We start from the raw sequence: 103,647 nt of genomic DNA on the forward strand, positions 1-103,647 counted from the left end.
AAGACTCTGGAGGGCTACAGTCAGACACGACCGAGTGACTGGGCAAGATGGACTGCCCTCCAGGTACGTGTGTATGCTGGCCCTGCTGTGTGACCCCCCGACTTTTCTTTGGCAGTTCATCGATGACCCTGGGCTTAGGAATGATATTCGAAATATGCCTGTGCAACTGCCGCTGGCTCACTCGGGCTGGCTTTTTAAGGAAGAGAATGAGGAAGCAGATGTTAAAGCACGGCTGGCTGGCCCCAAGGAAGAGGATATGGAGGTGGACATGCCTGCTGTAAAAGGTACTCTGTGTCAGTTAAGGTCTCGCCTCCTTTTCCCGAGCTGTTCCCGCAGGAGTGAGCCTGCCTGACTGTTTTAAGATTTGTGTATTTGTTTTTTGGCTGTGCTGGGTGTTCGTTGCTGCACACCAGCTTTCTCTAGTTGCAGCAAGTGGGGGCTACTCTTTGTTGTGGTGTGTGGGCTTCTCATTGCAGTGACTTCTCTTATTGCCAAGCACAGGCTCTAGGGCATGCGGGCTTCAGCAGTTGCGGCTCCTGGGCTCTAGAGCACAGGCTCAGTAGTTGTGGCACGTGGGCTTAGTTGCTCTGCAGCATGTGGGAGCTTCCCCAGACCAAGGTTCAAACCTGTGTCCCCTGCCATTGGCAGGAGGATTCTTAATCACTGGACCACCCTTTCTTAAATAAGTCACACAACTATTGGATCCCTCTTTCTAAGCACAAAGTTTCCCTCCAGCTTCTTGGCTGAGTGACAGTGGAGCAGACCAGGTGGAAGGGGTGGGTGCAGTGAGATGGCCTAGAGGTGGCCTCTCATAGCCTTCCCTTTCTGTTATCTCGGGCAGTAAAAGAGGAGCCCCGAGATGAGGATGAGGAGGCCAAGATGAAGGCTCCTCTCAGTGCAGCCAGGAAGATCCCGGGCCTTCCGAAGGATGTGTCTGTGGCAGAGCTGCTCAGGGAGCTGAGCCTCACGCAGGAGGAAGAGCTGCTGTTCCTGCAGCTGCCAGACTCACTCCCCGGCCAGCCACCCACTCAGGACATCAAGCCCGTCAAGACGGAGGTGCAGAGCGAGGATGGGCAGATGGTGGTTATAAAGCAAGAGAAAGACCGGGTATGCTCATCAGTGAGTGCTGTGAAGATGCACAGGACCTGGAGGGGAAATAGCTACCTGGAGGGGGAAGCAGAGTGGTGTTGGCCATAGTGAAATTCGAGAATAATACGCATTTGTTCTTTCTGCCTGTAAGGGGCTTGGGGCTCTCTGTGCTTCAGCCCAAATTGTGTGTGTGTTTGTTTTTCACAGTGAACTATTTTGAACATATACAAATGAGAGAATATAAGTTCTCATGTACCATCACCTAGCTTCAGGAGTTACTGATATTTTGTTCATTTATCTGTGGTTTGGGTTTTTTTGTTTTGTTTATTGACCAGTGGCAGGCATTCCCAGGAAAAGGCCCTCTCTGGGAAGCTCATTCTTTGTTTCTTTTTTTTTTTTTTAATAGTTCTTTTTTTAAAGGGCTTCCTTGGTGGCTCAGACGGTAAAGCGTCTGTCTGCAATGCAGGAGACCCGGGTTTCATCCCTGGGTTGGGGTGTTAGTTGCGGCATGCTAACTCTTAACTGTGGCATGTGGGGTCTAGTTCCCTGACCAGGAATCGAACCCAGTTTCCCTGCATTGGGAGTTCAGTTCTTAGCCACTGGACCACCAGGGAAGTCTGGGGAGCTCATTCTGACCTTTGCTGCTGATGCCTCCCTTTGGGAAAGGGTTTGTTCTTGAAGGAGGGAGGAGATAGTTCCTCAGCCAGTTTCCATCCCCGATCGTCTTCACAGGAAGCCAGGCTGGCAGAGAACACTTGTACCCTGGCTGACCTGACGGAGGGACAGGTCGGCAAGCTGCTCATCCGCAAGTCAGGGAAGGTGCAGCTCCTCCTCGGCAAGGTGACTCTGGACGTGACGATGGGGACCACTTGCTCTTTCCTGCAGGTGAGAGTGAGCCCGGTCGGGGTGGAGGCTGTTCGGGATGTTGACAACTTGGTGCTGAGTACGGGGGAAGAGCTCTTGGGATCATCATGTGGAAGTCGTAGGACTGAGCAGTGGGCTGTGTGGGCTTGCCTTTCATCTCCGTCTCTGTCGATGGGCAGGAGCTGGTGTCCGTGGGCCTTGGAGACAGCAGGACAGGCGACATGACAGTCCTGGGACACATAAAGCACAAACTCGTCTGTTCTCCTAACTTCGAATCCCTGCTGGATCACAAACACCGGTGAAGCGAGCAGATGGAGGATGGTGGTGACTGTGCCCACGACTGCTGCCTGCTCCAGACGTTTTGTTCTCAAATCTGTTCGACCCAGAAGGGGCCTGTTTAGCCCACCCACTCCAGCCATTGTCCCAGTTTTCCCCACAGGGCCCACACGTGGCTCCCTTCCACGGTGGCTGTGAACAGCACGACGACCTTCCCACAGTGAGGAAACCGCACACCCTCACTGCTAGGGGGTTGGTCCCTGCTATTTATTTTTATATTTATGTCTTAGCTGTTCAGTGGACTGCACCCTCCCCAGGCGGAGAAGGGTCGGTCTGGGCAAGGACAGGCTCCTTCTCTGGGGACGTCTTGGTTCTCAGGGCAGGAGAAGCTATTGCTCCCTCCTTCCTCCCAAGAGGCAGCGCTTGAGAGAGAACAGAGATGTCTGGAGTTTGAGATTCAACCTCAGTTCTTTCCATTACTAATTGTGTGACTGAACAAACTACCTAACCTTTCTGAGCCTGAGTCCTCATCTGACAAATCGAGGACGATACCTACCTCACAGGGTTGGCGTGAGGATGCTGTGGAATACTGTCCATGAAATGTCCTTGCACGTGGCTGGACATACACTGTAGGAGCTCAATAAATGTTAGTTTAGTTTTCCTTCGCCTGAGTGTTTTCAAACAATAGAGAGATTCCAAGGATCTCTCAGAAAAGGTGAATGGAACTGCTTCTCCCCGCATTCTTACTCCATGTCCCGTCCCTCTGGACTGATGCTCTGAAGGTTTGGGTTTGGGCCTCTCTGTGCCCTTTTTTCTCCTAAGCATCTTAGGCAGGCACTTCCTGTTCATTGCTGTGAGCCCCTAGCCATAGGTGCCATCAGAAGAGAGGAAAGCAAAGACTTGACTCCTCGCAGCCCTACAGGTGCCTTTGGGTGTCACAGTGGTCCCAGGACTTATTCCTCCCCCCCTCACCTCTTCCAGCTCCACTTAAATTATTTCTCAGAAGAAACCTGTGACTGCTTGTAGATAATTATCACCCCACCAACTCAAATACTGCTGAAAAACAACCCTGGGTGAAAAAGAAAGTAGAAATGATTGAATAATGACCTCATCAACACTTGACAGATGACCTCTCACTTCAAAAGTGTTAAGTTTGAGAAGCCTGCCTCTGTCTCCTGTCCTGGCATCGGCTTGGATCCTGCTCTCCCTGGCTGCATGGGCCTTGTAGTTCATTGTGTCATCTTGTTCCTTTCAGCAGCTCAGCACTCTCTTGACCCATCCAGTCTGTGGTCCCTGAGGAGCAGCATCTCTTTCCTTATTCCTTGTCTGCAGAGCAGGGTCATGGAGACACCTTGGAGGTTAGCAAAAGCCGCCTGCGGCAGTGTCTGGTCATTAGACACAGCATTGCAGCTCCCTTTGCTTCGAGCTTAGCAAACTGCCTCTGGAACAGTTGGGAACCACACAGGCTCCATGAGAAATGCTCCCTGCTGATTTAGCTGGCCCTAGAGGTTTGGGAAGGATGCTCCTTTCTTTAGTCTCCTTTCTGTTCCTTGTGTTAGTTCCTCTGTTGTGTCTGACTCTGCGACATCATGGACTAAAGCCCAGACTCCTCTGTCCATGGAATTCTCCAGGCAGGCATACTGGAGTGGGTTGCCATTCTCTTCTCCAAGGGATCTTCTCAAGCCAGGGATCGAACCTAGGTCTGTCAGCACTGCAGGCAGATTTGTTTTCTGTCTGAGCCTCCAGGGAAGCCCTTCTGTTCCTTGAGCCTGTTTTTAAATTCATCACCGCTGGGCTTTTCACTAAGCCCTTCAAGCTGCCTCACCAGCAGCTAGGAGGCGGGATTGACTATGTAGTCCCCACATTGCCCCTTCTTAGGTAAGAGCTCATTGAGCTCTGCTAGATGGTGCTGTTCTGGTTTCTCATCACTGTAGAGGGCAGCTGAGCAGAAAGGGTCTTGACGTGCCATGGAAGTCCTATTTGGTCTAAGACAGTTTTGATGAACCAACTGCTTTTTTGTTCTCTGAGCTTTAATGTTTGCTCCTTTTCTACAGCTAATGCCTTGCCAGTAAGTCTCCATTGTAACCCTTTCTCTTGGTTTTGTGGGGGGCAGGCTGTGGCGTGTGGAAATCTTAGGTCTGTGACCAGGGATCCAACCTATGCCCCCTTCAGTGGAAGCATGGAGTATTAACTGCAGGACCACCAGGGAGGTGGTCCCTCTCGGTTTGTTTGGTTCAAAAACTCTTCTGCTTTTCTGGGCTAACTCAAAGTCCCTGCCTCAGTAGACATTTAATGTTTCATAGTCTTTAGTTCTCTGATTCTTCCACAAAAACTTGAGGAAGAGCATGTATCACTTTATAGCTCACTGTTGTGCCATTTCAAGTGTATTGGGGATTGAACATTACGACCCTGAATCAGAGTCCCCACAGCCTGTCTTACATTCCTGATACACAGGTTGGACAGAAGTGTGGGGAGAAGACAGGACACATCTGCTTTCTTGGACAAGCCTCCAAAGCATACATTTGTACTGACAAATAAATACAAGTAACAGTAAAAAGTCCAAAGCCAGATTCATGTATGAGTGAAAATGGATGAAAATTTATTACAACCTGCATCTATGTGTATGTATTTTGCTAAGACATGGGAAATAAACTATAGGCTTGTTCATTTCTTAACTATGTAAGCGACAGAATGTGGGCTTTAGAGTCCGGATTGAGTTTGAATATAACTCCACCAGTATAACTTTGGAGGGCTTTAGAGTCCGGATTGAGTTTAATAAAGTTGTTTTTAAATTACAATGGGCACCAAGTTTTTCTTTTATGCAAAACAAAAGAGTGCTGCTATCAGTATGTGATCAGCACAAGGAGCAGAAAACTAGACTGACAGTGATGTGAGCAATGGGATGTTTAATTATCTCATGTAACCAGCAGTCTGGAGATAAGATGGTTCCAGGGTCAAGTGGCAGCCAAAGCATCAAGATTTTCTAGGATGCGTTTGTTCCACCATCTTTGGCATTCTAAAGTGGCTATAACAACTCAGCATCATTTCTTAAAATTAGAGTTCAGAGCCAAAGCAGGAAGCAAGGTACAAAACAGTAAAGGAACTTTCTCCTCATTCTGCTCATATCAGGGAGGAATATGCTTCAGAGGCCCAAAGAGCTTTGGCCCTGTGTCTCTGATACAGCAGACCACATACCCACCCTTGGCTGGGCACTGGCAAAAAAGGATGGGTGGACCCATTTGTCCCTTAGCACTGATGCCTTGTTGCCTGTGAGGTAGGATTTTGTTCGGAGGGAGGAAACAGGAAAGGCAGGTATAGATGGTTCATGATAGGTACCACCATGATCAAAAAACGCTTTCTATTGTTAAATGATAAAGTCTATCTAGGTAGAATTTTTTTTTTTTAATGCTCAGTTATCTTTTACTCTAAATAACCAGTTTTAACATTTTAGTGCATATTCTTTCAGGCTACAAAATTGTGTGTTACATATATAAACATGCTGTTTTATTACTGATTTCATCTCACTCAAATATAGTCCTTCCTGGTTAATAATAAGTATCTTGTACTTCAGATATTTCTGAACTAGCTGAAAATACCAAGAGACAATGCCCTTTAATTCTACCAGACCTACCCACACGGTCTAATTGATTCACACTTGGCTCTTTAAAGGAAAAGAGGCTTATTTTGTAGGTATGTGTTATATGCTCAGTCATGTCCGACTTTGTGACACCCTGGACTGTAGCCCACCAGGCTCCTCTGTCCATGGAATTTTCCAGGCAAGAATGCTGGGCCAACTTGCCATTTCCTTCAGGGGCTCTTCCTGACCCAGGATTGAACCTGTGTCCCCTGCATCTGCTGCATTGGCAGGCAGATTTTTTACCACTGCGCCACCTGAGAAGCCTAGTCACAGTGGAAAAAAGTGGCATCCATTGCGTTGCTCATGCAGGATACATCACCGTTGGGGCATTCCCCTCTTAAGAGGGCTACAGCTGCTCTGGGACTGGTTCAGCTGCCACAGTTCTGCTGATGGAGGGTGGAGACTAGGGTGGGGTTAGTTCTCAAGGACATCATCTGAAAACATGGAGACAGGTTACCAACTCTAGGAGCCCCTTTGTGTGGCCAACTGCTGACTTGGTTCTTCTGAAGCACTTCTGTCCCCTTCCATTGGAGCACTCACTGGTCCAACACCCTGAAAGCTGAGGCAGAGGTTGGACTTCCTTCTATTTGGCTAATTTACATTTAAGACCCAGTTGGTTGGGGAAAATTGCAGTTTTGATCATCATTGGCCCAACAATTTCATCTTGCATACTTTTCTCTAGGTACCCTAAATAGAGAAGTTTAAGGCAGGAAAATGCATATTTTTAGACCCATTGGAAAGCTGGAGGAGTGAGCCCTAGGTTGAATCTCCAGGACTCAGAACCCTGGAGAACTGGTCCACCAGGGGAGCTATAGCCTTGGCTAAAACCAGGAAGGCGGAGGACCAGGATGGAGCTATGGGTTCCAGAACACCCTGTGTGGCTGCAATCCAGCAATCAGGAAACGCCCATAGTCTTCAACTACCTGGAAAACCACAGAGCTAAAGGTTGCACCCTGGAAAACCTGAAGAAAAATCCCCAGACACGTACTGAGTGCTGTCTGTGTGCTCAGTACAGTTCCAGTTTTAGGACTGATCAGTGACAAGACAGAAAAGCCTCTGTCCTGGGGGAATTTGCATGCTACCAGGAGGGAGCGAGACAGTAAGTAAGTAGATAGCACTTAGACGGTGATGGGTGCTTAGGGATTTTTTTTTTTTTTTAAACTAAGTCTGACTGGTAGTGTCACAAATAGAGTAGGCTTTGATGAAAAAGTATCTGAAGAAGTGAATTAGCAGATCGGTAGGAGGTGGCTAGAATCAGGATCAGCATGGAGACTGGCTGGAGCTGACACCATGAGGGAACACAATACTGGAGGTGGGGTGAGTGGCCCAGCTCCTACAGGGCTTTGAGGCTGTCATAAGGATGTTGGCTTTATCCTGAGGGAAGTGGGGCTTCCCATGTGGTGCTAGTGGTAGAGGATCCACCAGCCAGTGGAGGAGCCAGAGGAGAGGGGGTTCCTATCTCTGGGTTGGGAAGATCCCCTGGAGGAGAAAATGGCAGTATTCTTGCTGGGATAATCATATATCCATGGGGTGAAAGAGACACGACTGATGATTGAGCACACACGCACTAAGGGAAATGGTTAGCTGTCACAAGTGTCTCTTGGGTTTCAAAAGGCTCACATTAGCTGTGGGGTTGAGGCAAGGGTAGAAACGGGCACCAGTTTGGAGGGTGTTACACTGACCCAGGCAACTGATGGCAGTGGCTTGGACCAGGGTTACTAGTGGAGGTATTGGGAGGAAGTTGGATTCTATCATAGACACTTATTTCAAAGGTAGACTCATCTTGATCTGCTGATAGAGGAGATGTGGCAAATGAAAGAAAGGGAAGAATCAAACAGCTGAAGCAATAGGAAGGTGGCCTGTACTTCCACTTTTTAAATCCAAAACAGGAAAACCTAATTCACACCCAGAATCCTAACACAAGAGATTTGGGGAAATGTAGCATCCCCCTTCTAGCCTCAGTAATCCAGGCTGACGTTTCATGAAGTGGTAGTTGATGTGTGCTGATCAATCGTACTCACAGAAGTTGACTTAAGGACTCAAGATTTGAAGGTAAAGCTTTCTGTGACCATGTCATGCTGCCAATACAAGATCTCTCTGATTCATTCCCTCAAAACAGTGTATTCCAAATGAAAACACAATACCTAAGCCTGACCATACTGAGCGTGACCCTCACACCTCTCCCCAGGGCAGGATAATACAGGAACTATCTTCGAAACAGCTCTTCCACTATGTAAGAGAACATTAATGGCTGCGTTAGACTCTATCTTTTCACCCGAAGATTCCCTGAGTTCTGAACACTTTTGGTCTTTCCAGTTTTTCACTATCTTAAAAAAATGTGATAATATTATAGTTAAATTGTTTCTGATATCCTGTTTATTTCCTTAGGATCTTTTTTAAATTAAAAATGGTCTGTGGTGGCGGGGAGAAGCGGGGTGGGACCTCCTGGTGGTCCAGTGGTTAAGACTCTGAGCTTTCAATGCAAAGGGCATAGGTTTGAGCCCTGGTTGGGGAACTAGGATCCCACATGCTGCGAGGTGTGGTGGGGAATAAAAGTCTTTTTTGACCTTAAAAGTGTCAAACTCTCTGACATCTTTAAGGCTTTTGGCAGAGGCCATCCTCCAGAATGCTTGCACCTGTCCACTTGCCCATCAACAGTGTGTAAGAGTTGCTTGTGCAGTTGTAAAGTTAGATGTATAATCAAGATTCTGCTTTTGAGCCTTATAAACATACAAAGACGCTGTGCTCGTGCTCAGTTGTGTCCAAGTCTTTGTGACCCCAGGAACTGTAGCCCACCGGGCTCCTCTGTCCGTGGGATTTCCCGGGCAAGAATATTGGAATGGGTAGCCAGTCCCTTCTCCAAGGAATCTTCCCGACCCAAGGATTGAACTTGGGTCTCCCATTTTGCAGGCAGATTCTTTACCATTAAGGCGCTGGGGAAGCCCCCAAAGATGCTGACCTATACTCAGCTGATCTGCTCCTCATATCCTTTCCCCTCTGTATCAGGCCTTCAAGCATTTCTCTTGGCTATCTGCTCTCATTCCCTCACCATCTCACCAGAATCATGGCTTTAAACTGCATGCCTATGATTCTCAATGTATTATTGCAGCCAGGACCTCTCTCCTGTCTCCCAACCTTATACTCAGCTGCCACTCCTTCATCTCTTCATGTATGTCTAGTAGGCAACTCACCCTTGACTACCAATTTTGGGAAATACAGACACCAAGAAGCATATTAAGATAACCCATGAGGGTCCCATCAGCAAAGCCTTGAGTCTATGGGACAAATGACTCAGGTTCTTCCACAAATTGTAAGGAAAAAAAGAAGAACCTACAGATTGAAAAGAGATTTGAAAGATAATGTTAATTGGTTGTAATACATAAACCTTTTTTATATTATTATTTTAAAATTTATTTATATGTTTTATTAAGTATACTTATTAAATATTAAGTTTATAGATATAAATAAATATATAAATAAAATATATTTTATATATTTTATTGAAGCATAGTTGATTTATAATTTGTTTCTAATGTATAGCAAAGTGATTTAGTTATACATTCAGTTATATATTCTTTTTCATATTCTTTCCCATTATAGTTTACTACTGAATATCAAATATATTAATAGTCCCCTGTGCCATACATTAGGACCCTGTTGTTTATCCACCATCCATCTAATAGTTTACATCTGCTAATCCCAAACTCTCAATCCATCCCCCTCAACCCCTCCTGCTTGGGAAGCATAAGTCTGTTCTCTATGTCTGTGAGTCTGTGTTTCATTTGTGTTATATTTTACATTCCACATATAAGCAATATCATATGGTATTTGTCTTTTTCTGATGTACTTCACTTTGTATGATAATTTCTTAACCCATCATGTTGCTGCAAATAGCATTATTTGTATTAACCTTATTTGGATAAAGATTCTGAGAACTGCAATGAACTCTCAGCATGAAGACTCCAAATCTTGTACTGAAAAAAAAAAAAAAAAATCTTGCACTGAGAGTCTTGACCAAACTTGAACGTGGCTTCTTCTATCAGCTTAAGGTCATGCGTCTGGGGCTACCCAGCCTCTTTTGAGTTCCTGTTTGGAAAAGCTTAGAGCTGTCAAAAAATATCTATTGTTTGTCAAAAAATAACTGCTGTTTGTCTTAGATGACACCTGACGTAACCCCCACGACCTCCCTTTATTATTTATTCAAAAAGGGTTTATAGTTATGAATCCATTCTATATCCCTTTGAGATGATACATGTCTTCTCTAACTGTGAATTGTCATGTCTCAAGGACTCGAAAACCATTCCTGTAATGTAATTATCAGGAAAGAGAGGGCTTCTGTCTCCGTCTCTGGGAAGATAGAATCCTAAAGTCCATAATCACCAGCCAGCAGATACTGCTAACCTAATCACGTGTGCAGGGACTGACCCTTTGTAATTTTTCACATGAGTCCTTGCCCCCATTCTCCCTTTACAGTGCCTTTTTGCAGATCAGGATGGAGCTCAGCTTTTTGGCCTACTGTCAATAGTTACTGATATTTTTTACAAAATTTTTTAAAAATCATGAGGCAATCATGATTGAGTAGATATCTGATAATATTAAATTATTGTTGTGTTTTTAACTGTGATAATGGTGTTGTGATTATATTTTTCAAAATAATAATTTTAAGGAATTCCTTGGTGGTTCAGTGGTTAGGAGTCTGAGCTTTCCCTGCTGAGGGCATGGGTTCGATCCCTGTAAGATCCCCCAAGGCACATGGCCAAAAGAAATTAAAAAAAAAAAATCTATTGAGAACGTTATCGATTCTTACTACTCCCAGCATCATTCCTCTTGACCAAATAACATCCTCTCTTGTGGGATTTTTAACAGTTACCCTTAAATGATCTGCGGGCTTCTATACCCAAATCCCTCCCCCACCACCCCCACACATCACTCTGCTTTCAACACATCAATCAGAGATACGCTGGTAAAATGTGCCATGTTATGCCACTTCCCATCTCATTCAGACTAACAGCCAAGTCTGCAAGACCTTATAGGATCCTCCTGTGATTCCCGTGACCTCGGGTCCGGCTCTACTGGACACTCCAGCCGATTCTTGTGTAACAGAGCAGGCAGACTCCTGCTTCAGGGTTTTGCATTTTTTCCCTCCTGCCTAAAACCCAGAGAACTTCATGTCTTGTTTCTTCATTCCTTCCAGGTCTCTGAGCCTCTCCCTGACCACCCTGTATAAATTAGGAAACTTCCATTCCTGACACTCCTTTTTAACCACTTTCCCTGTTTTTTTTCTCCATAACATCTGTCCTGTTATCTATTTCTTTCTTTTTAATCTGATATTCCCAGTAGAACATAAGCTATGGGACAGTAGAGACTATTTTGTTCATTATTGTATCCCCAGAACTTAAGATAGACTCTTGCACATCAGTTCAGTTCAGTTCAGCCGCTCGGTTGTGTCCGACTCTTTGCGACCCCATGATATGCAGCACGCCAGGCCTCCCTGTCCATCACCAACTCCCGGAGTTCACTCAGACTCATGTCCATCGAGTCCGTGATGCCATCCAGCCATCTCATCCTCTGACGTCCCCTTCTCCTCCTGACCCCAATCCCTCCCAGCATCAGAGTCTTTTCCAATGAGTCAACTCTTCGCATGAGGTGGCCAAAGTACTGGAGTTTCAGCTTCAGCATCATTCCTTCCAAGAAATCCCAGGGCTGATCTCCTTTAGAATGGACTGGTTGGATCTCCTTGCAGTCCAAGAGACTCTCAAGAGTCTTCTCCAACACCACAGGTCAAACGCATCAATTCTTCGGCGCACAGCCTTCTTCACAGTCCAACTCTCACATCTATATATGACCACAGGAAAAACCATAGCCTTGACTAGACGGACCTTAGTTGGCAAAGTAATGTCTCTGCTTTTGAATATGCTATCCAGGTTGCTCATAACTTTTCTTCCAAGGAGTAAGCGTCTTTTAATTTCATGGCTGCAGTCACCATCTGCAGTGATTTTGGAGCCCCAAAAAATAAAGTCTGACACTGTTTCCACTGTTTCCCCATCTATTTCCCACGAAGTGATGGGACCGGATGCCATGATCTTCGTTTTCTGAATGTTGAGCTTTAAGCCAACTTTTTCACTCTCCTCTGTCACTTTCATCAAGAGGCTTTTTAGTTCCTCTTCACTTTCTGCCATAAGGGTGGTGTCATCTGCATATCTGAGGTTATTGATATTTCTCCCGGCAATCTTGATTCCAGCTTGTGTTTCTTCCAGCCCAGCGTTTCTCATGATGTACTCTGCATAGAAGTTAAATAAGCAGGGTGACAATATACAGCCTTGACGTATTCCTTTCCTATTTAGAACCAGTCTGTTGTTCCATGTCGAGTTCTAACTGTTGCTTCCTGACCTGCATACAGATTTCTCAAGAGGCAGGTCAGGTGGTCTAGTATTCCCATCTCTCTCAGAATTTTCCACAGTTTCTTGTGATCCACACAGTCAAAGGCTTTGGCATAATCAAAGCAGAAATAGATATTTTTCTGGAACTCTCTTGCTTTTTCCATGATCCAGCTGATGTTGGCAATTTGATCTCTGGTTCCTCTGCCTTTTCTAAAACCAGCTTGAACATCAGGAAGTTCACGGTTCATATATTGCTAAAGCCTGGCTTGGAGAATTTTGAGCATTACTTTACTAGCGTGTGAGATGAGTGCAATTGTGCGGTACTTTGAGCATTCTTTGACATTGCCTTTCTTTGGGACTGGAATGAAAAATGACCTTTTCCAGTCCTGCTGAGTTTTCCAAATTTGTTGGCATATTGTATGCAGCACTTTCACAGCATCATCTTTCAGGATTTGAAATAGCTCAACTGGAATTCCATCACCTCCACTAGCTTTGTTCGTAGTGATGCTTTCTAAGGCCCACTTGACTTCACATTCCAGGATGTCTGGCTCTAGATGAGTGATCACACCATCGTGATTATCTTGGTCATGAAGATCTTTTTTGTACAGTTCTTCTGTGTATTCTTGCCACCTATTCTTAATATCTTCTGCTTCTGTTAGATCCATACCATTTCTGTCCTTTATTGAGCCCAACTTTGCATGAAATGTTCCCTTGGTATCTCTAATTTTCTTGAAGAGATCTCTAGTCTTTCCCATTCTGTTCTTTTCCTCTATTTCTTTACATTGATCGCTGAGGAAGGCTTTCTTATCTCTTCTTGCTATTCTCTGGAACTCTGCATTCAGATGCTTATATCTTTCCTTTTCTCCTTTGCTTTTCACCTCTCTTCTTTTCACAGCTATTTGTAAGGCCTCCCCAGACAGGCATTTTGCTTTTTTGCATTTCTTTTCCATGGGGATGGTCTTGATCCCTGTCTCCTGCACAATGTCACGAACCTCATTCCATAGTTCATCAGGCACTCTATCTATCAGATCTAGGCCCTTAAATCTATTTCTCACTTCCACTGTATAATCATAAGGGATTTGATTTAGGTCATACCTGAATGGTCTAGCGGTTTTCCCTGCTTTCTTCAATTTAAGTCTGAATTTGGTAATAAGGAGTTCATGATCTGAGCCACAGTCAGCTCCTGGTCTTGTTTTTGTTGACTGTATAGAGCTTCTCCATCTTTTGCTGCAGAGAATATAATCAATCTGATTTCGGTGTTGACCATCTGGTGATGTGTAGTCTTGTCTTGTGTTGTTGGAAGAGGGTGTTTGCTATGACCAGTGCATTTTCTTGGCAAAACTGTTAGTCTTTGCCCTGCTTCATTCCGCATTCCAAGGCCAAATTTGCCTGTTACTCCAGGTGTTTCTTGACTTCCTACTTTTGCATTCCAGTCCCCTATAATGAAAAGGACATCTTTTTTGGGTGTTAGTTCTAAAAGGTCTTGTAGGTCTTCATAGAACCGTTCAACTTCAGCTTCTTCAGCATTACTGGTTGGGGCATAGACTTGGATTACTGTGATATTGAATGGTTTGCCTTGGATATGAACAGAGATCATTCTGTCGTTTTTGAGATTGCATCCAAGTACTGCATTTCGGACTCTTTTGTTGACCATAATGGCTACTCTATTTCTTCTGAGGGATTCCTGCCTGCAGTAGTAGATATAATGGTCATCTGAGTTAAATTCACCCATTCCAGTCCATTTTAGTTCGCTGATTCCTAGAATGGCAACGTTCACTCTTGCCATCTCCTGTTTGACCACTTCCAATTTACCTTGATTCATGGACCTGACATTCCAGGTTCCTATGCAATATTGCTCTTTACAGCATTGGACCTTGCTTCTATCACCAGTTACATCCACAACTGGGTATTGTTTTTGCTTTGGCTCCATCCCTTCATTCTTTCTGGAGTTATTTCTCCACTGACCTCCAGTAGCATATCGGGCACCTACTGACCTGGGGAGTACCTCTTTCAGTATCCTACCATTTTGCCTTTTCATACTGTTCATGGGGTTCTCAAGGCAAGAATACTGAAGTGGTTTGCCATTCCCTTCTCCAGTGGACCACATTCTGTCAGACCTCTCCACCATGACCTGCCCGTCTTGGTTTGCCCTGCGGGCATGGCTTGGTTTCATTGAGTTAGACAAGGCTGTGGTCCTAGTGTAATTAGAATGACTAGTTTTCTGTGAGTATGGTTTCAGTGTGTCTGCCCTCTGATGCCCTCTTGCAACACCTACCATCTTGCTTGGGTTTCTCTTACCTTAATAGACACCAAATAAATGTTAGTTGAAAGAATGAAGGAATGACTACTACTGTGTGAAGGCTGTGTGTGCTAAAGAACGGACGGTTGCATTTCTGTATGAGTGCGTGTTTAGGTGCTCAGTCTTGTCCGACTCTTTGCAACCCCATGGACTGTTGCCTGCCAGGCTCCTCTGTCTATGAGACCGCCCAGGCAAGAATACTGGAGTGGGTTGCCATTTCCTCCTCCAGGGAGTCTTCCGCACCCAGAAATCGAACCCGGAACTCTTGTGTCTCCTGTATTGGCAGGCTGATTATTTACCACTATGCCACCTGGGAAACCCCAACTGCCTTTCTGAGCAAATCTAGAAAAAAGACTTTTGAAGTCTTCTAGGCTTCCTCCCAAGGGAAGAACGGCCCTCACTTTTCCAAGCAGAAGACAGAAGCTGGCCAACCTTTTAGGCAGGGCTTTGGGCCAATTCAATGGACTGTCCTTGTGGCTTCTGCTGCTGACTGTGTAACTTGGCATTTCATGAATGTTCCATGAATGCTCATAAATGCCAGAAGGGATGATACCGATGGGGGACTGCTGCATTTAGAGAGGTGCTAGTGTCTTTGGGACCCCATAGCCCTATGATCCCTTTGAGCTAAAAATCTTTCCGATTGATTCTTTTTTTTTCTTTTTTTAAATTATTTATTTTTGGCTGTGCTGGGTCTTCGTTGCTGTGCTCTGACTTTCTTTAGTTGTGGTGAGTGGGATCTTCTAGTTTCGGTGCACAGGCTTCTCGTTGCAGTGGCTTCTCTTGTGGAGCACAGGAGCACAGGCTCTAGGTGAACAGGCTTCAGTAGTTGCTCCACGGGATGTGAAATTTCCCGGATCAGGGATGGAACCCATGTCCCCCGCATTGGCAGATGGATTCTTATCCACTGGGCCACCAGGGAAGTCCTGATTATTTTTCTGATCAGAATGTTTGGGAGGCAAAAGAAGGTAGTCTCCACTAGGAGGTGTCTCTTGATGGGGTTTGTTGTCTCCCTGATGATGCTAAGAGGTATACTTTTTTTGAAAAGCATCTCTTACCTTGCTCTTGGGTTTTTGTCAAAACTTGTTAAAACAAACACTTATAGAGGGCTTGTGATCAATATTGGGGCTGGGAGGGGAGGTTAACTCAGACTCAAAAACTAACAATGTGTGGGGAGGGCCAAACAAACCTCCCTTGTCAGATGGAAATGATGTATTTAGGTCTTCTGGCCCTAGGGGCGTTTTCAGGTTTACATGACAAACAGGCAGCCTCCCTTTGGGGAAAATGTTGTCCTCCACTCCACACCCTGAAGCAAAGCCACTCACTCAATGGGGTTCTCAGGCCACAGTTGGGGTTGTTGTCTAGTCTCTCAGTCATGTTCAACTCTTTTGCGACCCCATGGATTGCAGTACACAAGCTTCCCTGTCCTTCACTATCTCCCAGAGTTTGCTCAAACTCATGTCCATTGAGTCAATGATGACAACCATCTCATCTCTCTGTCACCCCCTTCTCCTCCTGCTCTCAGTGTCTTTTCCAATGAGCTGGCTCTTCATATCAGGTGGCCAAAGTACTGGAGCTTCAGCTTCAACATCAGTCCTTCCAATGAATATTCAGGGTTGATTTCCTTTAGGATTGACTGGTTTGCTCTGCTTGCTGTCCAAGGGACTCTGAAGAGTCTTCTCAAAAAAAAAAAAAAAAAAAAAAAAGAGTCTTCTCCAGCACTACAAATCAAAAGCAACAATTCTTTGGCACTAAACCTTTTTATGGTCCAACTCTCACATCATATATGATTACTGGAAAAATCATAGTTTTGACTATAGCGTTTGTCATCAAGGTGATGTCCCTGCTTTTTAATACACTATCTTTTTGTCATTGCTTTTCTTGCAAGGAGCAAGTGTCTTTTAATTTCATGGCTTTGGTCACTGTCTGCAGTGATTTTGGAGCCCAAGAAAATAAAATCTGTCACTGTTTCCATTTTTTTCCCCCATCTATTTGCCTTGAAGTGATGGGACCAGATGCCATGGTCTTAGTTTTCTGAATGTTGAGTTTTAGGCCTCAGTGCTTCCACTAAATGTCTGGGCCTGGTTTGCTAATGGTTTGGCTAAGCTGAATTGCATGGTGTCCATGGTGGACACTGTGCTGTGGCTATTCAGCTACATGGAACAGAAAACAGATGTGATCACTCTGCTTGGTAGGCAAAATTCAAAGCCATTCTCACAGCTCCAGCCAGTAATCCTTGATGAAACTTGTTATGTTTTTGCTGACTCTTGTTTAGGCTGTTGACAATGGCCCAGCTGTTTGGTCTGCCACATGGAAAACTACAGGCTGGCAGACTGAAGGCTTCCCTCTTCAGGGTCACCAACCATGGATACAAATCATGGCTGCTGGTGGAAACATCTGGTCACTCCTATAGGTGCCCCTGGTGAGGGCCCATTCCCTGATAAGACTGACTGGAATGAAGCTGTAGGTTGAGCCTGCACCACCCAGATAGCCATCTTTGCTGCCTGGACGCATCGTTGAACCAGACATGCCACACACCTACCGCCATAGACTGGGGCCTCCGTAAAGGGCTCTATGTTTCAGATGCACCAGCTACTATTGCATGCCAGACCTGCACCTCTTAATAAAAGGTCAGCTGTTGGTCTCGGTGAAGAAGGCCCATTGCATAGGGCAAAGCCATCAAACCTATGTCTTCCTCCTGGGGCTCACTGCTATCGACATTTTTTCAGGTTGTAGTGTTACCATCTCAATCCAGTCAGCTGACTCTGGCCAGACACTGTAGCCCTTGAAACTAATCTTTGCTACATTTTTGGCTTTCTATACATTTGTGGTCTGATGATGACATACCTTTAATCGCAATGGGCTCTCAAACCCAAAGGTAATTGATGGACTTTCCTATTGGCCGACCCTCCATAGGCATGTGGGCTTGTTGAGCATGGGAAAGGCCTCCTCAAAAATCAACTCAGATCTTTCCTGGTGATGCAGTGGTTAGGAATTCACTTGCCAATGCAGGAGACACAGGTTCTATCTCTGGTCCAGGAAGATTCCACGTGTCTTGGGGCAACTAGGCCCAGGTACCACAACTACTGAGCCTGCATATGCTAGAGCCTGTGCCCCATAGCAAGAGAAGCCACCACAATGAGAAGCCCACGTACCATAACTAGAGAGTAGGCCTGGCTCACCACAACTAGAGAAAGCCCATATGCAGCAACAAAGACGTAGAAAAACTAATAAAACAAAAATTTAAAAATCAACTCAAAGGGATTTCTGATCCTATATCCACCACCTTGTGGTCTATGAGCAAGATCATGCAAGGCAGTGTGGTCACTACATATGACTGTTCGAAGAAAGCTGTCTGGTCTTCTTGGCCGCTCCCTGGGTACTAACCAGAATGAAGAGGTGGAGTGTCATGTAGACCTATTTTGAGAGCTGGGGATCCCCTTTTAGGAACACTGTTTCTTTATTTCTCCTAATGGCAACCCCAGCAGGTATGATTGCTTTGCTCTTTGGTGGCTGCCTGGTCAAAAGGGGGCCTAGGGGTTTCAAACTGAATGTTTTACTTTTAATATTAATTCTTTATGCAATTTGTTAACATTCACACTCTTAAGTAATATGCAGAGTGACAATCTGATTTTGAATTCTTTTCCCCAAGAATTTTGTCCCCAAAACTGAGTAACAAGTTTGTTTTCTAATTCAGTTCCCAAACTGGGTCCTGAGGCAAATGAGGGTGCCTCGGTAGCAAGCCCACGGAGCACAGTTGCCCCTTGAACAAGTGTACCCTTGAACATTGCATGATCTTGCATGTATGTGAGGTTTTTTCAAAAGTAAATATTGTAGTTCAACAAAACTTGTGGTTGATTGGATCTGTGGATATGAAAACGAATACAGGTGAACCTTGTATAGAGAAAGCTGACTGTAAGTTGGGCTTCCTTGGTGGCTGTGACAGTAAAGAATCTGCCTACAATGCAGGAGACTCAGGAGACCTGGGTTCAATCCCCAGATTGGGAAGATCCCCTGGAGAAGGGAATGACTACCCACTCCAGTATTCTTGGCTGGAGAATTCCACTGTCTACGGGGTTGCAAAGAGTTGGACACAACAGATATTGACATAACAGATATTCAACTGTGTGAAGGATCTGTGCCCCAATCTGACATGTTGTTCAAGGGTCAACTGTATTTTATTCATTAATTAATTTATTTTTATTGGAGTACAGTTGATCAACAATGTTGTACCAGTTCTAGGTATACTGCAGAGTGATTCAGTTATACATATACAAATACTATTTTTCTTTAGATTCTTTTCCTATATAGGTTATTCCAGAATATTGAGTTCCTGGGCCAACTATATTTTAAATGTGCAAGAGAAGCACAGTGATACTCAATATCTGTAGGTAACCATGCAAACAACAAGTACAAGGTAGATCATTGGTTTCAACATTAGATTGTTTTCCTTTTAATAATGTCATATCTTTGCAAAGTTGGGTTTTCTGCACTTGCTGTGATAAAAAGCAAATACTGCGTGAATCTCAGTGTGGCATAGGAAATGACTACGGCACTACTGAGTCTGAGTTCAAGGTCTGAGAAGTTGTACAGCACCCAGCACATCCCATTAGCAAATAATTATGATTATAGCAGTCCTCCACCCGGGCCTCTTTATCCATGGGGTTTATGTTCCAAGACCCGTAGGAGATGTCTGAACCTCAGATAGTACTGTTTTAATTGCTCAAATCTTCTGTGATTATTGGATAACTCTCTTTTTCTCTCTTGGAGAAGGAAATGGCAACCCACTTCAGTACTCTTGCTTGCAATCCCATGGACAGAGGGGCCTGGAGGGCTGTGGTCTTTGGGGTTACAAAGAATCTGATACAATTAAGCAACTGACACACACACACTCTTTTTCTCTAGTAATAGTTTTTGCTTTAAGATTATTTTACCTGATACTAATATAGTAGCACTAGCCTCCTTTCTTTTCTTCCTTCCTTTCTTTCTCCTTCTATTTCTTAATTTCTTTCTTTCTTTCATACTTGCCCACTGCATTTCCTTTTAATCATTTAACTTTTGATCTTTTTCTATTATTCTGCTTTATGTCCATCTTTTTCTGTTAAACACCATATAGTTGGGTTTTGTTTTTTAAATCTAGTCTGGTAATCTTTGCATTTTACCTGAAAAGTTTAGCCCATTTATTGTAATTACTAATGCAGGAGGATTTATTTCTACTATTTATGTTGTTCTTTCTCTTTGTCCAGATTTTTCTCACCTTTGTTCTTTCTTGACTTTCTTGTTTGGATTGATTGAGTTTTTCTCATTTTATTATCTTTTTCCTCTTCTGATTAGAAATATATGGGTTTTCTTTCTTTTGTAAATATCACAGATTTGAAGTCATATGATCCAGCAATTCCACTTTTGGGTATTTTCCAAAGAAAACAAAAATACCAGCTCTAAGGATATATGCATACCCTACCATGTTCATTGCAGCATTATTTAAACAGCCAAGTTGTGGAAACAACTGAAGTATCCATCGATGGTTGAATGGATAAAGAAAACGTGATACGTATACACATGCATGCACGCATGCACAATGGAATATTATTCAGCCATCAGAAAATGTGAAATCTTGTCATTTGTAACGTGGATGGAGCTTGAGAGCATTATGCTTAGTGAAATAAGTGAGATAGAGAAAGACACATACTGCAAGACTTCATTTATATGTGAAGTCTAAACAAACAAGCAATATATGTATATATATATATATGTGTACATAGATAAAAAAAAATTGATGGTTATCAGAAGTGGGAAGTGCAGAAGTGGGAGAAATTGGTGAATGTGGTTGTAAGATATAAACTTCCAGTTACAAAATAAAAAATCCTGAGGAGGTAATGTATAGCATGGCAATTCTGGTTAATAATGCTGTATTGCATATTCAAAAGCTGCTGAGAATAAATCTTCAAATTCTCATGACACAACAAAATAATTTATAACTCTGTAAGGTGATGGTTGTTAACTAGACTTATTGTGGCGATCATTTTGCAGTGTATACAAATAGTAATCATGTTGTACACCTGAAACTAATAAAATATTACGTGTCAATTACACCTAACTAAAATATTTTAAATATATATATATTTAAAATTTAGATTTCTCATGCAGCCTGGTGAGTAAGACTCTGGACTTCCACTGCAGGAGGCACATGTTTGATCCCTGGTCAGGGAACTAAACATCCTACATACCAGGCAGCAAGGCCAAAATAAATAAATAAATTACATTTACTATGCATTCTGAGACAGTGTAGAGTTAATTATTACCTTCCTCCAGAACCTTATAATGCTTTTATTCGAATGACCTCTCTCCTGACTTAATATGCTATTTGGGGGACTTCCCTGGCAGTCCAGGGGTTAAGAATTCATCTGCCAATGCAGAGGACACTGGTTTGATCACAGATCTGAGAAGATCCCCACATGCCTCAAATCAACTAAGCCTGTGCACCACAACTACTGAGTTTGTGCTCTAAAGCCCACAAGCTGCAACTATTGAGCCCAAGAGCCAAAACTACTGAAGCCCATGCACCTAAATCCTGTGCTCCACAACAAGAGACTCCCTTGCAATGAGAGTGGTGTACCCCACTAGAGGGTGGAACCCACTCTCCACAGCTAGAGAAAGACTGCACGCAGCAGTGGAAACCCAGCACAGCCAAAAATAAATATTATGCTATTTTTCTTAACCTCTTAATTCTTTTTTTTTTTTTTAATTTCACTGTATTGGGCACCTTTTATGCCCCGTTGTAGTTTCTCTCAGTCTTACCTGTCCCTTTATTTAGCCAGTACTGTGGTAAACAGTTTTCTGTGGGCATTCACAAGATCTACAGGGATATCTCTTCAAGAAAATTGGAGATTCCAAGGGAACATTTCATGCAAAGATAGGTACAATAAAGGACAGAAACGGCAAAGACCTAACAGAAGCAGAAGAGATTAAGAAGAGGTGGAAAGAACACGCAGAAGAACTATACAAAAAAGGTCTTAATAACCCAGATAACCACAATGGTGTGATCACTCACCTAGAGCCAGACATCCTGGAGTGTGAAGTAAAGTGGGCCTTAGGAAGAATTACAAGGGAAAAAGCTAGCAGAGGTGATGGAATTCAAGTTGAGCTATTTCAGATCCTAAAAGATGGTGCTGTTAAATTGCTGTACTCAATATGTCAGCAAATTTGGAAAACTCATCAGTGGTCACAGAACTAGAAAAGGTCAGTTTTCATTCCAATCCCACAGAAGGGCAATGCCAAAGACTATTCAAACTACAGCACAATTGCGCTCATTTCTAGCAAGGTAAAATTAAAAAATCCTTCAAGCTAGGCTTCAGCAGCATCTGAACCGAGAATCTCCAAATGTACAAGCTAGGTTTAGAAAAGGCAGAGGAACCAGAGATCAACATCTGCTGGATCATAGAAAAAGCAAGGGAATTCCAGAAAAACATCTGCTCCAAGGACTATGCTAAAGCCTTTGTGTGGATCACAACAAACTGGAAAATTCTTAAAGAGATGGGAATTTAGACCACCTTACCTGCCTCTTGAGATAGTTGTATGCAGGTCAAGATGCAACAGTTAGAACTGGGCATGGAACAACGGACTTGTTCCAAATTGGGAAAGGAGTACGTCAAGGCTGTATATTGTCACTCTGTTTATGTAATTTCTATGCAGAGTACTTCATGCAAAATGCTGGGCTGGATGAATCACAGGCTGGAATTAAGATTGCTGGGAGAAATATCAACAGCCTCAGAGATGCTGATGATACCATTCTAATGGCAGAAAGCAAAGAGGAACTAAAGAGCCTCTTGATGCAGGTGAAAGTGAAAAAGCTGGCTTAAAATTCAACATTGAAAAAACTAATATTATGGCATCTGGTCCCATCATTTCATGGCAAATAGATGGGGAAAAAGTGGAAACAGTGACAGATTTTATTTTCTTGGGCTCCAAAATCGCTATGGACAGTGACTGCAGCCACAAAATTAAAAGACACTTGCTTCTTGGAGGGAAAGCTATGGCAAACCTAAACAGTGTATTAAAAAGCAGAGACATCACTTTCCTGACAAAGGTGTATATAGTTAAAGCTATGATTTCTCCAGTAGTCATGTACGGATACAAGAGTTGGATTGAGCATAAAGAAGGCTGAGCACCTAAGGTTGATGCTTTTGAATTGTGGTGCTGGAGAAGACGCTTGAGAGTCCCTTGGACAGCAACGAGATCAAACCAGCCAGTCCTAAAGGAAATCAACTCTGAATATTCATTGGAAGGACTGATTCTGAAGTTGAATCTCCAATACTTTGGCCACCTGATGTGAAGAGCCAACTCACTGGAAAATACCCTGACCCTGGGAGAGACTGAGGGCAGGAGGAAAAGAGGGGGACAGAGGATGTGATGGTAGGATGGTATCACTGACTCAATGGACATGAGTTTGAACAAACTCTGGGAGATATGAAGGACAGGGAAACCTGGTGTGCTACAATTCACCAGGTTGCAGTCGGACACAACTTGGTGACTGAAAAACAACAACAGGGATACAAGCTGATAATGCCTAGCCTCAAGCTTGCCCTGTGTATCTCCTGCTTTCTGCCTTGTTGCTTCTGCATTGATGCCAAGTCGTGGAGCATGATGGTACACTTAAAAAGTATAGGGATTAATACTCTTTGAGGTGAGACTTTGATCAAGGGAGAGGACAGTCAGTGCGTATCCAGCTCTTCCAGGTAACATCCTGTCAGGACTAGTAGTCATTTTTTTTTTTTGGCTGTGCTTGGTGTTCATTGCTGCACATGGGCTTTCTCTAGTTGTGGAGATCGGGGGCTACTTTTTTGTCCCAGTGAGCTGGCTTCTCATTGCAGTGGCTTCTCTTGTTGTGAAGCACAGGTTCTAGGTGTGCAGGCCTAAGCAGTTGCAGCACGTGGGCTCAGTGGCTGCAGATTGCAAGGCTCTAGAGCACAGGCTCAGTAGTTGTGGCACAGGGACTTAGTTGCTCTGAGGCCTGTAGGGATCTTCCCAGACCAGGGATCGAACCAGTGGACTCTTAATAACCGGACTACCAGGGAAGTCCTCATGTTTTTTGTTTGTTTTTATAATTTTTCATTTGAGAATCTTTACTTTTAATTTGATCATTGTGTAATCTAAAATATTCTGTTTTTTGGTTGCATTGTTTACTTGTAGTTTTAATTGCCAGAGTCTTATCTAGACATCATTTAAATGAAATACTGGTAAGACTTGAGGTCTGATTCATCCTAAGCCAATATTCTGTTCCAGCTATGAAGCTATGAAGAGGAAATAGCTTTGTTATGTAGGCTTGTGGTAGCAGTGGCAGCCCTGGTCATAGCTGAATCACCTTTGGGCTTATTCTTCCCTTTTCTTAAGTACTTTGGAGTGTTGAACTGAACTCCTAATGTAGGGGGCCCAGGTTTAATCACTGGGCAGGAAACTAGATTCCACATGCTGTAACTACGGTTCTTCATTTCACAACTAAAATCCTGTGTGCTAAAATGAAAACCCAGTGCAGCCAAGTAAATAAATATATTTTAAAAAAATACACAAAAACAAAACTTTATTTCATCTAGTCAGATAGACAGTGACAATCTCCTGTATGACTCAGAGAACTCAAACAGGGACTCTGTTACAACCTAGAGGGGTGGGAATGAGATGGGAAGTGGGAGGGAGGCTCAAGAGGGAGAGGAAATATGTATACCTATGGCTGATCCATTTTGATGTATGGCAGAAGCCAACCTAATATTGTAATTATTCTTCAATTAAAAATAAATTAAGAAGAAGGAAAAAAAAAAAACCTTTATTTCTTCCAGTCTCTGTTCCCATTGGTCCACACTGGCCATATCTCTGCTGGTATAATGCCATTTTTGCTCCAAGTTTCTGCTGAAATGGCTGATTAACTGCATAGTGAATCATGGATAATTTCCCAATAGAGAGATTGTCTAGCCACACCCTTGGGTGTTCTCTCCAGAACAAACTTTCTCACTTTTGCACCATAGATAGGCTGTGTGTGTGTGTTAGTCACTCAGTCATGTCCAACCCTTTACAACCCCATGGACTGTAGCCCACCAGGTTCCTCTGTCCATGAGATTCTCCAGGCAAGAATACTAGAGTGGGTTGCCATTTCCTTCTCCAGGGGATCTTCCCGACCCAGGGATCAAACCTGGGTCTCCTCCATTGTAGGCAGATTCTTTACCAACTGAGCCACCAGAGAATTTCCCAACTCTTCAAGTTCTGGTTCTTTTTTGTTTAATCTTTCTTTCAATTTATCTTTTTCCTCTTGCATTCCAATCCCTGGGTTGGGAAGATCCTCTGGAGGAGGGCATGGCAACCCACTCCAGTATTCTTGCCTGGAGAATCCTATGTACTGAGGAGACTGGCAGGCTACAGTCCATAGGGTTGTAAAGAATTGGGCACAACTGAAATGACTTAGTATGCAACAACTCCTTATCTAAACACCCAAGTTTGTTGCTTGTGAGTTCTACCTTCCACAAAGCACAAGCCTACAATTCAGCCAGTTATTTGCCACTTTATAACAAGGATCACCTTTCGTCCAGTTTGCTGGACGAGCAATAATGTACTCCTCATTTCAGTCTGAGACCTTACCAGAAACACCTTTAATATTCATACTTGTACCAACAGTTTCTACAAGGGAATCTAGGGTTTTTCTAGCCTGTTTCTCATAACTCTTCCAGTTACATCCATCACCCAGTTCCAAAACCACTTTCACATTTTTATGTATTTGTTACATCAGCACTCTGCATTTAGTTACATTCTCTAGTGAAACAGAAGTATTAGGATACATAGATATGTATATGAAGTCATATATACATGGCTTTATGCTAAGCATGGGCTTCCCAGATGGTTCAGGGTTAAAGAATCTGCCTGCCAATGAAGATGTGGCTTTGATCCTTAGTCTGGGAAGATCCCCTAGAGAAGGAAATGGCAACCCACTCCAGCATTCTTGCCTGGAAAATCCCATAGACGGAGGAGCCTGGTGGGCTACAGTCCATGCGGTTGCAAAGAGTCAGACACTACTTAATGGCCAAACAACAACAATAATACTAAGCAATTATAACATGTGATTATGGAAGTTGACAAATCCTGAAATCTTCAGTGGAGCTGCAGGAGAGCTGATGGTGGTGCTCCAGTCTGAAAGCTGGCAGGCTCAAGACCCAGGAAGAGCCAATGTTTTAGTTTGAGTCAAAAGGCAGAAAATGGCTCAGACCGTAAAGAATCTGCCTGCAGTGCAGGAGATATGGATTCGATCCCGAGGTCAAGAAAATCCCCTGGAGAAGGAAATGGCTACCCAGTCCCATATTCTAGCCTGGAGAATCCCCATGGACAGAGGAGCCTGAGGGCTACAGTCCATGGGGTTGCCAAGGGACACGACTGAACAACTAAGCGCACACAAAGACAGGAAAAGGATGATGTTTCAGCTCAACTGAAATCAGGTGAGAAAAATTCTCTTACTCCAAGCCTTCTTGTCCTAGTGAGGCTCTCAACTATTTGGATGAGACCATCCACGGTAGAGAGGGCAATCTGTTTTAACTAGTCTTCCATTCAAATGCTAATTTTATGCAGTACACCCTCCCTGAAGCACTCAGAATAATGTTGGACAAAGTATCTGGGTACTTGTGGCCAAGTCAAATTGATATGCAAAAGTAACCATCACAGGGAGTTTCCTAGTGGACCAGGGTTTGATCCTTGGTCAAAAAAAAAAAAAAAAAAAGATTAAAAAGTAGCTGTCACAATTATTATCTATGCTATTTATTATAGCCATTCTAGTGGATGTGAAATACTGTGTTTATGTTTTCAGTTTGCATTCCTGTAATGTCTAGTGGTGTTGAGCATATTTTCATGAGCTTTTTACCCATTTGTATTTCTTTGGTGAAAGATCAATTCATATCTGTTGCCCATTTAAAAAAACTAGATTGTTTGTCTTCTTATTGAGCCCAATCTGTGTATTTAAAATTTAATTAAAAAAAAATTCCAACAAACAAGCAAAACTCACCCATTTTATTGACCCTCATGTGGTTTGTAATTTAACTTTTTCTTGTGAGTTCCTGTGTGGGAACTTTAAGGGCCAAGGTGAGTGTGTATTTCGCCTGGGAGGATCTGTATTTACCTCTGCCTGGAACTCAAAGATACTACAGATGTAGATCCACTTTCAATTAAGTCCTCCGTGTAGTTTCTAGGCCAAAGAGGTAATGTCATTTTCTGCCATTAATTTTGCTGTAGCTCTGTGTGACTTTATTTTCTCAACAACAAACTAGTATTTGTGGTCAGAATGGAAATATTTATTGGGGACAATGGGCCAGAGTCTTTGATGTCACGACTGCCTGGAAAAATCCAGATTGTATATAGTGACAGGACTGTCCTCATCCTGAATTTTAGAGCCTGGCAAGGCCAAGTGGATGGAACTTGGTGCTATGAAAATATCACCTTATATCATCTGTAATTTAATTTTAAATACTTTAAACAGTACAATATGTGTGTAGTATTTTAAATCAATATCCAAGGGATTGTTAATTAACAATTGAAGTGCCCTGTTGTGGAATATAAACTCCAGGAGAAGTTTATATTTTGAAAGCTTCCAAGCAGATGTCCACACTTTAGAGCTTCAACCATCTTCATTTCCAGTCAACACTAAAACTGTAGATTTTCCTTTGGTGAAATAACTAGTACTTGTTATGCATGGATTGGCTATAAATGTTGTGTAGGATATTTCTATACCCTGCTGAAGCTGAAGCTCCAATACTTTGGCCACTTGATGTGAACAGCCATCTCATTGGAAAAGACCCTGATGCCGGTAAAGACTGAAGGCAGGAGGAGAAAGGGGCAACTGGACACCACCCCCCACCACCACCAATATCTTGTCTACTTTTGCATGATACGATATAGAAATCTAGAGAATCCAATGTGTATCCTTTGTAATGATGCTCTTTCAAAACTGACAGCTTCAGAAAATTGAGAATTGCTATTGCAAAAAGCTGCTGAGTCCTGTCCCTAAAATTTTGTTTCCTAGGTATGGAACTATTTTTGAGTTGTTACTAAATGGGCATTCTGTTTGCATGGGAAACAGAATTCGGTATACATGTTATTATAACACTGTAATGTTGTAAAGTAGGAAGGTTGTGAGGTAGAAGAACTTAAATATAACGTTAAACAAATTACATCTACAAAGAAGGAAGGGGTATCCTACCAATTAGATTTCTGCTTTGGAAAATCTCCTGCTCCAATAATTTTCAAACTCTATTCTGATTTGGGAAGGAGGGGAGAGTCCTTGAATGTAGGGATTAAAGCAAGGTATGAGATATCTGAGGCTTGGAAAAGCCTTCTCTAGCCCTAGCCCTATTCCATATACAGTAGTTGCATGTCTCTACAGCATCAGTCAAGGTCTCTGGAAGCTTGACCTCAACCACCTCAGAAAACTGGGGGTTGGAGAGGGGTGCAGTTATTTGCCAAAATAATTGAGGAGGGAGAGAAATTTTTATGTCTTTGGAAAATATACTGTAGCTGCAGAATTAACCACCAATGCTTTTACATAATTTGAAGATAGCTCTTCTTGGCTCACAGATTCAGGTATCTATAAATAATAATGATAACATTTATGGAAGGCAATCTTGTCTTGGTGCAAAGTATTTTACACACATGCATGTACATTTCCTAGGTGGCCCAGTAGTAAAGAATCCACCTGCCAATGCAGGAGATGCAAGAGATTCCGGTTCAATCTCTGGGTGGGAAAAATCCCCTGGAGTAGGAAATGGCAACCTCTTCCAGTATTCTTGCCTCGAAAAGCCCCCAGACAGAGGAGTCTGACAGGCTACAGTCCATGGGGTCACAAAGAGTTGGACACTACTGAGCATACACATGTAATTTCCATACAACCCTATGAATGGATGATTTTATTCCAGTTTTATTTTTTTCCCAGTTTTATATATAAAAACAGTGGGGCACAGAGGTCGCATAATTGTTTGACTGTAACTCAAGCTCATTTCTATGCACCACCATCCTCAATATCTTCTAAAGGGGAAAGCTATGCCTGTGCATGCTCAGCCACGTCAGACTCTTTAAGCTCCCATGGACTGTAGCCAGCCAGGCTCCTCTGTCCATGGGATTCTCCAGGCAAGAATATTGGAGTGGGTTGCCAGTTCCTCCTTCAGGGGATTTTCCTGACCCAGGGATCGAACCTGTGTGTCCTGTGTCGCTTGCACTGCCGGGGTGATTCTCTACAGCTTGAGCCATCGGGGAAGCCCCAATGGGAAGGTTGAAAGCGAAAGTGAAAGTCGCTCAGTCATGTCCGATTCTTTGTGACCCCATGGACTATACAGTCCATGGAATTCTCCTGGCCAGAATACTGGAGTGGGTAGCCGTTCCCTTCTCCAGATCTTGCCAACTCAGGGGTCTCCTGCATTGCAGGTGGATTCTTTACCAGCTGAGCCACGAGGGAAGCCCCAATGGGAAGGTTGAGGCAAGTCAATTTCTACATGAGCATGTAAGCTAACTCTCTTTATGAGTTGCTCAGTAAGAGAGTCGGGATGTTGAAAGCGAAACACACTTCAACACTTAATTTCACTCCTAACTTTTGGCCCCCCCCTCCCCTTACTCCCCCCCCTCCCCCGCCCCCGCCGACTTTAAGCACCCTTTCCGGGTGAACCTCGCCACCACGGCGTGAGACGGCTGGAATAGGAGAGGAAGGCTCTTTGCAGAAGAGCCAATGAGATGGCTGGTCTTGTGAATGGCACGTCGTTTGGCCAATGGGTTCAGTCCCTTAGGCCTCGCGAGAGGACGGGAACTCGAGGTCTGGAGCATGTGGGCTTTAGGTGTGGTCGGAACGTTGAGCCCCGGATTCTCCTGAGGCACAGCCAAGCTGCTTAGTGGAGTCCAGCGCCGGTGAGAGCACAGGACGCAGGTGTGGAAGACCAGGGAGGCAAAGGTCACTCTGCTACGGGTCAGGTGCGCTCGTACTCAAGTTCTTGGTGGTAAGCTAGGGTCCCTGTGGCCCTCTCTCCCCACCCCCGCCTTGGGAAAGCACAGAGTCTGTGAGCCCCTGGGTGGAGGCTGGGCCTGGGGTGGGGGCGGGAAGTCGTTATTTGAGGTTGGGGGTGTAGGAGGAAGGCAAGCCCTCGAAAATGTGGAACGGAGGAGGGAGGAGGCTCTTGGCAGGGCGGTGGTTGAATGCGTTGAGTGTTCCTCGGGCTTCAGTGGGCCAGACCGCTGATGGAGTCTTGGTTTGGGGAATGATGTTTTCTCCAAGTGGAAGGAGCGTAGGGGCCCTTCCCTTCTGGTTACATCCCAGTCATAGACCCCAGCCTGGAGCTCGCACCTGGAGGAGTGCAGAACGTAGGCCTCGCCTGTCCTGGGACCTGTCTGTCCTGGGTTTCTTCTGGGTTGGCCCTTAGACTCAGTCAGCTATTTGTTAACTAATCAAAGGAGAAAATCCACAGTACGGGAGGGCTTTCTGGAGGAGGTGCTTGAACCTGTAGAAGTGATGGTGGAGGTGAGAGAGGTGTGAAGAAAGAAGAGGATTCCAGAAATTCTGTAATTGGTAGGTGTCACGGTGCCTCTCAGTGTGTACCAGTTAGACTACTAATTGCTCTGGTTTCTTCCAGTGGTGGTGGGAAGGTGTGAGCCAAGAGGTCAGGCTAACTGAAAAGGAGTTTGAACAATTACAGGGGAGAACTCTAGTAGCCTTTGAGGAAGAGGCATGCCTTTCTGTTTTAGTGTAAAAAATAATAGTTTGTATAAAAAAGTTTTGCCAATCCTGAACCACTTTCATCTGTAGAATTGACTTAGAAATTGTATGTCAGCCTTTTCTTTATGTGCATGACCTGATTTCTCAGTAATTTATAGTTAAGACAGGTTTGTAAAAATTAAGAAGAGGCTTACTTGTTAATTACAGAAGCTTCTTTGGGAATTGGGGTGAGTCAGGACAGTGAAAAGGAGCCCCTGAAAGAAAGAGTCCTGGGCCTTTGCTAGGGGTCCAGTGGTTAAGTCTTTATGCTTCCACTTCAGGGGGCATAGGTTCGATTCCTAGCTGGGGAACTAAGATCCTATATGCCCCTAAAAGTGAAAGTTGCTCAGTCATGTTGGACTCTTTGTGACTCCATGGGCTATACAGTCCATGGAATTCTCCAGGCCAGAATACTGGAGTGGGTGGCAGTTCCCTTCTCCAGGGGATCTTCCCAACCCAGGGATTGAACCCAGGTCTCCCAGATTGCAGGCGGATTCTTTACCAGCTGAGCTACCAAGGAAGCCTGGCATGGCCTTTTAAAAAAAAGAGAAGTCTTGAAGTCTGTAGATAATATAAAGTGATTTTGAAGAGGCTTGGTGAGTCTGAGACTTGAGGGCCAAGAAGAGCAGCATCCCTGGTTACCTTGAGGGCAGGGGCAAGTATTAAATGTCACCTGTGAGACTAAGCAGGAATCATAGGCTCAAATGAGGAAGGGTCTATATGCTGAAGACCTCAGTTCTGATAGAGTTTGAGAAAAGAGCTCTGTTGAAAGGAATTGGATAAAGATTCAGAGAAGCATACTAAGGAATCGAGGAGATGGAATAGTTTATTATGAAAATAGACTGGAAAAAAGATTAGGTCACTGGTAGAGATGCCCCAAATAAAGCAAAACATAAATATTTATTGACAGAAAATTTTTGTGATATGTTAACTATATACTTACTTATAAAGCAAAATCATGCTCATACATAAAAAATACTTTCTTCCCCAACTGGTAGTTAACTTGCAGGACTGAGTTCTCAAAGAAGCTTTTTGGGTAGAAAATATGAGTAAAATTAAGGAGGGTTTGACCTTTAAGAGATTGCTGATTGAGAGTATTTAGAACATTCTGGGCTAAATAGAAACTTTTGAATATAATGTATTGTGAATATAATATAGGAGTATCATTGGTATGATCCAAAGTAGCTTTTTTTTCTTTTAATGCTTTGTGAGTCTGTTGTGAAGGAAAAGGAAACCCTTTGGGAATCATTTAAACTATAAAATTATGGCAGGTAATTAACAAGGACAGATTGACACTCATGTCCTCTGCAGCTTTACAATGGATCCTGTCCGACCACGCTTCAGGGGCCTGTCTCCCGTGCACCCATCTCAGTCTGTGCGGATGCCAGGCTCTTGGCCACAAGCTCCAAAGCCTTTGGACACAGCTCTGAGCAGGGCAGGACCTACAGGCAGGGGCCATGTGTTTGGAAAGCAAAAGGAGCCGAGTCCACAGAGTGGGCCAGTGCAAAAGGTAAGACCATATCTGTAAACATAGTAGCAGCATACAGCTCATCACTAGAGTAAATAATGGGTTTCAAGGTACATAGGAAACTGGGAAGCCCTATATGAAAGCAGGGGTGGTTTTTATTTCCCTCTGTAACAAGTAGTTTCATCTTCTAGGAATATATATCAAGTTCTTGAATTGCAGGTCTAGAAAAAGTGCCTAATAATGAATGTTAGATGGACTTGGGTAAATGGCTTAGTTTCCTGGCTTCTAAAAGTATAAATATGTACATACATACATGAATGACAGGTTTAGAGATACAGCCTTTAGTGTTTAGATTTTCACTCTGGGTTGGACTCTTTGGTATTAGCAGCCATTGTTGTCTCTAAGGTCATAATTGTTAAGAATAGTTCCTTTCAGAAGGCTCTGTGCCCAAATTTTAAAGAAAAAAAGGATCTGCGGCTATTGTTACTGCTGTGTATATACTTACATGGATGTGCATTCTTAATCTCCTGATTATATAGTAATTGTTAAAATGGTTTTTGTCTGTAATTAACAAACTTCAAAGAATAGAGAGTTAGATATAGGAAGAACCTAATAATGCAGTTTGACCATGTTAAGTAGTGTTGACCACTTTAGATGTAACGTTCTATAAAAAGAAACACTGATGACAGTAATCCTGTGTTTTCACTCAGATGGATTGCTTGAGTCTATCTGTGGCAACTCTGATTGGTGTTAACAGTAGTAAACTTCCAAGACTGCCACAGGAAAACAGTAACAAGTGTTGTTGAGGATTGTTTAAAAAAAAAAAAACAAAAAAAACCCCAAGACTTCTGATACCCTTAAATGACATGTTTTTGGAGAAAATTTATTAGTTGGTATGCTTGTGCCCTCTTACATTAGGTGTACAGGAAATGAACTAGAAAAGTAGTTCTGTTGCATTTGGAATACTTATATTAATTCATGAACTATCAGTTCAGTTCAGTCGCTCAGTCCTGTCCAGCTCTTTGTGACCCTGTGAACTGCAGCACGCCAGGCTTCCCTGTCCATCACGAACTGCTGGAGCTTACTCAAACTCTGTCCATCAAGTCGGTGATGCCATCCAACCATCTCTTCCTCTGTCATCCCCTTCTCCTCCTGGCTTCAGTCTTTCTCAGTGTCAGGGTCTTTTCTAATGAGTCAGTTCTTCACATCGGTTCACCAAAGTATGAACTATGCTGCTGCTGCTGCTGCTAAGTCGCTTCAGTCGTGTCCGACTCTGTGCGACCCCATAGACGGCAGGCTCCCCTGTCCCTGGGATTCTCCAGGCAAGAACACTGGAGTGGGTTGCCATTTCCTTCTCCAATGCATGAAAGTGAAAAGTGAAAGTAAAGTTGCTCAGTTGTGTCTGACTCTTAGTGACCACATGGACTGCAGCCTACCAGGCTCCTCCGCCCATGGGATTTTCTAGGCAAGAGTACTAGAGTGGGTTGCCATTGCCTTCTCTGAGTATGAACTATATTTATGCTTAGAAACCTAATCTGAAAAAAAAAAAAAAAAAAAGAAACCTAATCTGAACTATGTTTATAAAATCATGAACTATATTTATGTTTAAAAGCCTAAGATGACATAGTTATAAGTATTCTTAAAGAAAACCATAAGGATTTAAACAATTTTTATGAGGTATTTTTATCCTTTATTCTTGACATTTATAGAATTTGAAGTGGATAATTTTTATTATTTACCAAGGTTTGAAGAAAATCAACAATATTTCTGGCCTTTTAAACTGTATCTTATAATAACATTATTCTTTGACTTTCTGTAGGAGTCTGTGGGTTTAGTCTCAATGTTCCGAGGGGTGGGCCTTGAAACAGCATCCCAGACCCCTCTGAAACGGGAGATGCCTCCTTTAGGTATGTGGAGAACTAACTTGAGAAAATGTGATGTTGTGTATCATTGCTTTGTTCTTAAATTAACACACTTTATCTTCAAAAAAATTACTGTATTTTACAAAATGTTCAGCTCACAGTTACAGCTGGAATCTGACCTTTCCTTTAGGTAGAGGCATTTTAGGTCTAGGCTTACCTACCGGTATGGCATGCAAAGTCAAAGAAGAACCCCATCCCACTTTTCTGGATCCTTCATTGTTGGCAGCTGGGGATAGCAAGATGGCAGAGGCCTCCGTTGGTTGGAATAGGTGGGTAAAGTTGCCTCCTTGGGTAACTCAAATTTAGGTGAAATATCTCCAAGTCCAAAGAGAAACTCTAAAGTGGGTTATATTGTCTCACAAGGAAACAGTGCATGGTTTCATGATAAGAATGGGCATTTTCCAAAAGTAGTCAGTAACTACTGACCCAGTCAGTCTTCGGACAAGGTAAAAGCAGTTTTCCACAGTACAGTTCACCACCCCGTTTGCCCTCTTAAGAAGTCATACTGATGGTGCTAATTCTTTATCCCAGGTGGGTCAGACTTCCACCTCAATTTCTGCTATGGAAGTTGGCCCTCAGAGTCCATATTAATAGTAATTGATGAGTGAGTCTTGTTGGCATATTGGATTCAGAGAGAATCCCAATACTTGGGTCCCTTTTGCTGACACCTCCAGGGAAAGAATGAGATTTGAGCACCCATTTAGTTGGGAGCACAGATAGAAGCATGATTAAGAAAGTCCTGATTTGTCTCTTTTCGTCAGGATGCTCAGAAGAGGGAATTTGGACACATCTTTGTCACCAGTGGGAAGAGCAGCTGGTGGTTTGGGCAGAGGAATATACAAGGCTCCTGGTGCTCTCAGCCTGCCTTATCAGGATCCTGCCCAGCTCTCACCTCTGCCCCAGGCCCCACTCTACTCCCTTGATACCCCTCCACTTGGGACTGCAGAGCGCAAAAAGTAAGTCGGGGGTGCTGCCTTCCTGCTTGGGGATGATGTAGTGGAGGCCTTCTCATAGGATTGCACATTCTGTTCTTTCATAGGATTGCACACTATTCTCTCATAGGATTGCACACCCTCTCCTGTTGTGTCTAAAGTCCTCCCTTGTGGTAGGCACCACAGGGTTGGTTGTTTTGTGTTTTGCCAGTGGGGAGAATGACAGAAGGTAGACAATTCCTGATGAGGTGAAATGGGGTTAGTGCTGATAATATATATCAATCAACTCATGACTTTTCATTTCCTTCCCAGTTCATACATAGATAATTCCTTGTCATGTTGTAGATAAGGAAATTATCTGGGAAATACATTGCAGCTGTTCATTTTTCTCTATAGAACTAATTCTTATGTTCTTAGTTAGCTGGCCTAGTTATTCCAGGACAAATAGGGTGACCTTGCTGCTCTAATTAGAAATTGCAAGAATTCATCTTCTTTCTTTCAAAGCTTCTTTTGTATGTCTTGAAGGCCTGTGTACCTATAAAATACTACTTCCCCCAATCTATCTTTCCTTCTTTCTTTGCTGCTTTGTATTTTTGTGGCATGGACTATTTGTTTTTGGTATCTGTGGGTGCTTTTATTTTTTTATTTTTATTTTCTAGAGAGCTTTTTGTGAAGCAAGGATCAAAGGGAACACCTCAGTCTTTGGGATTGAACCTTATCAAAATACAGTGTCATAATGAAGCAGTTTATCAATATCATGTGACTTTCAGGTATTCAAAGCTTCCCCCCACCCTGTATTGTTTACTTCTTAGAGAACAGTAAAGAAATAGTTCAATAGGAATAACTGAATTGTTTTTCTGTATAATTCCTGATGCATTTACCACCCCCCCCACAGAACTTCAAATACTCAAATCCTTGCAATAAGTTTGACATTAACTTTTCTGTGTGTCTGTTCAGCTATATTACCAATCCAGATTTTAACTTAATAGGTGCAATTTTATGCATGAGGTTAGAAGTGGATTTTCTTTGAAGTTCATGAAACTTAGGTTCAGGGCCTTTTACTTGCGTGGTACTCAGTCGTATTGGACTCTTTGAGACCCTATGGACTGTAGGACTGTAGCCCACCAGGCTTCTCTGTCCATGGGATTTACCAGGCAAGAATACTGGTATGGTTGCCACGCTCTCCTCCAGGGGATCTTCCCAATCCAACGATCAAACCTCTGTCTCTCAGGTCTCCTGCATTGGCAGGCATATTCTTTACCAGAGGCCCTACCTGGGAAGCCCCTTTACTTGCATAGACCCCTTCATAACCTTTTAACTTATCTTGTATTTGTATTCCTTTTCCTTAATGTTATGAGGGGAAAAAATAGATTAAAAGAACAAAGGGGAGCATGGGCCATGAGAAATAGCCAGTGAATTAGCCACTTATTTTAAACGTTTGTAAGATGATTGAGAAATGAAATGCTAATTAGAGAGGATAGCCGGATTGCTTTAAATGTTTCTGTGAGGTAAGAAACCAGAGCTGAGCATGTATGACAAGAGAAGGAGCCAAGAAACTGGGTGAAATTGAACTCACAGGAGGAGAAGGTAGTAAGAGTGGGCCTGTTCTGGAACGTAAGGAACAGAGATGGGTGTTAATGTGAGGAAAGTGGACTGACAGCTGTTCCTGAAACAGAACTGGTGTGTGACTCCTCATGGATCTGTGCATTGACCAGGCTATGGAGACAACGTGGATTCTATACATTTTGAGATTGTAGTTGTGGACCTTTGAAGCTACAATGTGATGAGAATGCCAGGCCTTTGATAGAATACCGAGAGGATGACTACAGTGACTGGTCATCCTGTGGATTCCTTGACATGATAGGGCTCTAAAAAGACTAACTCAAAAGTTGTCTGGGGCATAATGCCCTGGGTATATTAATATATGATTTTTTTTGAAGAAGCGTTTTGAAATGTGATGTTAGCATGTGAGTGCTTAGTTTTGGCAATGACTACTGGATTACCACCTGAACTTTTTGTAGTTTTTATCTTTCTTCACATACTTGAACATGTTTGACCCTTTTTAGCCTTGGATTTGTTTAAACTTCGAAGTTGTAGGATAAGGTTGTGCATTACTGTAATCTAATGGGAAAATCATTGTACAAAATAGCTATTGGAATTTTTCAAAACTAAGATTTATGCCAATGAATTGATAAAAAGTTGAAATTGTTGAGTGAAAAATGGTTAGACTAAAATACTGTTTTTAAAAAAAATTTTTTTTTTAAAGTGTGTATTTCTACAGATGTTGGATCAGGGATTAGCAGACTGTGGCAGGCCTGCCGCGCAAATCTGACCCACTGCCTATTTCTGTAATAAAGTGTTGCTAGAACCTAGCCTTGCTTATTGGTTTACTTCACGTGGTTTATAAGGCTTTCGTGCTATGTTAGCAGAGATGAGTAGTTACAGAAGAGACCATATGGCCTGTAAAACCTTTCTGTAGAAGTTGTTTGGCCCTCTGGTCTAAACTCTCAAAGAATATACCCCGACATGCTAAGGCAATTATGTTTGAGTGAGGATTGTCTTTATTTTAAGTGAGTTTTGGGTAAGAGTTCTTTTTTTTTTGGTGGGAATTTTTATTTTTTTATTTGTTTAATTAATTTATTTATTTTACGTTACAATATTGTATTGGTTTTGCCAAACATTGACTTGAATCCGCCATGTGTTTCCCATCCTTTTAATAAGATAGATATATTTGAATTATTTAGAATGACCACTAGATGGAGCAGTAGTCACAAGTGACTGTCTAACAAACCTACTGCCCTACTGCAAAGTCATACTGAAGTAAAATCCTCTTTATTATTTTCTAGCCCTGACGTGGAGTGCAAAAGCATGAGGTTTGGCATGTTGAAGGACCATCAAGCTGTCACCGGAAATGTCACTGCTTTTGATGGATCCATTCTCTATCTACCTGTTAGGCTTCAGCAAGTGAGAACAAATAGGAAATGCATTTTGGGACGAAGCCAGAGTGGTGGGAAATCATTGTGTCCCTGAACATTTCAGTTGTACTTTCCTATTGTGAGAGTGAGGGCTGATTTCTCTACAATCAAGAAACTGCAAACTGAGAAACTTTTTATATATGAGTTCTTTCTAGTTCCTTCTTTCTTTAAGAGGAGTGGTTGGAAGCCTTTGACCTCAGTGACAAAGAATACTATAAGATTTCAAAATCATGAGGCTCTATTGCTAGTTCTCCATTGGGTGTCTCTTACCAAATCCTCTTGTAAATCCTGCTTGTCCTGCTGTGATTTGTCTAGTGTGGACAGCAAAGTAACAGAAAAAAATAAAACATGATTAAGATATGTTAGTGTTCTAGAACACAAGTTGGATTAGATTAGGGCTTGGTAATGGCATTTCTTTTTACATACATGTGTTTATTTGTTAGGTTCTTGAGTTAAAGAGTCAAAGGAAAACTGACAGTGCTGAGATCACCATTAAGATTCAGTTGACAAAGATCCTGGAGCCCTGTTCTGATTTGTGCATTCCCTTCTACAATGTTGTATTCCGTCGGTGAGAAATGGCTGAAGTCTTATTTTCTTTAACCTCAGTTTTTGTAACAGAGCTCTTCAGGAGCCTTGGATGGTATTAAAACTACAGTGTATATAGAGAGAGTTTGGAAATATTTAATAAATAAATGCATGACATTAAAGGCTAACTTATCTTGGATGATTGGACAGATTTGGGTATATGAAAGTAGGTCTGAGGTGGTTGGCTAGAGGGAGATGGGTTCCTTTGATTCACTCGGGAACTTTAAAAGCAAATGTTGATGGTGTATATTTAATGATGTTACATTCAACACCGTGATGGGTCTACATGAAGAGGTAGTATGTAAAAATTTTTGCTAGAATTTTTCTCAGTCCTTTGAAGGTTTGGATATAGACAGCTCATAATTTTTTATTTTTACTCTTCTGAAAACTCTCAAATTTTCATGAAACTGTTATTCCCAAACCACTTCTTTTATAAAACACAAAACCTGACTTCTACTTAGTAAGCTGAACTGCTAGGACCAAACATAACTTCCTGTGCCAGACTGATATTCACAAATTTAGAAATGGACTCTCTTGTACTATTTTTAGTTAATAGGGTAAAGTAATGTAAATTGAGCTTGGGAAGTCAACTTGATTTTTGGTTACCTAGTTAGGAGAAAAAGCTGCAATCATTTGCATATACAGTGAGATAAATGCTTTGGTAATTTTTATTTTCCTTTTGTTAGGAGTGTTCTGTACATAAATGCTATATTGTGTAAAAAGCATCAGCCTTTCTGCCCTTTTAGGCTTCCAAAGGAAAATGTAGCTAAGAACACTTGAACTTATTTATTTTTAAATCTTCTACTAGAAAACTCATTCTTTGCTCTTTATTTCAGGGTAATGAAACTTTTAGATATGAAACTTGTGGGAAGAAACTTCTATGACCCTACAAGTGCTATGGTACTGCAGCAGCACAGGTTGGTGGTGGTTTCTTTTTCCTTCAAAACGTTTTGAACGTTCTACAAAGAAAATTTTCATTGTAATCACTGTATCAGTTTTTTATGATAGCAGGTACAATTTGTGAGTTAATTAAGTGTTGTATTAAGTTCATAGTGATGCTGACTTCATTTGTTTCCTATTGCTTTCTCATTGTTATTGGGGAGGGGCAGTATCTGCCCAAAGTATTGCCTCAAATGGGGGCATGGAAATATCTGTGGTTCTTTTAGCATCCCAGGGTAAAGGCCATCTATGTCTTCAGATTGCAGATCTGGCCGGGCTATGCAGCTAGCATCCGGAGGACAGATGGAGGTCTTTTCCTGCTAGCGGATGTCTCCCATAAGGTCATTCGGAATGATTCTGTGCTGGATATCATGTGAGTGAAGTTCAGTAGTAGCTGCTAATAAATACACATTTAGCCAGTTGTTCTTTTTGGGTTTTAAATTGTAGAACGGATTAAAGATATTGAATGGATGTTCTCTTTCCTTGAGTCCTACCAAGATAGACATCTGAATAGAGACCTGCTGTGCTTAGACTGAGGAGGAATGTATCTGAGTCTCTGGTTGAGAAGACTTGGTGTAATATACACACACCCTGAGTTTTTGTTTAAAAGTATTACTCTAGTAAATATTTACTGTAGTAAATACAGATGTGTACAATTTATAATGGCTATGTGAAATCCTACCTTATACATATATCTGTGTGCATCTATAATTGTTTTTTAATTTGGGTACCTAGAAGTGGAATTACTTAATGGAAAGGCCAAACACTTTAGACTTGAACTATTTACTATAATATATTTAAATACATATTGATTGATTAGCCTCTAGAAAACTTACATTATTTTCTCACCAGCTATGTATAACTGCTAGGCTTATCAGGCTCATGAATCTTTGCTTATTGGATAAATTCATTCATTCCATCAACATGGATTTATAGAGCTCCAGTTTGTGCCAGAGTTTTGGGACTTTGCAAAGTCCCAAGCAAAACAGAGATCCCTCTTCTTACGGAGTTTGCATTGTAGTCAGGTGAGATAAATAGTAAATAAAAAACATGATAAGTAAATTGTGTAGTGTACTAGAAATGATGCAAGCTGCGGAAGAAAAAATAGGTATAGGAACACAGGTTAGGAGAGATCAGGAGTCTGTGGGATGAGGTACATTGGGATGGAGAGCTGTCATTTTAAGTGGCATGTCAAGCTCAATTGAACCAACAGTTGGAACAGGTGAGGGAGTTAACCAGGTGAACATACAGGCTAAGGGCATTCTTGTTAGAGGGACAACTGAGGTACAGACCTAAGTTAGAAGTATGCCTGGCTCTTCGAGAAGCAACAGAGAAACCAGGTTGGCTATAACCGAGCGAGTGAGGTGAGAGCAGTGGGAAGATGGAGTAGATGGAGGGACTGAGGATGTAGAGCTTGGTAAGTCTGTTGTGATTTTCATTTTACTGTGGGCGAAACATAGGGCTTATAGCCAGGAGTGGCACGGTGTGACTTGAGTTGTGAAAGGATCCCTCTCTGTACTGCTTGGCGAATAGGCTTGGTGGGATGGGGTCAAAGTGGGGAACTAGCCAGAAAGCTCCTGTCCTAATCAGTGGGGAGGTGGGCATGGCAGCATGGTGGCAGCAAGCAGTGGCTGGCCCCTGGATAGGATCTGAAAGCGGCGCCCAGGCCATTTCCCAGCGGGATGTGAGCTGTGAGAGCAAGGGAGACGATGACTTGGATTTTCTTGAATGAATTTGTAATGGTTTATTCTGTCTCTTCTAGACTCTATCTTCATGGTGGGAACCATATTTCTTGTTCTCACATGGTACACCCAGACTGAGTTTATTCCTAGCCTGTAGTAAGTGTTAGGAATGTTTGTTAAATAAAAATAGATGTCTTTGAATTCACTGTTTTTCTTTATGGTTTCTGTCTTTGTTTCTCTGCTTAGAAAGGTCTGAAAAAGTGAAAGTATTAGTTGCTAAGTCATGTCCGACTCCTTGTAACCGCCTAGGCTGTAGCCTACCAGGCTCTTCTGTCCATGGAATTCTCCAGGCAAGAATACTGGAGTGATTGCCATTCCCTTCTCCAGGGGATCTTCCTGACCCAGGGATGGAACCCAGGTCTTCTACTTGCTCTATTTTTATTTCCAGTGTTTTAAACCTTCTGGAACTTATCTTGGTATGATGTTAGGATTATCACAGTTGTTTTGGTACTGTTACACGATATACTGAAAAACATTTTGTATTTTAAGTATTTCTATTGATGAATCAACTATCAGTGTTACTTTTTTTTATCTTTAGTTTTCAGCAGTTTCGCTATGGAGGTATACCTCATTTATTGTGCAATACATTATAGTGTTCTACAAAATGAAAGTTTTGTGGCAGTCCATCAAAAAGTATGGGCACTATGATTATATTTGTTATGATGATCTTTAGTGTTACTGTTACAGAAAGAGTACAACTTGCTGAAGGCTCAGATGATGGTTAGCATTTTTTAGCAATAGTCTTTTTTAATTAAGATGTGTCACATTTTTAGACATAATGCTATTGCATACTTAATAGACTATACTATAGTATAAACTCAAATTTATTATGCACTGTACTGTGCTCACTCAGTCATGTCTAACTTACTGCTACCCCTTAACTGGAGCCTGCCAGGCTCCTCTCCGTGGGATTTCTCAGGCAAGAATACTGGAATGGGTTGCCATTCACTTCTCCAGGGGACCTTCCCTACCAGGGATTGAGCCTTCATATCCTTCATTGGCAGGCGGGTTCTTTACCACAGAGCCACCTGGGAAGCGCTTTATATGCATTGAGCTGTGCTGTGCTTAGTTGCTCATTCGTGTCTGACTCTTTGCAACCCCATGGACTATCGCCTCCAGGCTCCTCTGTCCATGGGGATTCTCCAGGCAAGAATACTGGAGTGGGTTGCCATTTCTTCCTCCAGGGAATCTTCCCAATGCAGGGATCGAACGCAGGTTTCCCACATTGCAAGTGGCTTCTTTACCACCTGAGCCACTAGGGAAACCTTATATGCACTAGGCAGCCAAAAATTTTGTGTGACTTGCTTTATCGTAGCCATCTTGAAGTTAATCGCAGTGTCTCCAAGGAATACCTGTAATGTGTCCAGATGTGGTTTCCCAGTATTTCTACTGCTTAGCCCTCACCTGGAGTGTGGGCTGGATTTATTGACCACCTCCTTTTTTTTTTTGCAATGCTGGATCTTGGTTGTGGTGTGTGAGCTCTTCACGGCGTTGCCTGGGCTTTCTCTAGTTGTGCAGGAGTGTCTCTGGTTGCAGCGCAGGGGCTATTTGTTGTAGTGTGCGGGCTTCTCTTCTTGTGGCCTGTAGACTTAGCTTCTCGACATGTGGGATCTTAGTTCCCTGAACAGGGATTGAGCCTGTGTCCTGTGCATTGAAAAGTGGATTCTCTACCACTGGACCACCAGGGAAGTCCCTGACTTATTTCTAATGAATGAAAAGTGGCAACAAACAGCCCAATCAAAAAAATGGGCAGAAGACCTAAATAGACATTTCTCCAAAGAAGGCATACAGATGGCCAACAGATACAAGAAAAGATGCTGAGAATCACTAATCATTAGAGAAATGCAATCAGAACTGCAATGAAATATCGCCTCACTCTGGTCAGTGATCATCATCAAGAATTCTACAAATAATAAATGCTGGAAATGGTGTGGAGCAAAAGGCACCCTCCTGTACATTGTTGGTGGGATTTAGTGTCGCCACAGTGGAGAGTATGGAGGTTCCTTAAAAAACTAAAAATGGAGCTATCATATGATCCAGCAGTTCCATTCCTGGGCATACATCAAGAGAAAACTCTTTAATTTGAAACAACACATCTACTCCAATGTTCACAGCAGCACTGTTGACAGTAGACAACACATGGAAACAACTTAGATATCCTTTGACAGATAAATGGATAAAGATGATACAGTATATATATGTATACAGTGGAGCGTTCAGTTCAGTTCAGTCGCTCAGTCGTGTCCGACTCCTTGCGACCCCATGAATCGCAGCACGCCAGGCCTCCTGTCCATCACAAACTCCCGGAGTTCACTCAGACTCATGTCCATCGAGTCAGTGATGCCATCCAGCCATCTCATCCTCGGTCGCCCCTTCTCCTCCTGCCCCCAATCCCTCGCAGCATCAGAGTCTTTTCCAATGAGTCAGCTCTTCCCGTGAGGTGGCCAGAGTACTAGAGTTTCAGCTTTAGCATCATTCCTTCCAAGGAAATCCCAGGGTTGATCTCCTTTAGGATGGACTGGTTGGATCTCCTTGCAGTCCAAGGGACTCTCAAGAGTCTTCTCCAACACCACAGTTCAAAAGCATCAATTCTTCGGCGCTCAGCCTTCTTCACAGTCCAACTCTCACATCCATACATGACCACAGGAAAAACCATAGCCTTGACTAGACAGACCTTAGTCGGCAAAGTAATGTCTCTGCTTTTGAATATGCTATCTAGGTTGGTCGTTTCTCATCCATAAAAAAGAATGAAATAATGCCACTTGCAATGATATGGATGGACCTTGAGATTATCATATTAAATGGAGTAAGTTAGAGAAAGACAAATACATGGTGTGACTTACACGTGAAATATTAAAAAAAAAAGTTACAAATGAACTTACTTACAAACCGGAAATAGATTCATAGACATAGAAAACAAACTTACAGTAACCAAAGTGGAAAAGGGGGAAGGATAAATTAGGAGTTTAAAATTAACATATACATAATACTATTTACAAAATAAACAACAAAGATCTTCTGTATATCACAGGGAACTATATTCAATGTCTTATAATAATTTGTAATAGAAAAGAATCTGAAAAAGAGTACATATATATGTATAATTGAATCACTTTGCTATATACCTGAAACGAACACAACATTGTAAATCAACTGTACTTCAATGAAAAAAGAGAATGTGGCAGAAGGGATCAGATAGAATATCACTTTTAAAAAATTGAGATGTAGTTGACATATAATGTGTTTTAATTTCAAATGTACTGCATAATGATATATGTAAATATTGTGAAATGGTCACCACAGTAAGTCACTGAGTCTCGTTAGCATCTGTTACCAGACAGTTGCAAGTTTTTTTCTTGTGGTGAAAACTTCTTAAGATTTGAAAGCAGCTTTAAAATACACAGTGTACTATTATTAACTATAGTCTCCATGTTGTATATTACATTCCTAGAATATATTTATTTTATAACTGGGAATTTGTATCTTTTGCCTGTCTTCACCCATTTCATCTATTTCCTGTCCCCTGCCTCTGGCAACCACCAGCCTGTTCTCTGTATGGATGAATTGAAGGTTTGGTTCCTTCCTCCCTCCCTCCCTCCTTTCCTTCCATTTCATACATACATGAAATCATATAATATTTGTCTTTCTTTGTCTGATTTATTTCTCTTAGTGTCATACCCTCAAGGTCCATCCATGTTGTCCCAAATAGCAGGATTTCCTTCTTTATAGCTGAATAATACTGCATTGTATGTTCACGTGTGTGTGTTTAAATAATATGGTTTCTTTTTCCATTCATCTGTTCGTGGACACTTAGGATGCTTCCACATCTTGGCTTTTGTAAATAATACTGCAGCAAACATGGGAGTGCATGTATCTTTTTTGAGTTGGTGTTTTTATCTCCTTCAGATAAATACCCAGAAGTGGAATTGCTGAATCGTATGGTGATTCTATTTATAGTTTTTTGAGGAACCTCCATACTGTTTTTCAGTGGCTGCACTAATTCACATTGCCTCCCAAGTGTATAAGGGTTCCCTTTTCACCACATCCTCACCAATACTTACTTCTCATATTTTTGATAATAGCCATTCTAACAGATGTGAAGTGATCTCATTGTGGTTTTGATTTGCATTTTCTTGATGAGTAATCGTGTGAGCACCTTTTCATGTACTGTTGACCATTTGTATGCTTTCTTTGGAAAAATAGCTCCTCAAATCCTTTGCCCATTCTTTAATTATATTGTTTTCTTTTTTGTTGTTGTTGAGTTGTATGAGTTTATTACATATTTTGGATATTAACCCCATATCAGGTATGTGACCTGCAAATATTCTCTCGCATTCTATAAGCTGTCTTTTCATTTTGTTGATGGTTTCCTTTGCTGTGCAGAAGCTTTTTGGTTTGTTGTAGTCCCACTTGTTAATTTTGCCTTTGCTGCCTTTGCTTTTGATGTCAATGGATGTCACTTCTGAGGTGAAATATAAAAAGACTATGGCATCTGTCTTGGGTACTCTCTCTTGCTGTCTTGGGTCACTTACCCTGGGGAAACCAGCTGTCAGGTTGTGGAGCAGCCCAGCGAAGTGAACTCAGAATCAGAGCCTTCTTTGGTTGAGCTTTGAGATGTCTGTAGCCCTGGTTGACACCTTGCTTGCAGCCTTGTGAAATACCCTGAACCAGAGACACTCAGCTAAGCCACACCCAAATTACTGACCCTATGAAACCATGAGGTAATAAATACATGTGATCCTTTTTAACAGATTTATTAAGACATGATTCATACAACATTCAGTACCTGTTTTAGCTGTGGCTTAATAAGTCACATAGTTGTACATCCATCAGTACAATCAACTGTAGAACATTTTCATGGCCTCAGAAAGAAATCCTGCACCTCTTAGCTGTCACTTCTCAATTCCTTCATCTTCCCCCAGACCTCGGCAACCACTAATATACTTTGTATATCTATAGATTGACCTATTCTTGACATTTTATATAAATAGGTTCATGTAATATATGTGCAATAATTTTTGACTTGGCATGTTTTTAAGGTTCATCCATGTTGTGATATGTATTGGTACTTCATTCCTTTGCAGTGGCTGAATAATATTCCATTGAATGGATATATATCTTATTTTGTTTTATACATTCGTTTAGAGACAGACATTAGTTTTCGCTAGAGAACTATTGCAGATAACACTGCTATGAACATTCAGGCACAAGTGTTTCCTGTGGACTTATGTTCTAATTTCTTTTCTGTAAATACCCGTGAGTGGAACTGCTGGATCATATGTTAATTTTATGTTTCACCATTTGAGGAACTACTAGACTATTTTCCAAAAGTGACTACCATTTTACATTCTCATCAGCAGTGTGTGAGGGTTGTGATTTGTCCGTATCCTCACCAACATGTATTATCTGTGTTTATGATTCTCATCATTCAAGTGGTTGGAAATGGTGTAGTTTTGATTTGCATTTCACTGATGATTAATGATATAGAAAATCTGTTTCTGTGCTTATTGGCCATATGTATATCTTCTTTGAAGAAATGTCTATTCAGATACTTTGCCTGCTTTTTAAATGGAATCATTTGTCTTTTTACTATTAAGTTGCAAGATTTCTTCATATATTCAAGGTGCAAGTCTGTCAGATCCATGATTTGGAAATTTTTTCTTATTCTGTAGGTTTTCTTTACTTTCTTGAAGTACAAAAGTCTTTGAAGCACAAAAGTTTTCAATTTCATGAAGTCCAGTTTATCTATTTTTCCTTTTGCTGCTTCTGTTCCTGTATCAAGTCCATTGCAAAAATCTGAGGTCATATAGATTTACCCCTCTGTTTTCTTCGAATAGTTTTATAGTTTTAGCTCTTACATTTAGGTTTTGAATAAAATTTTCAGTATGGTATGAGGTAGGTGTCCAACTTCATTCTTTTGCATGAAGATATCCAGTTATTTCAGTACCATTTATTTAAAAAACTGATCTTTCCTCCATTGAATGTTCTTGGCATGCTTGTTTAAAATCAGTTCCACACATGGATTTATTTCTGGACTCTCAGTTCTGTACCATTGGTCTATGACTGTCTTTAATTCAGTGCCACACTGTCTTATTACTGTAACTTTGTGTTAAGTCTTGAAATTGGGAAATGTGAGTCTTTTAACCTTGTTCTTTTTTAAGATTTCTTGTGATAGTTCTGGATCTCCTGCACTTCATATGAATTTTAGAATCAGCTTGTCAAATTCTACCAGTATATCAACTGGGATTCTGATAGGGATATGTTGAATCAGATTGATTTGAAGAGTATTACCATCTGAACAATATTGTCTTCGGATCTAGGAACACAAGAGCTTTTCCACTTAGTTAGATCTTTAATTTCTTTCAACAGTGTTTTGTAGTTTTCAGAGTGTAATCAGTTCAGTTGCTCAGTCATGTCCAACTCTTTGCGACCCCATGAACTGCAGCACTCCAGGCCTCCCTGTCCATCACCAACTCCTGGAGTTTACCCAAACTCATGTCCATTGAGTCGCTGATGCCATCCAACCATCTCATCCTCTGTCATCCCCTTCTCCTCCTGCCTTCAATCTTTGCCAACATCAGGGTCTTTTCAAATGAGTCAGCTCTTCGCATCAGGTGGCCAAAGTATTGGAGTTTCAGCTTTAGCATCAGTCCTTCCAATGAACACCCAGGACTAGTCTCCTTTAGGGTGGACTGGTTGGATCTCCTTGCAGTCCAAGGGACTCTCAAGAGTCTTCTCCAACACCACAGTTCAAAAGCATCAATTCTTCAGTGCTCAGCTTTCTTTATTTTCCAACTCTCACATCCATACATGACCACTGGAAAAACTATAGCCTTGACTAGATGGACCTTTGTTGGCAAAGTAACGTCTCTGCTTTTTAATATGCTGTCTAGGTTGGTCATAACTTTCCTTCCAAAGAGTAAGTATCTTTTAATTTCATGGTTGCAATCACTATCTGCAATATGCTGTCTAGGTTGGTCATAACTTTCCTTCCCAGGAGTGATCATCTTCTAATTTCCTGGCTGCAGTCACCATCTGCAGTGATTTTAAGTGTATTTTGCAGTGATTTTGAGTGTAAGTATTTTGAGTGATTTTGCAGTGATTCAGAGTGTAAGTTTCACATTTATTCCTAAGTACAGATATTTTAGTCTTTTTAATGATTTTATAAATTGAAGTTTTAAATTGCAGTTTTGGATTGTTCTTTGTAAGTATATAGAGGCACAGTTGATTTTTGTATACTGATCCTGTATCCTACAGCCCCTTTGAACTCATTTACCCTATTAATTTTCTTTACATGTATCTCAAAGTCTTCTATATAAGAGACCATATAATGTGAAAATAGAGATATTTTTACTTCTTCCTTTCCAATATGGATGTCTTTTATTTTTTTTCTTGCTCAATTGCCCTGCCAGGACCTCTAGTACAATGCTGAATAAAAGTGGTAAGAGTGGATATCTTTTCCTGTTCTGATTTTAGGGGGGAAAACATCCAATCTTTTACCATTAAGTACAGTGTTAATTACGGGTTTTGAAGATGCCCTTTGTCATGTTGAGCAAGTTCCCTTTTATTCTTAGTTTGCTGAACATTTTTTATCATGAAAGGCTATTGGATTTTGTTGACTGCTTTTCGTAGAGATGATCACTTTAAAAATTCTGATTTTTAAATTTATTTTTGGATGTTAAATTGACTGTACATTGCTGGAATCTACTTGGTCATATCGTGTAATTCTTTTCTTATGTTGCTGGATTTAGTTTCCTTGTAGTTTGTCAGGAATTTTTGTGTCTGTATTCATAAGAGATAGTGATCTGTACTTTTCTTGTGATGCCTTTGGTTTTGTTACTGAGTAGTATTGACCTTATAGAAAGAAATGGGAAGTATTCTCTCCCTGTTCTGTTTTTTTTTTTTTTTGGAAGAGTTGTAAAGGATAAGCATTGAGTTTTCTTTGAATGCTTCATAGAAATTTAACAGTGGAGCCATCTGGGCTTGAATTTTTCTTTGTGTTCAGTTTTTAAATTACTAATTTGTTGTATTGTTAGAGGTTTCTTCACGTTTTTATTTTATTCCTGGGTTAGTTTGTGGCTTTCTAGAAATTTATCCATTTCATTTAAGGGGATCTAATTTGTTGACATACTGCTAATAAGTGTTCTCTTATAATCCTTTTTGCTTCTGTGAGGCCAGTAGTGAAGTCCCCTGTTTTATTCCTGATTTTAGCAGTCTGGTCTCTTTGTTTTCATAGGTGGTCTAGCTAAAGGATTATCAATGTTGTTGTTGTTGATGTCCCTATTTCATTACTTTTCACTCCTATATTTATTATTTCCTTCCTTCTGCTTACTTTATTTCTAAATTAAAAAAAAAACTTGCTGGTTTATTATAAACCGTGCAAACTTAGAAATAATCGAATGGAAGAGCAGTTTGGGGCAGTAGAGGATAGGGCACACTCTCCAGGCATACCCACCCTCCCAGCATGTCCATTTCATCAAACCTGGGTCTCCTGCGGGCAGTCTTGTGCATTGCAGGCAGATTCTTTACCAACTGAACCACCAAGGAAGCCCCTACCAGTCTAGAACCTCCCTCAAACCTATCCGAGGTTTTTATGGAGGTTCCATTATGTAGGCATTATTGATTAGATTGTTTGTCTTTGGCGGTCAAGTTCAATCTGCAGCCCCTCTCTCCTTCCCAGAAATGGAAGGGTGGGGCTGAAAGTTCCAACCCTCTAGATATGCCTTGGACTTTCTTGGGATCAGCCCCAATCCTGAAACTACTCATGGGCTCTCTGTCCCTTGTCATCTAATTTTCAGCTTGTTTCAGGTTTAACTTGCTCTTGTTTTTCCATTGTCTCAAGGTAGAAGAGTTATTTGAGATATTTCTTCTTTTTAATACAGGCATTTATAGCTATAAATTCCCTTCTAAATATTGCTTTAGCTATATCCCATAAGTTTGATTATGTTGTGTTTTCATTTTCATCGAACTCAAAGTATTTTCTGATTTCCCTTGTAATGTCTTGTATGACCCATTGATTATCTAGGATAATATGTTCTTTAATTTCCATGTTTTGTGTATTTCCCAAATTTCTTTCTGTCATTTATTTCTAATTTCATTCTCTGGTGGCTAGAGGACTTATGTATTTTTATCCTTTTATATTTATTGAGGTTTGTTTTATAAGTTAGCTTATGATCTATACTGGAGAATGTCACATGTGCACTTTGGGCATTTTTTTTTTAATTTTTTTATTTTTTCTGATGCATGGGCATTTTAACTTTAACTCAAAAAATTTTTTCCCCTGTTTACCAAGGAAACGGCAAGATTAGGATAGTCGTGTGTCTTTTATATCAAAAGCAGGGAGACATTGAGACTTTGACATTAGCAAACCCATGACAAACAAGAAAAAGAAGCACTAAGGTCATTGAAGGATGTGTGTTTGTGAACCGTATCTCAGGTTCCAACTGCAGATAGGAAGGGGCCATGAGATCAGTGACCCAACTATCATTGACCCTGGAATTTGAACTAAACAAACAAAGTGACCTTCTTTTACAAATTGACAAGACAAGGAATGGCTTCATGACTTTTGAGAAATTGCTTTTTTACAAATTGGTCACTGATCTAGTGGGCCTCCAGCCATAATGTTCAGGTGTAGATCGGCTTGGTTTCAAGATTTATCTGGCTTATGCCTCTGTCCATTTATTATAGAACACTCCCTCGTACATTGAACAGAGACACGGAAGTCCAAGAGAAAACAAAAACAAATGAAAGAAGACTATGTATATTGACACGTAATAGCAAAAGCAAAATAAGCAAGTGAAAAATAGTCAACTTAATATCAAAAATATATTCAAATAGTATATCTTCAAAACAGAAAGCCTAAAGACCTTGTACAAAGACCTCAATCTAATTATATACCAGATAATGCATTTGTAAACTGAAAGGCCGATGTTATTAAAGCAGTTGGAGTCTAATGAAACTAGTCAGACTTCAGCTGGTTTTGGGATTTCCTGTCTTGGCAGCAGACCTGAAGGATAAGTGGAGTTAAGCATGGGGGGCCGAGTGAGTGCATCTGTTGGTTTGAGACTGCCTGGAATGCTGGCTGGGAAGAGTTTTCACAGTTATTTTGGTGAGACTTCCAGAATTGTCAAAGGATGATGAGATCCTGGTGAGACTTCCAGAATTGTCAAAGGATGATGAGATCAGTCAAAGCTGATTGTATCTCATATAGAGTACTGTATTTGAGAAGCATGTAGTTTAGGACTGCAGACTTGCAGCTGACCAAGTAGGTCAACATTGTCTGTAAAAGCACTGTTGCTCAGGTGAGAGTTTTGTTGATTGATTGAATCAACTCAATTTTAAAAAAAGAAAAGAAAAATATGGATAGAATAATTTCCTAGCCATTTAAATAATTAAATTCTTATGGGATGCTTATTGGACTGTCATTCCTTCATTTCCCCGGTGGCTCAGACAGTAAAGTGTCTGCCTACAATCTCTGGGTTGGGACGATCTCCTGGAGAAGGAAGTGGCAACCCACTCCAGTATTCTTGCCTGGAAAATCCCATGGACAAAGGAGCCTGGTAGGCTACTGTCCATGGGGTCACAAAGAGTTGGACACAACTGAGCAACTTCACTTCACTTCACTCCCTCATTTCCAGAAACGGGGGTGACAGTGGTTGGGTTGGCTTGCAAAAGTGTGTTTTCTGAAGTGAGTTGATACAATTAAGCAGGTTTAAAATTGGTTCTTACGATTACTTGTTGAAGAGGGCATGGCAGCCCACTCCAGTATTCTTTCGTGGAGAATCCCATGGACAGAGGAGCCTGGCAAACTACAGTCCATGGGGTTGCAAAGAGTCAGACACAACTGAGGGACTAAGCACAGCAAATGACTACTTGTTACCATGACTACAGAACAATCCATTGTTTCTGAAGTTACTGGAGATATTTTTAATTCCCAAGAGTATAAGACTGGCTATGTTTTCATCCAGTTGTATTGTTTAATTTTTTACATAATTTTAAATTCATAAAGAATTTAATTATTTAAATGATTAGGAAATTATTCTATCCATATTTTTCTTTTCTTTTTTAAAAATTGAAGTATAGTTGATTTACAGTAGTTTCAGGTATATAGCGTAGTGATTCTTTTTTTGCACTTATTAACATATCCTATTATAAGTTATCACAAGATATTAGATATAATTCCCTATGCTATACCTTAAATCCTTGTTGCTTACCTATTATCTGTATAGTTGTTTGTATCTGTTGACCTCATACTCCTAATTTGTCCCTCTCCCTCTCTCTCCCCTTTGGTAATCGAAAGTTTGTTTTCCATGTCTGTGAGTTTGTTTCTGTTTTGTATATGGATTCCTTTGTATATTTTTTTAGATTCCACATATAATTGATATTATATAATATTTGTCTTTCTCTGTCTGATTTAGTTCAGTAACTGTAATATTCTGTAGGTACATCCATGTTGCTGCAGCTGTCAATACTTCATTATTTTTTAATGGTTGAATATTTTTTCATTGTGTATATATACACTGTATCTTCTTAAACTAATCATCTGTTGATGAGAATTTGGGTTGATTCCAAGTCCTGACTGTTGTCAATAGTGCTGCTATGAACAGTGGGGTACATGTATCTTTTTGAATTACAGTGTTTGTTTTTTTCTTGATATATACCCAGGAGTGGAATTGCCAGATCATATGGTAGCTCTGTTTTTAGTATTTTAAGGAGCCTCCATACTGTTTTGCGTAGTGGAGAACCACTTTACATTCCTTTTAGCAATGTAGAGGAGGGTGTCTTTTTCTTCACATTTGTAGACTTTTTGATGCTGGCCATTCTGACTGGAGTAAGGTGATACCTTATTGTAATTTTGATTTGCATTTCTCTAATAATTAGCGATTTTGAACATCTTTTCATGCGTCTGTTGAGCATCTGTATGTCTTCTTTGAGGAAATGTCTGTTTAGACCTTCTCCCCATTTTTTGAATGAGTTTATTTTATTCATATTGAGTTCTGTGAGCTGTTTGTGTATTTTAGAAGTTAATCTCTTATCAGTAGCATTGTTTGGATATATATTTTTTCCCATTCTGTAGGTTATCTGTCTGTATTGTTGATGGTTTCCTTTGCTGTGCAAAAGCATTTAAATTTGATTAGGTCCTTTTTTTTTTTTTGCTTTTATTTATTTTTGCCTTGGGAGAGTGATCTAAGAAAATACTGCTACAATTTATGTCAAAGAAAGTTTCACCTGTGTTCTCTTCTAGGCGTTTTATGGTGTCATGTCTTACATTTAGATCTGTAAACCATTTTGAGTTTATTAAAATCTGTATATAGTGTGAGAGAATGTTCTAATTTCATTGTTTTCTGTGTGACTGTTCAGCTTTCCCCAACATCATTGTTGAAGAGACTGTCTTTTCTCCATTGTATATTCTTGCTTTCTTTGTCATAGATTAATTGACTCTAGCTGCATAGGTTTATTTCTGGGCTTTCTGATCTATGTTTATTGATCTACAGTCTTTTTTTGTGCCAGTATCACACTGTTTTGACTGCTATAGATTTGTGTTTAGCCTCAAGTCTGAGAGAGTGATACCCCATCTTAATCTTTTTTTCTCAGGATTGCTTGGGTGATTCGGGGTCTTTTGTGGTTTCACATAAGGTTTAGGATTATTTGTTCTATTTCTGTGAAAAATGTTGAGTATTTTGATTGGAATTGCATAATCTGTAGTTTGCTTTGAGTAGTATGGCCATTTTAACAAGAAACTTGTCCATTTCTTATGGATGGTCCCATTTGTTGGCATATGGCTGTTAATAATATTCTCTTATGATTTTGCATATGTATGTGGTGTTGGTTGTTATTTCTCATTCTTCATTTTGTCTTGTGTTTATTTGGGTCCTCTCTTCTTGGTGAGCCTGGCTAAGAGTTTGTTGATTTTGTTTATCTTTTCAAAAACAAATAGCTCTTGGTTTTATTAATCTTTTCTGTTGTGTTTTTTTAATCTCTATTTCCTCTCTGATCTTTATTATTTTCTTTCTTCTACTGACTTTGGGCTTTGTTTGCTCTTCTTTTTCTAGTCCTTTTAGGTCATAGGTTAGGTTGTGTGAGATTTTTCTTGTTTCTTGAGAAAGACCTGTATCACTATGAACTTCCCTCTTAGACCTGCATTTGTATTTCATTGTTATATTTTCATTTATTTCTGTCCATTTTTTTGTTTTTTTTTGCACTGGTCTTTATTGCTGTGCACAGGCTTTCTCTAGATGCAGTGAGCAGGGGCTACTCTTCATTGTGACTCACGGGCTTCCCATTGTGGTAGCTTCTCTTGTTGCAGAACACGGACTCTAGGCACACAGGCTTCTGTAGTTGCAGCACATGGGCTCAGTAATTGCCACGTGCAGGCACTAGAGGGCATGGGCTTTAGTTGCCCGAGGCGTGTGAAGTCCTCCCAGACCGGGTATCAAACCCTGCATTGCCAGGCCAATTCCTAACCACGGGGGAAGTCCTGTCCATTTTTTAATGATCTTTTTTTTTCTCACTAATTTGAAATGCCACCAGTAATTACTGTATATGCAATCCTAATCTGTAGTTCAGTCTAGTTCTGGATCTTTTATTCTGTTTCTTTTTTCAGATTTATTAAAGACACAACTGACATTCAGTAAACCGCACACATTTAAAGTCTACACTTTATAGAGCTCTGCTCAATGTTATGTGGCAGCTTGGGTGGGAGGCAGGTTTGAGGGAGAATGGATACTTGTATATATGTATGACTGTGTTCCTTTGCTGTTCCTGAGAAACTATCACAATATTGTTTGTTAATCAGCTATGTGTGTGTGTGTGCTAAGTTGTTTCAGTTGTGTCTGACTCTTTGCGACCCTATGGACCATAGCCCACGAGGCTCCTCTGCCCATGGGATTCTCCAAACAAGAATACTGGAGTGGATTGCCATGCTCTTCTTCAGGGGATCTTCCTGACCCAGGGATCAAACCCACATCTTTTACGCCTCTTGCATTGGCAACCAGGTTTTTTACCACTAGCACCACCTGGGAAGCCCTTAAATCAGCTATACCCAGGTACAAAATAAAAAGTTAAAAAAAAAAGTCTACACTTTGATGGATTTTGACATATTTTTCTATCTTTGAAACATTATAATGAAAAAAATGAACATATTCATTGCCCTCTCAAAATTTGCTCATGTTTCTCTGAAACCTCTTTCCACTTTTATTCTTCCTCTGCCCCATGGGCAGTGAACACTGATCTTCTCTGTGTCACTACAGATTAGTTTGCTTTTTCCCAGTATATTCTTAGTTGTAGATGTATGTATCAAAAGTTTGATCTTTTTTATTGCTGAGTAGTACTCTTTTGTATGAATATACCACAATTTTTAAAGTTTACTCACCTGTTGTTTCCACTTGTTGGCTGTTACACATAAAGTTGCTGTAAATATTAGGGTACAAGTCTTTCTGTTGACACATACTTTGATTTCTCTTAGTTAGGTAAAACTTGGGAATAAAATGGTGGGTCAAATGATAGGTGTACATTTAGCTTTCTAAGAAACTGTTTTCCAAAGTGTCTGTACCATTTTATGTTCCCACCAGCAAATGTATGAGATTTCTGTTTGTTCCACATTCTCGCCAACACTTGATATGGTCAGTTTTTTAATATTAGAAATTCTGATCAGTACATAGTAATACCTTGTTGTGGTTTTTTTTTGTTGTTTATGGTGAGAACATTTAAGATCCTGTGTTTAATTTTAATGCTTTCTAAGGGTTTTTATATTAAAAAACAGAGATATTACTTTGCCAACAAAGGTCCATCTAGTCAAGGCTATGGTTTTTCCAGTGGTCATGTATGGATGTGAGAGTTGGACTGTGAAGAAAGCTGAGTACCAAAGAACTGATGCTTTTGAACTGTGGTGTTGGAGAAGACTCTTGGGAGTCCCTTGGACTCCAAGGAGATCCAACCCGTCCATTCTGAAGGAGATCAGCCCTGGGATTTCTTTGGAAGGAATGATACTAAAGCTGAAACTCCAATACTTTGGTCACCTCATACAAAGAGTTGACTCATTGGAAAAGACTCTGATGCTGCGAGGGATTGGGGGCAGGAGGAGAAGGGGACGACCGAGGATGAGATGGCTGGATGGCATCACTGACTCTATGGACGTGAATCTGAGTGAATTCCGGGAGTTGGTGATGGACAGGGAGGCCTGGTGTGCTGCAGTTCATGGGGTCGCAGAGAGTCGGACATGACTGAGCGACTGAACTGAACTGAAGGGTTTTAAAAATTTTTTCTTTTATATTGGAATATAGTTGATTAACCATGTTGTGTTAATTACAGGCAAACAGCAGAGTGATTCAGTTATACATGTATCTATTCCTTTTCAGTTTCTTTTCCCATTTAAGGTTATTACAGAATATCGTTGTGGGTTTTAATTTGCATTTCCCTAGATGATGTTGAGCATCTTTTCCTGTGCTTATTTGCCATTCATTTATCTGTTTTGATGAAATGTGTAATCACAGTTTTCACCAATTTTTTAATTTTCTTTTCATGGAGTGTGTAAGAGTTCTGATAAGTGAGAAATATAAGCCCTTTATCAAGATACATGATCTGCAAACTTTTTCTCTTAGTCTGTGGCTTATCTTTTTATTTTTATTAATGGAGTCTTGTAAGGATCAAACATTTTTAATTTGACTGTTATTAGTTTTTTTTCTTTCATGGATTGTATTTTTGTTTTCAAATCTAATAAATTGTTCTCTAACTCAAAGTCATAAAGATTTTCTGTGTTATTTTAGGAGGCATTATTGTTTCACTGTTATGTTTAGGTCTGTGATCCAGTTTGAGTTAACTTTTGTGGACAATATGAGGTAGTGGTCTAAATTCATTTTGTTGCATATAAGTCATAAAACACTGTCCTTTCTTGATTTAACTTGACACCTCTATCATAAACATGTAAGTTTATTACTACCTTTCTTTCTCATATAATTTAAAGATGTAAACTTCCCTCTGACCACTGCATTAGCTATAATTCATGATTTTTTGATATTGGTTTTTTGCTTTCTTTCAGTTTGAGGTACTTCCTAATTTCTTTTGTACTGCTGTCTTTGAATTATTTAGAGGTTGCAGTTTAATTTCCAGATATTTGGGTACTTCCTATTCTGTTTTGTTTTCTAGTCTTATTCTGATGTGTTTGGAGAACATACTTTGTATTACTTCAGGTGTTTTAATTTTATTGAGACTTGTTTTATGGCCTAGTATAGAATCTGTCCTGGGAGTTCCTTTTGTAGTTGAAAAGGATATGCATTCTGTTGTTTTGGGGTGGAGTGTTTTATGTACTTAGTTAGTTCAGTTGATTTACTAATGTTGTTCAAGTCTTCTGTATCTTTCCTAATTTTCTATTTGTGGTATCAAAGATAGGAATATTGAAATCTTTTCAAGTTGTTTAATTCTTTAAACTTTGTCAATTTTTTCTTCAGGTATTTGCCTTTGGCTACACATGCATCTATACTTACAATAAATGTACATATTTATAATCACCGTATCTTACTGATGAATTAACTCTTTTATCATTGTGAAATGTGCCTTTTCATCTCTAGTAGTAATATCGCCTTAAAGTCTATTTTGTCTGATGTTAGTGTAGCCAGTCTAGCTTTTCTATGGTTACTGTTTGGTATGTATTTTCTGTTCTTCTATTTCCAACCTGTTTATGTCTTTGAATTATTAATAAAATGTATATCTTGTAGACAGCGTATATCTAGATTTTGCTTTTTTACCCAGTCTGACAATCTGCTTTTGGATTGGCCTGTTTAATACATTTATATTAAGTCTTAGTATTTATATTGTTGGCTATATATTTGCTATTTGCTATTTGTTTTTCGTCTGTCTCATGTCTTTTTTTCCCCCTCCATTTTTTCTTTATTGCCTTCTTCTGTGTTAAATATTTTTTAGTGTACCATTTAAGTTCCTGTGTCAGTTGTGTGTGTCTATGTTTGTTTGTTCTAAGTATTTCAGTATCTTTCACATATCACAATCTATTTTACATTAATGCATACTTAATTCCAGTAAAACATAGAAATTTTGCTCCAGCATAGTTCCATATTTCTCTCCTCTTTATGAATACATACCCAGAGACACAAACTGGATATATGTTATAAACCCAACAGTACAATGTTTTAGTTATTGCTTTAAACAGTCTTACAATAAATAACCTTATAATTTTTTTAAGACATGAAGAAAAAGTATATTCATATAGTCACTTTATATTTACCTACATATATATGGTTGCTAACATTCTTCCTTCCTGTGGCTCCAAGTTGCCATCTGGTGTTGTTTACTTACACTGAGGGATAAAAGATTTATCTGTTAGTATTTCCTGTAGAGCAGAGTCTTCCAGGAGCATGATCTCTTAGTTTTTAATTACCTGGGAATGATTGTATCTTTCATTTTTTTAAAAGTTTTATTGAGATTTAACTGTATACCATACAGTTCACTCATTTAAAGGATAACATTAATGGCTTTTAGTATATTCATTATGCACCCATCGCTACAATCAGTTTTAGAACATTTCCATTACAATCAAAAGAAACCCTTCACCCCTTATCTGTTACCCACCCTCAGGTCAGTTCAGTTCAGTCACCCAGTCGTGTCCGACTCTTTGCGACCCTATGAATTGCAGCACTCCAGGCCTCCCTGTCCATCACCAACTCCCGGAGCTCACTCAAACTCATGTCCAACGAGTCGGTGATGCCATCCAGCCTTCTCATCCTCTGTCGTCCCCTTCTCCTCCTGCCCCCAATCCCTCCCAGCATCAGGGTCTTTTCCAATGAGTCAACTCTTCGCATGAGGTGACCAAAGTATTGGAGTTTCAGCTTTAGCATCAGTCCTTCCAATGAACACCCAGGACTGGTCTCCTTTAGGGTGGACTGGTTGGATCTCCTTGGAGTCCAAGAGACTATCAAGAGTCTTCTCCAACACCACAGTTCAAAAGCATCAATTCTTCGGTGCTCAGCTTTCTTCACAGTCCAACTCTCACATCTATACATGACCACTGGAAAAACCATAGCCTTGACTAGATGGCCCTTTGTTGACAAAGTAATGTCTCTGCTTTTGAATATGCGGTCTAGGTTGGTCATAACTTTTCTTGCAAGGAGTAAGCGTCTTTTAGTTTCATGCCTGCAGTCACCGTCTGCAGTGATTTTGGAGCCCCCCAAAATAAAGTCTGACACTGTTTCCACTGTTTCCCCATCTATTTCCCATGAAGTGATGGGACCGGATGCCATGATCTTCGTTTTCTGAATGTTGAGTTTTAAGCCAACTTTTCCACTCTCGTCTTTCACTTTCATCAAGAGGCTCTTTAGTTCCTCTTCACTTTCTGCCATAAGGGTGGTGTCATCTGCATATCTGAGGTTATTGTTATTTCTCCCAGCATTCTTGATTCCAGCTTGTGCTTCCTCCAGCCCAGCGTTTCTCATGATGTACTCTGCATATAAGTTAAATAAACAGGGTGACAGTATACAGCCTTGACGTACTCCTTTTCTTATTTGGAACCAGTTTTAAGTATAGAAGAATCTTTGTAAAAGATGTTCAATCAGTTATTTGTAAGAGTGAAACAATAGAACTACTACTTAAAAAGTAAAAGACCAGTGAATTAATGTACCCTCCACTTAGTGAAATAGTGTTATGTAACCATTAACATAGTTGAAGAGTTTGATTTTAAAATATTTTTTAAAAATAGTTGTATTAAAAAAAAATAAAAACAAAAAAAAAATAAAAATAGTTGTATTGTTGAATAAAGCTATATAAATGCGAAGCAAAAATTCATGAATGAGCTGTGATAAAATCTCTAATCTTATTTCAAAACACAGTGTTATGCTCTAAGTGCTTTACATGAATAAAGTCATGGAGTTCTATCAGCTACAGTGAGTTAGCCAGTTTGTTCTGACTCCACTTTGACACAAGGAAACTGAAACACAAGGTTAAGTAACTTGCTCAAAGTCTCATATGCTGGCAAGTGGCAGAGCCAAGATTTGAACCAAGGTTTTGGCTCCAGGGTCTGTGGTCAATGTGAACTATTTCAAGTTTCTGATGGTTTTTCATCACTTAACTGCAGCAGGTTCAGCAGGATACTAATCACCTAGAGTGGTGATAGTTGTTCAAGGGACTAAAAGGGAAAAGGGAGGGAGGAGTCTGGGTTTATTAGTAAATTGTAGGTGAATGAAACTCAACATGTTTCTCTTTTTGTAGCAGTCTGATGTGGTAATGTATGTTGTGAACCTCTAAGAAGGGGTTATAGTAGAAGAATGGACTCAATTTTTTTATTGTAGAACCTTTTTCACCCCCTCAAAACTTCTTAAGGGACCAGTGTTCCTAAGGAGTATACTCTGGGTGATACTGGGCCCACAGAAGAGTCCATGCTCTGACCCACAAGGAAATTAGTATCTGGTCCCTGTCTGTCTTCAGCCTCCACTGATCATCTTCATCTTCGATGACCTTTTTTCACCTCTTTGCCTCGCGAGTGTTGTCCTCCAATAGTTGTAATTTCTTCCTTCAGCTAGTGAGGGCATATATAGTTTTAAGAATGTTCTGTTGTTCCTGTGTAGACTGCCTCCTAATAATGATGATACAGATTATTTTGATGATTACAGTACCTTGTTTTAAGAACTGTAGTGGATTTTATCAATTTTTAGTTTTAATTTTTATCTTTTCACTCTTTTTGGGGGGCATTGTTAAAAAGAGATACAAGAGTTCTGTCTCCTAAAAGAGACAGGTGGAGCCTTTTGGAGCTAGGTGTTGGCAGTTGGAACCCTCAAGTACTTACAGGCATCCCCTGTCCCTTTCATGTTGCTCTGTGTATACTCCATATGATCCAGAGGTCTTTTGTCTCTTTCCCAAGGCACACCATGTACTTGGAGAACAAAGAAAACTTCCAGGACGAGTGCACTAAGCTTCTGGTTGGCAATATTGTTATAACCCGATACAACAATCGTACCTATCGTATTGATGATGTGGATTGGAATAAGACTCCAAAAGATAGCTTCACCATGTCTGATGGGAAGGAGATTACATTCTTGGATTACTACAGGTAGAGGAAGGAGACTGGGCTTGGGCTTACAGGTTGGGGCGTGGTCTGTCATTCTCCAGTAAGAATGACACATAGCAGGACACATCAAAAGTAATTGGATTGGTAATGCACCCAGGATTGACGAGTTTGTCTGTGGCATTTGATTTGAATTTGCTAACCTTACAGTTTTATTTCCTTTAGTACTTTTTACAAGTTATTTCATAAATTAATCTCAGAGCTTTAAAATTATGTTTCCTTTTCTGTTTTGGTTTGAAGTCTGGTTGGAGAGATTAAATTCAAGTCACTAATCATTTGACTGTCATTTTGCCTTTCTAGTTACCTAAGCCCTTTGGCCTGATGAAGTTTTTTATTTGTATTTTTTTGTTTGTTGGCCTGATTCAGTTTTTAAAGAATTTCTTTCCTGGGCTGTTATCCTGTTTCCTCTCTGTTTAGTTGCATTAACTTGAGCCTGCTTTTTCCAGTTATGAATGTACTCTGGTGAGTTTATGATGGATCTTTGACAAGGGTATAATAGAAATAATATACTTCAGTCCTGAGTTAACGCTCAGACTGTGTTGCAGTAAGAGTGGTGATGCTGCTACTGACAACTTTTTCCTGCCTCTGTTCTGCTCTAGCAAAAACTATGGGATCACAGTAAAGGAAGAGGACCAGCCATTGCTGATCCACAGGCCCAGTGAGAGACAGAATAACCAAGGGATGGTGAGTGGTAGTGGTGGTGGTGCATGTCAGGCTGATGCTTCCAGCCAAATTCTCTACCCATCAGCCACTCTTCACCTTCTTCATGGCTCTGGGAGCATGAGGCTATGATTACAGTGCGGTTAGGGAAAGCTGTGCGTTGTTTGTCTGTCTCCTATGGCCAGAGGTACTCTTGAAGTCCCCTTAGTGAGGAACTAAACATCCAGAGAATGAGTTAGGTTAAGGAATAAGGAGAATTGACTGCTAAAGAAGATTGAAGCACTGGGTCCATTAGGGAAGCTGGAGACATTTTAACAGGGTTAGGGACCAGTTAGTACCTAACTCCTCTATCTTCAGAGTGGAGACTGAAGATCAAAATAGGTTAAGATGAGACAGAGGCACCAGCTTGATAGGATATATTGTGTGATATCCACCTACTTACTTGGAGGCCCAAGTGAAAAAATAGTTCTAGTTTTTCTAGTTTTCCCTCTGCTTTTGACAGTTTGAATATTTTTCTCTTTACCTAGTGCAACAGCTTATTGTGACCCGAGTGAGAAAAGGATAAACACTGGTCGTGTTTCCTGCCCTCTTCTCTGGGGTCTTATATTCCTAAGAGTGCCTGTTATACCTCTGTGGGACCAGTTTGGGCCTGCCAGTGTCTTATACCAGTCAGAGGAACGGGATCCTCTTTGAGTGCCTTGCTTTCCTCTCTGTTCTCTCCTCCAAGTTGCTAAAAAGTGAAATCCTGCTGCTCCCTGAGCTTTCCTTCATGACTGGAATCCCTGAGAAGATGAAGAAGGACTTCAGAGCCATGAAGGTGAGAAGGGCCTGCTTTGAACCCAAGACCATTTTGATAGAGATATGGCTTGCACTGGCCCAGATTTGCATCATCACCTGGGCAGGTTCATTTTTCCTCTCCATAAGCATGATCCCCACACACTGTGAAAGATCCGACCAGAGCTCTCTTTGTAATGTTGTTACAATAATAGAACAATTGGATTATAAGGTAAAAGGATACAAATAGTTCTAGCATCACCCTCCCCAATCTGATGGGGGACTGTAGGCCGGTCATGTGACCATAAACGATGTTCTTTGAGAGCACTGAATTTTTCTAACGTTTCTGTAAGCCTTCAGTTTATTTGAAGGGATGGAGGAGATAATGTAGCAAAAAGTCAGCAAGTTGGAGGAAGAAATTAGAGGATAGAAGTTCATGCTGTGGTGCTCGGGTGTCCTGGAGGTCTCATGTATGGTACAGTATCTGGGAGGCAGTGTGCAGCAGCAGGGGTCCAGACCCTGAGGGCTCCACCTCCATACTGTCCGCTTGGGTCTTTGCACCTGCATGCTGCTCTGCTGCTTCTGTCTCAGTCCTTGTCTGTCCCAGTTTTGGACCCCTGGGCTTGTCTCAGATGCCATGAATTGTTTTTAGTAACATCGTAAAGAGCTAAAGTGAATTCCTATAACAGAGTTCTTTCATGTTTACCTTCTGATACTTCCGCTTTCAGTATGTAGGTCAAGGCTCTTCCTTACAACTCCCAGTTACCTAATGACTTTATGATCACAGAGCTATCTATATAGCTCCATAGACTCACTGCCCTAATGACTGCCACGCAGGGAGCAACAGCCGCACAGTTCATTAGTTCCAGAAGCTAAAGAAAGAATTCACTTACATGATTCTGAATCCCATTAGATGTTCATTCAACAATAAATATTTAGAAAACACCTATTATGGGTCACACCCTGGACCAAACAAGTGTTTTATAGTGATGTTAACTGACTAGTATCATATGACATGAAGTATAAGACTAGATGTGTTTTATGTTTGCCTGCGTGCCTGGCATAGGGCATTTTTCTGCCCTGATGTTAAATAGGTATAGTCAAGTCCTCTTACATGGCTTTGAGAAAGAGAATAAGATTTAGATGTCATGAGAAAGAAACAGTGACAATTTTAAATACTTTAAGTATGTATGTGTATGTATATAATGTAACTGAATTACTTTGCTCTACAGCAGAAATTAATACAACATTGTAAATCAGCTATACTTCAGATTTAAAAAATTCTTACTTTTATGGCTAAAATTTTAACCTTATACTTCATTCACTTTCATGAGCTATTATAATAAAGTCCTTGGAGACACTTTGAAATTTCTACAGATTTCAGTGGGAAGAAGGTTTTTCTATGGAAATGTTTTTTACATTGGGGTTTCTTTAATCTCATACTGGAGAAGTAATAGCTTAGTATCTCCATTTTGATTCTATTCAGGATTTGACCCAGCAGATCAACCTGAGCCCCAAACAGCACCATAGTGCTTTGGAATGCTTGCTACAGAGAATTTCGAAAAATGAGACAGCTAACAATGAACTGACACGTTGGGGACTCTATCTGCAGAAAGATGTACATAAGGTAAACTGGAAGATATGATGGTAGGAAACAGCATTACAAAGAATTTAGAGCTTTCTGAGACTAGGTGATAACTTGCTATCTTGTCTTTATTTTACAGTTTTTGCTTTATTATTATACGTTTTATTTGGTCCTAGTCATAATTGAATTTCCTTGACTTAATTTGCTATTAGCTCTTACAGATTTTCTTCTGTATTTTCCAGGATCTGAGTTGTTAATTTCCAGTCAAGCAAAAGGAATATTGACCCTCAAAATTTACCTCATTTTTAGTTTTCCAGCCCAAATTATTCTTAAAGTTCTTTGTCTTTTTCTCCCCATTCTGCAAATTTTTCTTTCCCAATGATTAACTTGTGTTTCTTTGAATATATTACTGTTGTTGTTTCCATAGGCATAAAGTCTCAGACTTGTACATTTTAATTTTCACGTGGCCTTTTCTGCCTGCAGTTTGCCTGAGTCCACTCCATTGTATTTTATGCAGCATGAGACATAGTGCAGAGGCAGCATGAGTTGGTGAAGTCCTTGGGTTTGAACCTCAGTTCTGCCACTTGCCTTGTTGGCTACTTGAAACAAATTGCTATGCATCTCATAGTTTCTTTATCTGTTCAATAAAGATGATATTGAGTTAACAGAATTACATGGTAAAATCGTTAGCATAATATTTGACACATAGCACGTGTTCAGTAAATACTAACTTTTATTGCTTTTTTACTTTTCTCTCTAGGTTATACCTAAAATACTAATAATTGAGTCTATCTTTTGTTCTCTTTCACTCTGAATTGACTCCTTGTTAAATTTTTTTTTTTATATTTATTTTATTTTTTGGCTGTGGTGGATCTTCGTTGCTGCGTGCAGACTTTCTGGTTGCAGCAAGCGGGGCTACTCTTTGTTGTGGTGCACAGGCTTCTCATTACAGTGGCTTCTCTTGTTGCAGAGCATGGGCTCTAGAGCAAGCAGGCTTCAGTACTTGCAGCACATGGGCTCAGTAGTTGTGGTGCGCAGGCTTAGATAGCCCCAGGCATGTGGGATCTTCTCAGACCAGGAATCAAACCAGTGTCCCTTGCATTGCCTGGCAGATTCTTAACCATTGGACCACCAAGGAAGTCCTGAAATTGTTTTTCTTTTTTTTTTTTTAAACAAAAGTAGTGGAAAGTCAATAAGGAAAATGTGGATATCATAGAAAATGTAAAGAAGGAAATAAAAACATCAGTAGTTTCATCACCCAAAGATAATATCTTAGTGATTTATTTTAGGCACATAAAAAAAAGATGTATTATTTTCAGTATATTTTGTTTCCATAAACTTTTTTTCCTGTGAGAGTGAATCTTTTCTTATAAAATTGTGCCTATACTATATATGGTTTTGTGTCTTCTTTTTCATGTATTATTGTATCTTGAACATGTGTTCATGTTGTTAAATATTATTTGAAGATGTAGAAAACTTAGGCCAAAGAAGAAAAATGTTCATCTATAGTCATGCTATATCAGAATACCTGTAACCACTGTTAACATTTTGGTATATAACCTTTTGTTTTTTTGGTCTGTGTATATGTGCATGCACATACTCACATGTGGTATGTATTTAAATGGTTTCCTCTTTTTTAATTCAGTTTATTTGTAATGTTTTTTCATGTCATTTAATATTTTTCTGAATATTTTAATGGATAACAGATAATTCAGTTTACTAATAATTTCTTACTCTTTTACAGTCAAATTGAATTTAGCATTTTCCTATGAAAATGAATCTGTGAATATCCTTATAATTACATCTTTGCACATGATGTTTATTTTCATAGGTTTATGGAAGTGAAATTGCTAGGTCAGTGGACATATATATTTATCTTTCCAGTACTTTTTGGTATTTTGCCCTCCAGAAAGTTTCAGCAGTTTATTGCTTTCATAAGCAAAGAGGAGTGTGATTCCTTTGTTGTTCAGTCACTAAGTTGTAGCCAACTCTTTCGTGACTGTAGCCCTCCAGTCTCCTCTGTCCATGGTATTTCCCAGGCAAGAATACTGGAGTGGGTTGCCATTTCTTTTTCCAGGGGATCCTCTTGACTCATTCTTCAATTCAGTTTTTATAATGTATACATTGCTGTTTATTTTTTGCAAAAACAGGATTATGTTAAGTGCACTTAGAAAGTGATTGTAATGGTCACAAAATATCCATCATATGGATATATCATCAATTTAGTTATTTTCTTACTTTTGGATATTTAGATCTGATTTATTTATTCTTCATTTTAATTTGATCTTTCATTATATGAATTTTTTATCCTGTTTTTCTTTTGTATAAAGTATGATAGTAGTTTATGTTCAGTCTTATTATGGCATTTTCTCTTTAATTTTATACTTAAATTTTTCTAAATATTATTTTCCTATTCACCTTGAATTTATAGGCATTTTACCTTCATTCTCTGGTTCTAAAGACACAGTGTTTTCTGATCCCTTTCTTGGGGACCATTTTGGGAGCTTCAATAATTAAAGGGCTGCTGCTGCTGCTGCTGCTAAGTCGCTTCAGTCGTGTTCGACTCTGTGTGACCCCATAGACGGCAGCCCACCAGGCTCCCCCGTCCCTGGGATTCTCCAGGCAAGAACACTGGAGTGGGTTGCCATTTCCTTCTCCAATGCATGAAAGTGAAAAGTCAAAGTGAAGTTGCTCAATCGTGTCTGACTCTTAGCGACCCCATGGACTGCAGCCCACCAGGCTCCTCCATCCATGGGATATTCCAGGCAAGAGTACTCAGTGCCTATCAAAACTGTGTGTGTTCAGAATTTTATTGACATGGATTCTTATCTGCTGACAGTTGCATTTTTCTACCATTTTCAGAAGTTATGACAAGAACAGGTGTATATAGTAGAGTAGACCAGGCCTCTGAACATTTTTCTAACTAATGTTTGCAGATGGTTCATGTCATAGGTGCTTTATTTTCTGTTTAGATTGAAGGACGTGTTCTGCCAATGGAAAGAATTAACTTAAGAAATACATCATTTATCACATCTCCGGAACTAAACTGGACTAAGGAAGTAACCAGAGATCTTTCCATCTTGACTGTAAGTGATTTGTGAGGTGGTAAAGAGAGGGCCAGTATTCCTAGAAGTGTGAGAAAGCAGAAATTATTTAGTGTCCTCTTTTTGAGAGGAGGTACCAAGTGAATTCCCATGGAATTACTTACTAAACTAAGGTCCTTCAAACAAGAGCAAATTGATGAGTTGTTAGAGGTAAGCCCTTTGCTTGACCATAGATTCAGGACAAAGAAATAAATTGCTGTGGTAATTCATACAGTGCCAGCCTATTGCCAACTGCTCTTTGTTCTTCCTTCTTCCTTTCTCTTTCCTTCCTCTTTTCCCCTGCAGTTTCCATGAAAGAAGTAAAATTAAAAGTTTCCCACCAAGGCAACTAAAGAAAAAATTATAATTATAATTATTTCATTATTTTAATTATAATTATTTTTAAATCTTTTTTGCTAACCTTGTTGCTATGGCCATGCGTAAAGTATACACATTTTGTTTCTAAAATGTTTTTTGGAAATATATTTTTAAAAGGTACACCTATGTATATAGTTTTGATTAATTTTCACAAATTGAGTAATCAAAACTGAGGGTTAAGAAGCAGAACTTCACCAGTGCCCCAGAAGCTCCCCTCCATGATCCTAATTATTACTACCTGTCACCCTTACATAGTCCCAAAATGGCCACTGTTCTGACCTCTGACAGCATTGAACTTTTTAAAGCTGTGTTTTTATGTAACATATACATGGAACCATACCGTATATATTCTTTCACATCTGCCTTCCTTTCTTCAACCTTGCTTGATGAGTTTCTCCTATCATTAAGTATAGTTATAGAGCTTCCATTCTCATTGCTGCCTAGTATTCCATTGTGAGCCTGCCACAATGTACTTATCATACACGTCTACAGTAGTAATTGGCATTAGATAAGACAGGACTGAAGCAGAAGGAGTGAAAAGCAGTTTGTTCTTTGAAGTAACATCTCCTGAAATGATGTTGGAGTGTTGGAGATGTCATGGGAAGTACTAAAAAATAGCTTGTGGTTGTTCCTAGGTCCCCATGCATTTCTGGGCACTGTTTTACCCAAAGAGAGCAATGGATCAAGCCCGAGAGCTGGTGAACATGTTGGAGAAGATAGCCGGTCCCATTGGCATGCGTATGAGCCCACCGGCCTGGGTGGAACTGAAGGATGATCGCATAGAGACCTATATCAGAACCATTCAATCCATGCTGGGGGCTGAGGTATAAACTGAGTAAATTTTCTGGATGCCCATTTTGAAATACTTGAATTCTTGATTTTCTATTGCCTTGGTTGTTGGTCTGCTGTTGATGGTGTCCAGGAACCTGTGTCTTACTCATATGCACGTGGAACAATTAACAGAGTAGTCTACATGCCCTTTGGCTGCGTTTGCTTCTCTCCTGTGTTGGCACTCTCACTCACTCTAGTGTTCTGTTCCTCATGTAATCGGCCAAGAGAATAGCTGACTTAACTTCAGTTTGTTATCATTATAGAACATGTGCTCAGAAAGCAGTTTCCTGGGCCAGGTGCTGTCTTGCACGATTCAGTACTGAGCTGTCACAGTCTGGTCTGGCTTAAGATTCAAATTGTTCCAGTGGTGAACTTGGCAGGGGGCCCATCCGCTTGTTCCTGATAGCCGAACAGTACCACTAGAGCTGAGCAGGTCATAGTATTCACAGCTTAGTAGTTCAGGCCTACAGTTCTTATCTGTACATAAAACAGAGGAAGAAGACTAAGGAGGGAGCCAAAGCAGGCAAAAAATTTTGGAGATAACTGGTCCTTGGATTGAAGAGTCAGTTCATGTGAGATCAATACTAGAATTAGGTTATGTTCACATCATGACTTTCTCTTGATCCACCACCCTGGGTGTATCATCTGTAGCGGCACACTCATGTTCTCCCTTTCTTTGTATTTTCTTGCTGACTTTCCATGTCTTCTTATTCTGCAGTGGCCTCCCCTGGGCCTGATAAATTCTGCCTTGCTTTCAAAAGAAGAGTCCAGCTTAGTACCTCAACTCCCCCATCTCATGACTTGGCATGTTCCTTTTATGAGAGTGCACTGCCAACAATCTTCATGGATATTGACATGGATATGAGTTACATTCCTAATGTAACTTGGTCTTACTTGGTCATATTGGTCTTATTATCTGTCATCTTTAGGGCATTCTATTTCATTATTCTCTTTATTTCAGGGTCATAAACTCAGATGTCTGCTGGAGTGAAGTGAGCCAGGAGGGGACTCTAGTGAATAAAGAGAGTAAACCGCATGACTGCAGATAACAGCCCAGCATTGTCAAATTGATTTTTAATTTGTTTTTCAATAGAAGTCAAAAATCTAGATGTGCACGTGTGTATCTACCTATGTTTAAATGTTAATGTAAAAAAGACTTGTGACTTATTATAGAGACTGAAAAACCACATCCGTTTCTTAGATCCAGCCCACAGGCTTACAGTGTACAGCCCTAGTTCTCTGTGACTTTGGAAGTTCTTTGATATGATTGCTTGAATATATGTCCTCTGAAAGATCTTAATTTAAAACTAATCTGGTTTGGAATAGTATACTATTGATTTCTGATTCTGGCATAAAAGGTTGGCAAATTTATTTTACTTCTGTGCTGCTTTCCTTTATTCAGATTTTGAAAGAGCCTCTTTTATTTTCTTCTCTTACTTTAACTTTTTTCAATTTTTTTAATCACACTGCACGGCATGTGGTACCTTAGTTCCCCAACCAGGGATCAAACCCAAACCCCCTGCAGTGGAAGCATGGAGTCTTAACCACTGGACCACCAGGGAAGTCATATCCTTTGTTTTTAGTATCAGATCTCTTAAGTAGTGAGAGGTAGAAGATACTGATATAAAATAAGCTCCTGGCAATATTTTTCTCTATCCTAATCAGAGAGTTAGGAAGATCTTCTTATGGATTTGGCAGTGATTTCATTTCCTCTGCATATGGCTCTGAATCCTTTCTTCTGGTATTATGTTCCCTATTTCCTAGTTAAAGTTCTGTGGCATGAATGTCATAAGGCACTTAGTTTACTGAAGAGAGTAGCAAAAAAAAAAAAAAATTGTCGGGAATTAAAAGCATCAACTAATAAGAAACCCTTTCATATTTTTAAGTCTGGTCTTTTGCAGGCATCTTAAGTCTCCTAATGAATGTTAGGTAATCAGGACCAGCTCTAGATAATTTAATGTAGCATGTTACATAGCTAAGCAAAGAAGCCTGGAACCCAACGAATTTGAACCCAAAGGTCCATTCACCTTCAAGGACCTTTGTATGTGTTGGAATGTCCACCATCTTTGTTTCAGCCCCCACTATACACTAAAGGTCCTCTGGCTTTCCAGACTCTTGAATTGTCCCTGACTAGAACCCTGTCAGGGTCCCCTCAGAGTTCCAAAGCCTGACTTATACATACTTTATCTCCTCAAGGGGAAGATACAGATGGTTGTTTGCATCATCATGGGTACACGTGACGATCTCTATGGGGCCATTAAAAAGCTGTGCTGTGTGCAGACTCCTGTTCCCTCACAGGTGAGTGGGAGCTGGGCAGGAGGCACAGATTGAAACTCTAGCATCCCTTGAGGCTTGGAAAAGAGGGATAAATGTGTTCAAAAAGACTGAAGTCACTATTAGAAGCCAGCGTGTGTAGACCCAGCTGGTGAAACCTCCCCTATTAGAGTAACCTGGCGAATAGCAGATTCTCTTTGTAAATACTGCTTTCGTGTTCCCACATGAGCACTTGTGCTTGTTCACAGCCAAGTCACCAGGTTGTTTCACATGACTGGGTTCTGAGAGTACAGGCGTCCTTTTGAAAGGGGAAAGCTGGCTTTTCCTATGGAGATTAAATTTTTTTTACTCTGCATGAGATATTTTTGAAAGTTTTTATTGGCTGGTTTTTTGGTTTTCATTTGCATTTTGTGTGCACATGTGTGTACACGCATGCCTGACTAGAGACCCAGTTAGAGTTAGAACTGTTAGTGCAAAGTAAATTATCTGCCAGCTGGAGTTTCTTGAGCAAATGTAGTATTTGCTTTAGAGTAGTTTACATTGTCTGAAAAGTTGCTAGTGTCCTCTTTCCCCATACCTTTTGGTCCCTCTATTATAGGTCATCAATGTCCGAACCATTGGTCAGCCCACCAGGCTTCGAAGTGTGGCCCAGAAAATTTTACTTCAGATTAACTGTAAATTGGGTGGTGAGCTCTGGGGAGTGGATATTCCTCTGGTGAGTGATGCTGAGATATGTCTTCATTCAGTTCATCTCCCCAAGTAGCCCTGCCTGGCTATTTTCCTAATTTTCCTCCCAAAGTTTTCCATATTCTCATTGCCTAGTAATCAGAGTGGTTCATTGCTTGTTTTCATATAGGCCAAAAGCTTAGACTGGTTTTCACATTTGTAAATGGTTGAGAAAAATAAACATAAGACTAATATCTCCAGACACATGAAAACGATATGAAATGCATTTTTCACTGTCCTTAAATGCAGTTTTATTGGAACATAGCCTTACTCCTTTACGTACTACAACCTGTGGCTGCTTGTGTGTTGCAGTGGCAGAATTACATAGTTCCCCAGAGACAGTGAGGCTCACAAAGCCTACGGTCTTTACTGATTAGCTCTTTTCAGAAAGTCTGCCAATACCTGATCTTGACAGTCTCTGACTTTGTTCACAATGTTTTAAAATGTCAGTTTGGTTGCACCCTTTCTCCCCCTCTCCCCTGAGCTTACTTTCATATGTTGCTTTGGGGTTCAGACAACAATTCAACGTGGGATGACAGTTTACTTGGATATATGGGTTTGTTTTCTGCTTTCTGACCCAGAAACAGTTAATGGTGATTGGAATGGATGTTTACCATGACCCCAGCAGAGGCATGCGCTCCGTGGTTGGCTTCGTCGCAAGCATCAATCTGTGAGTGCCACTCCTGGCTCTGTTGTGTTTGGTTACCTTATTTTAACACCTAGTCTTACTATAAAGCCATAAAATTTTTTGAGTATTCAATATTGTAGTAAAAGTATACTAAAATCCTTCCTTCTCTTCTTATAATATTAATTTGTGCAATTCCTTGTCACACGTGTAAGTTTCTTCCCTGGCTGCAGTGTAATCCCTTTCAGAATGGAGCCTGTGTCTTGATGGTAGTGGATTTTTTTTTTCCCCCAGAAATGAGGGATTTTGTTTGTTTTTTTCTGATTATAAAAATGAAGCTTGCTTATGTAAAAATCTCTGGAAATTGAGAAAGTAAAAAGTCCTCATGGCTTATCTTTTATTAACCACCACCAAAGATTTGGCATATATATACTTTTAGGTTCTCTTTTATGTACATATTAACACTTCTAGGTAGCTGGTGGACACACAAGTGGCATATTACTACATATTCTGTTCCTCATTTTTTGTATATTTAAACTATTGTTTCTTTTTAATTGCTGCATGGAATTTATTATATGCTACAGCACTATTTATTTAACTAATCCTCTGTAGGTGGATATCTAGGTTCTTTTTTTTCAATTAAAAGCAGTTTGGTAGCAAATATCCAGAATTATTTATATTCTGTAGCTGGTTTACATGTATCTTTTCTCTGCATCAGCTTGTGATTTTACATGTAACATAAATGCATTTGCTGGATACTTGTGTGACTGATACATGGAGAAGCCTGTGTGTGGTAACATTCAGATGTAGTCCTTCCTCTGTGAATGTGTGTTCATCTTTTTTCTTTCTTCTCTCCCTACCTGTGCCCCAGCACCCTCACAAAATGGTATTCACGAGTGGTGTTCCAGATGCCTCATCAGGAGATTGTGGATAGCCTGAAGCTATGCCTGGTGGGCTCCTTAAAAAAGTTTTATGAGGTGAGGAGAACAGCAGTTTTAAAGAATCAGGGTTTTTAAGGACTGCCTTCCTGATCATTTTAAGAAGAAGTCTGATTTAGTGGGGCTTCCCCAGTGGCTCAGCAAGTAAATAATCCTCCTGCAGTGCAGGAGACACAGGATATGCAGGTTTGAAGTGGATTTGATCTCTGGATGGAGAAGATCCCATGGAGGATGGCATACAACCCACTCCAGTATTCTTGCCTGGAGAATCCCATGGACAGAGGAGCCTGGTGGGCTACAGTCCATAGAGTCACAAAGAGTTGGATACAACTGAAGTGACTGAGCACGGAGGTACTTTTTTAGAGAGAGGGATCCCAGATTGAAGGTGAGTTTCCTAAACAGACCACCAACAGGCAGCTCAGAAAGACTGCGTGCTTCTACTTGTCGAGCAGCTTGAAGAGCTCAGTGGTTTGATTTGGTTTGGTAGGTAATGATTATTTCCTGGCTTGTTGGCCTGTTGCCTATGAATATAATCTTTAGGCCCTTATCAGAAAAGTCAGGGTAAATTTCAGTGATTAAAGCAGCTTATTAATTTTCTCAGCTTTTTATGGCTGTTATTAGGCACTGGCTCTTTTCATTTAGGTTCAAGATCAGTGAAAATCACCCCTAGAACTCCAAAGAATGCTGAGCGTGGAGAATTGCTGTCATTAAGCTGATACTGGGTCTGGGACAATGAGCAAGCGAGGTACTGGGTTTTACCTTGGCCCATACATCAAAGGAAGCACTGATAAGCGGCTTTCATTTCTTAGGGGTCAGAGTTAGCCCTTTGCATAAAGATTAAACAGCAAGAAATCTAATACTTTCTCATGATTAAGGTCAATCTCAAGAACTCTATCTTGTTTCATTTTAGAGTAACATTTCCTACAGTGTCCTTCAAATAGTTTGATACTGTTTCAATATTAAACATTGTGTAAACCAGAAGTTCCATTTCTGTCTCTGAAGAATTCCCTAGGATATGCCACTTTGTTACCAAGTTCTCCTGCACCTTCCTTCTTATTGCTGTTGTTTTCCTGCAAAGTTCATAGCTTGAAGATTGCTTCTGTGAAGCCTTTCTCATATTCCCCCCTCTGCTCTGTCCCTTGAAAGAAAGTGACAGTGATTTAGTTGTGTCCAACTCTTTGCGACCCCATGGACTGTACAGTACATGGAATTCTCCAAGCCAGAATACTGGGATGGGTAGCCTTTCCCTTCTCCAGGGGATCTTCCTAACCCAAGGATAGATCCCAGGTCTTCTGCATTGCAGGCAAATTCTTTACCAGCTGAGCCATACTTAGCTGCTGCTGCTGCTGCTAAGTCGCTTCAGTCGTATCTGACTCTCTGCGACTCCATAGGCGGCAGCCCACCAGGCTCCCCCGTCCCTGGGATTCTCCAGGCAAGAACTAGACTTATTTTTTATGGTCCTCTCTCAAGGCCTTCTGTTTACATTCTGCATGGTGATTATCACATCCTGCTTTTTGTTAGTTGTTTGTATCTTTATTTATCTCTCCCTCTAGGTTGTAAATTACTTGAGCCCTGTTCAGTTATTGTTGGCTGTGTAATAAAATACCCTAAAACTTAGTGACATACAGTAAGCATTTATGATGTTCACTGTCAGGAAGTTGGACAGTGGGCTCCCATTCCTCTCCATTTGGGCATCTTCATGTAGTCTTTTTCACATGAGCTAGTTTAGGCTTCCTGAAGCAAGGTGGCTGAGCATTCCAAGAGACTGAAAGAGCCAGGTGGAAAATGTGTTGCCTTGTATACCTTAGCCTTAAAATCCATGTATTATCACTTCTACTGCATTTCTATGAGCCAAGTAGTAACATTGTGAATTTGCCTAACTTTTGGTGGGGTCGGTTTGGGGTAGGGGTAGACTTAAAGAAAAAACTAATATGCTCTAAAAAGTCTTACTTATATTTTCAAACTTCCATACTAATTACTATTCCCTTCTTCATTTATTGGGCTTCCCTGGTGGTTCAGATGGTAAAGAATCTGCCTGCAATGTAGGAGACCTGCATTCGATCCCTGGGTCATGAGATCCCCTGAAGAAGGGAATGGCAACCCACTCCGAATTCTGTTTGTACCTTAAAATAAACTTGTATAAAACTCTTTAGCATGGGAGTTAGCTTATGGTTTGCTAATCCTGTTCTTCCTCCAGGCAGTTATTTTTCCATCAGTATTATACATCCTGAGGAGGCTTTAACCCAACTTCCCAGTTTATTTGCTTATAAGTTCAGTTCAGTTCAGTCTCTCAGTCATGTCTGACTCTTTGCGACCCCATGGACTGCAGCACGCCAGGCCTCCCTGTCCATTGCCAGCTCCCGGAGTTTATTCAAACTCTTGTCCATTGAGACGGTGATGCCATCCAGCCATCTCATCCTCTGTCATCCCCTTCTCCTCCTGCCCCCAATCCCTCCCAGCATCAGAGTCTTTTCCAGTGAGTCAACTCTTTGCATGAGGTGGCCAAAGTATTGAAGTTTCAGCCTCAGCATCAGTCCTTCCAATGAACACCCAGGACTGATGTCCTTTAGGATGGACTGGTTGGATCTCCTTGCAGTCCAAGGGACTCTCAAGAGTCTTCTCCAGCACCATAGTTCCAAAGCATCAGTTCTTTGGTGCTCAGCTTTCTTCACAGTCCAACTCTCACATCCGTACATGATCACTGGAAAAACCATAGCCTTGCTAGATGGACCTTTGTTGGCAAAGTAATACCTGTGCTTTTTAATATGCTCTCTAGGTTGGTCATAACTTTTCTTCCAAGGAGTAAGCATCTTTTAACTTCATGACTTAAAATAAATAGTTTAGCTTAGTGATCAGCTAATGACAGGGTAAGAATTTCTTCAAATGCTTTGAATGTTCTGCATCCTCCAGAGATTGCTGGATTATTTTTACAGTTACTGTGGTAGTGAAACTGCAGGTTTTACAGCTATTGCAAAGAAAAAGGGATATGAACAGAACAAGTTAAAACACCACAAAGCTCAAGATCCAGACAGTTTTATTGAATAAATGCTGTTCAGATTCTTTCAAGCTCTAGTTAGTTTTCACAGCCCTAAAAAGGTTGTTTTTGACCCTTTGTGCAGTATGCTTGTTGCTTTTATGGTTGAACAGTTTTTCAGGGGTCCTTACTTTCTCGTTCAAGAAGCATTTCTTGAGGAATGCTCTTGACAGTCTGCTTTTGTCAAGTGCAAGTATTTTTCTAGGTGGACAGTCATTAGACTTTAGAAGCCCCTAAAACTAGGTTGCACTAGAAAACCTCCATCATTTGGTTTTAGGACCCCAAAGGGCTACTTTCTAGGAATAAGAGTAATTGAAAGCAAACTATAGCTCACCTTTGCATTATTTAAAATTTTTGAATCAGATATGATGATCTAGTGTGTTAGTGTTTCCAAGTTTCTCATAGTGCAAATATTCCAGGTACCTGGAAGAAACAAACTTGAATCTTCTCTGTGTCAAAAACATCGTTCCAGGTCCCATATTACTTGTATTACTTGCTTAACAATAATGTAAATACAAGCATACCTCAGAGATATTGTGGGTTCAGTCCCAGACTACAACAGTAAAGCTAGTACTGCAATGAAATGAGTCACAAGTTCTTAGTTTTCTAGTGCATATAAAAGTTAGGTTTACACTATAATGTAATCTTATTAAGTGTTCAATAAACAAATATGCATATCTTAATTTAAAAATGTGTTTAAAAAATGGCACTGATAGACTTGCTCAACATTAAGTGACACCAACCTTTAATTTGTAAAAAATGCAATATCTGCAAAATGCAATGAAGTAAAGCACAATAAAATGAGGTATTCTATGTTTATGCTATGTCTATGTCTGTGCTATGTTAGCATTCAGTTTTTTAAAAGGAATATTACACTCTCATATGTATACACATGTGTTTGATATAGTTATATACATACACACATATACATAAATATGCATTCAAAATACATATATATACATACATATGTGTGTATATATATCATATTTATCATATATATATTTTGAGTTTAATTGAAAAGAAAGATTAGGCGATGGCACCCCACTTAAGTAGGTGAAACAGAGAAATGATGAGAGCTGCATTTGGGTTCTTTTTCTTTAGGGACATAAGCTAGTTCTGGAAGAGGCAGCTGAAACACTGAAAAGCTATGAAACACTTTTGAAGTCTTTAGAAATCAAAAGCTAGAGGCCTGGGCCCCCACATCAGTGTCATCTGGAGTCTGCTCCCCATTACTTGTGAATCTGAAGGGCTGCAGACTCTAAATAAAGAAGAACTGTAGGTAGACCAACTCTGAATTAATTTCAGTTCTTGAATATGGATTCAGGTAAACTCTGACTGCTAGTTTTACTGCCCATTTGCCAAAAGCAAATAAAAATCCTCTGAAGGAAGATGGTAGTATCCTGGGCATCACATTTTTTCTGCAGTATCTAGCAATCAGTAAATAATAACCAAGGATACAAGAGAAAATGAAGGAACTGAAAAACCAAGACGATAACAGATAATTGATCCAGATACACAGAGGATTCAGCCAGATGAGTAATCAGATAGGTTTTAAAATAACTATACTTAATAAATTCAGAGAAATGGAAGATAACATTAAGAATTTTAGCAAAGCATTCTTGGGGAGTCCTATGGAGAAAAACTGAAATTTATAGAACTAAAAATTATGCTTACCAAAATTAAACAGTCAATGAATTGGTGCATTAGGTTGCTAGGGCTGCCATAACAATATTCCATGGATTGAGTGGCTTAAACAATAAAAGTTTATTTCCTCACAGTTATTATGTAGGGTAGGAAGTTTAAGATCAAGGTGCTATTTTAGAGGGCTGGATTCTCCTGAGGCCTCTCTCCTTGTCTTAAAGATGGCTGTCTTCTCTCTGGGTCACATAATATTCACCTCATGTATGTCTGTACCAGTCCCTTCTTGGAAGACACCAGTCATATTTGACGAGGGCCCACCCCTGTGACCTCATTTAAACTGAATAACCTCTTTATAAATAGATATCCCAAGTACAGTTACATTCTGGGTATGGTGGATTAGGTCTTCAACACACAAATTTTGGAGAAACATATCTTTGTGCATAACAATGGGTAACCTCAGTTTAGGTTTAATTGAGGAAATGAAGAGACCATTAAAATATAGGTAAAAAAAGTAAATTTCACTGAGATACAGAGGGTTAGAAAATATAATAAGGCAACAGACATGGGAATTATGGAGTTAAAATATAACACACACATAAGTGGCCCAAAAGGAGGTAAGGGAGAATAGAGGGCAGAAAAGACAATGGTAAAGAACATTCTAAAAGTGATAGAAAACACATCAAGTCATAGAGACAAGAAATCCGTCAAATCCCAAGCAGGATATAAAAAGTGCACTTAGGCACATTATCGGAGAAGGCGATGGCACCCCACTCCAGTACTCTTGCCTGGAAAGTCCCATGGACAGAGGAGCCTGGTGGGCTGCAGTCCATGGGGTCGCAAAGAGTCGGACACGACTGAGCGACTTCCCTTTGACTTTTCACTTTCATGCATTGGACAAGGAAATGGCAACCCACTCCAGTGTTCTTGCCTGGAGAATCCCAGGGATGGGGGAGCCTGATGGGCTGCCGTCTATGGGGTCACACAGAGTCAGACACGACTGAAATGACTTAGCAGCAGCAGCAGCAGGCACATTATAATAAACTGTTGAAAGTAAAGACAAATATGTATATACACCTGTTAAGACATATATATGTATACACACCTGTTAAGGAAAACAAGAGCACTTATCTTCAAGGAGCAACAAATTGACAAATAGTGAACTAGTCAAACAGTTTGAACCACAAGATAAAGAGTAGCTACAAAATGCTGAAGGAAAATAACTACCAACATAGAATCTGATATCCACTAAAAGTAACTTTTAGTAAGGTGAAAAAAAGACTCTATTATTGGCAGATTTCCACTGAAGGCATATACTAAAGAGCATTTTTCACCTAGAAGGAAAATTATCCCAGAAAGAAATGTAGAAATGGTTAAAGGAATAAAAATAGGAGTAAAAGTGCCAAACATGGGCATAAATTTAAATGAATGCCCACCATCTAAAATAATTTTTTTAATGGATATATATTCATTTGTGTGTATAAATTTCAAGTTAATGACAATAACATTATATCTTAGAGATACATCTGGGAAAAGTAAATGAAATTCCAGTGCCTTGAGTTTCTTTAATTGTTGAGGAAAAGGTGAAAGTGCTAATATGTATTATATTTTGATACACTAAAGAGTTGTAATTTCTAGGGTAGCCACCAAAAGAATAAAAGAAGAGCATGTAACAGTTGAGGCAAGAGAAGAGAAAATAAAAATTTTTTTGAGGAAAAAATATAGATTAGGTGAAACAGCAAGCGATACCTGGACCTTGAATATGTCATGCTAAGTGAAAAAAGCCAGTCATAAAGGACCACACATTCACATATTACATGAATCCATTCATCAGAAATGTTTAGAACAGTGACATTTTAGGGACAGAAAGTAGATTAGTGGTTGCTTAGGGCTAAGTTAGGGAGAGAATAAGAGATGTAGAGTGGTGGTAGTTTAAGCGTCTGGGGCTTCTTGTTGAGGTGATGAAAATGTTATAAAATTGATTGTGGTGATAGTTGTATATATCTGTGAATACACTAAAAACCATTTAATTTTATACTTTACATTGCTGAATTACATGGTATATGGATTATCTGAATAAAGGTATTTTTAAGAAAATTAACCTTATAGAAATTCTGGCATTCTAAAATGTAATAAATGAAAATTTCATTATGGGGGCTTAACATCAGATTTGATTATGCAGAAAGAAATAGCTAGAAATTTGAAGATAGGTCAGTTGATATTATTCAGTGTGAAGAAAAGAAAGAAAAAAATAAGGAATTCTAACAGAGCCTCAGAGATCTGTGGGACAACATCAGCCATAGCAATATGAACATAATGTGATTCCCAGAAGGGGAGTAATGAGAAAGGATAGGGAAGAAAAAATACTGGAGGAAATAATAGCCCCCAATTCCCCAAATTAGTGAAAAAAATCATTCATCCAAGAGGCCCAGTGAACAGTAAATAAGGAAAAACTCAAAGATACTCACACTGAGACACAACCTAGTAAAACTGCTAAAAGACAAAGAGGGCATCTTGAAAGCACCAGGTGAAAGCCACTCGTTATGTTCAAGGCATCTTCAGTTCGATTAAGAGCTGACTTCTCATCCGCAATCATGGAGGCCTGAAGGCAGTCAGATGACATATTGCAAATGCTGAAAGAAAAAGAAGGTTGAATAGGAATTGTATATCCAGAAAAGCTCCTGTTCAGAAATGAAGGCGAAACCTTGACATTGTGTTCAGTGAAAGAAGCTAGACATAAAAAGTCATGTATTTTTATTATTCTGTTTCTATGAATGGGCTTCCCAGGTGGCACTAGTGGTAAAGAACCTGCCTGCCAATGCAGGAGACGTAAGAGATGAAGGTTCCATCTCTGGGTTGGGAAGACCTCCTGGGGGAGGGCATGGCAATCCACTTCTGTATTCTTACCTGGAGAGTCCCATGGACACAGGAGCCTGGTGGGCTACCACACAGGCAGACACTACTGAAGTGGCTTAGCATGCATATCTGAAGTTTCTGGACTAGGCATATTTGTAGAGACAAAACAGATTGCTGGTTTCCAGAGAATGAGCATGCTGGCAGGAATGGGGAGTAACTGCTGATGGGTACAAGGTTCTTTTCAGGGTGATGAAAATATTATTGAAATAGGTAGTGTTGATAAGTATGTAATTTAGTGAATATACTAAAATCTCTGAATTATACTCTTTGAAATGGTGATTTTTTGTGATTTATATCTCATTTTTTTTTAAAAGGAGAAAGTAAGACATTCTGAGATAAAAGCTGGGGGGATTTGTCACTAGCAGACCTGTCCTACAAGAAATACTTAAGGGAGTCCTTCATGTAGAAATGAAATGACATAGACAGTAACTTGTATCCACATGAAGAAATAGCCCCGGAAAAGGTAACTATATAGATAAAGGAGAGCAAAAATATATTTTTGTTTGTAACTTTTCTTCTAGTTTGTGTTTTAAGAGACAAAGGCAAAAAGCAATAATTATAAATCTAATTGGATGTGTATACAGTATATAAATATATAATTTGTATGACAAAGTTACAAAGGGGAGCGGAGGGAATAGAGCCATATAGAAGCAAAGTTTTTGAACAATACTAAAGTTAATTTTGTATTAATTGACCAAATGAGATTGTTGTAATATGTTAATTGTAATCCCCAGGTGAAACACTAAGAAAATAACTCAAAAATATAAGAAAAAGAATGACGAGGGAGTTAAAATGGTAACTAGAAAATGCCTGTTTAATACAAATTAAGGCAGTAGAGGAAAAATAGAGGGACACAAAAGATATAAGGCATGTGGAAAACAAATAGTAAAACGGCAGATGTAAATTTTACTCTGTCAGTAATTGCACTAAATGTAAATGGACTAAATCAAAGGTATATTAGTAACTTAGATTAAGTGAAAATATGAAGATGTACTTTCTACACGAGACATATTTTAGTTTCAAAGATACAGTATGTTGGAAGTAAAAGAGGAAAATAAACCATGCAAATAATAACCAAAAGAGAGCTGGAGTAGCTATAGTAATAGGCCAAATAGACTTTAAGACAGCAGTTGTTACTGGAGACAAGAAAAGACATTTGTAATAGCAAAAGGGTCTGTCCATGAGAAGATCATAAAGCATAAACTTACGTGAAACTAGCAATATAGATCCAAAAATATATGAAACAAAAACAAATATAAATGTAAGAAATAGTCAATTCAGTAATAGATGGAGATTTCAAAATTCCATTTTCAGTAATGGATAGAACAAGTAGAAATACAATCAACAAGGAAATAGAATATTTGAACAATTCTGTGATCTAACTCAACAGACATCTACAGAGCATCCAACAACAGAACTCCCATTCTTCTCAAATGTACGTGACACATCCTCCAAATGTATGTAAAACAAGACTCAGTACATTTAAAAAGACTAAAACTTCAAAATATGGTCTGAAACCACAATAGCATGAAATTAGAAGTTAATACAAGGGATATTTGGGAAAGTCACAACTATATGGAAATTAAACAATACTCTTAAGTAACCAAGAGGTCAAAGAAGAAATCAAAGGGGTAATTAGGAAACAATTTGAGATAAATGAAAATAAAACATACCAAAACTTGTGGATGTATGTAAGGCAGTACTTAGAAGAAAATTTATAGCTGTAAATGAGAGTGAGTGAGTGAAGTCTTTCAGTCGTGTCTGACTCTATGCTGCCCCATGGACTGTAGCCTACCAGGATTCTCCATAGGCAAGAGTACTGGAGTGGGTTGCCATTTTCTTCTCCAGGGGGTCTTCCCAACCCAGGGATCGAACATCTCCTGCACTGTAGGTAGATGCTTTACCGTCTGTATTAAATAAGAAAAATCTCCAAACAACCCAAGTTCTATCTTAAAAACTAGAAAAAGAAGAGCAAACTAAGCTCAAAGCAAGAAGGAAAAAATTGATAGAGGTTATAGCATAGATAAGTGAACTGGAACACTAAGAAACAACAGAGAAAACCAGTGCGACCAAAAATTGATTATTTGAAAAGATCAACAAAATTGATAAGCCTTTAGCTAGCACCCATGAAAAAGAGAAGAATCAGATACTAAGATCAGGAATGAAAAAGACTGACCTTGGAGAAATAAAAAGGATTTTAGGAAATGAACAACTATATGCCCAGAAATTAGATTACCTAAGTGAGATGGACAAATTCCAAAAGAGGCACAAACCATCAAAACTTTTTAGTTATACCAAACGTTGAAAGAATATTCTTTCACGAACTCTTCCAAAAAATAGGAAAGGAGGGAACATTTTCCAGTTTGTACCATAAGGCCAGTATTATTACCCTGATACTAAAGCTAAACTGGTTCCAAATTGGGAAAGGAGTATGTCAAGGCTATATATTGTCACCCTGCTTATTTAACTTACATGCAGAGGACATCATGCAAAATGCTGGGCTGGATGAAGCACAAGCTGGAATCAAGATTGCAGGGAGAATAACCTCAGATATGCAGACAATACCACCCTTATGGCAGAAAGCAAAGAGGAACTAAAGAGCCTCTTGATGAAAGTGAAAGAGGAGAGTGAAAAAGCTGGCTTAAAATTGAACATTCAAAAAACTAAGATCATGGCATCCAGTCCCATCACTTCATGGCAAATACCTGGGGAAACAGTGGAAACAGTGTTTATTTTCTTGGGCTCCCAAATCACTGCACATGGTGACTGCAGCCATGAGATTAAAAGATGCTTGCTCCTTGGAAGAAAAGCTATGACAAACATAGACAGCATATTAGCAGAGATGTTACCTTGCCAACAAAAATCCATTTAGTCAAAGCTATGGTTTTTCTAGTAGTCATGTATGGATGTGAGAGTTGGGACTATAAAGAAGGTTGAGTGCCGAAGAATTGATGCTTTTGAATGTTCTGTTGGAGAAGACTCTTGAGAATCCTTTGGACTGCAAGGAGATCCAACCAGTCAGTCCTAAAGGAAATCAGTCCTGAATATTCATTGGAAGGACTGATGCTGAAGCTGAAACTCCAGTTCTTTGGCAACCTGATGTGAAGAACTGACTCACTGGAAAAGACCCTGATGCTGGGAAAAATTGAAGGTGGGAGGAGAAAGGGACGACAGAGGATGAGATGGTTGGATGGCATCACCGACTCAATGGACATGAGTTTTTGAGCAAGCTCCAGGAGTTGGTAATGGACACGGAAGCCTGGCATGCTGCAGTCTGTGGGGTCACAAAGAGTCAGACACAACTGGGCGACTAAACTGAACTGAAAGCTAGACAAAAATATCATAAGAAAATTGCAGAAGATTTCTAGACTGGAAATGAAGTTAAAGTATGCCTTTTAAAATATTTATTTTGTTTGTTTGTTTGTACCAGGTCTTAGTTGCAGGTGGGATCTTTAGTTGTGGCATGCAAACTCTTAGTTATGTTATGTGGGATCTGGTTCCCTGACCAAGGATCGAATCTGGGCCCCCTGCATTGGGAGCATGGAGTTTTAGCACTGGGCCACCAGGGAAGTCCCAAGTTAACTTTCTGTATCTATTTGACATTGTCTTACATACAAAAAAACCATAAAGAATACATGTATACACACTATTGTAGGTAATAAAAGTTCAGCAGGGTTAAAGATACAAGATTAACATGGCTGTAATCAACTCTTTCTAAGCCACTATTGTATTCCTACAGAAAGAGGAAAGCTTGGTCACAGAGTCATAGAAGGCCATGTAAACAAGCAGAGACACATACACAGAAGGCGGCACTGGAAAGGTAGAAATGAGATTGGAGTGATGTATATACAATCCAAGAAGCACCAAGCATTGTCAGAAACCACCAGAAGCTAAAGTAGGTCAAGGAAGTACTCTTTCCTAGGGCTTTTGGAGGATGCATGTTGCACTGCTGATAACTTCGATTCTGGACTACTACCCTCTAGAAATATGAGAGAGAGTACATTTCTGTTGTTCCAAGCAACTCAGTTTGTGGTTGTTAAAGCAACCCTTGAAAAGAGTACAACAACCTAGTGGGTTATAGTCCAGTTATGCAAGATTGGTTCAGCATTTGAAAATTTGTATACAGTCCATCAGTAGGCTCAAGAAGAAAAATGCTGTCACACAAATAGATGCAGAAAAAGCATTTGACAAAAATCAGCTCCCATTCATGATTTAAAAAATAAAAAAGCCTCCCAACAGACTAGCACTATAGGAGGAACTTCATAAACTTGATAAAGAACACCTACAAAAATCCTGCAGCTAACCTTGTACCTAATTCTGAGAAACTACATACTTCCCCCTAAGATCAAGAACAAAGTGTTTCTTCTCTCATCATTCCTATTCAGCATCATGCTGGGAGTCCTAGCTAATGCAAAAAGACAAAAAGGAGTAAAACTTATACAGTTGAAAAGGAGGGAAAAACTTTACAGATAGCATGTCTACATAGACATCTCAAGAAATCAACAACAAAAGAGAACTGTGCTGGAATTATAATGTTGCAGGATACAAAGTAAATATACAAAATTACTAAAAAACACGAAATCAATTCCTTTTCTATGTACCAGCAATGAACAATTGGAATTTGAAATTGAAAGCCATACAATTTGTATTAGCACCAAAAAAAAAGAAATATACAGATATAAATCTAACAAAGTTTGTGTAAGATCTACATGAAGAAAACTCTTAAAACTCTCATGAAAAATATCAAAGAATCTAAAAAAAGAGAGAGCTATCCCATGTTCATTGATAGAAAGACTCAATATTGTCAAGATGTCAGTTCTTCCCAATTTGATCCATAGATTCAGTGTAGCACTAAACAGAATCCCAGCAAAGTTTAAATAGGCAGAAGACACAGGGTAGCCAAAACAGTATTGAAGAAAAACAAAATCAGGGGACTTAGGCTACTGTAGATCTACAGTAATATAGATGGTGTGGTGTTGACAAAAGATGACAAGGTAACAGCCCAGAAATAGACTGGTACAAATACATTCCAATGACCCTTGATAAAAGAACAGGGGCACTTCAATGGGAAAAGGAGACTCTTTTCAATAAATGGTACTGGAATAGCTGCCCATCCACATGCAAAAAAAAAAAAAACGGTGACAAGAAAAACCACAAACTATATCCAGACCATATACGTTTAACAAAAAGTAACTCAAAATATCACAAATTTAGTGTTAAAATACAAAACTGTAAAAGGTATAAAAGATATAGAAATTCTTGGTCACCTTGGATTTGGTGATGACCTTTTGATACCAAAGCACTACCTATTACCACGTGGACATTTCACTGTCCATGAAAGAAAGAACTGATGAACAGAACTTAACTAAAATTTTTTAAAACTTCTGTGAAAGACACTAAGAGAATGGAAAGAAGCTACATATTCAGAGGAAATACTTGGAAAACACATATCTGATAAAGTCCTGTTACTTAAAAAACAGAATTATTAAAAACTCAGAAATAATAAGATGGGCAGAAGACTTGAACAGACTTCTCATCAAAGAACATATACAGATGGCAAATAAGTATATTCAGAGATACTCAATATAATATTAGGGAATGGCAAATTTAAACAAGATACCACTGCACATCTTTCAGAATAGCCAAAACCCAGAAACTGACACTACCAAATGCTGGTGAGGATGTAGAGCAGTCTCAACATTGCCTGAGGGAGTGTGGAATGGTGCAGCCATTTTGGAAGACAATTCAGCAGTTTCTTACAAACTAAACATTCTCTTAACATACCATCCAGCAGTCTTACCCCTTAGTACTTACCAGATCAGTTGAAAGCATATGTTTACACCTACACAAAAAAAAGTACACAATTTTTATAGCAGCTTTATTTATAATTGTTAAAACTTGGAAGCAACCAAGATATCCTTCAGTAGGTGACAGTTAAATACACGAGACATATTAAATATTCAAATAAATATTTGAATTTAAATATTTAAACAAATATTTGAATTTAAATACACAGACGTTGAATATTCAAATATTTGAAGAAATATTTGAACTTAAATACACAGATGTTGAATATTCAAATAAATATTTGAATTTAAATACACAGTTAAATGACAGTTAAATACACGAGACAGTTAAATATTCAGCAGTAAACAGAAATGAACTATTGAATCATGGGAAGATCTGGAGGAATCTTAAATGCGTAATAGTAAGTGAAAGAAGCATATCTAAAAAGGCTGCATACTGTATGATTCCAACTATAGGACAGTCTGGAAAAGACACAAAACTATGGACACAGTAAATAGATAGTGATTGCCAGAGGTTTGGGAGGGTGAAGGTAGGATAAATAGGGAGTACAGGGGATTTTTAGGACTGTAAAAATATTGTATATGATACTACAAATGACATGTGACAAATGTAGACAAATGGCATGTATTTTTCCAAGCCTATAGAAAGTACGAGAGTAAGCTCTAATATAAACTGTGTGCTGTGCTCAGTCACTCAGTCATGTCTAACTCTTTGTGACCCCATGAACTGTAGCCTGCCAGGCTCCTCTGTCCATGGGATTTTCCAGGTGAAAATACTGGGCTGGATTGCCATTTCCTACTCCAGGAATCTTCCCAACCCAGGGATTGAACCCAGGTCTCCTTCATCTCCTCGGTTGGCAGGCAAATTCTTTACCACTGGGCCACCTGTTGACTTTATAATAATGTATCAGTATTCATCAGTTGTAACAAATGTCCTATCCTAATGTAATATGGTAACAATAGGGGAAACTGTGTGATTGGTGGGGAAGGTGTATATGGGAACTCTGAACTAAGGCCTCATGTTTCTTTGTACACTTAATACTGGTCTAAAAAACAAAGTCTCTAAAAACATGCACATACCATGAGATGCTACCACTCAGATACTAAAGTCAAAGTTAAAGTTGCTCAGTTGTGTCTTGACTCTTTGTGACCCAATGAACTGTAGCCTGCCAGGTTCCTCTGTCCATGGAATTCTCCAGGCCAGAATACTGGAGTGGATTGCCATTCCCTTCTCCAGGGAATCTGCCCAACCCAGGGATCAAGCCCAGGTCGCCACATTGCAGGTAGATTCTTTACCATCTGAGCCACTGGGGAGCCCCCACACACACTAAGATGGCTAAAATAAAAAAGAGTGTTGTTGAATATGTGGAGAAATTGGAACCCTATGCATTGCTGGTGGGATTGCCAAACAGTCAAGCTACTTTGAAAAACAGTTTGGCATTTCTTCAGAATGTTAAGCATAGTTACAGGAGACCCAGCAATTCTACTCCTAGATGTAAACCAAAAGAATTGAAAGCATATATCCACACAAAAACGTGTATATGATGATCATAACAGTATTATTCATAATAGCTAAAAGTGAAAATACTCCATATGATTGATGAATGGACAAACAATGTGATGGAATACTATTTGGCAGCATAAAGGAATGAAGTATTGATACATGGTACAACATGGGTGAACTATGAAAATATTATGTTCAGTGAAACTATTTAGTCACAGAGACCACCTATTGATTATGTTTGTCCAGGACAGTCTAATCCAAAGAAACAAAAAGTAGGTTAGTGTGTTCCAGGAGTTGGGGTTGAGGGGTCATGGAAAATAACTGCTAGTGGGTATGAGATTACCTTTTTGGGGTGATGAATATATTCTAAAATTGATGATGGTTGCAAGATTCTATAAATTTAAAACTTTTGACTCTTGTACCTTAAAAGAGTGTCTTTTATGGTGTCGCACATTATATCTCAATAAAGCTGTGAATTGGAAAAAACACTACTCCCAAACATCCATCTAACTTACGTACGTGTGTGGAATCAACAAATTAACACATGCTGCCGAGGGAAAAACAGGTTCGAAAGGTTGGCTTATTTCCCTGGGGCCCCACCCTTCCTCTGATGTGCCTTCACATAGATGTTTTTATATTTTGTCCAGCTTTTCCAATTATCCTCAGCTGTAGGATTTCCCAGAATTCCTGGTCTATGAGTGAGGCCTTGCTGGCAAGCTTAATTTCATCTATGGTTTTATTTAAAAATCTGTATTTAGATTTATTTTTCTAGTCCAGCGTTCTCAGATTTTCTGGTCTAAGGAAACCTTCTTAAGTATTACTGAGCTTTTTGTTTGTATAAGTGTATATCTATCAGTGATTATTATCATATTAGATTTTAAAACAGAGCATTTTATATTTTTAAATTTTACTTTCAAATACTAATAAGCTCAATACATGTGAATAACAAAAATCACATTTTAAAGATCATCATCACAAAAAGATAAATACCCTATGATTCCACATATATGAGATACTCAAGAATAGTCAAATTAAAGATAACTACTTTAAAAATGTTTGGTAATGTTTGTTTTATATTTCAGTGAATGGCTGTAATGTTTGGGTTAGTAAAAGGCAAGGGAATGTCCTGCATTTAATTTATTGTGGTGTCACACATCATTTACTTCCTGGAAAATTCTGGTGAATATTTGTGAGAGAATTAGAGTGAAAATGCCAAGTAATGTAGTGGTATTGTGAGAACAGTTTTGACTTTGTGGACTCCCTAAAATGACTAAGGGACTCGTGGATGGGAAAGGATTGGAGCCCAGAGCACACACTGGGAACCACTGCTGTGGCCCATAGCATTCGTCAGAGCTCCAGGACCACATCTCCTGCTGCCTGGGAGGCTCCTCTAGTACTGGGATGTCTCATGGGCCACTGAAGCCTGACATGTGAGTCTGAGTGCCAGGGTCGCTTTCCATTCACGTGTGAAAATCAAAGCCAGGCTGTTCTTGACACCTGCCTTAGCTTTTAGCGCTCATGATTAGTAATCACCTGATGTCGAGTTCATCTGTTACTTGGCCTGAGGTTGGAGAAAATTAAACTCAGCTGTAGTTGATGCAGCCCCTGTTGCTTTTGATGTGACTCTGGCTGTGGCTGTGACTACCAGCTTGGTCTGACTGGTGTCTGACTCTGAAGACAGAAGGGCCGCGGTGTTACCTTTGGAATCAAAAGTTGCAAGCAGCCAGCTTTACGATGTGTGAATGTATAGATTCTTTCTGCTTCTCAGTTCTACCTTCACTTCCCTTGTCTTAACAGAATTGGGAGGATCTTAGGGTGGAGTTCTCTTGAGCTAGTGATTATTTGGGAACTCTTCCAGAATTTAGCTTGCCCTTATTGAACCTACTGTTGCCAATATCTTGCTGGCCTCTTCTTCCTCCTTTTTTTCCCCCCATTTTTTTTTTTTTAATGGTTGTACTGGGTCTTTGTTGCCACGTGGACTTTTTTGCCTCTAGTTGTAGTGAACAGGCTTCTCACTGAAGTGGCTTCTCTTGTTGCAGAGCATGGGCTGTAAGCACCCAGGCTTCAATCATTATGGTGCATGGGCTTAGTTGCTCTGCTGCATGTGGGATCGTCCCAGACCAGGGATGAAACCCGTGTCTCCTGCATTGGCAGGAGGATTCTTTACCACTGAGCCACCAGGGAAGCCCCCAGTGTTTTTTAATTAAGTAAAATACATATAAAACTTAACATTCTATCCCTTTTTAAGTATGACTTTTTAATGGTAGGAAATACATTGATAATGTTGTGTAGTCATCTTCATCATCCATCTCCATAGCTCTTTTTATGTTGTAAAACTGAAACACTTCATTAAACAATTGTTTCCCATGCTCTCCACCCCCTCACCCCTGGCCGCCACCATTGTACTTTCTGTCTCTGATTTTGATGACTCTTGAGTATCTCACATCCATGGAATGATACTCATTTGTCTTTTTGCAACTGGTTTGTTTCACTTAGCATAATGTCTTCAGAGTTCAGCCATGTTGTAGTACATTGCAGAATTTCCTCCCTTTTAAGAGCTGAATAATATTCTTTTGGATGTATATGCCACATTTTGCTTATCCATTCTTGTGTTGATGGACCTTGGGTTACTTACATCATCATATAGGTCAGTCTCCAGTTGTTTACTTGCCCCTTGTCTAGTCACAGTCTAGAACTTTGCTCAAGCTCTACCTGGAATCCTTTTACCCTTCTTTGCTGACTGAAGTGTCTGCTGATTCTTTCACTGAGGTTCACATATTCCTCCAGGGAACAAATGTCTTATACTTCTCTATTCTCATAGCATTTTATTTATACCTTTGTTATATTATTTATAACGTCTTGAGAGCATTTACTTTTATGTGTGTGTCTCCCCAGTTTTAAGTTCCACTAATATTTGGAAGGTATCAAGATAATTTTTAGGTTTCCCTCATGGCTCAGATGGTAAATAATCTGCTTGCAGTGGCAAGAGACGGGGATTCGATCACTGGGTCGGGAAGATCCCTTGGAGAAGGGAATGGCTACCCACTCCAGTATTCTTGCCTGGAGAATCCCATGGATGCCTGGCCAGCTACGGTCCATGGCGTCACAAGAAGTCGGACATGACTGAACGACTAATAGTTGCACATCCTTTCAAGATAATTTTTATGAAACTAGCACAGTGGCTCATATCTAGTGGGCATTAAGTGTTTGTTCAGTGAATGAATGTAATCACACATTACAGAACATCTCAAAGTTTCAGCAGATACTTATTATCTCCTTGACCCTCACCATTGTATTTAGTGCTAGAGACACGAGGCCAACAAGCACAGTCCTCCTTTCAAGATATTCATGAATTTGTTGTTTCATGTATTTACCATAGTACTGAAGTGATTTGATAATGTATATTTACTATTAATGTTTCAGTATTGTGACTTGTCTCATATTTTGACCCTCCTAGATCATATGAAATGAAGAGGATGGGCTAGATGACCTAGAAAAGTTACCATTGTTGACTGTTAACTATATTATAAGATTTTCATGCTCCTTGGTAACAGGAATCATGTCCTTCACTCTTACTGGAATCTTATGTAGGACCAAGTATAGTGTCTCACCCTCAGTGGTTGGTTGCCGTGCCATGCTAAGTCGCTTCAGTCTTGTCTTACTCTGTGAGACCCTATGGACTGTAGCCTGCCAGGCTCTTCTGTCCATGGGGTTCTCCAAGCAAGAATACTGGAGTGGATTGCCAGGGTTAGCAAATTTTAAAGAAAGACATAGTATCAGTGAATACTTCAGTTGAATTTGATTCTGATTTACACTCCATTGATCTTGTTAGATTCCTTCCCTGTGCTTCAGAATATCTGTATTTCCTTGATCTAGTCTGTCTTCAACTTTTGTATTCATGATACACACAGTTTACCTCTCAACCCTAAGAAGAAGAAGGTGAGGTGATCATTATTTTTCAAGTGGGGAAACAGTCTTCAACAGCATAGCTGAGGAACAGCACATGCAGACTCGGTCCCAGGTTTGCTGACCCCAGATCCAGTGTCATACTTCTCTGTTTCCTCACCTGTGAACTCAGGGTTTCTTTCAGATCTCTCAGTGCCTGTGTTACCCAGCCTTTAACACAGAGTATCAAGACTCTTTGGGAAGTCATAGAAATGTGCTCACTTTAGCAAAATGGAGATTAGTTGGTAAGATCATGAAGAGCCTCAGGGAATTGTTGAGAAGGTTGAGCGTCAAACTAGGAAATGGACTGGAGTTCTAGAAGCAGGGACCTGAAAAAGCACCATCAAACTCCAGGTGTTTCTGGTTCTCTGCCCAAGAGAGTGAGGGAAAAGCATTCTGCTGGCACAGCTGGAATCATCTCCTGTCTTTTCGTTAGCGCAGTGATTCTCAACTGGGCACAATTTTGTCCTCCCATTGGGAAACCTGGAGACATTTGGGGCTATAACTGGGAGAGAGAGCTACTGGCATCTAGTAGGTAGAGGCCAGGAATGCTGCGGAATGTGCTCTGGTGTCAGCCTCCAATAACAGAATTCACTGGTCCCACACATCAATAGTGTTGAGGCTGAGAAGGCCTGGATTAGGGGGAGGCAATTTAAATTAAAATCCCACCAGACTATCCTACTGGAGGCAGAAGAACACTAAAATGCTCTTACCGAAAAAAAAAAAAAAAAGGTGGAATAGATACTAGACAGAGAAAAACAAGATAAAAAAGCACTTCAACTAGGGCAATAATTCCAAGGTTGTAAAGAATCAGATATGACTGAGCGATTAAGCACACACACAGAATAATTATTTAGTAAAGGATCCTTGTATTAGCAACTTTGGATGTTGCTGATACACAGAAATATCAGGTTGGTGGATCTGTGGCATGTGCAGTTATATGTTAGAATCTCTTCAACAGTTCACCTTGTTCTTTGCGTAGACAGTAATTTAGTGTTAAATCCGAGTAGAAGGAAGATTGATTCAAGCCTGTAATTTTCCTTCTTTTTAACTTTGTTCACACCGTTTCAGTATAAGCCTTGTGTATATGACTCAGAGCTTGCTTATTTGGTTCCATATTTTATAACACGTTGGCTGTGCCAGACATGTTTTGCTACCCTGAGGAAATCTAGAAATGACTAGAAGCTGCCTTTCCTTGCCCTTCCAACATGATGGCTTCAGGCCCAGCTCTCAGAGGACCTACCGCCATGTCTCCAGGTTGTTCGCTGAGTGAGCCGCCCTCTGCCGGGGGTCATTAGCCCTAGGGCCACGCAGTTCACCTCTGCAAGGTGTCGTTTCAGGTGAACCACTGCCTCCCAGATAAGATTGTGGTGTACCGTGATGGAGTGTCTGATGGCCAACTAAAGACAGTTGCCAGCTATGAAATTCCTCAGCTACAAAAGTGTTTTGAAGCTTTTGAGAATTATCATCCCAAGATGGTGGTGTTTGTAGTGCAGAAGAAAATCAGCACCAACCTGTACCTGGCTGCCACTGAGAACTTTGCGACTCCCTCCCCTGGGACTGTGGTAGATCATACGATAACAAGCTGTGAGTGGTAAGTGGGTGAAACTCGTATTTCAACAAGAATAGGTTGGGGAAGTTCTCCGTTCCCTGGGTATTGGAATGGGGAGGTAGCATAGAGAGATTTGGAATGGAATCCTCAAGAGATTTTCCTGGTAAAAAATAAAATTTTAAAAGCTATTTAGAAAACACACAAACCACCAGTGAAGCTTTTACCTCTTAAGTATAAAATATTGAACGTGCATTCTTTTCCTAAGAATATGCATGCTTAATCTTCTGCACACAGATGTGGTCATTTCTACCACCACTTTTAAATAGCCTGTTGAGTCAGGAGACCTGAATTCTCATCCTCGTTTGGTCCTTGTGATGTCCTTGATCCAGTCATTTCACCTCTCTGAGCCTTGAATGAAGGAGCATCTCCAGTTCTGTAACTATACCATTAGTTTCTACTTTTTCCTTACTAGGGTGGACTTCTACCTTCTTGCCCATCATGTGCGGCAGGGTTGTGGCATTCCAACCCATTATGTTTGTGTTCTCAACACTGCAAACCTGAGCCCTGATCATATGCAGAGGTGAGCTGACCAGTAACTTACTGCTAACTTGTGAATAATTCTGGCCACTGAGCTAAGTCTAAGACCTGGAGTTTAAAAACCTCTGAATTCAGCAAATTGGATTTGGCTTAATTCAACAAATCACTGGTTTTGGCTTAATAATTTTCTGATTCTCTCTGAAAGCATTTTTTTTTCTGAAAGCATTTTGAATTTATCTTTTGGAGTTCGATTTACTAAGACTCATTTTCTCTTATATAATCAGAAAAGACAAATACTGCCCGCCCCCTTACACCTTGAGTTTCTTTATGTCTTTGATGATAATTATATATCTTTTCGAGGAGTAATTGATAATCGTTTTATGCTAAAATTACTTGAAGACCTTTCAAAGAATTACTAACAACCAGGCTTCACCTCGAAGCATTCTGAAGCATTTGTATTTTTAAAAACTGCTCCCAGTGATTATGACACACAGCCAAGTTTGAGCCCCATTGCTCTTGAGCTCAGATTAAATAAATACTTTGCTGGGGTACTTCTCTTTCTGCAACCTTTTCTTGAGACAAGAGAAAAAAAATGTTCTTGTTGTTTTCCTTGTTTTGCTATAAAAACTGGAGCACCTAAATTGGGAATTTCCCCATGTCCTCTTGACTTAAAAATAGTGGAAATAATTTCACTTAAAAATAATAATTCCAAAAAGTTGCATCATATATTCCTCAGTCCCCCAGTTTGCTCGTAAATATGCTGTGTCATGCACCCAGAAGGACATAATCATGCTTTGCACTGAAGATGGAGAGTGATAAGGCTCATGTTTTCTTCTTGGCCTACAGGTTGACTTTCAAACTGTGCCACATGTACTGGAATTGGCCGGGTACCATTAGAGTTCCAGCTCCTTGCAAGTATGCCCACAAGCTAGCCTTCCTGTCAGGACAGATCTTGCACCACGAACCAGCCATCCAGCTTTGCGAGAACCTGTTCTTCCTGTGACTGGACAGTCAGGACACGGGCTGGTCAGAGCAGGCAGACTTCTGAACTCAGCTGTGAACTCATCTGTGCAGGGTCAACAGCAACCGGAAAGGGGTTTGTGTTGGTGTTTGGTCTTTCACCAACCCAGTAGAATATCTTTCTTTTCATTTTCTTTTCTAAGTCTGTTAACACTGAGAATCAGGTTCCATCATAAATTTCAGCTAGAAATTGTCTTGTTGCCTTTGTAGAGCAAATGGAGGTAGTCTGCTGCAATGTAGATGGGGTGGGTGAAGATGGGTGACCCTTCAGGAGTCTCCAAAGCCAACAGAAGCCGTAGAAACCTGAAGAAGCAATTACCCTTATAAACTGTGCTTACTAAGCAGTTCCCATTTCTGGTGCCAGAGCCGATAGTGAATGAAGTCTTTGCGAAGTTCTTAATGTAGAGAGCTACTTATTTGGGCAACTGGGAAAGGTAAGAAGGCAAAGTTTCTTAGGATTTGGCTGTTCCTGGCAAATGTGAAAGACATGTCGCAAAACCAGCTGGTGGGTACTTTTCAGGCTCTTGCATGACCTAATCGTTGAGTTGATGACACATGACTTGAACTAGCTTTGGAAGGGGTATTTAGTTATTTCTTGCCTCCAGAGAGGACAAACACAGTTTTATCTGTATATTTCAGTTGCTTTATAGTATGCAGTATTGGTTTCTTCCTACCTTCTTCCCCCGACCTCCACCACACACACACATACCAAGATACCTTTGCTACTTGTCCTTGTTACTGACCTTTAGTAAGTTTCAGTTTTTTAAAACTAAAAATCAGAACATGTGAAATTCAATAGCTTCGAAGGTTCATGACAGGCCATGAGCTTTTCTTGACCCTTTCTCTGCAGTGTATCACTTCCTTTTCTGTTGATATGTTTGCAAATTGAACCACTCACTTCCCTTGCTCAATACTCTCTTCCCGGCCATTAGCTCATTTTGTTAGGAATTTCTCTGAGTCTGCATTAAGGTTTCCAGAAGTTGGCTTTGGGAAACATGACACTCCTTCCAAAGTCCAGACATTTCAGTTTAGAAAGTTGTCACTATGCCTGCAAGTTGCAGTGTTTTTTTGTGTGTGTGTGTTTATTTTTCCCCTGTTTAAAAATCTTCCAGTCCCTTCAGGGCTAATTCAGTCCTACCTTATTTTATCTAGATTTTTAAAAGCCAGTTTTATTTAACATTTTGGAATTTGTATTTATTTGTGTATGTATTTTATTAATTTATTTTTTGGCATGATGGCAGGGAGGGATGACGCAGAAATCCTCATTTTATATGACAGTGTGTGAGAAGAGAAACTTTAGCTTAGAACTCCTTAGATGAAGAAAACCAACCTAGCATTGTGTTGGCTGCAGCATGAGGCAGAGGCTGAGCAGCCGTGGGGGTCAGTGGTCTCCTGTGCACTTCTGGTTCCACGCGGAGTAAGGGACAGCGAAGGGCTGAGACCTGGGGTTTAAACACTGCAGAATCAGGCACATTGGATCACTGGTTTTGATCAAACAGTTCTCCAATTCTCTTTGGAAGCATTTTGAATTTCTCTTTTGAAGTTAGATTTCCTAATTCACATTTCTTCACTTTTTCCTCCTGGTTTTCTTTCCTTGTTTTTTTTTTTTTTTCAGTCTTAATGTGAAATGATGGGGTCATGGGGTGGAAAATAAAAAGAAATTTGTATAAATGTATAGTTGTGTTTGTAATAATGTTGACATATGGTAGTGATATAGTTCTTTTTCTTCATAAACCTGTAGCACTTGTTAGAATTATTAATTTCTTACTGGGCATGCTAGGGGCAGCTGCAGTATTGGTACTCAGATAATTTCACTGAGATCTGGCAGTAAGATTTCTCAAAGAAGATACTAATAGTCTGTCTTCTGGGCATGTGTTGTGTATAGGGGGGTGTGTATGTTTTGTATTGTTTTCAAAACTCTCTTCCCATCAGAGAATTTCTGTTAGCCTAAGTGAAAGCCAGCTCCTAAGGGTGGCCCTTCCCTCTCGCCTTTTCCTAATGCTTGTCCTTCTTTACTTGTACTTCATGGTGTGTCTGTAACCTTTTTAAGTACCTTCCCAAAGAACCCTGACTGCTTGCTTCACCACTACATCCTTTTCTGTTTATTTAGAAACTCCGTCTTCAGTGATTCAGTGCTTCTTGAACTCATCCTTAAAAGAATATAATTTAGCCCCTTTTAACTTGAGCATTTTATTGAATGGTGTGAAAAGGGAAGTAATTTTATAAATGACTAGCTCTTCCTATTGAAAATGTTATAACTTGTGCCTGAAATTTCTCAGTGATTTGGGATAATTGGAGAAAGACCCTATTTTCCCTTTTTTTTCCTAAACCTAGCTTTTTCTGAATGTCTTACCTTTTCCTGTCTAGACTTATTTTCTCTCTTTTAAAAAAATGAGGAAATTGAAGAGAATGAGAAAAAAAAGCCACAGACTGGAAGAAAATATTTATGAAAGACACATCTGAGGGGCTCCTTGGCAGCCTAGTGGCTACGACTGCTCTTCCACTGTAGGAGCTCGAGTTGAAGCCCTGGTCAGGGAAGTTCTACATGCTGTGAGGCGTGTCAAAGGGAAAAAAAAAAGGCGTATCTGATAAAGGACTGTTATCCAAAATATACAGAGAACTCTTAAAATTCAACAGTAAGAACAACCTGATTAAAAATTGGGCAAAAAGACCTGAAGAGATATTTCACCAACTAAGATATACAGTTGGCAAATAAGCATATGAAAATATGCCCAACATCATATGTCATTAGAGAATTACAAATTAAAATGAGATACCACTGCACACCTCTTATTAATAGAATGGTCCAGATTCAAAACACTGACCACTCCAAATGCTGGTTAGGATGTGGAACAGGAATTCAACCATTCATCGTTACCCGAGGGAATGCGAAATAGCACAGCTAGTTTAAAAGACAATTTGGTAGTTTCTTACAAATCAAAACATACCCTTATCATATGATCAAGCAGTCACACTGTTTGGTATTTGCCCAAAAGAGTTTATAAGTTACATCAACACAGAAGCCTGCACTGGATGTTGATAGCAGCTTTATTCCTTCATAATTGCCAAAACTTGTAAGCAACCAAGATGTCCATCAGTAGGTAAATGGATAAACAAACACTGGTATAAGAAAACAATGGAATATTAGTCAGTGCTAAAAAGAAATGAGCTATCAAAGCCATGAAAAGACCTGAAGGATACTTAAATGCATATTACTAAGTGAAAGAAGCCAATCTGAAAGTGTTACATACTGTATGATTTCAACCATATAACATTCTGGAAAAGGCAAAAACTATAGAGACAGTAAAAGGATCAGGGTTTGGGCAGAAGGAGGGATGAATGGGCATAGGAGTTTTAGGGCAAGGAAACTATTCTGTAGGGTACTGTAATGGGGGATCCATGTCATTATGTATTTGTCCAAACCCATTCAGTGTGAAACACTGAATATGAAGCCTGATGTTCCTTGAGCCTAGAGTGGTTATGACAAGAAGTTGATGTAGGTTCACTAACTGTAATTAACACAAGCACCATTCTTGTGGGGGATGTTGATAATGGGGGAGGCTGTGTGTATATGGGAAACGTCTAACCTTTGCAAATTGTGCAGTGAACCTAAAAGTATGCTCTAAAAAATAACTTTTTTATAAAAGAATGAGTTAGGGTGGGAGTTCCCTAGTTTTCTAGAGATTAGGATTCAGTGCTTTCACTCTCCTGTTGTTGGTATTGAGTCACTAAGTCATGTCTTAACTGTTTTGCAACCCCATGTACTGTAGCCTGCCAGACTCCTCTGTCTGTGGGATTCTCCAGGCAAGAATACAGGAGTGAGTTGCCGTGCCCTCCTCCAGGGGATCTTCCCGACCCAGGGATTGGACCCGTGTTTCCTGCATTGCAGGCAGATTCTTAACTGCTGAGCCACCAGGGATGCCCTTCACTGTGCTGACTGGGCTTCAGTCCCTGGGTCCCTGGTCAGGGAACTGAGATCTCATAAGCTGCGCCACATGGCCAAAAGAAAGAATGAGTAAGGGAGACTTCTGGAAACTTTAGAGACTTTTGGCAACATGGTAGACTGAGCTGACCATACTGAGAAATGTTTAAAAAACAAAAAAAATTTTTTACATTAATTATCTGGGTTTGGGGGAAATGGAACAAGGGAAGAGATGACGATGGGGGAAGGAGGAAGGAAGGAAAATAATTGAGGCTGAAGAAAGAAAGGGAAGCCAGAATGGTTATGTTGTTGTTCAGTTGCCAAGTCGTTTCTGACTGTCTTCAACCACATGAAGAGCACACTGGACTTCCCTGTCCTTCACTGTCTCCTGGAATTTGCTCAGACTCATGTCCACTGAGTCGATGATGCCAACCATTTCATTCTGTGTCACGCCCTTCTCTTCCTGTCCTCAATCTTTCCCAGCATCAGGGTCTTTTCTAATGAGTCAGCTCTTTGCATCAGGTGGCCAAAGTTTTGGAGCTTCAGCTTCAGCATCAGTCTTTCCAATGAATATTAAGGGTTGGTTTCCTTTAGGATTGACTGGTTTGATTTCCTTGATGTCCAAGGGAGTCTGAAGAGTCTTCTCTAGCATTGCAGTTCAAAAGCATCAATTCTTTGTTGCTTAGCCTTCTTTATGGTCCTCCTCTTACATCTGTACATGACTATTGGAAAAACCACAGCTTTGACTATACAGACCTTTGTGGTTATAGTTGATGCCAACATAGCTCCCAGGGTTATGAACAAAATGCAGGGATGGGAGGGAGCACTGAGGTTTTTCATTTCAGATAAGGGTAGAAGATGCAACCTTAGACCCTACAAGGCACAGGATTGCTGGAGTGAATTCTTCTGGATGAAGACAGCTGGAGCCAGGAAGGGGAGTAGAAAGTCCATACTGACCATCCAAGGGCAGTAGGAAGAAACTAAAGGTAAAAGACATTCATGAGAAATCTGCAAGCCTGGACCACAGACAGGTATGTGCAGCCTGAATTATTGTTATTAACATGTGGAAGGACCACATGGTGACAAATTATCACAAAGATTAGCCTAGACTGTTGAGAGCCTGTAACCCTGCAGAAACAAATGGTCAGTCACCTGGACTGCATTGGAAGGACTGATGCTGAAGCTAACACTCCAGTCCTTTGGCCACCTGATGAGAACAGGTGGCTCATTGGAAAAGACCCTGATGCTGGGAAGGATTGAAGCCAAAAGGAAAAGAGGGCAGCAGAGGATCAGATTATTGGATGGCATCACTGACTCAGTGGATATGAATTTCAGCAAACTCCAGGAGATAGTGAAGGACAGGGAATCCTGGTGTGTTGCAGGTTCCCATGGAGTCACAAAGAATCCAACATGACTTAGCAACTAAACAACAAATGGAAGAGAAGACATAGGAGAGAATGAGAAGGTATAATAGGAGTTGCTGCAGATTAAAATAGAATAAGTCACACAATATGGAAGATACGGAATTTTCCAGAATTAGAGACAAATATGAATCCTCCACCAGAAGAAATTAATTGAGAATAAAGAAAAGCACAGCCATTCCTAGATGTACTGTAGTGAAACTACAGAACACCAAAGACAGAATCTTAATCTTAAAAACAACCAGAGAGATTGCTTATGAAGAAAGATAGATTGACAGCAGACTTATTATCAACCACAACAGATGCTTAAGACAAAAGGAATAATAATTTTAAGATTCACTGTCAACTTGGAACTCTGTTCCCAGCTAAACATTCAAAGGTGAGGACCAAACTAACATTTTCTAATAAGGCTCAGTACCTAGTAATCATGTATGGATATGAGAATTGGACCAAAAGAAGGCTGAGTGCCAAAGAACAGATTCTGTTTGAACTGTGGTGTTGGAAAAGACTCTCTAGAGCCCCTTGGATTTCAAGGAGATCAAACCAGTCAATTCTAAAGGAAATCGACCCTGAACATTCATTGAAAGGACTGACGCTGAAACTGAAGCTCCATACTTTGGCCACTTGATAGGAAGAGACAACTTGTTGGAAAAGCCCCTGATGCTGGAAAAGACTGAAGGCGGGAGGAGAAGGGGAGGACAGAGGACGAGATGGTTGGATGGCATCACTGACTCAATGGACATGAGTTTGAGCAAATTCTGGGAGATAGTGAAGGACAGGGAAGGTCTGGCATGCTGCAGTCTGGCATGCTGCAGTCCATGGGGTCAAAAAGAGTCGAACATGACTGAGTGACTGAACGACAGCAACAATAAGGATCACAGCAGAAGTGAATGAGACAGAGTATAGAAAAGCAATATCAGTTCAGTCATTCAGTTGTGCCCAACTCTTTGTGACCTCATGGACTGCAGCATGCCAGGCTTCCTGTTCATCACCAACTCCCAAAGTTTACTCAAACTCTTGTCCATTGAGTTGGTGATGCCATCCAACCATCTCATCCTCTGTCGTCCCCTTCTCCTCCCGCCTTCAGTCTTTTCCAGCATCAGGGGCTTTTCAAATGAGTCAGCTCTTCGCATCAGGTGCCCAAAGTATTAAGAGTTTCAGCTTCAACATCAGTCCTTCCAATGAATATTGACTGATTTCCTTTAGGATGGACTGGTTGGATCTCCTTGCAATCCAAGGGACTCTCAAGAGTCTTCTCCAACACCACAGTTCAAAAGCATTAATTCTTCGGCCACTCAGCCTTCTTTATGGTCCAACTCTTGCATCCATACATGACTACCGGAAAAACCATAGCATTGACTAGATGGACCTTTGTTGGCAAAGTAATGTCTCTGCTTTTTAATATGCCATCTAAATTGGTCATAGCTTTCCTTCCAAGAAAAACAATATAGAAAATCAATAAAACCAAAAGTTGATTCTTTAGAAAGATTAACAGAATTAGCAAATCTTTAGCTAAATTGTCAAAAAAAAAAAACTCAAATTACTAAAATCAAGAATGAAAAAGAGGACCACTGACCTTACAGAAATAAAATGGATTATAAAGGGATACTCAGTTCAGTCGCTCAAACAGATGCCAGCAAATTAGCTATCTTAGATGAAAAGGATAAATTCCTATAGGTAACTTGCTCCCAAACCAAGTGTTATTTTTCCCAGTTGTCTGTCTGCTGAAACTATTGAATGGTAACAGAAATGATTGAGAAGGCTTCTAAGGATGTTCTCTTTTGGCTGACAGAGTGTAGGGCGCTAGTCCTCTGGCATGATTTTGGGTAAACTAGAACCTGCACATTCCTTCTGATCCTCTTGAATTTGTTAAGACATGCCAAAACATAGAAAACTCATTTTTTTCCCCTTAGAAACCTGGCCATTGGCTTTTCTCTTCTGTCTCTAGAGCTGGCCTGATAGTTGGGGGTTGGAAAGGGGATCTTTGCCCCACCCTACTGATCACGTTGTCTACCTTGTCAATATGCCACAGAACGAGTTTTGGTTTCCTGAGTATATTCTCTGGGCCAGGCTCTTGTTTCCCTAGCTTTTTTCCCAAGGCCATTCTACTCACTCCAGCTTTGAGAAATCTGTCTGCATATCCTTTGAAAAGGCAGGCAGCTGTGATACCTTGTCAAAAGGGAAATAGCAGTCTTGCTAATGTCAGATTTTTATGGTTAGTTTCTTAAATATTCCCCAATGTCATACTTTTAGTGAGCTGGCCTATTCATTCATCCAGCTAATATTTACTGAGCATCTGTTCTGTGTAAGATGTTAGGAGATGCAGGTATATACAGAAATCTTTGGTAATCAAGACAGATTAAGTTTCAATATGGAGGTTAGAGATGGAAATGAAATAATTTTTAAGAGGAAAAGCAAGTATCATTAGTTCAGTTGCTCGGTCATGTCTGACTCTTTTCGACCCCATGGACTATAGCACACCAGACTTGCCTGTCCATCACCAACTCCTGGAGTTTGCTCAAATTCATGTCCATCAAGTCTGTGAGGCCATCCAGCCATCTCATCCTCTGTCGTCCCCTTCTCCTGCCTTCTATCTTTCCCAGCATCAAGGTCTTTTCCAATGAGTCAGTTCTTCACATCAGGTGGCCTGAGTATTGGAGCTTCAGCTTCAGCATCTGGCCTTCAGTGAATATTTAGGGTTGATTTCCTTTAGGATGGACTGGTTTGATCTCCATGGAGTTTAAGAGATTCTCAAGAGTTTTCTCCAGCACCACAGTTCAAAAGCATCAATTCTTCGGCACTTAGCTTTCTTTAGAGTCCAACTCACATCCATACATGACTACTGGAAAGACCATAGCTTTGACTAGACTGACTTGTTGGTAAATGTCTCTGCTTTTTAATATGCTGTCTAGGTTGGTCATAGCTTTCCTTCCAAGGAGCAAGTATCATAAACCATATAAAATGTTTTAATTCTGTGAATTATAGTCCAATGAACTCAATTTACTCGGTTTGTTAACCACTTTTTAAAAAATTGAAATAGCCTATAAAAATATCAGTACATTGCATATGCTAAGGCAATGTTTAAAGATTTTTGTTTGCTGTGTTATTTGTAATGAAGATGCAGTGCAAAATATTTTTTTATAGTGGGTCACAGTCAAAAAAAAATTTGAAAGGGTAGATCAAATAGCCTTCAGGAGAATCTGAATGGAGGAGCTTTCTGAATGGAGGTGGTGGCTTTGAAGAATTAGAATTTTAACAAGTGGAAATGGGGGAATGAGTGGAAAAAGGAGCATATTTTGAAGAAAGGGAGAATTGAGGCTCCACATCTGGCACTAGGCAGGAAAGACAGTGATGAGGGGAGGACTTGGGGTAAACCTAAAGAGTTTTGTAGGTGGGTGGATATTAGAGCTAAGACCTTTTGATTTTTAGCTGTGTTAATAATTAATTAAACTCCCTAATGGATTACTGATAGCTTATCAGCTCTCATGGACTTTGGCAGCTCTGCTCCTTGCTGGTTGCAAACAAGTGAGAATGCTGTGATAGGCCCTGTGGT

The 103,647-nt window shown here is 40.2% G+C and overlaps 2 protein-coding genes across 5 annotated transcripts in view; both read left to right on the plus strand.

Annotated features, from left to right (window-relative positions):
* The window catches only part of POLR3D (RNA polymerase III subunit D), an 8,590-nt gene extending 3,563 nt beyond the window's left edge, over positions 1-5,027 (plus strand). For 2 of the 3 annotated variants that reach the window (XM_040242748.1, XM_040242741.1), the window contains exons 6-9: positions 116-284; positions 842-1,107; positions 1,822-1,974; positions 2,133-5,027. In XM_040242748.1, the coding sequence (XP_040098682.1) occupies positions 116-284; positions 842-1,107; positions 1,822-1,974; positions 2,133-2,255 (711 nt within the window). In that variant the 3' untranslated portion in view covers positions 2,256-5,027. Of the gene's footprint in view, positions 1-115; positions 285-841; positions 1,120-1,821; positions 1,975-2,132 lie in introns of all 3 variants that reach the window. The other variant, XM_040242733.1, reaches the window with a different exon arrangement.
* A 26,587-nt stretch (positions 5,028-31,614) lies between these two features.
* Positions 31,615-95,912, plus strand: PIWIL2 (piwi like RNA-mediated gene silencing 2). 2 transcript variants are annotated; one of them, XM_040242769.1, is made up of 22 exons: positions 31,615-31,806; positions 33,584-33,671; positions 33,817-33,955; positions 34,448-34,642; positions 35,278-35,388; positions 37,465-37,582; positions 38,037-38,161; positions 39,015-39,095; positions 39,377-39,490; positions 60,721-60,909; positions 61,524-61,608; positions 62,312-62,401; positions 63,845-63,985; positions 66,916-67,029; positions 68,040-68,228; positions 70,432-70,533; positions 71,108-71,224; positions 71,817-71,905; positions 72,732-72,837; positions 92,983-93,236; positions 93,667-93,774; positions 94,578-95,912. In XM_040242769.1, exons 1-22 carry the CDS (start codon positions 31,615-31,617, stop codon positions 94,732-94,734), a joined length of 2,904 nt encoding a protein of 967 aa, XP_040098703.1. In that variant the 3' UTR covers positions 94,735-95,912. The 2 variants fall into 2 exon arrangements, with proteins under 2 accessions (XP_040098703.1, XP_040098711.1); XM_040242777.1 differs by lacking the exon at positions 93,667-93,774.
* The last annotated feature ends 7,735 nt before the right edge of the window (positions 95,913-103,647 follow it).

This window comes from Oryx dammah, unplaced genomic scaffold (assembly GCF_014754425.2).
Source record: "Oryx dammah isolate SB20612 unplaced genomic scaffold, SCBI_Odam_1.1 HiC_scaffold_1, whole genome shotgun sequence".
NCBI classification, from domain to species: domain Eukaryota; kingdom Metazoa; phylum Chordata; class Mammalia; order Artiodactyla; family Bovidae; genus Oryx; species Oryx dammah.

What these genes read in the sequence shown, in the direction of transcription:
- PIWIL2 (XM_040242769.1), top strand. Translation starts at nt 31,615, where the DNA reads ATGGATCCTGTCCGACCACGCTTCAGGGGCCTGTCTCCCGTGCACCCA. An exon ending in AGGACTTCAGAGCCATGAAG is followed by an intron (nt 62,402 to 63,844) that starts GTGAGAAGGGCC and finishes GATTCTATTCAG; the next exon opens with GATTTGACCCAGCAGATCAA. An exon ending in TGCAGAAAGATGTACATAAG is followed by an intron (nt 63,986 to 66,915) that starts GTAAACTGGAAG and finishes TTTTCTGTTTAG; the next exon opens with ATTGAAGGACGTGTTCTGCC.